The sequence below is a fragment of the Leiobunum rupestre genome, chromosome 8, assembly GCF_980474605.1.
Source record: "Leiobunum rupestre chromosome 8, qqLeiRupe1.1.hap1, whole genome shotgun sequence".
NCBI classification, from domain to species: domain Eukaryota; kingdom Metazoa; phylum Arthropoda; class Arachnida; order Opiliones; family Sclerosomatidae; genus Leiobunum; species Leiobunum rupestre.
Genome location: NC_143391.1, coordinates 13,934,127 through 14,078,305, shown reverse-complemented (window position 1 = coordinate 14,078,305; position 144,179 = coordinate 13,934,127). Strand labels below are relative to the sequence as shown.

Here is a 144,179-nt window from a genome sequence, read left to right as displayed (position 1 = left end):
CAAGAACCCCTTTTCGAACTGGCGGCCGGATGAAAGAAGCGATCCCCTCCTCGTGTTAAATTACGGAAGCCAGCGACGTAGGAAGCTGAGATTAGTTGTTTTATCCTTCATTAACCGTTAGAGAACTTGGAAACTATCTCGTAGACGCTGAATAGCCCTTAATCCGTCCTTGATTTTTCTTCTCTCGGCCCTTACGAGAAAATTTCGAAGAAGATTATACCTTATATAATGGAGGCCGGTCGAAAGGGAAAAGCGGAATGAGGGTAGCTGACTTTAATACGCGAGGCGGTTATATTTGACCGCGTTGAGACGCGATTTAACATGGAAGGAAGAGTAAAGGACGAAGAAGAAAGGAACGTGGGATCTGAATATTGAAATAAAGGAGCGCGGTCGAGATCAAAGGGCGTTTGATTCTGTTCCAGAGAACAAAGAGAAAGGGGGGAAAGGGGGTGGAAGCTTTTGAAAATTTCCTTTGACGTTAAAGCTCGCACCCATACGTAATCAACGGAGCAGAAATTGAAACGTAACGTGAGACGCTGACTTCGCGGTAGGAATTAGCCGCTGAAGAGAAGAAAATGGGGAAAAGGTTAGGCCGCTTTCTTCCGCCAAATCGGGCCATTCTCTTTTCGTTAAGCACTTCAACAATATTTCGAGTTTTCTCTTATTAGTGATAGCTACCTTTCCTTTATTTTGCTTCCACCCATTTCGCAATCGCCGACATTTATTTTCTACACCGACCAGGTTTTTTAGTAATTCTTCTTTACTCCTTTACCGTCTTTCATTCTTCAATACGCCTCCGAGGGGTTTCTAGAAAGCGTACGTTTTAACGAAGTACGACCGCGTCTGGAAAAATCAAGGTATACGTGTAGAGCGAACGGCGGCGCGCGATGAAAAAGATTGATATCAAACGGGGGCCCCGAAGGCAGCCTAAACTCAATCTTCATCGTAATAAGCTAATGAATATTTATCACGGGCGTCATGCGGGATCTGGATAGATTGATGAAACGTTATCCTTAACTGAAAAAACGAAGAGAGGATAGAGAGATTGTCAGAGGAGAGAGATGGGGAAAGAGGACCCCGGGTTTTTAAATTGTCTCTCATCTCCAGCCTTAAATGACCTAGTCAACGAAGAGAAGAGCGGAGCCTCCTGTTAGTAAAAATAGAAAGGAACTATTTAACATCAACCCGCACCGCGGTTCGATGAAAAGATATCCGCTCTCGGTGAGCGCGATCTAGTATCACTTTTATAGATCAGTTTCTCTCGGCGTCTCTCCTTTCTTTTTAACTTTTGGTTTGTTATTCGGGCAAATGCTTTACGGGCTTAAATGAAACTTTGTCGTTAGAACCAATGGGGAAATGTTCGTACCTTCAATCTAAAATATATTAGAAATTTTATATCCCGCCAAACAAGAAATAAAGTAGCAACCTCGTAGTGTACTTGAGGGAAGGCGAGCGTTCGACGAATACGGGTCTAACGCGGCAATTTCTTTCCAAAGTTCTTAGTGTCGCGACAAACTCGGCTCGGCGCCCGAGCGTCTAAGTTGAGATTCGTATTTTTATTGCCAGCCCGGCCGCCAATTCCCTCGGCTATAACTTAAAAGAAAAAATGATAAATTGTAAGCTAGACGTATATACGGGGCGATTTAAAGAAAACCTTGTAAGTCTCGAAGGGAAACTTTCTCTCGCTCGCGCCAATGTTTTTCTCTCCAAATCGATCTCGCTGTTTTGGCGTAGGTGGTATGGGAGGCGTGGGTTGTATAACTATAGATTCTCCGGCATCGAGTGGAGGCGACAACTCCGCGTGACCTGATATAAATTCCCACCAAGCTACGGGATTCCTTACATTGCCCTAATCAGCCGGTCCGTGAAAACTTGTCCGTTAGTTGCCTTCTTCAGCAGCGCCGATCTCTCCCTTATTCTTTGCCAGATCTACTTTCGGCGCGCTTCCCCCTTCGACGAGGGCCACGGTGTATAGTGTCCCCGAACCTCCAAATATTCCAAGCACGCTGTGCGTGCGTTGCCAATAAGATGCCGGCAGATGAGAATGGAATCCACCGGCCAAGAAAACTAGCGGTTCCCCTTCTTCAAGCGACGAAAAAACTGCGGGTGATTATTCCAGGCAAACAAGAGATAAAAAGCAAAGACACCAAGCCCAAGACTGCAGCTGTTTTTCGGCGAACTCCGTCGGTAGTCTTTATAACTCGCGAAAGCCCTCTTTTCACTTTCCTCGTTTTTGTTTTCCAGCCTGCCAGACTTTAATGTATTTTGCGGGCTGGAATTGTTGGTCTCCTAACTCTATACTTTGTTTTTTTCTTTCCTTTTATAGCATTTGTACCTATCAGTCCCCAATACGGGTTAGTTTGCGAGCGATAATTTTGGTTTTGCTGAGGAATATTTATCGTCGTTGCGACTCGTCTTGCCAAAACCCTACAGAAAACTCATCGCACGCGACTTTTCAACACAAACTCCTCACTTTAGAGTTTGATTTTCAAGTTATTGGCCAATTTTGAAGGCTGATGGGCGATACTTTGGCCGTATTGATTTCCATATCTTGGCCGCGTAATGTACGGACGTACTGCGGGTGTCTCGTTTCTCTTATTGGATCATCGCGGCTGTAGTCTTATTTACATTTAAATTTATTCCATTTCATAGTCGCCTCCGAAAGTTTTCCCTTAGTTTTAAATAATTCATGTAGTTAGGGTTTAGGTATAGGCGCGCCTACGTCTAGTCACGTCACCTAAACCCGCCTCCATCGTTCGTTTCTGTCCAAAAACACTCTTCTTCGCTCTCTTTTTCTTTTAAGCGGGCTTCCTACTTGTTTCACGTTTTCCTTCGTTCTTAATACTGTAAATTCTCGAAAGCACGTACGAAGTGCGGCGAAACGTTTAAAAATTTTCTAAAATCGTCAGCTCACAATTTAACAATGATGAAGGTTATTAAATTTTATTAGTGAAAAGTTTCAATTAAATGTATTTTGTTTCGTTGAATTCCTTCGCTTTTCTCAAAAATTTAAATCCGCCACTTCTTTATTTTATAATTGTCGAAAGTACTCTAATAGATTCGAAATAGTTGTACTTTCCAATACCTCTAGATGTGATACAGTTGGTATCTTTAATCCTAGGCTTTGGGATTGGAAATGGTTGGTCATTTTCAGGAGTGATTTGCATATCTTTCAGCGAAGCACGGGAGAAGAGTTTTCCGATTTTCGGTATGAATTTCATTTTACGGTGAATTATAACGGATTAGTTATAAATCATCGACCTTTATTACACAAACTCGTTTTAAATATTTCCACGATTAAAATTGAAGTATTTCGTTGTTGAGTGGCTTTCGTAAACAATGAAATATGAGCTGCTATTATAGCTTTCGGAAGTTCAATTAGGTTATAATATTTATAACCAGTGAAAAGGGTTTGAAGTTTTACATCGAAAGCAACGTTTTCAAAAGCGCTTGAAATAGCACAGCCTATTCAAAATCCCCATGGACAAAGTCCGCCTTTTTTTTAGTTGTCCAAACGCCTTTTGAAACCTTGCTTTGGATTAATTTCTTGGTTTTAAGATATTGCGGTAATTTAAGATTTTCTAACGCATTACTTAAAATATTTGTTTGATATTTCCAAGTTTTAATTTTAAATAGTCTTAGGACTATGGCACCGTAACTTCGACCTAATTTCTCCGCGGAGGTATTATCATATTTTTACGACGAGCAACCCTTGGAGAACTGTCGTTAGAAAGTGCGCCTTCTAAACTTTGCTTTTGTTAAGAGCTATTCCAGTCGCAGACATTTAAGAACTTTTATAGGATATTTGCCTATTTCGTAAGTCATAAAACCCTTTAATACCAAAGGCTTTCGGGGAAACTCCTTGAATGACTATTTGGATATTAAATCCGACTTGGAATCTTTGACGATCGTAGTAACTTCGCCCTATTTTAATACGTGTGCAATTCCGAATGAATATTTTAATCGAAAACTAGCCATGAGGCCGAAAATAAAGGCGTTGTTTCATAGTTGCGGTGTACAGATCTGGTACGCTGATTCAGGAACTTATTCTTTGTGTCCAATTAAAATTACTTAAAGGGGAACGGCCAAGCTTTTCCAAATATGGCCTTATTTCCGTATCAAAAGATTAACAAGACGGTTCAATATACTAACACGTACCTTTTTTTGTCTTGAAAAAATAGCATTTGGCCCAAAAAGTTGAAACGAAAAATAACGCCAAGTGTTTGGGTTTGAATTTTCGCCACCATCTTAGGGGCTGCCGCCAGCGCCCCTAACCCCGTATGAGCGATTTGCGAACTATCCTAACTTTTAAAATCGCGCCATTTAGGCTTAATTCTCTTATAACTAGAACGCGCCGCGCGTGCAAAACAAACTTTTTGCGTCTTCAGCAGCGCGCGCTTTAACGTTGTTTTTCTGTCTCACCGACTTCTCACCAGGTGTCGCGGTGGACGCGCGCTTTTTGATTTCCTGAAATTTATTTATTTTATTAAAAAATAACCACACAATATTTTTTATGCGGTTTTCACCATAAATTTTAGTTTTTAACGGGCTATAGGGCCATCTAACTGGTTAAAGCTTGACCGTTCCCCGTTTATTAAATTGATCCGCGGCAGAAAAGCAAAATAACCTGGAATGAAGTTATTTCGTTTAACTTTACGGATTAGTTTGTATAATACGTCCACAAATTTGTAGTCGATTTAACAGATACACCCTGCGTAGTTTATCCGCGTGGTAGAATCTGCTCTTTACCTTCTACAGATATTACAAATGTTCCGAACTTCTAGAGCGCGTAATAAATCGATTTCCTTTATTCGAAAAATTATTACTCTCCCAGTAAATCAATATACTTTCGTTTTTATTTGAAAAGAAACGCGCGTCCCAACTACATTATCCAAATTACGGTTTGGCAGCGGTAAACATACGCCCTCTTAGTAATATTTGACGAAGGGCGCGTATTCCGATATTACCTTTTATGTTCCTCGAAATCTGGTTAAGAGTTAATCGAATGAATTTCTTTTTACTCAATAGAGAGCTTTTTTTCCTGAGACGCGGCCCAAGTAGATTGGCTGGATACTTCGGGTTTCAACGCGCGGATATACCCCCTTCTTCCGTAAGAAAACGTCATTTCTTAGGGGTACGATAAAATAAGCCTGTAGCTAGACGAAGGGCATTTATTCTCGAAGGCAAAGACTCCTACGAGAGGATTCTTTTCTCAACGAATGGCGCGGGAGATTAACGCGATGTTTCTCTCGCAACGATCGTATACGTAGTCGCGTAGTAAATAGTCTTTCCTTGGGGGACCCATCGCAGTTATGAGGCTGCGATAAGCCGCCGCTCGAGGGAAGCGTGGAGGGTGCGTGGCCAGGCAGAAAAGAGAAGGCCTCCGAGATGTGTGCCTAAAAGAGTGAGAGAGAGAGAGAGAGCAAAGAAAGAAGCTTAATCTGTATCCGTCGTTGGGTTTGAAGGAGCTACTCGAATGTCTGGAAGATGCTGGTCATCTATCTGCGTTGGTCCACTCTAGTGCCAGATGCAATGCCGCTCCGAGATAAGCGTCACTTTTATGGGAATTTCTGGGGGCCAGTTTTCTATCGTCGGACTTTTTATTTGTTCCGCCTTGCTGGCAAATTGTTCGTTCTTAAACAGAGCCATTTCTCTCTTCTCCCATCTTGTAAGACTCTCCGCCGGCCAACGTCCGAGCGCCTCTCTTTTTATTTTATCTGACAGTGTAACCAAAGAAGCGATTTGAAGGGTTACTTACTCCGTACGCGCTCCTTAAGCGTTGGCCCCGGTTATCGAACCTACCTCGGAGGTCTTTGGCCGACATTTAGAGTATTTAAGTACCCGTACCTCGGTAGACGTGTCCTTTCGCTAAAGAGACGCTTATTTACTCGCCAGTAGGACAAAAATGAAAAGCGGAAAGACATATCCGTGATAAATGGCATGAAAGGGTTAATAACTCTAAATTCGGCGTAATTTTCTCAGGAGTCTTCGATGATATCGAATCGGCTTCGGGCGTAATTTCCCAAGATGCGAATAGGCGCGTTCGGGGTTCGACCGGGGAAAGAGGCTCTCGAGGATTACTGGCGCGACCCGACTCGCTTATCCCTCTACTACGATATTGCCGGCCCACTGTTTTACTATCGCCCGGTAAATTGCCAAAGAAAACTTTCTAATGGTAATGGCGCATTCATTAGGGCATAAAGCCGCTTTGTCTCGCTCTTTCTCTCCAGCGACTTCGTCCCAAAGCCACGACCGAGGACCGAACGTCCCAGTTCCTTCCATACCTGAGGCGCTGTCCTTTGCCGTCGACTTTTCGCGCTGCGGCTCTGTCATTTCTATATAAGGGAGCTTTTATTCGACCGGAATTGAAGCAAATCTAATTTCCACCTACGTATAGCGGGGTGTGTTTAGTCTCCGTCGCGGATATAACGACTCTCGGGGTACTTTGAGGCCGCGCTTTGCCGCGAAAGGGTTGCGTCGTTGAGAAGGCCGATTCCTTCCTCCGTTCGACCGTGTGTGCCGCCATGTGGAAAATTAGTTTATCTAAAATGGCCGCGCACGGCCGTACAGCTGTCTTACTCTCTTCCCTCTCTTTAGTTATATTCTTTCCCGCGCTCTTGTTTTTTTCTCTACCTTCAAACCCGATCGCGAGTGAAAATCGGACCGAGTTGTTGTCGAGACGCTTTCTAACTTTCGCTGATGGTTGCCGATATATTTCAAGCCTCGTTTGGAACGAGCGAATTCCTCCGTGTGAGAAGTTTTGGGTGGCTCTAACGTAGTCCCCTCTCCGAACTGCTCCTTTGACCGCGCCGCGTTATTATTCGCGCCATATATATGCAAATATTTTATATATGAAAGAGTCGACTACCGTCGTTACGTAATATATTCCTTTATTTTCGGGGAAGAATAGAATCCTTTCGGTAAATTATTTCCTCATAATTAAGGCATCGGAGCGGAATTGCCTCCTTCCCTCGCGTTGGGCACCCGGGTCGCCGCCCCTTCTTGATGTTCGAGGCAAACACGCGTGGACCATTAGCCGGAATATATCCCATCCTCCTCGCTTTGGCTCCAACTGCGAAGATCGTCCGAAATCTCTCTTCCCCTTAAATAGATAGGCAAATTTGCAGCGGTGTCGACGCTGTCTCTCGGCCGATCTTTCTCCCTTTTCACTCGCCCGGTTTCATTCGCTAAGAAGCCCGCGTAATTGGAGCGCGCGGGATGTGTCTGTTCAGTTTGTCAAAGGCTATTATCTCTTCTCAACGCTTAGCCCCGCTAATTTGAATCGTTGTTCCCTCTCTGTCTTGTCTATGAATTAAGCCGGCCTGATTGATTCTCTTATTATACTACATATTTTTTTGATATCGTAACCTCCCGACCGCCGAGCCCCGACTAAAATTGACCCGAGTCAATAAACTCCCGCTCGATGGAAACTGTCTATCTCAAGTCGCGCTCTACACGGTATATACTTTTCTCACTGCAATAAACACGTATTGTTTCTTCGATGTTCCAATAGGCCAACGACGCGCGTATACGGATATTATCGATGTATCCAGCGCGGCGCGTTAGACTATCAACTCGCAATAAATTTATTTCCCCGCGCAACACCCGCTTCTTTGTGTGTTTTTTCGGAGATCGAAAGTAGAAAAGCGTGTTCTTTTCCCGCCTTCGACTCTCGCGAACTCTTTTCCCTCTTTCTCTCCATTCTGACACCTTCAACGTCATTTATTAAACGCCATTGAACTTAAAACAAAAGTCTTGTTGACGGCTTCGAGGGTCCACGGACGCCTGATGCGCGCGACCGACGCCGCCGAAAAAGACGAGCCGAAAAAATCCTTTTATCGAGACTGAAATATGAAGAATGAATGGTAGTTGCCTTTTCTAATGTTAACTTTACCTATACCCCAATATCGTACGCACTTTTTATGGCCATTCGAGATAATCCATCATTTAGGCGAGAAAGTTTCCAATGACAAGCTACCCCGCGGTATTTATTAATGAATAGTGTTATTATTATTGATTATTTTCTTCGCGTTTTCACTTGAAATAGTATAGTCTACACGTTGAAACCTACAGTGGAAATAATTAATAAATTGACTTGAAATAGTTTTTATCATTATATCAAAAGGTTATACAAAAATTTGAAGAAGTTGAGAAGTATGCCTGTTTTTCCCATTTTCTTACAATGAGTTAAAAGAGCACCAGAGAGCTTCAAAGTGTGGCCTACTATCCCCTGGAAGTAGGCTGCAACAAGCGCAAAACCAAGCAGCATCGTAGGAAAATGGGGAAAAATCAGGCATACAACTCAACACTACAACTCCTTAACATTTTTGCATAACCTTTTGAAACACCCTGTATATCTTGGTTACCACGTTTCGAACCCATAAAGCGATCTTCCACGCTAAGTATTTTGTGAAAGGTAATCGGAGTGTAGCTTTCGATATCGTACACAGTTGTAACATTGGTTTATATCACTTAACTCGCACGGTCAACAAAGCGCCTTTGGCTTGATTCTGCTTTGTTGATTGTATCGAGCATGGATCAATGGTTTTCCTATTTATCGAAAATCTATCGAGCCTTCACGGTTAAAACAAAGTCTGAGGGTCATGATTCAACTTGTTTTATCCAGGACTAATCTATGTTAGTAGATAAATGGGACGCAGCTGTGATTTTTAAAGTTAATGAGCATACGCAATTTGCTCATTTTAAATCAATTTCAAATGGCCCTAATAAAGTTAAATTTAACACGTAGAGTAATAGTTTGGTTGTTTTTCAGATTACTAGATGTCGTGAACAGCGAAATAAAAGACGCGAACTTTTCCGACATAAAAACCGGTAAACCTTTTTCCTCTTATTTCAAAACAGAACTGGCCGTTAATTTATTTTTACACGCGCAAAAAATAACACCTTTTTTTAACAGCAACCAAAAACTCACTTTCACGCGCGCGTGCGCTATATAAACAAAATTACGATGTGTACAACCGAACATTCCGCCCGCCTTGAAATAACGAATTTCAAATGAGATAGTAAAAGTCCGAAAAGTTACATTTGCATACATAAATAACCCTTAGTAAACAGTTTGAATACAATTAAAATCAGTCTAGTGGTAACTGGCATAATTTAACTACGGATCTTTTCAGTGATTTGTCAGAGGTTCTGACAGTTACGACGCGAACTTGATTGTCTTGTCCTGGATGAAGTTCAGTGATTCTTGCCATTCTCCACTTGGTTGGAGGTAAATCTTCATCTTTGAGCAAGACCAAGTCGCCGACTCGTAGATTCGGTTTTGATGTAGTCCACTTTGGACGTTGTAGAAGGCGAGAGAGGAATTCATTTCGCCAACGGTTCCAAAAGTGCTGCAGTACTTGTTGGCCCAATTGCCAACGTGACAGGCGGTTGACGTTTTCAGAAGTGAGATCGGGTTCGGGTATTGCGGTGAGTGCATCTCCGATTAGGAAATGTCCAGGTGTCAACGCATTGAAGTCGTTTGGATCCGAGCTTAACGCCGTTAAAGGACGTGAATTTAAGCAAGCTTCGATTTGGCAAAGAAGCGTTTGCATTTCTTCAAAGTTTAGAACCATGGTGCCAAGAACTCGTTTCAGATGATACTTGACGGACTTCACCCCGGCTTCCCAGAGGCCTCCAAAATGTGGCGCTGCAGGCGGGTTGAAGTGCCAATTAATTCCATCGTCTGCGAGAAATCGTGATACTTGATCGTTGTTGTTTGTAGAGACTATGAATTTGATGAATGTTTTCATCTCTCGATCGGCTCCTGTAAAGTTGGTTCCACAGTCGCTGTAAATGTCGGCGCATTTTCCTCGTCGAGCAACAAAGCGTTTCAATGCTGCCAGAAATGCTTCGGTGGTCATGTCACTGACAAGTTCAAGATGAATTGATCTTGTGGTAAAGCAAGCGAAGACGGCAATGTATCCCTTAAACCTGAAGTGACTTCGTCCCTTCATTAGTTTAAGGGTAAATGGTCCTGCGTAGTCGACTCCACACTTCAAAAATGGCCGAGCAGGATTTACTCTCGCTGGTGGTAAATCGCCCATAAGTTGCTTTACAGTGACTGCCTGCTGTCGTACACATGAAACACATCTTCTGATATGGAAACGTATGGCATCACGAAGACCGACGATCCAATAACGTTTCTGTAAGACAGAAGTTAGTAGTTGAGCACCTCCGTGAAAATGTTTTTCGTGCTCGTGTTGTATTAGAAGTTCTGTTAATTTGCTCTGTCTCGGTAACAGTGCCGGATGCCTTTGTTCGTATGGTAAGTTGGAGTGGCAAAGTCTGCCACCAACTCTAAGAATCCCATCTTGATCGATGTACGGACGCATCGAAAGGATTTTACTTTTCCGTGGTAATTCCTTGTTTTGTTTAAGGCAAGCTATCTCTTCGTTAAAACTGTTGCTTTGGACGACCCGAATCCAATGGGATAGCGCCTTTTCGTTCTCTTCCTTCGATAAAGGTCCAGTAATCCTCAATTCTGTCGCATTTCGCGAATTGAAGACAAAACGTAGAATGTAGGCGGTGATATGAATGAGTTTTTTACGCGCTGAAAATTTGGAAAGGAGCGTGAAATCCATTTGATGATGTGTTACTAACGAAATAATTCGTCTTTCCTCGGATAAACATTCATTTGGCTCTGAGAGTTCATGTAGTTCTTGCGTTGTTGCGGCGAAAATAAGGCACTGCGGTCCATGCCACCAGAGACCATGATTTCCCAGTTCGCTAGCGGATATTCCTCGAGAAGCGCAATCTGCATTGTTGCTGTCTCCTGAAATGTGATGCCATTGCGCTCTCGGTAGTTTCTCGTGGATTTCTGACACTCGATTGGCTACGAACGTTTTCCAACGTTGCGGTGGAGCTTTCAACCAAGCTAGGACGATTGTTGAGTCCGACCAGCAATGAACATCAGCTATATCCAATCTCAATGACTCCCTGATCAGTTGAATCAGAGAAGCCAAAAGTAATGCACCAGATAATTCCAGTCTCGGAAGTGTGATTTGTTTGAGCGAAGCGACTCTTGTTTTCGCAGCGATCAATTGTATTTTGATTTGTCCGTTGTTATTCACCGTCTTCAGGTATACGGCAGCTGCGTACGCTTTCTCCGATGCGTCACAAAATCCATGCAGGCTAATGTCTGTAGCATTAGCTTGCGAAATGTGCCGTTGAACCGTAATGTTTTCAATTTCTGGTAAATCGGTTCGAAACGACCTCCATTTAGCTTCAAGTGGTTGGGGAAGTTGCTCATCCCAATTCAATTTTAGCTGCCACATTTCCTGTAACATCAGTTTCGCTCGAACGGTTACTGGTGCCAACAGTCCCAGAGGATCGAATATCCTTGCTGTATCCGAAAGAATCGTACGTTTAGTGATTGAACTTCTTGACGCTGGAGAAGTAACCATAAACGAGAAATTATCAGCCGAAGGAGTCCAATATAGGCCGAGAGTCTTGACTGATTCGTCGTTCTCGATGCATAGTGGCTTTTGTAAATCCTTCATGTTGGCTGGTAGTGTATCCAATAATGCAGCTTCATTCGACACCCATTTCCTTATTTCAAATCCTGCTTGAGATGTAGCTTGAATGATTTCTGACTGAAGTCTTAAAACGTTCTCAATCGTTTCGTCTCCTGTCATTAGATCGTCCATGTAGAAGTCATTTTGTAAAGCCGAAGATGCCAACGGAAGTGTCTCTTTCACGTCATGGCCGAGTTGCTTCAAGACTTTAGTTGCTAGGTATGGCGCTGATGCGGTTCCATATGTAACCGTTAGCAAACGGTATTCGAGCAAGGGTTCGTGTGAGTTGTTTCGCCAAACAATTCTTTGAAGATCGGAGTCGTCTGGATGTACTCTAATTTGACGAAACATTTTGGCAAGGTCTGCTTTCATTACAATGCGATGTTGACGAAAGCGAATAAGGAGGTTGACCAAATCATCTTGAAGTTTTGGCCCCACTAGCAGATGATCGTTTAGGGAAACTCCAGTTGTAGATTTGGCAGAGGCGTCGAACACCACACGAACTCTCGTGGTGGTACTGTCTTCTTTGAATACCGCATGATGAGGCACGTAGTAAGATGGATTGGTTTCGATTTTTATTTCATTCGAGGGAATGAGTTCCATATGTCCAAGGGCAATGTATTCCCCCATGAACTTGCGGTACTCCTCATAGAGATTCGGGTTAACACGTAGACGTCGTTCTAAGTGAGAGAATCGACGGATTGCCATTTGTTTAGAATCTCCAAGTTTTGGTGCACCGTTTATCTTTGGTAATCGTACAGTGAATCTTCCTGTAGAGTCACGTGTATGTGATTCTTCAAAGTTCTTTTCACATTGAATTTCTGTTGGAGATAGTATTCTTCGAGGCTGGATGTCTTCTAGCTCCCAAAGATGTTTCAAATCTGCTTCCAATGTACAATGGTGGACCTTTATTTTCGAACTTCTTCCGGACATCAGCAATGGACCGGAAACTGCCCATCCGAAAAGAGTATTAAAGGCACCTGGAAGACCTTCTTTCCCCTTGCAAATGCCATCTTGTAAGAGCTCTAGATACACGTCAGCACCTAGTAAAATATCCACTTGTCCAGGGCTATGAAAAGTTGGATCAGCAAGTGTTAAGCCTTTCAAGTGTAGACAATTTCCAGGATCGAACGGACTGTTAGGTAAATAATCCGAGACCTTTTTCAGGACGATTGCCTCGACGATGACCTCCGACGTGTTAATGATATTTGACTGAATATTCACCATGACACTGCCTTGAGAGGTGTTCATTCCGGTTGCTCCAATTCCGTCAACTGAGACGTTGAAACGTGTTCGCTTCAATCTTAGTTTCCTCGTGAATTGTTCCGTGATGAAACTGGCTTGAGAACCCGAGTCCAGAAGCGCTCGGGCTGGATAAAGTTGCTCGTCAAGTCCCTTGACTTGGACCATTGCGGTTGCCAAGATAACTTGGGTTGATCCAATTATTTCACGAGATGGGCATGAAACTACACCGGAGGTTGCCTTCGTCTTCGTTAATTCCTTCTCTTGATGTAGAAGTGTGTTATGTCGTGCGTTGCATTTCCTACAATGACCAGATTTGCAGTCATTGCTTTGATGACCGGTTCGTAAGCAATTGAAACACATGGCACTCCTCTTGACCATGTTCCAACGCTCGTCCGAAGATGCATTCAGAAAATTGGTACATTTGTATACAGAGTGTGTTTCGTTGCAAAAGTGACACGTCTCGCTCAGAGCACCATGATGAGCCTTTGTACTCGGTCTCTGATGTAATGGAGGCTTCGACTTGATTGCAGTAGTTGTAGGCGGAGCTGCTGCTAAGGCTCTGGCCCGTTGTTCAAGAAATGTAACGAGATCCTCGAAAGTTGGTCTTTCGGTCCCCCTCAGGGAAAGTTCCCATTGTCGGCGAGATTCTGAATCCAGTTTTTCCTTTACAAGATGAAGTAGTATGGAGTCCCAATGTTGTACTGGTTCTTTGAGAACCTTGAGCGCCCTTATGCATTCGGCGGTGGTATCGATGAGCGTTCGTAAAGCGGATGAAGATTCTTGGATGACGTTAGTTTGACTGAAGAGACGTTTTACGTGTGCATCGATGATTTCCCGGGTATTGTTGAACCGATTGTTTAAGATATCCCAAGCTTCCAGATAATTAGCGTCAGTTACCGGAATAGATTGAACTAGGAGCGCTGCTTCGTTTCGTAATGATGACTTCAAATACTGAAACTTCTGAGCTCCGGTGAGCGATTCGTTGTTGTGTACGGTGGCCGTGAAGAGATCATGAAATGGAAGCCAATCGACGTAACCACCGCTGAATGATGGAAGTTCCAGCTTAGGTAAACGTACATCACTAGCTGGTCTGACTTGTCTCACTGGAATGTTTGCTGCTCTTTCATTTGATTCAGTGACGAGTAGGATTGTCAGATCTTCGAGTCGAGCGACTAGAGGGTTGTATTCATCTTCGTGATCCGCGAAGTCGTCGTCGTCGGGATCGATATTTGCAACTACGGCATCGTGAACCTCATCCAAGTCTTTCGATAGTTTTTCCACCTTGTCTACATACAGCTTCAAGGCGACGTCAGATAGATTCGTTGCTGTTTGACCCACCGCATTTTCAATCCTGGTGATCTGTCCCTTGATAGCTGCTCTTCTTCTCACCAGAACATCCATGATGACTTATGTTGATTCGTTTACGATCGGGATATGATCGATGGTTTAAACGGTTTCCAACGGAGAATCCACGCTAATTTTCACTGTCTCTCACGGAAAGATAGCCGATTCGATGATTAGTTGAGGAACATAATCAAGTTGACGAATGTATCCGGCTCGACGGACCAAAAAATGTCGTGAACAGCGAAATAAAAGACGCGAACTTTTCCGACATAAAAACCGGTAAACCTTTTTCCTCTTATTTCAAAACAGAACTGGCTGTTAATTTATTTTTACACGCGCAAAAAATAACACCTTTTTTAACAGCAACCAAAAACTCACTTTCACGCGCGCGTGCGCTATATAAACAAAATTACGTTGTGTACAACCGAACACTAGTTTAAATTTGAAATGAAATATAACTATAATACTTTCAAAGTTGGTGGTGTAATCGATTTTCATACCCTGTTTAGGTAATTCGCTATAATTAGCATTTTCTTTTAAACTAAGTGTATTGACGTTTGTGCCCTTTTCTAAGGAAAGGTGCTTTGATATTTAAATTTTTTCACCCATCTTTACCCACTGGGGCATATGTCAAAAGTGTGTCTAATTAGATTCCGTATGGGCTCATTGATCCGAATTGAAAACTAATTTTTCGAGTTCTTCTCTACGTTAGTAGTCGACCTTCTCGTTGCCATACCTATTTCTCCATAAAAAATCTTAAAGTTGGGCAAGCACAAAATAAGTTGTTCGGCCTTACCGCAGGAAAACGGCATATTGAAGATAGCGGTCAGAGTTTAATAATAATAATCAGCTAGGCTAATACCCAAGGCACCACCTTAGGCCTAAGTCATCAAGCGACTTTTGAAGCCATTAATTCAGGTGGCCGGGTTACAATAATCAGCAAGGCTTATAATCTAAGGCACCACCTTAAACCTAAGGCATCTAGCGACTAATAATGCCTCTTAATCAGGTGGCCGGGTAAAATTGCTTAGTAGGGTGATGGCAAGCCCTTCATGCCACGCGAGCCAACAGCTCCCCACACTCACTATTACTATTTTTACGGAAGGGTAAGCCGAAGAACTCGTCGGAAAACCCCACTAACAAGTGAGGAGAAAACTCAACGCGGAAAGAGTACCTTCGAGTTTTGTCCTAATGTGGTGTCGGTATAGCATGCGGAACAGGTAAAAGTATAGGTACGAACTACGTATCTCTAACTGGAACCCAAAGATAATTCGACTTATGGAAATTCGTTTTCTGCCCTGTCGAATCTAACGGCGGAACTGCAGCTTCACCAAAGGAATCGTATAGGGATGGGGGAAAATTGGTTTATGGAAAAAAAATCCGTCTTCCCTAAAATTGGAAATAAGGACCAACCGTCTGTATAATAAAATTTCCACGTGTCGGGATGTTATGAATATAGGTTTCAAAAGAAAACCAAACTATAGAGTAAAGATAAATATAATCCAAACTGTCGGGAAGCTTATGTAAAATTGTCAATAGCTGAATAAGCAAATTGTTTTCCCCACCGACGAACTTGTTTTACTGTTGGGGTCGACGTGATAGAAACGAGTTATGCGTTTTTTTGTTCGAATTCGGCGTCTTATTCTGGTACACTCGGTGATAGTGAAACAGCAGCAGCCTTTGAGAAAATAACAATTTTGGTCCTATTTAGTATTTTAGTGTTTATTCTATATGTTGGCAAATACGTGTTGGGTGGGTTATGGACTCCATAAATGAAAATAAACCTAGGTATGTTTTAATATATTTTATATTTTTTGTCGTGTAGTTTTAAGGTTTCCTTTACGTAGGACAAGGCCTATCGGAAATAATGGCACTATCAAAAGTTTGCATATGGTATATACCTTTAGATATACAAGAAAAGCAATTTATCTTATCTTGAAACTTTCAAAATAAGTTTCAAATGTTTAACTAATAATTTTCTAGTTTATTAAATAACAATTTAACCTAAAAAGATGGTGAAACGATCGAAACGGTCTAAGTAAAAAAAACAAACTTTAGCAGGCGACACTTTAGGCGAAACCGAAAAAGAAACGGCTATTACGGCCAACTAAAAAATGCCTCGGTTGGCAGTACTCCCAACAGTAAGAAGTGAAGTGCCGGATTTACGAAAACACCGTAATAATAAATCCATTAGGTACGGACTAAATGCAAACAAGATCCTCCGGGTTATTTATTTTAGGAACACAACGCTCCACCAAAAATTCAAATTGAGGCACCGAGTGAGAATTTTATGTTGATTTTGCCGTGGAAAATTTCGGTAAATAATTGCTATTAATGATTTCTAATTACTTCGGGGATGGAGGCAGTTGCTATATACGTGAGAAATATTATATAAGGCAGGACGCCGCGTGTTTTGCTAAATCTATCGGAATCCCGGATGTTTCGTATTTGGGCGCTGAGATCTCGCGGGGCTTACGCTTTTAAAATTCAATATAATGTTTATAAATAATTCATCGAAACAGGACGGGCCAGCAACAACATTAGCTCTCCGAGAAACTTTCGATATATATAAGATAAAAGCTTTATTATGTTTAACCAACGATAAATCTATTAGTCGTCGGTATTGTTTATAAAGCTGATAAACTGGTAGAAAAGCGCTTCCCCCGCGCAATTCGCTGGAAAATATCGATATTCCACTTGGTGAATTTACACAAAGGAACCGTCCGTGTATGCCCCCGCGGCCTAAATCTCGGCAGCTGGCCCCCCTCTCTTTATCTTTCGCGTATCCATCTCTTTTATACGTTTATATACCTATTGTTTTCATTTTCTGAGCGTCTGAAGGTTTTATTACCGCTTTCCACATAGCGGTACATTTTAAAATTTCACTCGCGAAAAGGGTACATTTTGAAAAGTTTGTTTCGAATCAAGAAAGGAGTGTACACGCATCGTTTTTTAAATAGGATGTTCAAACCCACGCTCAACACTCTAAAACAGTCTTTGTTGTCGGTTTGCTTTATATGCTAGTTTTCTATTGAAACTGGAGGTACAATTTGGAGAACATCAACACCATACTTCTCAATATTGCTTGTTAAACTCCTTTCCAGCGTAAATCGTCCGTATATTCGAATGCTTTTTTCCCATACTTTCTTTCGTATCATTTCATTATCTCCGCTTTTATTAAGATTCCACGATAGTGGAATCTTAATAAGGGGCCAACATGCTTCTCCATAGACTTTGAAAGCACTATTAAAGCTATCAAAAACGTAAGCTTTTTTGTTCACTTTTAAATGTTAAGCGATTTTCATGCCCAAGATTCAGTATTAGGGAGCCTAGCGATAGCTTAACGAGTTTGTTATTACTGTCCACTTAAAATATAAAACACTTCATAATCCCAATACATTGCATGGTTTACTCGACAGTAGGTAAAATCCTACCGAAGGCTTTGCTTTATTCGCCACCGAAAACTACAGCTGCGCCACCTAGTCACACTGCCTAGAACTATATTTGGGTGATACGGGTAATGGCGTTATGTGAAAATGCGCGTTTTATAACATCAATTAAAACATTTTACTAACGATTTTAGCATATTTTTTAAAGCGTGTTCGAATGTTTTGTATTAACAAAGGTGTATATACGACATTTATTTATTAATTTTGAACTGTCAATAGGTATTGAATTCGTAAATATAAGTATAAATATTCGAGTTTAATAACACTATGAGTAGGCCTTGGAGAATTCATACACGGGATCAGTTTGAAAGTTTTAAAGGTATGTAGGAAATTTATTATTATCTTCACATTAGAACAAGCCCAGATTGTTCTAATTTCATAGACTAGTAGCTTCAGCATTTTGTATAATGTATAATGTATTTTAAATAATTTTATTTGGTATATGAAGCATTTTTTAAGTATATTGGAGAGTAGTCTACTCTTGATCCATAGAATAAGGTGTGCGGATGCTTAAAACAAAAGTTAAAATTTTAAGTTGGTGATGGAAAACACAGCATTGAAAGTGTCCATTGTTCATGCAATAGTGGGTAAATATATTTTTTATTAAATCCCAATTCTTTAATGTAACCTGTTTTACTTATTATTCTAGAAATTCAGGCTTTTGCAAACATGCAGTAAATTGCTGGTCTATTTTATATATAAAGATACTGAGAGCTATCCCAACTTTCTGTCTTTAGAAGTGGGGTAAAATGAAGGAAAAGAACTAACTGTGCCTTCGGTATTGTACGGTAATAAAATGGTTAGAGTTGCGAGGGTTAAATTTGGCTGGCTCAAAAAGGTTTATGTACTCTTATTTGGTCACTTAGTCTCAAAAATGTATTTCTAGCTTTTAGTCGGGATGAAATATTTGTGGAGAGTCCATTTGTAGCGAAGATAATATCAATTGAAGAGGCAGTGCCACAAAATAACTAAGTTGGAAAGGAAGGAATCTACTGGCTAACGACTGTAGAGGCTACTATGGAAAAATTCAGCTAGGCCTTTTCATTTTTTTGTCTATTCTCTCAAGGGCTATTTTTAATTGATATTAAGAGAGACTGACAATATTTGAAGAAAAACGTTGTCCAAATATATAATTTTTATTTTAGATTTTAGTTAAAGAAAAGTTAAAATTAAATTTACACTTCTAGTCAAGGAAAGTTTTATTTTTAATATGTTAAAATAGTTCCTATTTTAAATTTTGGCCAATTAGTATTTGTAGATAACAAATGAACTGAACTATTTATGTTATGAATTTTCTACTCAAAGCCATGTTAACTAAAAAGGCAAAAACAAATGTATTATAGAATTAATTCAAAGTTAAAAGCAATTAAATTCATTGAAGAAACCACTTAATTAGAAATTACAATAGAAGTGAATAAAATGTTAAGATATGCAAATAAGTATTAAAAATAAAAACCATTTGAATTTACAGTATTATTTTTAATCATATTGGGATCTGCGGCAATAGCTCGAAATGTTATTAATCAACTCGAAAACTCATACCGAACCATCAGGGTGGCAAAGATAGGAAAATTGGGGTCCAATACCAAATAGAAAAATATGCCCTTTTAACGCATAATTTTGTGGGCCTCAATGTAATATTTTCCAGCGATAATGACAATCGAACGGCTTGACCTAAAATTAATTTAATTCATTAGCATTTCCTTATTTTGCAGTATATAATAAAACAGATCACCTTTAAAACGATTGACAAAATGTAGGGTCCTCTCTTTTTATTTAGTTACATTGGGTTTGTAATAAGTCTACATGGTAAATTATTGCTCGGAATGGCACCGCATTTCATGCGTCTCTTGAATTATCTTCATCTAAATGACAGTTATTATGATATATATTTAATAATATTAACTTTAAAATCAGTAATAACAAATAAATTTGTGTCTCACCATTTCTTTCTAAAAAGTCTTTATCTTTAAAATGGGCGCTGCAAATCTGTGCCCACTAACTAATCTTCCCTGATTTTATATTAGTTAACCACACATTAAAAAGATTTTTGCATTTCGGAAAATTGTGAAACGATAACTCCAACGTTCTTTTCTCACCATTTACTCGAATTGTAATATTTTTAAAGGCAGTATTACTACAAAAAGGCAATTTATGCCACCTCTGCGCCTACAATCCGCCATATTAATCGTTTGTTTTGATCAACAAAGTACGCAGACAAACCAAGCTGCAGGGGTAGCGACTGTGGCGCCGCCTATACCCGTTTCGCTAGCGAATTGAAACATTTTTGACATGACGGCTTTACTTATCGGCTGGGAAGTTCATGAGCAACCCTGTTCCAAAGTTTGAAAATAAAATTTTTGGTCGGTACCGCCTTAAATCTTCTCAGTGTTAATAAACGTATTATTTGTAAATAAATTTGGTTGTGGTGCATTAAATTATACATAAAGAATTATTTTAAAAAATAAAATAACCATAATCTTGTGTAAATTAATTGTAATCAACATTTAAAAACTTAAGCCTTTGCACCCCTGTACGTATACGGTAATAGCTAAATTATACAACTTTCTTATATAATAATTAACCATTCTGGATCGATTAGTTTTTACATATTTAATGTAAGCTATCACATAGTACTAACTATTATTACTAAACATTTTTATTAAAGTTGATGGTTTATTTGGTTGAGCTGCTTTGAAAAGAACGGATGATTCGCTGTTTTCAAAGTACATTTTGGCCAATAACTTTTTATTATTTAGCTTTTGGGTTGTATTATTGTTCAATCTCATTCAAGGGTTCACTTAAAGCCCTAATTCATAAAGCAGTAGTTTATTTAGTCAAATTGTAACTACAAAAGTAAGTTTTGAGGTGGTCTCCTTGAAAAGTAGCGGAACGATCACTGTTTTCAAAGTACATTTTGGCCAAAAACTTTTTATTATTTTGCTTTTAGGTTGTATTATTGTTCACTCTCATTCAAGGGTTCACTTAAAGCCCTAATTTATAAATCAGTAGTTTATTTAGTGAAATTGTAACTCCAAAAGTAAGTTTTGCGGTGGTCTCCTTGAAAAGTAGCGGAACAATCACAGTTTTCAAAGTAAATTTGGGAAATAACTTTTTATTATTTTGCTTTTAGGTTGTATTATTGTTCACTCTCATTCAAGGGTTCACTTAAAGCCCTAATTTATAAATCAGTAGTTTATTTAGTGAAATTGTAACTCCAAAAGTAAGTTTTGCGGTGGTTTCCTTGAAAAGTAGCGGAACAATCACAGTTTTCAAAGTAAATTTGGGAAATAACTTTTTATTATTTTGCTTTTAGGTTGTATTATTGTTCACTCTCATTCAAGGGTTCACTTAAAGGCCTAATTTATAAATCAGTAGTTTATTTAGTGAAATTGTAACTCCAAAAGTAAGTTTTGGGGTGGTTCACTTTGGCCCATTACATTTTATTATTTTTCACTCTCAGTCAAGGGTTCACTGAAAGCTCAAATTTATAAAGCGATAATTTATTGAAATGCATTAATAAATTAAGGTATAGCTTTCAAAATTAAAATAGCAGAAAATATGTATGGTTTGCAATATTTTGTTTGTAATTCACAATTGTATGCATTTCATATTTTAAATTATTAAATAAAGTTTCACTGAAAATTTTAATTTTACTGTGAATAAATTATTTTCAACATTAAATAGTAATTAACGTCCCTAAGACGTCGTTGCTGGCGCAAAATCAATCCCAAATAAAACCCCAGATGAACTATTAAAAATCCAGCTGACATCCCTAGGATCGTCCTAGAGGCCAGGGATGTCCATAGGCTCTAGACAAACCGTACATTTGGGGATTTTGGGCGTCTGTACGATCTGCTAACGTCCGACCGACAGTGATGTCAAGTCGCCAAAATTGAAATTTCCCTCACAGGGACTTAAAACTTCCCTTTTTGACCAAAATTTTCCCAAGTTTCATTGTTAGCTTCCAGAAAGTGATATTTAATACATAGCGCCTTCTAGGTAACCAATATTAAACTATAATTTATATATTTATAATTTTCTATTTATCTTAATACATTTCATTGCTTTATATGTAATAGAATAATTAGCTGAAAAACAGTACGTTATTACACGAAATAACGATTTTTTTACTTTTCCCCATTAGTTTAATCAACAAAGTTAGATGACTAGAAACTAGAAATTATTAGATTAAATATAATTGTTTATATAATTTATCACACTGCACGCGACCACAGTCACCATTCCGAGGAGCAGACGAGTCCTCGATACTAAAACGAAAAAGGGGAAAGCAAAATTGCAGAGGTGCCACGTTAATAGAAAACATTAAGCTTTCTTGCTAAAATTACTCTCTTAATTTTCATAAAATTAAATCAATTATTTTAAATGTTGTGATTATATAGATTATTAACTTCACTTTAAAATCACCCTACGTGGAATTTCCTTAGATTTCGCAAATTTTTAGCCTGATTTCCCTTTTCGATTTTTGGATTTTTAGGGGTAAAACTTTCCCTCGTCTAACCATCACTGCCGACCACAGAAATCTAATAGGTAACCAGAATGCTGCCGTGTAACTGGCAAATGGACCAAACGCCGTGGCAGACGATAGTCAGATCTCAGCCAATCAGAGCTCAAAGAGTGGTTCTGCCAAGAATTTTATGTCACCAGAGAGAATGACGTCACCTATCTCCCGAACGAACTGGCGACAAGCTCGGCCGCAGGCGGCAGCATTCTAGTTACCTATGAGATTTCTATGCTGCCGACCGACGTCAACCGCGGATTTTGAGGCGTCCTACGGACGAAGGAAAGATCCGAGTGTTACGTCAATCGGATGTCCAAAGGGCGATTTTGTGTTTGCTGGGTAGACAATGTGGGTTTAAGAAACAGCGTCGCCAGATCTTAAATTATCGTATCTAGGCTAAAAAATTATCGATTTTCCTGGAAAATTATCGTACATTTCTTTTTAGAAGTCAATTTGACATAAAACAATTATACATTGTTTAGTATAACATATTTATAACTATTTTAAATACCGTTAATTACATCCAATAATATAGTAAAATATCCTACAGCAAAGTATTGATCTGTTCTATTTAAAATATTTTTATAAATTAAACTTTTTATTTTCCAACTTACGGCTTTCTTTTACAAACATTAATTTTAGGCAAAATTTGCCCAGTGAGGCAGAGCAAAGGGACAGCTATTAAATAAAAAATGTGAGATCTATGAAGGCGCAGATATTGAAAATGTTTTAGGTTTAAAGAGTTTTGTTTTTGGAATTTTCAAAAGCGAAATATATTTCTAAAATAATTTCCATCGATTTTCCTCACCTTTTATATATTTTAAAACCCTTCCCTTAAATTTGAGCCTTGAAACTGTAACAGTAAACTGATAAAATGTTTAATTGTGAAGGATTACGTGTAAAATGACAGCATTTATCTTCTATATACACATATAGAGTACTTTAACTCAAAAAGCATGGGTGACGTCAAGAACGACGTCGTATCACGTGACACTGAAATCACTGTATAAATACATATATAACAGAAACTGAACTAGAAAAAGTCATAAATAAAAGAGATTTGCAATAATTTTAATCAAGAGTGACGGTGTTCAAGTTAACAGAGAAAATTTTGATGTAACTACTAACTATAGCTTGTATTTTCACAATCAACAGATGACAGTCTCTTCCTATAGAGAGCCTGCAAATGCAAAGAGAGCCGTGTGTCTTGCCCTGTGGCTTAGAAAAGATAAGTCATTGTTTTTCTTAAAATAACAATAAATTCTAATAGGCCTTTCTTGAAAGAAACATGGCGTTTTAATGTAACTCTTAAGTCTCTTTTTTTACTACCAGCGCTTACTCGACTTGTGTGGAGCTTCAGATTTTCATTAGGCATGCCAAAACTGTATAAAGCTCCGTGTTGTTATGTGTAATTCTACAATGGATTAATGAGGTTAATTAATAGAGTAGTATCGCTCTGTAGCTTTGGGCTATGGCCGCCATTTTGAGGACAGTTTTTTATCTATAGGAAAAAGCATGGGTGACGTCGACATACGTCACGCCGATATTACTCTATTCATGATTCTACTTTAAACATGCAGACTATGATAGATAGAAATAAGTATATGACATATATAACATCAATTTAATTCATCAAGATAATTAGCTAAGATAGAACGTTGCCAACTCCTTTAACCGTTTAATTTCTTTTATATTCATACAACATTTTTAATTTAACATAAAAAGTAAATTAATTAGGTTATAACTCATTACGAGTACTAATTTGCAAAATAAATCTGCACAAGCTAGTTACAACAACGTAGCAGACGTCTATCGGATGACAATCAACGCCAGAAGCCCAGAAAAAAGCTTTTCATATGAAAAATATGGTGCCGTATCAACTATCAAGCAATGTAGCTTACCTCGTATTTTTGTCTTTTTCTTTCTAGATTTTGGTCATACAGCCCTATTAATTTATCCATGGCTTAATGCGTGTGATTTTAAAATTGGTTTAAATATTTCGATTAGAATATAATTTTTTTTCTCAGTTTACTGTTACAGTTTCAAGGCTCAAATTTAAGGGAAGGGTTTTAAAATAAATAAAAGGTGAGGAAAATCGATGGAAATTATTTTAGAAATATATTTCGCTTTTGAAAATTCCAAAAACAAAACTCTTTAAACCTAAAACATTTTCAATATCTGCGCCTTCATAGATCTCAACTACTCCCCTTTAATTCAACTTTTCAACTGCTTTGATAAAAGCATTTTTTATTTAATATTATAGGGCGCGGGGCGATCTTAATTGTGTTTGTCAGAGGAAAGAATGAAGATATATTTCTAGTTTTGGATTTGAGTCGGAGAAAACGGTTCCGAAAATGCGATACGAGGGGAAAAAACGAAGAAGCTCTCATTGTTTGCGAATACAATTTAAGCGAAAGTACGCAATCTCTTTTCGAGTCGTACCTTCATATGTACTTTATATATAGCTCGGAGACAAAGTCCACTCGGTAAAGAAGAAAATGGCGGGAGTGAGGGAGAGATTGGGGTCGGCCGGCAAATTTCGTATCCTCTGCCGCAATTAGCATTTTCTTTCTCACCTAATCCCCAAGAGTAATTTCCTTCTTAAACCTGGCTGACACTTCATCTCTCTTTCTCGCTTCGTTCCCATCGATCTCTTTTTAAAACGAGCGGGATGGAGGAGGGATTTCTCCATCGCAGCGCCGGTGAGCTGGATGGAGGACTCGCATTCTGAAAGGGTAACCCGCGCACATTATCGTCTCCGAGAGAGGGGGAGGGTGGCAGTCGTAACGCGAACCTAACCACTTTGCTATCGGCCGCTTTTACCCATCCTCGGCCATCACCGCGGCTCCGTACGACGGAGATACTAAACAGATTTGAACTTTTCCCGAAGCCGTCTTCTTCTATCCAACGTCGATTGAGCAGCGCGGATTTTTCTTTCTTCCTTCAATTCGGGCATATCGCCAGTGATTCGTCGCAAACTCCTCCGTTCTTCTTCGGACTATACTTAGTTCGAAAGGTGGTTTGGGAGACGTTACGAAATGGCGTTGGCTTGAGCAAAGTTACTCACCTATATATAAGAAGCGGCATTTTCTTTTCGCGGGACGACACCTTCGCGGCGCGCTGTCATCGCTGTCCGCTCCGGGATTGAGGAGGAGTGGAATATAGTGAAAGGGATATTCGCGAAAAAGGAGGTCGTCTCTTATTGAACGATCTCTCTCTGCAGTCTCATTTTGCCGGACAAACTGAAGATTCTCACTTTGATAAATTTAGGAGTGCCGACAAGCACCCAGATTTTCTTATTACCCTCGCTCGATCTCAATTTCATCCGCCCCCGCCGCTCTCCTTTTCCCTCGGGTCCTTTTTATACGCCTGCCCCCCACACCCACCAACCATAAACGAAAAAGATAAAATATATTTAAAACTTTTTCCTTTTTGCAATCTTGTTAGTATGTGGGACGCGGATTCTGGCTTGATTCATATCTCCCGCAAACACGCGACTTTTTTAAATTTATATGGCGTTTTACGCGATTACGAGATTTGAAAGAAACCAAACAATTAATAGGGATCCAACTTAACCTTAGGCCATCTTACTTCAATACACTTAGTCTTTTATGGCTAATTAAATTAAATTATTATTTTTAATGCGCAGTAAGATAATGAACACTGACAAGGAGAGTACCCGAGGTGTTTATTTGCAGATTTTGTTCAAAGTCGGGCGTAATGTAGACCTATATGAGATATGAAATTTCCCAAAAGGAGACGTTGCACTACCCATTCGATTGGCCATGGTATCCAAAATTGTTTTGATCACTTAAAACAAAAAAATCTCCATTCAAAAAAGCATGGGATTTTCTCGGTTTCACAGGGTCCTAGCTACGAAATTAAAAAAAAAATTGAAAATCAGGAAATGGGTAATTTGGACCACTTTTAGGTAAATTCATCAAGTTTGGGTAAATTGGAACATTTTTGGGGTAAAATAAGGAAAAAATCTTATTTTTGTTTTAAGACGTCAAAAACATTTTCGGTTTCCATGGCAAATCGAATGTGTAGTGCAACGTCTCCTTTTGGGAAATTTCAAACCTCATATAGGTCTACATTACGCCCGTCTTTGAACAAAATCGGCAATAAACACCTCGGGTACTCTCCTTGGGAGTGACGGAAATTATTTTTCTGGTAGTGGGCCTCTCCCTGAACAATCGTGTACTGTAAGTGGAATACTTATACAGGCGTTTGTAGACCAGTCAACCAAAAGTTTATTTTACCCAATTATTAGACATAATATAGGTTGATGTTGATAAATTGAGAAATATTACTTTAAGAAACGAACTGAGTGTTTACATTTGGGTCATTCCGAATGGATTCTACTAGTCATGACATCCTAATAAAAATTGCGCACTTGTTAGAACTAACATTGGCAGATATTTAGGTTAAAATATTAATAAATTAATTTTTGAGAAGATATTGTAGGAAACCGCACGGATTTCGAAGAGCCCGGAAGGAAATATAAATGAGTAACTCTCATGAAAATCTCATACTTTGTGAAGTAAAATATACCAAATCTGGCGATGTGGGGCATCTAGGTTTGGTCTTACGTAATAAAGCATCTAATATTTTTTATAGCGGCCCAACTTTTTAAAATTTTGTTTATTTTTCGATAGCCCGAAGATGTATCTTTGATTCGAAGTAATTCCTGCGTAATAATAAAATAAAATTATCTCTATGTATCTTTTATTTCTGGTAAATGAAGTTAAGACATGTTTTTCAACATCAAACTAATAATTACATGTGTAATTTAAAAAAATTATCTAAAAATATGCCAAATATTAAATTTTGAAAACATAAAAGCAAGCGCGAAACGACAAATATTTGCTCTGACTCAATAGCTAATTGTTTTGGCTTAACTAAGTGATAATTTTAATTTTGGAAGCATTTTAAATTTGGCGAACCCTTGACCTCACGTGATCGGAGATGTTTACATTCCGGAAAATAAAGTTAACCGGGTGGCGCATTTCAGACATTTTTGGCGTAACGGTGAATAATGGATAAAGTGAAACCATTAACATTTATGTGACTTATGATAATATACGTTTAAAAATATCCATTATTAGAAAATTTAAGATTTATTTAAAGATTTTTCGTTATTAACATTATATTGACTCAAGTTACATTTAAAATTGACTAAGAGCACTAACACTGCCGAAACTAGTTGACTGATTTAATTGTATGAATATCTTAATTTTGTAATAAAAAGAGTTTTTTTTTTACTTAAGCAATAATTCTTATCTCTTTTTAATAATCTTATAATCTTTTATCGTAAGGATAGAACAAAAAAAAAACTGTTTTAAATTACTAAGGGCAATTAAGACCATTTCAAGCACTGAAGTGAGATACGCTGGTTATATTTGCTTAAAGGGGAACGGTCAAGCTTTTCCAAATATGGCCATATTTCCGTATCAAAAGATTAACAAGACGTTCAATATACTAACACGTGCCTTTTTTGTCTTGAAAAAATAGCTTTTGGCCCAAAAAGTTGAAACGAAAAATAACGCCAGGTGTTTGGGTTTGAATTTTCGCCGCCATCTTAGGGGCTGCCGCCAGCGCCCCTAACCCCGTATGAGCGATTTGCGAACTATCCTAACTTTTAAAATCGCGCAATTTAGGCTTAGGTCTCTTGTAACTGGAACGCGCCGCGCGTGCAAAACAATTTTTTTGCGTCTTCAGCAGCGCGCGCTTTTACGTTGTTTTACTGTCTCACCGACCTCTCACCAGGTGTCGCGGCGGACGCGCGCTTTTCAATTTCCCGAAATTTCTTTATTTTATTAAAAATTAACAACTCAATTTTTTTTGATGCGGTTTTCGCCATAAATTTTGGTTTTTAATGGGCTATAGGGCTATCTAACTGGTTAAAGCTTGACCGTTCCCCTTTAAGCGTAGAGAATTTCATATCTCCGCTATTCCCAAAACGACTAAGTATTTTATCTTTGCTGGGAGATTTAGGCGCTCCTCCGGCTAACTTTGAGCCAAAGCGAATAACCCGTGTTTTTATAATATTCATGAACTCGAGTAAAATAATATATCCGTCCCTCGTGGTAACCACTTTAATTAGGCCTAATTTTATTACTTTATGTCGCGTATGGAAGAACTTTTCGTCGCGTATTTGCTTAAATAATAGAGAAGCAGTTTTATTTCTGTTAGCTGCTAAGTCACTGCTCGTGATATATGACACGGCTCTATGTCGCGCTTCCCTGGCCAGCCATATTCGTTTACCTTGAATCGAGAAAGCACTTTATTTCTAAGTAGGGAAAAAGTTTACGAAGTTTAAGCCTTTCCTTTCAGACGGATTAGACGCTCTAGATCCCATTATACAGGTCCCACGCATTCAAGCGCTTGATTGCGTGGCTCGCTCTCAAGCTGTATCAAGGTACGAACTCACTTCGCGACTAACCCCTATCGTCCTATTTCAGTTATCCGCTTCGTACTTGTTTTGGTACTAAGTCAATATTTTTTAGCTGGTGCATTTCTCGATCCGAAATCTCCCGTTTCGTTTCAAGTCTTAAGAGACCTTCTTCGGAGATTAAACACTTCTACGAAGAGAGTTTCTATACGCGTAAAGGTGTCTTAATTTCACACCTTGCTGTTCCCGATAAACGAAGTGGTACTTGTACATTCCCGCGGAAATCGGATTTGAAAGCGATATAAGCAATCGCCTTAAATTGATGTTTTTAAAGAACAAGGTTTCCTCGAAAGGCGTTCTTTACCTGAAATGCGGTAAGTACGTAAAACGCTAGATCCTTGTTTATTATTCCCTCTTATTTTAGGTCTCAGTTCTTTGAATGTTTCAATTCCCCTTTTCCCACCTTTTTCACGGGTTTGGATGGAATTCAAAATTATTTTTTGAAGATAAAAGTTCTCGCTTTGAAGATCTGACTGCAGTTGATGGCGCTACTTTCGCATACTGAACGCTAGTTTACTAATACTGGTGATACCGTAGACCTAACTTTAATGTTATTAGACGAGGGAGTAGAATACTGAAGCAAAGGCGGAAAAGTGTCCTAAAAAGAGTTTTTTTTTGTCAGGGAACGGGTCCTAAGTATCTTTCTCGAGAACGCTACAGCGAAACGTGTTTTTTTTTCAGTGGGGTGGGTGTGTGTGTTTTTTTTACCAACGCGTCTTTTGGAAGATTACTTTCTCGACTCATTTATTATGAAGGCTGTCCCAGCATTTCTCGCAAAGGCCCAGACTGCGCGGTACAAGTTATGAATCCGCCTTTACTTCACTCTCTCATCCTTTTTTGTTCCTTCTCTAACCCCTCTCGTTTATAGTTGAACCGAGGCGTAGTTCAAGTCCACCCTGAGCACCGCGGGAATGGTGAAGTTTGCTCTTCTATAAAGTCCATCTTATTGCGCGGGCGATTGAAGTGACGGTTATCCCCTCGATACGGTTGTAGTATATCCTGGTTTAGTAAAGGGTCACTTACGGAAAAGGGACTCTTGGCTGGAACTATCTGGAAATGAAAAGCAACGCTATAGAGTGGAGAGGGACGGAAACGTATATAGTCAGAGTTTGGGGAAGTATGAGGGATAATATAGAAAAAGGACCCCGGTAATGACCAGCCTCTTCTTCAAAGGTTCGCGCTCCGCGACCAAAAACGTGGATTACACGGTGGAGATGTTGAATAATAAACGACTTTTGCCGCTGTCATTTACCGAAAGAATGGAACGACGTTGCATTTTTTTCCTCGCTCTCGTCAACGTCTACTCTCACTAGTCCTACTTCCCGAGCACTATGATTCCTCAGAAATATTTTTTATCGCGGTTTTCCTAGACCCCTAAATATTCTACCGGGTGTATGTATATATATATAGGTAGAAAATTGGAATCAATTATTAACACAGCGTCGCCCCCTCTCTCTTTTTCTCAGCATCGCTGAAAAATGGGCAGTGTGCGAACCAGGGAGCCTCCTACCAGATGACAACGAAGCTCCTGAAATATTAAAAACGTTCCTTTGGGGAGGACACGTCGCCCGTTGGCTGATATGATACCCGCTCCCCACCACGTGAATCAGCAAACCACGAGGATTACCGCCCGCTATTCGTGTTAGATGAGACGCGTCTGCCCAGCAACGAAAATGCAGAGTTTTCCTAATCTCCCAAAATAGTCGTAGCGTAATTTGAATTATTAATATACGGTTTAGCGTAGTCCAAATGAAACTCTACGAAAGCCGCGTTAATATTTATCGTAACATCAGCTCGTATAAAGGTTTAATATGAAAACAATGCCGGTATTATTACCAGTTTAAAGTTTTCGAACTTATAAGCACGGTCATTTCAAAATAATTTATTGAAATAAACAATATAAATACGCGACTTGTTAAAAAGAAAAAATCTTTAATAACCAGATCTATATTTAGAAATTATTGATTTTGTCGTGCCCGAAAAGTGACGGAATTCTAGCTATCTGAAAATCTTAAGAAGGGGCCATTTTTTATTTCTTTTTACGTCGAATCTATCTTTCATACAGCCGAGCCGAGAATATTTTTTCTTCCAGTTTCTCAGATCTATATTACGGAAATCTTCCAACAGAATCTGTTGTAGGAGATTTTGTTATAAAGAAGAATGAGTGTTAGCTGATCCCGGCTTCTCCCGATACGTACTATCGGACGCGAAAAATCGTCCTCCCATCCGAATAAAATATATAATAAAAAGCGTCCTTCGTGTCGAGAATTCCATATGGGCAACGGCCAAAGGGTGCTCCTCCGCGTATGTTAGAGAGCGGAACTGCTTGGAACAGACGCCGAGGTTGTGTGACGCTCAACCAAATGTCTTCCAGCTTCGGGAACATTCAATTCCGAGAGATTGGATTTCTCGGACTCGCGTTACGGGTTTCTGGGGAATCTTCTCCCTCCCCCCCTATCCGAAATTCGAAGACTCTCTTTAAAAGATATAATAGGAAATATCGTTTAAGTTTTTTCATTTTTTGTTCCGTTTATGGCTCGATTGTGTTAAAAGCCGCGAAGCCTTCTCCATCCCGGCCTTAAGACCATTGCGTATTCCTTTCTTTTCCCCTTCTTGGTCGGGGGGTGGCGGCGCTTATTATTCGCCGTCGCTTCGTTTATTATTGTTCGGCAACGAGCGGTATCCCTGAAGCACCGTATTCCGAATTTTTTTCACGGATCAGTCGCCGGTAATAAGGAAAAAGGGACGAAAGGAAAAAGTTAAGGGGATATTTTTTATTTTTATTTTTCTCTGACTTTGTACTAGAATGTTCCTCGTGGTTCGATCCGCCACCCATAAAGGAAAGGTAGGGATACGGTTGAAGGGGTTGAGGGTGGAGGCTGGAATATTGGCGGTGGAAAACGTGTTGAAGAAATTTTTTTCTGGCTCGAAAATTGCGGAATGAATAACGATGCCGGCGACGAATGATAACTTCCAATTCATTTATCGATTTCGCATTTCTCAATTCAAAAGGAGAGAGTGAGAGAGAAAAGAATGGTTAAAAAAACACACTGGGGAGGGGGGACCCGCAACGGTGACTGAGGTATTACCGGGATTGGCGCGAATATTTTTCATTCTAGTTTTCTTTTTAAATGTATTCCCTTCACTCCTGGTCCTAAGATTTGGAGTTTAAAATTTATAAGAATTTTTAAAAACACGTTATCGGTTACGGGTGCTCGAGCTTCGAGGATTGCCTATTTATTCGCAGCCGCGCCGTTTCTTTCTATTTTCCTTAAAATTATAATTTATCGTTTTCTGATCGAAATAGATTATTTCTTAAATCGTTAATGTTCGATTATCTTTCTAAGACGCGCCTTCCGCCGCTTTTATTGCTAAATCCGATAGGCCCCGAAGATTTCGATTGTTCGACCAATTAAAGCGGTATGCCGCGATTTAGAGGATCAAGTTTGTTTTTCCCGTATACATTTATATTTTGGTCAATCTCTGGCTAAATCCCTCCGGCACCGGTGTCCGTTTCGGCCCGTCGAGCCAACTCGGGCTAGGCCCTTTTAAATGAGCCCTAATCCCCGAGAGATTACCATTTGCAGCCTTGTAGATTTCTCAATCGTTTCATATAATTCGAATATAACGTAAAATCAATGCGTTAGCGTGTCGAAGCGCCTTCTGCCTGTACGCGACCTTTAGATATGTATACGTACTGGTACGGCCATCCACCCACCCACGATTATACCTCACCGACCGAAGGCGATCAATGAAATTTATACCACCATCCTTTATTGCATAAACAGACTGGAGAAGTCGGCCGTCCTTTCTCTTCCCAAATCCGCGTTCTTCCTCTCCCGCGTAGACGAATTCTCCGTTCGAGCTTATATAGCTTCTTTACGTATCAAAAGGGCCACCACGAAATCGATATGGCTTTCCAAATTTCAGAGATAGAGAGAGAGGGGTCGATGGGTGAAGTCGTATACTGGGCCAGCAATTTCCTTTTCATTCCCCATCACCCTTCTCTCACTCTGCCTATTGCCATCGTCCCGGTTCGACAGTGAAAGAGGGTTATATTCGCGGTGGTCTTAGGCGCTCGCTTCGATGTTAAGCCCCATTTAGCTTGGTCTCCTCGAGTAATTTCTGGTAATGTCCTAATCCTTATGAGAGTCGATTTTCTTCAAAGTATCCGCGAAACCCCCTTCGGAAAGAATAGAAAGGAGAGTTTGAAAGGGCCGATATATCGAAAGAGGGAATTCCGAGACACGTATCGAAATGGCCATTACTTTATTTCCAGGCGTTGCTCTGACCGGCGCGTTCTGGTCCGTCATAAGACGCTCGTAAGACGCGAGTGAAGATCACGCGCAGCCTCGTATTCCAGAAAACCATATCGGACGTGTATCGGCGTTCGAAACGTTTCCTCTCCGCGTAGGTCCACTAGTAGACAAACGGAAAGTTGATCCACGCGAGTAAAGGATGGGCTGGAAGAGAGAATCGGAGAAGGATTGAAGCCGAGGAACTGGGTCTCGTCTTTTCCATCTTATTTGCTTATCGGATTGTACTCCATTTACTAAAGACGAGCCCGGTTGCTTTCTCCTCCCTTCGTCGTTCTGTTTGCCTTTCAACTTATACGACGTCCATATATCAGCGTTCGTTTATACGAGCCTCTTTAAAGATCCCCTCCTCCTCGGCATTCTCTCGATCACTTGTTCGCCAGATTAAAGTTTCTCGTGTCATTACGAATGAACGTAAATCTCGGGGATGGGACAGTGTCTATCGCCACCGCGGTTTTTACCCGCTCTCCTCCCGAAGAAATTCGTAACGTAGGGAAGGAGGATACGTTTATAGTCCTTTTTTTTTACCCGAAAAGAGAGATATATCAACCGTATATTTCCAGTAGGGCGTTAAGCGGAACTTTTGATATATGTAATTGAAGAAAATATCGATTTAAAGTGGTTTAACTTTGTCTAGAATCGCTAAGCGGTTTGTTATCTTCGCCAGCGTACAATGCATTATTAAATTTGACTATTTTGGTCCCCAATGAGAGGCTCTATCGATACCTTTAATACAAAAGCTTATTAATTATTGAAATAGGTTAATGTAGGCGGTATATTTGTAAGGTAAAAAATAGTTTTTTCGTTTTTTCTTTAGGCCGATCTATAATCGAGTCAATAATTACGAAGCCGCTGTCCGTGCGTTTTCTCCGAAATTACGGTACAAGCTGTTCTCGCAAAACGTGGATTTTTTCGTGGTTTTAATGCGATTTGTGCGTGCGAACGGTTTTGAAGCCATTTCGTTTTCTGTCCAGCCCATTCCTGTATCGTTTATAGTATTTCTCCGCGTTATAGATCGCGTAGACCAATTTACCTTTGTAATGAAGAACAAAGTTGGTGCTATATTTCCTTTTGGAGTACATAGCGTACGCTCCCATATACCTCCAGCCGCGATTTTTCACGGCTTCTGCGCGGATACTAGTGCTCACATTTGACTGTGTTTCTTAATTCGGTTTCACACGTTACCATTTCCGGGGTCACATTCAGAAGTCACGCATACCGCAACATGAAATTGGCCTTACGCTGTTGAATTCTCATACGGGAAATCGAAATGTTCTAATTTGTTGATATTTTATGTGATGCTCTTTTTCAAACTTGAGTGCTATAATTTGGCATACTCTGTAATATTAAATTATAATAATAATTTGAAATATTAGCTACTAGCGTAAAAATATAATTATTTAAAAAAATGGGGATAATGAAAGCTTAACACAAACTCCTGATGACGGAACGATAAAAATTGTTGTTTTTAATAATTAAACTTTTCTTTTTAAATTTTAGTTGTCGTAAATTTTGTAAAATAATTATATTAAATTAATAAGTAGAGCTTTACCCACAAATATAGTATCTGTTTACCTTTTAGCAAACATGACCCATTTTGGAATATTTCTAAAGGGGTTTGCTTAGTTTGATCAACTTCTGACCTATTTTGAAGAACCTACTTTCATATCGTAAAGATTTGATAAAAATAATCGTTGACTGTTTCTACGACACTAGATCAAAATGTACGTTTAAAACTACTACGTTTGTTATTTATTAGAGTGATCGAACTCGAACGATACTTACGATATAGGTATATATATTTTTTAGCTGGACGAACAGTCCCACAATGTTTTTTGTGACTTCATTTTTCAACCGATAAAAAATGGCTCTTTCTTTCGAGAAAGATTTTTATCCCCTCCATTCCGTTCACCTCTGAGAAAAATGACCGGCAAAGAAATTAGGTCTTCGGGTTTTTTAAGGAAGTTCTCTTTTTTCAATGGGTACTTTATAAAAATTTTTACCGGTGAAGCAGTGATATGAAAAATATCAGCGGTGGAATAGGAATAGAGCGAGCGAGTCTTCGGGGTCCAAAGTCTGTTGAGTCTCGAAGGGAAGCTTCTCCGCTAGAAGCTAGAAATGGTGGAAAAGTGTGGCTCGGAGGATAGATGATCGGTCTTTTGTCATGTACAGGCAGCCGCGCCGGGCCCCGCTCTCCATTTATCGTACCTAACGAGGCATTTGTTCAGTTGAGTAAATGGTAAACGAATTTTGTGTAATTGAAAATGGCTAGTGTGTTGTCGGAGGAGAGAGAGAAAGTGAGTGAGGAGGGAAGGATGGCTGAGCCAGATCAGCTAAACAATCAGCCAGCCAGCCAGCCAGCCAGCCCTGGGCCCGGCCAAAGAATAGTTGGCCTTCCAAAATAGGGGGAAAGAGAGACGAATTATTTCGAGCCAGATCGTCTGGACGTGCGCGAGATTCATCACGATGAAATTCAATTTTCTTCCGATCGATTTTTTTCTTAGAGAAAGGAAAAATATAGGAGGGCAAAAAAATAAAGTTGAAAAAAAAACTGAGAGAAGGGAACCGTTTTACGCTTTACCGCTTTCGCTCTTTCGAATTTTTAGGGGCGATTCTTCTTTTTCAGTCAGTGAGAAAAATTCGGGAACTTGTCAGGATGGCAACCCTGTAGACGGTAAGGCCTCTGGTTTTTTAAAAAATAAATTTTCATATTTGGAATACAGTTTTGGTGATCAAAACCATTTAAAAATGCAAATTTAAATTTATTGCCATCTCTTTGATTTGTACCTAAATTCTGCTATGGAGAATCAATAAGATCCTTCGTAAATGGCGATCAAGACCTTCCAAATTCATAAGTATACAAACATCTTATACTGAAAAATAACTGCTATAAACATGGATATTTGTAAATAGAGCAATCTTTTAATTTGAAAATTGTTTGATTATCCTTTACTTACCATAGGTCAACATCACGTAAGTAGACTCACTTTCTTTCTAAGCCGCGGAGAAACCCACCTTTAACTAAGATACCCGGAACGTGACGCTGTTAGGAACTCGAAATTTAGTGGCTAAGGAGAACATCAAATGTATGATTTTTTCGCGTCTACTTTGGCTTCTCCCGCATCGATGAAGAATTGCATCGATTTTTGGTGTTGAAGGAGTCGTTTTATATTGGAACAAGAAAGGAGGGCTGGCCAAGCTCATTTCCCTCCAGTCACTGGCTACGATGCAAACCCTTCGAAACGATGCTGGCGAGTGGGTGGCGGCCAAGGAGAGTTGAATTTCGGTAATGGGCCATATTTCACGACGGTATCTCGCAACAGCGATGAACTTGCCGCCAAAAATATTCCATCCGCACCACCGTAGCTGCCATCTAGCGCGTTCTCTCGGCAGCTTACCACCGCTTCTTGTCTCATCGGGGTGAGCTGCCTTTATACCAGATGGAAGGTGGTTGTTATACATTAATAAACTGACGGAGCGGCGTCAGCTTTTTCAATAGCCTTTCAAAGCTTCCCCGAAAAAAGCTTTCACTTCCTGGAAAACATATATGGCTATTGGCATCCTTACCTTCATCGAAGCTTATATCGTGGGTCTGCCTTTTTACGTTTTGTAGCCAGCATGTTTTGGAACGAAACGTAATGCCCTAACCTATTCTGGTTGGCTTGCAGGATCGCTGATACGTACCACTCTTTTTAAAAAAAAATGTTCGATCAAAATTTTAAATTTGTTTTTAGGAATAGACTAACTAATAGAGTCAGCTTTTGAAACCAGAAACTTTATTATAGCATATACTATAAGTTAATTAATTACTAGAGATAGTATATGCATAAGTTAATTAATTACTAGAGATAGTATATGCATAAGTTAATTAATTACTAGAGATAGTATATGCATAAGTTAATTAATTACTAGAGATAGTATATGCATAAGTTAATTAATTATTAGAGATAGTATATGCATAAGTTAATTAATTACTGGAGATAGTATATGCATTAGTTAATTAATTACTAAGTACTATAATTAACTTTAACTTTACCTTTACGATAACTCTAATATTAGGTATTATATATTTATATACGAGAATACCGCTCAATTTGATCTGAAAAAGCGAAGTTTTGACTTTATCAACTTGTTTCATTTCTAGAAGATAGTTTTGTAGCTCCATACAGGTGATGTCTTTATTGTAGTCGTACAGGTATAGTAGTTTTTAGTCTCCGTGTATATAGTAGTAATAAAGGTACGAGGTGCTTGCTATTTTCTTACAATGATATTGGTTGGCGCGGCCAGCGTTCCCTGTTCGGGATCAGCGAAGTCAAAAGATGGCGAAGTAAAGACGCCTCGCAATAAACTATGTTAAAAATTCTAAAGTTGTTAACGAATGACTAGATTCCTGAAAGCCTTTCGCCCTCTTAGAACTTTTAAAGCTGGGCTGTTTTTTAAAGTCTCCGCGTCGATTATCTTTAATGGGGGAGCGATAAAGCGCGGAAAGGAGAGAGTCGCTCTTCTTTTATATATGGACGTGGATTTAGGAAAGACCCGAAGGAGATGCAAAATTACTCTTTCGAACCACTATACGCGCTATCGTATCTTACATCGGCTACCGAAAAGCGCCGCTCTCCTTTTTAGAGGTCCCACGTTACGTTTAAGCTCGGACGAGCCATTACTTTTCCCAGCGAAAAATGTTTTCCTCTCCACCCCCCTTGTTTGTCGTAAATTAATGGTCGATAAGAACCAGCGAGTGTCGGATTTTCGGAAAACCAGAACGGCAAAAGAATAAACTGGCTTTGGAAAACTTAAAGAGAAAATGATGAATGTCTGGGGCTCTAATTTTTGTTGTTATCCAGGGGAAAAGCAGTTTCGCTTCATTTATTTCGTTAGCGTCGACTTACGTGTTTGGTTTCCTCTTTACGGAGCCTCTCCGGTTGTTGCTAAGGAGGTTTTGGTTTATATTCGTACTAGGAACGTTTTTAGCACCACCTATGGCGATAATTTTTGTCAACGAAATAAAATCAAGTGACACGCGAGATAAACTAGAAAAATAATTCTATTGTATCTATTCCTCGAAGCCTCCTGCATCCGCGAAATCTTCCTTTTTTAAATTAGTTTTCGAACCTCTTTAGTCCCGAAATATTTGCCACGTAAGCTTCATTCTTTTCGACAGTTCTCGTTCTTAATGGCTAAATTGCCTATACATTATACAAAGTCTACAAAGAATCTTATATAGAACAACTTTAGGGTTAAAGGAACTTAAAGCTGGTTACGATTTTTCTCCCTTTAAAGTTTTCTTCCACGTACCGCTTCAACTTTCTCTCCCTTGATTTATGGCTATAAATTCTTGTACTTTACGAAGGGAAAAAACGGTACATTTAGAAGGAAAAAACGGTACATTTAGAAAAGTGGGCGTGGTTGCCTTTCGAATTTCGGGTACACTGTATAGAAGGAAAGAAGCCTTAAGCGGGTGAGAGCGGAATGAGGGGTATTCGGAGAAGATGGCTGCTAGCTCGGGATCCAAAATGAAGCGGCCAGTTTGTAAAATGCGAGCGAAGAGATGGAAAACGATGGATGCTTCGGATAAATGGGGAATCCGGGAAGGAGGGCCGCGAGAAGATAGAAAATGTTTTTATCTTTTCCAAGAGACAAGAAAAAAGGAGTATCGCGGGGGAGGGGGGTTCAGGAAGCGAACGGTACGAAGCTGGTCCCGGCCTCTAAGCTATAATAACTCTCCTTCCCAGCTCTCTCCGGGCGAAGCAGCGGCATCCAAGAATCGAGAGTTTTATTCCTTATATATATATATCATCGTCAAGATCTTCGCGGCGGTGGCAAAGCCTCTCCTCCTTTCACGGTCTTCTAAAGTTCTTCAGTGGCGGCTGTCGCTGGCTAGCCCTTTTAGATCTAACACCGCATCGCAGTGGCGAAAGCAACGAGAGGCGCGAGAGCCGAAGAGAAAGAGAGGATGGAAAAAAGGGTCGTAGACTCGGAGATGGTCGCGAAGAAGGGAGAGTGAAGTGGGAGGGAGAGTTAGGACGGTGACAGATGGTGCCAAGCATCAACGACGAGTTAGGGCTACCGAATCAATAGACTGAGCTCCTGTTTGTCAACTAAAAGTAAGCTAACAAGAAGGGAACCTTTAGTTGGGTCTCTATAATATTATATTTCACTTTGTTCCCCTTACGCCAGCGCCCCCTTTCGGCCATACACGGAGACTCCGAATGTGTTCTTTTCGCCTCTTTGTTTTCGAGAATTTTTCTTTCCCTTTAGAAGGTCGATTAGGGTTTTCTTTTTAAATCGGAGGCAAACTTGTAGAGGGCCGCTCTAGTAACCCAACAGATTAGAGACAATCGAAGGATGCCGTATTCTTTTATTTCGTTACGAAAAGGAGCGTTGGATGCGAGGGGGTTAGCGTCGAAGAGAATTTCATTTTTATCGTACGTTACTATGAGCTTTATTATCGGCTTTTAGAGAAAAATCTATTTTTTTTTTGTTCTTTCTAGGCCACGTCCTCCCTTAGTGTTGCCCCTTATTGCAACTTCTATTTGGTTGTTATTCAAAAGTTCTGGTATAGAAATTGGGTTATTTTATTATTTTTTAGGCATAAAATAAATGTCACGTTAACAAAATATAGAGTTAGATATTTTATACCCAAATCTTATAGTAAATGCCATGATCCGGAAAAAAATATCTTTGCTTTTTTATAGACAAACTTTATTGAATAAGGCGCATAGTGGGTAAATATGTAGCTTAACTAGATTTATTGTCGTCTTAAATCTTTGGATTAAGACTGGAGTCTTTCGCCCATGTCGGTCGATTTCAAAAGTCGGTGGATGAAAATTCCCTTGCGAAGTCTCTGTTTCCCTTACGTCCTGAGGTCGCCTGTTCCATTTTCTTATCTCCCAAATTATTAGGACGTATAGAAGTAGAGGTTAGGGAATTTACACTCAATGTATTTCGGAATCCATCTTTTGTTAAAAATTTTACGAACATTTAGTTATATTTAAAAAAAAATTGTAGGCCCCTTCATGATCGTTTTATCTCGTAAGAATTAAAAAACAAAAAACAAAGGCATAATTATTTTTATTTGTTATCCACTTGTACAAAATCCGTTTAAACTTTCAGATTATTTAAACAAAAATATAAAATTCCTGACACTCATCTCGGTTATTATTTTATTAATTGTTCGTTTTTATTCGAGTTTATTTTCTCTACTTCCCGTTCTCAATTTTTGAAATAGTAGACGACAGATAGCGTTCGTTATTTTTTTCCACTTCATTCAGATCATCTAAAATGAAATAAAGGTTTCACGGCACATTTAGACGTTTTGATGACAGCCACGTACGGGTGGTTTTTTTTTATTAATTACGAACGAATCGACGAACGTGCTTTATCCACCCTTTTTATTAACAAATTTATTCTTTTTTTTTAAACGTGATGTTTTTATTCCACGTTACGAATCGATAGAACTGTGACAGCTAGGTTTTTTCTTGTTCGAGTCGAAATTGAGCAGGTAGAAATGAGGATTATTTTCTTATTTACCGAGAGAAACAGACAGACACACGCATACACGCACCTTTTTGAATTTTTACCGAAAAAATGTCTTTGGGCGCGTTAAAATGTCACAAATGAGCGCTTTTATTAAATGAGCTTTTTATTATTTATTTCCCTCTCATTTCCTCTCTCTCTTTATACAGCTTTCGTACTTTTGACATAAATTTACACTGTGAAATGAACACGTAATTTTTCTACGAGCTCGAGTTTCGGGGTATCCTTTATATACGTCAAAGAAAAAAACTTTTTTTTTATTCTGGTATTTTTTTAATTCAACGCGATTTATTTTATATACAATTAGAGGAAAGGAAAGTAGTGTTTTTTTTGTTAATTTCGAATTCATTATACACGACAGAGAAAAAACTATTCGCGCGCTCTCGTTTTTCTTCTACTTATATGGTTTTCGTTGAAAGGCACTGTATTGATGATGAAGAAGACACCGATAAATTTATCCAAGTTTGTTCGCTTCGCGCCTTCCCTTATTAGAACTAGACGAAAATTACTGGTTTTTGTTAAGACCTTATTTAAACCGACCGGCGGAAGGGAATTCTAACCGACTCCGACCAAAAACGTTTTGAAATAATTACGTCAGCCCGAGGCCTATCTATCGTCCGAAAGAAATCCACCTTAGCTTTTTGATCGGAAACTTCACATTATTCTGTTTAAAGTCGCATTTTTTCTCTAAATGGTAGGGTCTTCTAGATATTTTTAAAGAATATTCTTTCCAGTCGTATGTCGTGTAGGGTTTTTTTATCCAACCTCGTGTCCGCACCTCTGGCTCTTTTCATTCTCTCACTCCCACACTTTTCCATTGAAAGATTTTCATTTCGTAGTCTTTTTTACCCCCTCTCTTTTCTTTTTTTGGTGGGACCGACCGAACGATACCGCTGCGAGCGGGAAAGAATGGAAGGGCTGGGAACCGTTTTGCCAATTTCTGCTTTCTCGGCAGTTTTTTTGGGATCTTTTCTTCTTCCTCTTCCGGAGACGCGACCGCGATTGGAATAGATGACTTTTTCTTCCCTTATTTGGCAGGGAGTGCGAGAAAGAGGTCTCTAATATCACAGGAGTCTAGTTTTGCGAAAATGGCCAGTAGCTTTTTTTAACCCATACGCGAGCCCAAGACTGCGGTTTTTCTTCATCCTTTCCTACTTCGCGAGATTTTTCCCTTTTTTGTTCCCAATGTACTGATCCTTTTTTTTTTGGCTTTAAAAAGATTCCCCCATTTTTTATTTTAGCGAACGGACTATTTTCTCAGCTGTCCCGCAGTGTGAATAGAAAGAAGGGTCGAGTCGCTGGAGGGTGTTGTCGATTAGTTTTTGGTCGGTGCCGAAACGAGTTCTCACATTGACGGTGATCTCGATCTCAGCTCAACATCCGGGTAGCCGTCCTGAAATTGAAAAGTAGATGAAAAAAATGTTTTCCTCGAAAAAGACATTTATTTCTTCCGTGTTAAAAAATTTTAGAGAGGAAATAATTTATAAAAAAAATATATATATATAAAACTATTTATCGTATTAAAATGGGAACTAAAATAACGTTAGTTTAATTGAAAAAATAAGGTTTAAAAGCGGATGTTTGAACCGACAACAATGGCCCGTTTATTTTCATTCGGCGTATTTGCTACGAGTAGCCTGTATAAGAGAACATCCCGCTTCTCTCAATAAGAGTCCAATTTAATCTTTCCCGTATTGGTTTTTTCCTTTAGCAAAGTTGCGATTCTCATCCGAAATTTCTATTGAATTAAGGTCTCTGGCTAGGACGCGGATAAATCCTTTACTCACTTAGAGATTTCGCGTAGGCATAGAGTATATAGACTTTAGAGTTACGTACGAATAAGGAGGAGGTTTGAAGTGGACGACATACACCCGAAAGAAACGTGAAAAAGACGAAAGGCTTAAAACCGCGCAAAAAGTGAAGAAAATAGATTATCCGTTTCTCTTCGCGCAAAGACGGAAAAAGCGTGCCGAGTGTTTTCTAGATCAGCGAACTTTTCTTGCCCATCCCAAAGCTGGCAATCTCAACGACTTATATAAAGAAGAAGAAGCGAGCCAGCCATCCCCAATAGTATAGAGACGGTGGCTTTTATCGCTTCTCATCTGCGCGCAACGTACGCTGTAGTCGAAAGCAACGATTTTGAGAGCGCATAACGCGCGAGCTTTAGTTTCGCTTTTAAGCCGAGGACAGTCGGCGGATTTTCCCTCAAAAGCAAAGGTCGAAGAGGTTATCGAATCTAGGGCTTTCAGAGAATGAAAGGGGTTTGGCCGGCAGAAACTGGCACTATCTTACAGGCGGGATAGCGGTTGAAAATCCCTTCGCGCATCCTTCGAGCCGATTTTCCCGCCACCCTCCCAATCTTCTTCCTCATCCCAAATATCTACGGCTCTCTCTCTATGGTATCCCGTTCGCCTCTTTACGTCGTTCTCTTCCTGTTCATCCCGATATAATAACGCCGAACCAGATCCCCCACGCGTTCTTCCTTTTTTATATAAAGGAAAAGAGAGGGCCCACTATCTCGAAAGGGAGCCGTTAACAACGTTATCGGTTCGGTTCAGACACATTCGGTGCCCCCTTTTCCTTCCTTCGTCTAAAGGGGTTCCTGATCGAGACACCCAGCAGCGCAAAAAAAGGGTCTAAAAAATCCAACGCGGGCTCTAGATCTCTCGGCTTTAGGCTGCGGGGATACGAGGCGCGTTCATCTTGAACATGTTGGAGATTTTCGGGGGGCTTTCGACTTTCCGGAGATGATGAAGTAAAAATGATAGCAATTAGTCGTCCAGTGACCAGAAATGATTGGTTCCGGAACTTTTTTATACCCCGTGGGAAAAGATAAATGATACCGCGTTTAGCCCCGCCGCTAAGAAAGAGTTACGGCAATCCCTACTTTGTTCTTCGTCTTCCGCGAGAGAACCATTTACTATTGTATAAACTTTCATTTCGCGCGAAACTGATCTTTGATTTATAAGGACAGTTTGCTTCTAAGCTCCCCCATAATAACGGATTGTCATTAACTGGTAACGTACAGTTATTTAATTTTCTAGAATTTAAAATTGTTCCGCGTGATATTTGATAAGAGAAAATTCATTATTGAAACGGCGTGCCGCGCGTGGCGCTCGTAAGTGATGAGTGAACGATACGAAGGCTGAAAGAAATGAGCGATTGATATAAAGATTGAATAGAGAGTAGACTTGCCAAATCGGGCGGTGTCGGCGGGGGCGGTGGAAGAGGGTAGCATTTGTTACACATGAGGGGCGTCACGGAAGAATCCCGGGCATCTTGATCGTCGAGGCCGCCGCGGAGCACTCCGGCCATGTTGGTGGCTCCTCCGTGCTGCTGTAGAGGGTGCTGCAAAGGCCCCCTGTTGGGCTGAAAATTGATGTCGGCGTACTCGGTGGGGGGTTCGTCTCGGCGGATCATCCGCAGGTCGCAACTCGACGGAAGGATCAACTCGGCGTACGTCAGCTCCCCTTCACTCTTGGAAAGAAACGAACCCTCAGTATCAACTCACCACTTTCATCAAGACGCGAGTTATTATTAACGATCACTAGGCCAAATCCACTACCTCTCACCATCCCCAAAAAATTAGACTTAACTTTCGTAACATCTCAAATCTTGTTAAATTCGAAATATTTGGGCCTAATTTTCTTCGAAATACTTACGAAGTTACTCGGGAATAATTTGTTATCTGGTTTTCTATCTCATTAACGCGAAATATTTAGCCTCTCGTTTAAATCAAAGAAGATTTATTTATTTATTTAAATGTCAAAAATTAAAGCTTAGTGTCTTTATGGTATCCGGCTTTCTGAATTTTGTGTACAGAAATTGTAATACCCTCTTCAGACGATCATGCAATAATAATAAAAAAATAAAGAGCTTATACAATTACACTCGGGACTCACTCTTTAATCCGATTTAATAGGCTTAGTCTGTGGAGAGTATTATTATCTTCTATAGTTTTTCGTAACTGAAGTCTGAGGCTGTTTGATCGGTATCTATTTGATAGTTTGAAAATAACCGAATTTAACTAGGTTTAAAGCATCGACAGACCATATAGTCAGCTGTTTTCCCCAATTTTATCAATACCTCGAACAGCAGTTTTACCTTCGTACCATATTGAATTGACAGATTTGGTCAGATTTCCAATTTTTACAAATTTCTAAATAAGGAAAATAACTAATCGGTGTACAAGCCTGTAGATTTGACTGTACTAAAGTGATTACGTAATCGATTACAGATTTAGCAGTAAGAAAGGCTGTACTCGTTGTAATCGGTGTACATAATTTAAAGAAGTGGTCAGCCCCTCGATCACATACTGCAACGGTGATAACGTGTACCGTTTGAGATTAAGTTGTTGCAGTTCTTCGAAATGTCATCAACCTTGAATTCATTTCTGGTCGAATATGCACTGATATGTAAAATTTCTGTAAGCTGGTTCTATTAAAGGGAGTATAGTGTTTTGAAATTTGGGGTCACCAATTGAGGGGCAGTAATTTAATCTCAAATCCCAATTTTAAAATAAATTAAATATACACTGCAAGCGCCCATGCTTCCCTCAACGCTAAGAGACCGTGTCCGAATGTTGCATTACGCGTTGGAAGTCGAAGCTCACACGGATTTGTATGAGAAACAACCATTGATCTATCATCGAAAGTTCTACTGCATACTGTGTTGCTAATATTTGGCCGTCCTAAGCAATTGTTTTCTTTTGGCACCACTTTTCTGTTTTTATTTCTTACGAGGAGTCTACCCGAGGTAATAATCACCGATTTTGTTGAAACTAGGTGGGTGAACAAGAAATTTCACAAAGGGAAAAGTTGCAAGGGGCTTTAGTTTTGCCATGGCAACCGTAAATGTTTTTGACAACACAGTATGTATATTTTCCCATTGAAAATGACATGGGAATCTGAGCACTTCTAAAAAATAATAATAATAATTATTCTAATTAAAATTATTAATTTTGATCAAATTCAAACAACTAAATTCTATTTTATTAATTTTGATAAAATTCATTTATTACCGTCGATTTGGCGATTAGTTGATAAATACAACTTTTTATTTTTATATTTCCCTTTTCTCCATTTTTACCGATTCTGATCAAATTTGATCAAATTAACCAAAATTCATCAAATTAATTTCATTTGTCAATTTTGATCTATTTTTTTGGTTTTGAAAATTTTCACAGGGGGGACCCTTAGAAGCGCTCAGATTCCCATGTTATTTTCAATAATAAAATATACGAACTGTGTTTTCAAAAACATTTTCGGTTGCCATGGCAAAACTAATGTCCATTGCAACTTTTCCCTTGGTGAAATTTAATGTTACCATAAGGTCTATATACCCACCTAGTTTTAACAAAATCGGTGATTATCACCTGGGGTAGACTTAGTCTTCTCGTTAGTGCGAACGTGGCTATATTGCAGGAAAGAGGCTCGTTAACTGGCGAAATATTTAGTCGACGCTGTTATGAAACTTGGTCGATGTATCAGATAACGCCAAATAGATTTAAGGCTTAGTACGCCGCTTTATAGCGCCTTATTATATCAGCAACAATATAGAACCCACATTGCCTTGTTGGACGTTATTATATTGACGTGTAAAAGCCAGATTATCTCATACAGACGATTATCGGGATAAAATATTTCGGCGCGATCTCAGCCGGTCAATAGCGTGTCAGCTGACTATCAATGAAGGGCCAACGGGGAACGATTTGAAGAGGCATTTAAGAAATGGTCCGTGAAATCTTCGAAACGGCATTTTTTATTATTCAACCCCCGAAATTGAGATGGATCGTCGGCGTCCAAAACGAGAAGATTACGGCTCCCCAATCTTCATATTTTATTAGCGCGCGTCGTAATTAAATCCAATTCCTCCTGAATTTTCTTTCGCCACCGGGAACGTTCTATCTAGAGCTAATTTAATATCGGCTACTTACCGTAGTATTATCAGGTAAGGATTCGATGTTTGTCAAATTAAGTCTGTCGAAACCCTTTCTTTATCCTATTACGATTTGAGCTCAAAATTTAATTAAGCGCGTTGATTAATTAATTAGCGAAATTAAGGAGCTTCGCTTCGTCTTTTCGCGCGTATTTTAAAGAAGCCCTAATTTATTTTTCCCAATTGCAACGCTTTAGAATTTCAAAGCTTTCACCGAGATAATTAATTAATAGCCCCAAATTAGATTGGTCTCTTTCGTAAAACCTTGAATATCGTTTTGGACTTTGACAATGTTATTTAAATAGCTACTTCCTGGACGCTTTCCTAATTTCTTTGATAAGTTCGGCCAAGACTAATATACCTCAAATAGCAAAAACCGTAAATATTTGGTTTATATAAGGTTTTTGTCGCTATTAAAAATTGTCCTTAATGTTGAAAGATTTTATTTTGTCCTTATATACGTTTAACTTTATTAATTTGGTCTTTTTGAAACCTTTTTGAAACGTTATTTTTTTATAAATTTATAGTTTTTTAGTACAGTATTTATTTTCCATGGTTCATACAACCTGGGGCAAACCGATTTCTATGATATTTTAGTGATTTTTCCAGGTGAAAGATAATAAGATAAAACCTGGAGGTTACGTCGCAAACACTTACCTAGTGTAACACTCCATGTCATTGCTAACTTAAACAATTTTTTCATTAAAAGGTCATTATTGACTTTTAAACTATTAAATTTCCCTGATTTTTACAAAAAAATTGGAATTTCCCTGATATTTCAAGGTTTTCCAGGTCTGTATGAACCGTGTTTGTTAGTACAAGCATATAAGTAACAAAAGCACTTAAGAATGACACTGAAGGATTTTTTTTGACCGACCCTTTTTTCGACACCGACACTATCACCCAGTTCCAACATGGACTTGCAATTGAAATGGTTAGTATGTTATCATTCTTGGTGTATGACTTATGTCTATAATTTTGGCCAATAACAGCTCGTTAAAAGTATCATTCTTCAGTCTCTTTTTTTTCCCGGAAATATGTTTTTTTTAGATTTGTGATTTTACGTGGATCGGCTAGTTTAGCAGTTTATAGAAATATTTTTTAACAAAAACGTAATTATTTTAAAGACTAGGTATGCCAAAAATAATATCACTCAGTAAAATGTGTCTCGGTGAAGTCTGTGAAGAGTCAAACCAATAAATGACAAGGCCTGTCGCCCTTGGAAACGCTTAAGCCTCTCGAAAGTATTTGTGTTTCTTCTTAATTTGTTAATTCTTTCATTTCTACTTAATATGATATACCTATTTATCCTATTACATTTGAATTGAAAACCTTAGGCCTAAATGTCACTCAATAATTCAATTTGAAATTTCCGACGTTCGCTAATCTATCGGAAACTGGAGATTAGGGCTTTGGCGGAAGTCAAACACTAGGTGGCTCTGTGCTGAGAACTAATCCATGACTATACGCATTTACTCTGGAAATCACGGCAAGTTAGCAAAAATTGTCACTGAACTATCTGACTTTCCAATAGGGTTAACAAATTGTTAGCTTGAGACACAGAAAAAGACTGTTAGCTATTTTTCAAGCCCAAAAGCTTGTACGGTGACATTTTGAAATCCACATGGATTCTTAAAAAAATATCGTGCAATAGAAACTTTGGCACTGATTTTAGTGATAAAACACAAGCCGAGATCAAACCCAGGTTCCTCTTGCTGAGAGGATAAAATTTAACTTAATTATTGCGCGTAGCATTAAATGAGCGGTTAATTGAAGCAAAAAATGTAATTTTTACATTATTTTGCTGAACCTGGAAATGTGGTTTTTTCTAGGCCAGTATTTGAATACATTTTTTCATAATTTTTATTTAGTTAGGTGTGTTACTTCCCCAATCCTAACTACTGGCTAAGCCACTGTTGGGGAAAAGGTAATTTGAGGAAGTTTCGCTAAGGTCTAGATAACGGAAAAGCTAAACACATGGACCTAATGAAGTCATTTCTTTTCGCGCAAGGTAGCCACTTTCAAGCCTAAGCAATCAAAGCAACGCAATTTATCTTTTCCTACGATAGCAGGAATAGGTGATGTCATTCGTTTCCGCCCTCATTTTTTCTACCCATTTTTTTAGAAAAAGAGCTAATCTAAGTTTATCTCTAGAAATTCTTCGGAAAGTGACCATTAATTATTTGAGCGCGTCATAAATTGCCCCTTCTACATTTTCTTAATTAGTTTTTCCTCGCTATAGCGATGGTAATTAGTTCTTTCGGGCTTTCTGAAACTGATAAGAAAATAGGTATAATCGCTCCCGTAAGATCCTCCCCATTATTTCTTTGACGACGTGAATGCAATTTCCTAACTCATCTCGCCTTATCTTCCGTACTCCTTATTTTAAAACTGTAGCGAAAGATCAGTACTTTCGTTACGTAGTTGCAGTTTACAGCGCAGTTTCTAAGAAAAGGGGTTATAACTCGAGAATGGTCCCTCGCGTCTTATCTGTGAAGGGGATTTCGGCAACTGGCGTCGCGTGGAAAGCTAAACGCGTAATCTTATCTAATTTTTCGGCACCCCTTTTGCAAAAAACTCCCTTTCCTACTTCCCTGTTGGTGGCGGGCCGCGCAGGGTCCATTTCAACCCTCTCATCGCGCTTGTTTTAAACGAATTAAGAAGAGATAAAACGCGCGAGGGTGGAGTATCCTATATTCGTTTTCATCGGGAAAGAACCCATTTTTGTCCGTCTCTATAAATCCTGTCTCGGCTTAACACCGGTCTGTTAATGCTATTCTTGATTTTTAGATTTTTAGCATCTGGGGGGAAATTATAAAGCCGTTAGTTATCTTTATTGCTCGGGGATTTACTTCGGGAAAAATTGATGTCCCTTTAATTTCATTATCAAGTCAGCGCTTCCGCTCTTATCTGTAACACTGTACCGGGGAGATGGCCTCAATCGAGGAACTAGTTTCCCAGTTGGACCCCGCTGAGGGTCGAGTAATCGTAAGAGTAATGGTGACGGTCACTCGATTACGTCGACCCATTAAAAAGTCTGTTTACACTAATCTGGATCGTATTGAACTTACGACCCCAATGTTGTAGTTTTAAATTACAATGTTGCGTACGAAAATAAATTTAAATATCGGACTTAGTTAAAGTAAAGGCCTTTTCACACGAGCCAACTTTTTCGTCCAAATAGATGAGTCAACTGGAGTTGAGTCAACTAGTTGGTTCGTGTGAATAAAAGTTCGATGAGTTGATCCACCAAAAAAGTACGCGAGATAAAAAAATTTACTGACTCAGCATTTTGATTTTAAAAGTTGGCTCGTGTGAAAAGAATATTAAAAAATGTGATTTCATAAATAAGATGGTGTAATTAATCTCGCGCTCGTTTAAGGGTGTAATGATAGTCACTCTAATATGCCACAGTTAATAGCAAAAGTGTTGTTAATATAGCAATATGTCAAAAAATGCTTACTTGGATGTTTGCCCCAAAAATTTCATTTAAAACGAAATTTGTACACATACTCTAGGTAAATTTCGTTCGAGCTAATTTCCAGTTCGGAAAAATGTCTGCCAAATGTTTCAAATGAAGACAAGCGAAAGCGAAATCGTTCCGGTTCATTGTTTACAAAAGTTAAAAAGGCGTCGCCGCCGCCCCTTAATTTCGCCAATTACAGGCCGGGAGATTCAAAATTAAAAAGTATAGGATAAAGGGGGTACGGCGACGAACGGAGTTGGCGGGGCAATGAGAGTAAGGGATTAGAAGGAGACGCGGGCAGGCTTTGAGCGAACCCTCTCGTCTAATTTCGGAAAAGCGTTTCGGGCGCGCCACTTTCAATTTGCCGCCGCAAAAGCCCGAAATTGAATTAAAAGCGGCCCCCGCTTTCTTCCCTTTGGATTCGAGGCGCTGCTTTACTAATACCCCTTTTCTCCGTCGGCTCATATCGTAGCCCGGCTCCGGCCAGTAGATTAAAACTGCACGCGCCACCGCGCTCTGTAAAGATATTAGGGATGAAAAACGGCGAGAGTCGAGCTCGGGCGGCCACTCTCTCCCGAAGAGAGAGAAAAAAGTAGTTGATGGGATGAAAGCGGATGATTCCGAAGGAGGGAGACGCGGAGGTGGGCTGGACTCACTCGGAGATGGATTGAATTGGCAGAGAAAGCAACATACCTCTTTTGTCTTAAAGTGAACTCTCTTTATTATATTCTCGTACGTTGGTTCCTTCTCGGAGCGTAGATTTTCGTAGATTCTTCCATCCGCTACCGCTGCGCTCGCAGGAAAATATTTTTGGAAAAAAAAGGATAGAGGAAATAAATAAATTTCCAAATTACGCGAGTGGCCTTCTCTCCGCAAATACGTGTACGCGTAGGTAAAGGTCTTCTTTTTTACCCGCTATATTCTATGCTTAAAAAAATGCAATAAAATCTGGGAGCAATCATAAAAAAGGCGCTCTTGGATATTGTGGTGGGTAATAACAAGAAGGCGAGACATCATCCGTGACGCCGATCTCCCTTTTTCGTTATAAAGCGTACACCATTACACCTATAAATACGGAAGAGCTCTACGCTAGTCTTTCGAACTCTTTTTAAGAAGGCCCCAGGGTCGGTTTTCATTGAGCGTGTCCCCCGTCTTCGTCCCAAAGCTGAATTCTTGTTTATAAATTACTTCGCTTTGGTGGGATAAAAGGTAACTGAAACGGGAATGGTGTATTTACCGGTGATGTAATTATTGGGAGGAATTATGTCCGGACATCTATCGTCTCCGCCGTCCATCCGCATTTCTTTCTCCACCGTCAGAGGGCCTTGTAACCTTAACGACCAAAAACACGAGATTTTGTAAGTGGTTTTTAATACAGGGTGTTTCAAAAGGTTATGCAAAAATGTTAAGGAGTTGTAGGGGTTGAGTTGAGAAGTATGCCGGTTTTTTCCCATTTTCCTACGATAAGTTAAAAGAGCGCCAGAGAGCTTCAAAGTGTGGCCTACTAGCCCCTGGAAGTAGGCTGCAACAAGCCCAAAACCAAGCAGCAGGGAAATGCGAACATTAAGGTTTGGGTTCGTGTGATAGGTAAAAGAAGGACTCTGTAAACAAATCGAGGTAACCAGCGTACTGTGCGTACAGAAGTAAACTTAAACAGTATTTAAAGTCCCTGCTGCTTGGTTTGGCGCTTGTGGCAGCCTACTTCCAGGGGCTGGTAGGCCACTCTTTTAACTCGTCGTAGGAAAATGGAAAAAAAACCGGCATACTTCTCAACTCGCCCCCTACAGCTACTTCAAATTGCTGCATAACCTTTTGAAACACCCTGTATAATAGATTGGTAATTGTAATAGTCTATATTATGGAAGTGGCCACGCTTGACCAACTTTTTGTGATATTGCTCAGGATATTAATATTACCATAAGTGTATAATATTGTTACATAAGTTTTACTGAGAGCTTTTCACAAAACAGACTGCATTACGGGCTTCATCGCCGATTTGCGTCCGTTTGCTAACGCGTCACACGTAGACTTGCTAGGGGAGATTTTCTTCTTGTGATGACGTCACTTCGTAACTAGCTCTCAGTAAAATAGTCCTCAAAGTGACAAACTTTGGAACAATATTATAGACTTATGGTATTAGTCTTTGAAGTATAAGAGCGATTGAAAGCGTAGTAAAAGGCAATGGCGCACCCAGGATTTCATTTCAGGAGGCCCCGGATTCTGCTCGATGGCTCGAATAAATGTAATTCAGCACGTTAGGGAGGAGCATTGCCCCGGCCCCCTGGAGCGGGCAACATTTAAACAAAAAGACCTTATAATAGAAAACAGAAATAGTTATTTTCTTACTTCTCTGAGCTGGCTTGTTCTGATGCTTCATCTGAAATTAAGAAACATAATTAGTCGGTTGATTTTTAATCCTAGATATTCTAAACTTAATATGGTCCGAAGTGTTTTTGTACGCTTAATAAATATAAATATACAAGCGTCACACTGCCGTTTTACGAAAGTGAACAGCGCAATTAACCAAATTTAAATATCAACATTTTAACATCTTCCAAGTCGATAACTAAATTTTTTGAGGTCGAGATCCAAATTTTGCTAAAGATCGTCTATTTAAGCAACCCTTGTGGTTATACAAGTTTTCAACAAATATAAACCGCATAACAAACACTACCTTATCGAGATACAATTAATAAAATGAATGATACCCAAAATGGAATTTCATTACTCATTAAATTTACAAAGTACATAGTATCCCAAGGAGCAATACCGCTCCTTAAGTTCAAGTCCGATTTGGGAATCGCCGAAATCTTTCTTGATTTTAGTCGGCTCGTGGGACGTTTGAACAGATGAAAAAAAATTCTTTTAAAACCTATAGTCTTTTTTTCGCTCGTCAGTTCTCGTTTACGGCGCAGTGTACATTCGGGGGCGCGGCTCCGGCCAGACTTGGATTCTTATAGCGGAGACCCCGGCGCACCTCGATTCCTCTCTTTGAAGTAAGAAATCCCAGGTCTTTTTTTAAAGACGAAAACTTATAGGCTTAGGCACCCCGCGGGCTGGGGTCGTGATAGCCTGGCTCCGAGTTACCCTCTCCCGTTGAAAGTAAAAGGACCGTAACCTTTTCCGAATTCTCGCGAAAGGTGATTCGCCGCATCCATCGAGAAAGGGGAAACGAGGAATCGATATTTTCCATTTCGCTTTCCAGAGACCATTGAAGTAAATGTTTTAAGTGATTTGTAAGGTCGACTCGGGACTTTAAGAGGAACGAGATGGATCCGTAGTGCGGGGTATATATAGCCCCAACTCCCTCTTATACCGGTAAAGGGGAAACATTTTTATTTCCGACTCGGGCGCTCCCCGCATTTTTTATACTGTCGAAAAAAAGAAGCTCTTTCGCTTCTAACCAACGATGATGACTGTTTTCACTCCGATCCATCCCATCTCCCTCGAACAACGATCATCGACAATTTCTTACCGTATCCGTTTGATTATTATGGACGCTTTCGGTCTCCGTTCGCGTACGCGTTGCGGAGTTCTAAGTTCTTTTCATTTCGCTTCGTACTTTGACAAACGGGTTAGCGTTAAGGTGGGTATTTTAACTTTCGCGAAGAAGAACATGCAAAACGAATAAAAACGGGTGAACTTTTTAACGTTAGCGCCTTGGAAGAGGAATAAAATAGGTTTAAAGTTCTTGGCCGGCAATCGATATTGAAGTCTTGGCGTCATTTCAGCTTTCCGCTTCGTCAAATACGTAGAATCGTTACTGAAGAGGGTGGGCCGAGGACGGGTGGGGTGACGCGCCCCACGAATGTACTTTTTGTTATCGTCGACCGTGTAATTTCGTTTGACTTTCCATTCCGGCTAAAAAAGAGAGTAAAAAATGTCCGTGTCGACGAGAAGTCAAGCGGTTAACAAGTTGAATACAATAAAATATGCAGAGTCAAATTTCCTTCCTTTCTCTCTCGCGGATCTAGGCTATAGTTTCGGGTTTTTTACGTCAGCCGTACTCATCATGGGAAGCGAAATTTATTGGGACACTTTTATTCTTCTTATTGGTCGTGACTTGGAAATGGAAAAAGTGGAATTTCTAGCGACAAATGTAAAAATGATTTAAATCGACCGCTTTATATTTAGATCTCCTCGCGCTCCCTCTCTCTTTATCGCAGCCACTTTTGACGCTTTTCCATTTGGAGCAATTCCCATATTTTATATTTCCAGCCTCTTACACTGTTTATGGATACGGCAAAAAAATTGGTCTTTCGTGCCGTACATTTTGTTTGGCTCTCCCCAATATGTAATTATAGTTTTTTGAGCGCGAAACTTTACCTTAGCCTTTCCCACGCCCTCTATAGCTGTATTCGATAAAAGTAAGGGTTTGAAATTTATCGATAAGTACGTTTTGCTGTTCCGGTAAGAACGGGGACAAATAATTTTAACCTTTTTTTATTGTTATCATTATTTTGTCGAAAAGGGGCGGGGCGGCTACCGCTAGAGTTTTATCGTTCCCTGGTGGCGAGCGAGGACGTAAAGTGAAAACGACGGATCCGCCCAATCGTTGATGGGAATATTCGCGCCTTTTACGCGAGTAAAATTCAATTAGTCTAAAACCTTTATTTTGCTACGCTCGACAGGCGTTAGTTTATACTAGTCAACGCGGTTTCTCTTTTTATTTTAAGTCGTATGTCGCGATCAGGCGTGTCCAACCGCCCAATTATCCTCTTCATTAACCACGATCGAAACCGTTTTAATCCTAGTCCTTTTCCGGAAATTTTCAACCTATAATACTTCGTCGTCTCTTTCAATTTCTAGAAAGCCGGAATAATATAACAAGCATAGATTTAATTTTTGCGATGTCGCTGTCCGCCTACGCGGACTCGTGGAGCGATCGTGTTGGGAATTAATCACACGTTCAGTGGCTTTAGTTCCAAATCAATCGAAAAACTCGCAGAAATGAAATTTGGGGGATCCCCGGCCAAGGCGATATCTTATAAATAAATATGAAATAATTTTTCCGCCCGATTTGGCTTTGGCGCTTGCCCTTATTTTTTTCTAGCGCTTTCTCTCTATCTATCTATAGTCGATTCGGTGATTACCTAACGTCGTATGGAAGGGTACTGGGGCGCGGGTACAGTCCGCGTCTTCGATCCGGGGCCGATTTAGCGGAAGTAAATCTTAGAGAGAGGAAAAGGGGTATCATAATCCCGCGGCTCGAATCATTAACTACTCGCAGTTGGCAGAGTTACTTGTCAGGGAGGGTGAGGAGGGTCGGATATATTTTATCCGTAAGTGCCCGCGGCAGCGATGGGACGCTGGAGTATTCGCTAATGTCCAGCTTCGTCTAAAGGGGTTCGCCGCTTCCCTATACTTTTTTCTTTCGCTCTTCGGTCGGGCCTTCCAACCAGTAGCGCCAAATTTGTCTTTCCCCCTAGAAGTCCGTAGACGCGGGCGGAAAAAGAGAAAAACGCCCGGGTAAAGAAGGGAGATGTATGTACGGGAAAGCCTTCCTCGCACTCGCTCTTCTTTCGGTGGAGCGTCGAGAGGACTTTGAGCGCGTAAAAACAAGAGCGAGATGAAGAAACTTGGAACGGGGGAGGGACGAAATCTTTAGGAAATACTGGCTAAAAGTAAGGGACGCGGCGGGGAAGGAAAAATCGCGTTCCTGACAAACGCACTCTCGGCTGACTTAATTTCTCCTGAGGCGTACTAGCCGCGGGACATCTCGCGGCAGTTCCACCGCCCGCCGCTTTCTTCTCCGCTCGCCCTTAAAAGAAAAGCGAAAAGACAAGGAAAGAATGGAGTTCCCGCTGAGAATTCAACTCAAAATCTCCGAGTTTGTTATATCCTTCAGTCGATAAGTCTCCCGTTCGTCTCCGCCGCCGTGTTTCTGTTTCCTCGCCGGATATTTTCCTTGACACAACAAACGAGGGGGGGGGGGCGTTTTCGAGACGGCCGCCGCGACCGCCAGATTTGATTAACAAACAAAAATCGCTCGAGACGTTTCTTCAATTTAAAGTAATTTGTACACGCTCGGAATTTCTAAATTTAGAATTTTTCATCCGGCCGTATAGGAGCTGTCTTTCGCTTGTCGGGGTATTTGGCGCTTAAGTCACGCGCTTTTTAACGTATTTCCGTATTCTCGGGATCTCGTGCCCGGAGGTTACTCGGCCGCGAACGTTTCAACGGACTAATGGAAAAAGGACTCCGGAGACGAAATTCGCTTTAAAACGACTTCCTGTATATTCGTTTAGAATAATAAATCCCCCCCCCCTCTAAACTTAACAAAAGCCTAATGATCTCCTTAAATTTTGTTAAAAAAATCTACCGTATAAATGTTTTGGGGCCTTTTTTACTTTAAGTAAAAATCTATTAGATTGCAAAGTGATACGATAACTTAATTTGATCATTTTAAACTTACGGAAATTTCATTTGCAGGTAAAATTGGTTATAGATCTAGCCTACGGCTTCCACGGACAACGTTACCTATAGAAACGGCTATCGTAAAAGCTACCTTTTTTAATCTAACTTAAAATTGTTTGTTATTCAGTTAACGTCGTAAATGCGCTTGGAGAGGGTTTTTTCGCGCCGGTATAAAATATAGGAGTTTTCGGGAAAGTGGAGCGGGAATTAGCAAAATAAAAAAAAGTGGAAAAAAGTGGCTAAGCCCGGATGGTCCAAAATGGAATTTGGCCGTCGGCCTTTTACTCGCTTTGGCATATAAAATAACCCGAACGCTTTTATTACATTAGCCGAGGACGCCAGGGTATCCTGGTCGTCGTGAGCACCTCACGTAGCGACGAGGCGTTTCCAAATTCAGTTCCCTTCGCTGGAAATTTATTTGCTTGCCTCGTTCTTCTTTATAAACGTAATTGCCCGCGCCCAAGTCACTTTCTCTCTCTCGCTCTCTTATCCCTTTGGCGCAATCAAAAGCGTCCGCGGAACGAAAGAAAGAAGAGCCAGAGTCGTAGGGCTGGCAAAAGTGTAATTCCCGAGGAGCGTAGGTTACGCGCGACTCGTGCTATATAAAAACAACTAAACATCTCGGTATTGGATATGAAGAAAGAGAGCGAGCGAAAAGCAGTCGGAGGGAGATTTTGCGGAACGCGCCTCGAATGATCAAAAAACATCCTGCCAAAAGAAAGACAATATGCCAACAATTTATCCACAAACAGACTGTTGCGGTACGTTAGTCTAGTTGTTGTGGATCATAACCTTACGGAATGCCCCCAAAAACATTCTTCTCTTTATTTTGTTACGGTTACTTCCGTGGATTTTCAAATGGCCTATTTGTTTCTTATTAATATTCTACCGACTTCTCTAAATACCTTCGGGGTGCTGTTGGGAATGAAATATTTTAGTATTATCGCGTTCGTGACTAACGTTTTCGCCCCTCCCCCCTTTTTAAATATTTCTCGGTTTTCAAACTTCGTAAAGGAACCCTATACCTTTAAATTATTTATTTTCGTATACGCCGTAAATTCAAGCCCCTTCTTTACGCAATGAATAATATATTGGTAGATTACCTATATAATATCAAAGTAATTTCAAAAATGAACTTTCTTTAACCTAAAGACGAATCCTTTAATGGCGCTGTAAATTCGATTAATAATTCTACTTGTTGTTTGATAAAAACATGTTGCACCGTGTCAACGTATTCTAAGTAGAGATGTGAGCCGGTAAATTTACCGAGGTAAATTTACCGGAAATGGTAAAATTACGGTAAATTTACCGAGTGGTTTTACCGGTAAATTTACCAATTACTTTCATAAAGCAAAAAACACCCAAAAATATTTTGTTTAACTTCAAATAAAAGAAGAAACAATTACATTTTACATACCAAATCATTTTCCTGTTAAAGACTCCGAAATGCCGTCACTGTGATTTTACGTTCGATACATTTAAATGTATTTCTAAGTTTAATGTAACCTAAGGCTATGGTACAACTAAAATATTATTTAAATAATTATTGTGATATCAAACCATTATTTTGATTAAATAAAAAGTTAATGGTAAATTTACCGTTTTTATTTTTACCGGTAAATTCAAATCATTAATTCTAAGTGCAAAATTTACGTTCTTTGCTAAATTGAGAAACCATGAGCTAAATAATTTTATATAAACAAATATATTACCATCATTCAATAGCTGGGGGGAGCATTTTTGGTATTCCCAAAATCATTTATTTGTTAGTAATTTACTGGTGATCAGCTTTCGGCCGAGCACCGAAGCGAAACGGTTGGAACACTTCTACAGGCGCTTAGTCTAATTTTGACCTAATCGGTTTCCAATAACGCTATAGCGCTGGATTTCGAACAAAAATGACTTACCAGCTTCTTCTTGGGCCCTTTTCTTCATAATGAGTATGATGATAATGGCCAAAAACACCAATAATCCCACAATTCCGAGTAATACTGCCAGCACGGGACTCACCAAAATTGCCGGAGTTTCCCCTAAAACGGAGTGGAAAATTAATATACTAATCATATTTCGTCGCGTTTTTAATATCGGCGCTGGCGGCGGGATCTTATATCCGTCCGTGCCGCGTTATACTTTCGGGGACGCGCTCAACTTTGAGCCTTTTTCCATCTGCGGGGAATGAGATTATCGCGGAACCGGAAACTCGGATTTATCGGGGCAGAATGTATTTTAAAACGCTAAACACGTACGAGACGAGGGTCATGACTTTTATTAGCTAAAGGGAGAACGGCGGGGTGGCTCCCTCTTTCGGAAGGAATAGGAAACGCCGTCGTCACAGCTGGGAAAAATGTCTAATTACAGCACGCCGAGTTAGGTTCCCCATTTTTTCTCCTTTTTTTTTTACTCTCACCATTCGCCGTTCATAGATCGCGAGGATACTTTTTAAACATCGCTCGCGTTTGAAAGAAGAGTTAATTAAGAAAGAAGTAATTAACTCGGAATTAGGAACGCGCGTTTCCTTTTGGCCATCCTTTCTAATGAGCTATAAGATAAACATATTTTTCAATCCCCGGAGGGATCGATCCCCGTAATGGGATTTTGGCTTCTCCGTCTAAATGTACTTGGATATTATATCCACCGGGGGGGGGGGGGGTCTTTTAATAATATTTTTACATTACTGGCCCAAATCGTCTCGCCTGGCGTCTTTCGTGTGACGTTAAATTTGTCCTTTTCAAATTATATCAATAAGAGACTCCATTTATATCCGACGCGGCCGTCGTCTTATTTCCAATTATTTTCGGAAACAAAGTTAGAAACTGGAGTATTTACTTGAAATATCGGCCCCGGGGACCCGCGGAGGGTTTAAATTTTGCGGGGAGAAGCCGGCTTGGAGCTGTTTAGGACGCCGAACGAAGATTTATACTCTTTGATAGTGGACTGGCGTGCGAGGCCGAAAGCCACCTATGTTTTAGTCGGTTTCTCCGGGCTCCATTAGTGTAATGAGACGGAACAAGCCTAGTCCAGTCTCACCATCGGGAGCTATAAATACTACACCATCCCACTCTGGACGGGCTATTCCCGCGGCCGTCGCGACCTTTCTGTATATTTAACCCCTCTCTTCGTTCCGTGTCTTTTACCCCGAGTTCTTTTCTTTCGTAATTAGAAGTATTTCGGTTTTCCACGACCCCTCTCCTACAACCGCTACTTAGTATGTATTCTTTGGCCACGTTCGGTCTAATTACTCGGTTGGGTTTTCTCGCTGGCCTTTGCCTCTCCCCCGAGGTCTTATTGAATGGCGCTCCCCGGAATAAAAGCCGAATCCTTGGCTACCTAATTTCTATACCCGGCCATCCGGGCCTCCGCCGAGGTGAAAGTTATTAGACGACACGGCCGCCAAATAAATTAGAACGAGGGCCAGGTGCAATCGCGCCCCGTCGTAAGAAAGTGTCTTCTTATAATGTCAAATGAGATAATAAGGCCGCGGGTGCCATTCTCGACAAGCGATATGTCACTTAAGCAGTCGGCTTAATATTGAATTTCATTTAAAGACAAGCTGTGGCGTCATTTTCGAAGAATCGGAGACTCCGACTGCCCGAGAAAGTAAAGCCGGCTACCTAGTTTCACACACGCTTCGCTTGCTCGAGCACGAACTTGGTTTTTGCATGGACCAATAATCTAAAAGGACTCGCTGTTTAGGCTTTAAAAAGCGCGCTTCAATACTGGCACGGCCAACTTTGACACTCGCGCGATAGTGGCCAGCCTATACGCCGAAATTCCATGAACAAGGATTTTCTCACTATAAACCATGCTATAAACTATCGGCGTTCAGCGCCACGCTCGTTTTTATATTGGCTTCAATGCAAAAACTATTCTAAAAATAATTTTCCGCTAGGGGCGCTCAGAGCAGAGAAATATATTTGTTCGTAGGTTAACATATAAACTTCAACGAATGGGTTGGCCGCTATTGCGCGAGTGTCAAATTGACCGTGATACTGGGAAAAGTAAAATCACGGTTAATTTTAGTTCAATGTGGACAAACTTGGCGTCGCTGAAGTCGATTTCCGGCGTAGTTTCATAGAGAAGCTAGAGCGTTCACGTTCAATTTTGTGATGTTTTTGTCGGTTAAATGATTAGTCTTAGTCAGTTTTAGACCTTTTATTTTTAAAATTGGGCCTTTAAAAGTTTAAGTTATGGTAATTAACCATTGTGTTAAGTAAAAATAATCAGTAAGCTGAGTTTTAATCAAATTTGATGATCTAAGGCCTAACCTAACTTTCTCGCACGTACTGTCTCTTAAGCCCCAACTCGCAGTGATAGTTGAACAGAATTTTTGAGGCGCTTCAAAGTGGCTGATGAACCTCAGTAAGCCTTTATGATTTAAGCCACTCCTACCGTGTCAAAATATCGGGAACAGTGAGTCCCCTTCAATGGTTTTTGAAACGATGCATACGTGCGCGCTCAAAATTCGCTTGCGACTTGCGAGCTTTAAAGCTGCGTTCAGACTATGTGAAAATATTACGTTTGCGTCGATCGTGTCGGTTCTTTCGATTTCTTATACCGTTCAGACTTCTCAACAGAGACTTTAAATTTTCGCGCGTGTCGTTTACATTTTTTCATTTCGTTCCGCTCAAAAAGTTCATAGCAGGCATATAGCCTTATGCCTCATCAGCGCTGACTCTAGGTAGTGGCGACCTTTAGAACCATCGAAATACTATAACCAATCAGAGGTGGATAAAAAATTATTTCAATTTTTCCACCGTTATTACTGAGCTCTGATTGGATGAACAATCACTTTTTATGTTAATCTCCGTGCAAGGTTGGTTCCTTTCTGAACAGTGAAATGAACGACGCGACCAACATAACCGAAACGACACGACCGATGCTAACGTAATATTTTCACATAGTCTGAATGCTGCTTTACGTGTGTATCTGGCTTTAGATTTTAATATCGACTTGTTCATCCTAATGCTCTTATATTGGCTGTTATATTTGGTAAAAGGTTTTCGGCGCGTAGCTTAACGACAGCAGTTTTAAGATATCACTGAAATGTAATTTGAATTTATCGTAGATCGCTTTTATATTGGATGCATTCTGACGATGCATTTCCAGATTATTTTTTGATTTATTTTCTATACGGCGGCTATTCCGTTGGGAGGGGGTTAAAAAAGTTTTTTCCAAATCTAATTCTCCGGTATCAAATCAATCTTTGCGAAGTGATCATTTGTAAAAAAAAGTGGGGATCTCCTGGAGTGGGCTTTTTTGAGGAGAGAGTATATTGCGCCGTTTTCAGTGGCTGCCTCTGTTATGGCAGAGGCGACATACGAAATGATAGTCCCATTTCCGCCGGCCCGGAACCAGAAAAATAGAGAGAAGGGCGCAAAAAATCGAGATTTGAGAATGCCATTTTTATCACTCCGCGTAGTATATATATATATATATATATATATATATATATATATATATATATATATATATAGGTTTCTTGTTACCGAAGGAACCAAAGGGAGAAACCAGAGAAACTCTTCCGCAATTTTGGATTCATGGACCTATCCTTCCCTTTCTCTCCCGCATTAGTTCGCTCCACCCAAGGAAAGAAAGGAAATCAGGGTAAATGGCCTACTTTAGAGACGGAACCATAAGCGCCCCCCCTTTTTTTAAATCTCCCTTTTCAACAAAGGAAAGAGGAGACGGGTGCGGAGGTGGTGGTCGACAGCGCGGGGAAAGTTTAAACTTTCGCTATCTCCTCTTCCTATCTTTTTTTCTGTTGGAGTAGAACCGGGACTTTCTATTCTTCACCTTTTTAATGCTTCAGAGAAATAACGAGTTTCCGAGTTAGGCAACCGTAACGGGACACCCCTTTCGACCGGGATCTGGATAATTTTTTTACCATTATAATCTTTATTAATATTAACCTAATAACGAGGTTGAAATGGCTTCGGCGAGCGTTCGCAAAAACTATTACGCGAATATATACACTTACCCACGCGTCGTTTGGCCGAAAATAGCGTCGTGGCTGCGACGGTCACTCTGGGGCCTCGTCCTTTGGGGTTCGAAGCGTAAATGACCAGCATGAAAGAGCTGCCCGGGGGAAGGTCTCTAGCGTAGAAGACTGGCTCGTCGACGGCTGTCACGTTCGCTTGAAGTTCGTCCCCGTTCAGCGAGTACACCTCCAAATGGAACTCTTGCTGAAGCCCGCCGTCGTAGCCACTGTCGCAAACCAAGTACAGCGTCGTCGCCGTCTGGTTTAAAACCGAACAGTTTTCAACCGCATCCGGTGGTCCTACATAAATAATAGCGCCAACACCAACGATGATTAAATTTATCTTTAATGAGAAGACGATGGGAACTGGTGGGAAAACGCGGTAATGGAAGAACGCTATTTACACTCGATATCTCCTTAATTTTCGTCTTGGTTGTAGACAGTGGTAGGCGACAAGGGAGTCGGCGCATCTAGTCTTATTTTTATATTATTTTGCGGTCTCCCAGCATAGTTTTTCGGTTTTCCTTCCTTACTCTTGCACCCATTTTTTCCTCTCTCTTATATATTTTTTCCTTCCATTTCCCTTCGCTCTCTCTCTCTCTCTCGCGTCCGACCCGGATTCGCGTGGAAAAAGCTCGTATGCTTCTCCGTCGTACTTCCTTAAGCTCCGTGTATAACTATGCAATTTTTTTCGCTCGCCTACTTTCTCGCTGAGATGGTTCCGAGCAAGATGGCGAGGGAAGAGGGGCCCCGATCAATCATCGCTGTCAAGGCTAAAAAGACGAAGCGAGCCCGCTGAATAAAAAAGGGTGGGTCCAATAGGAAACCCCTATTACCTCGCCAAAGGGTTCGGTAGAGCGCCTTCTCCTGGTAATTCTGGGCTCTAGATTTCCTTATACCCCCTCCCGTCACTCCCCACCCGCTTACTTCCTCGCCAGTTCTGTCGTCACCTTTGGGGGCAACGCGGTCGCCTTCATCAAAGATTCCAATGTCACTCTGGGTCTTGAAATACACTCCGAGTAATGCCGGAGCCTCCGTTATTGAATGCCTAAAAAGTGGGGGATAAATCCGGGCGTGGAATACGGCCAAAGCCTTCCGCGATAAGAAAGAGCTTGGCCACGGGTACTTTGGCGTACTTGTATGGTATAGAGACCCCTTTTCTTCGGGTAGATTATTTTTTATACGAGATACTTTGGGGTGTCGCCGCAAACAATAGAAGCGTGATTGGCAGTGAAGAAGCTCGGTTCGTCGGCGAGCGGCGATTATTTCCTTTCATCGGCGAGAGAAATATGACCAGACTAATTACGGACTAGTATCCCTCGGGAGACATTTATGTCCATGTTGAAGTGCCCTTTTCCTCCACTCTCCCCGGCCATCTTGATTGCTCTTCTTTTGTGTCACCCCTCATAACGGGCAAGGACCCTTTTTTCGCTTCGGCAATATTAAGGAATTAATATCTTCTCTTCTAAGATTTTTTCTATATTCCCCGGAGTAAAGAGGTTTCTTGGCAAACATAACGATTACGTCTTTTCTCGCTGAGGGTTGGGAGTTTCGGGCGGGGACACTTTAATATCGTTCTCTTCGGAAGTAAACCTGGCTAGTTTCGTTTCCATCTGTATAATTAAGCAGTCTTTGGCATTTCACGAAGCGTCTTTTAATCTCGTTTAATAAGCAACCTTCGGAGAACGCCGCGCGCTTTAATATCGAGAAGGGCCCGAATTCTATAAATATTTACTATAAACTCGGACCTAAAATCGCGTATTTTCCGTGAGCGAGCCGAGAACTTAACCGAGTTAAAATGGCAAAATTATCGACAACATCTTCTCTATGGAGAAACACTTTGGAGGGAGAAATTTATCCCTTAACGAGCTAACGCGCGCTGGGCTATCGTATCGCCGCTCCTTCTAAATGCTTATTTCGGGTATAAACCGAAGGTATGGTTTCACCACGCGCGGGAACTACGTCGTAAAGCGGTCCGGCTATAACTAGACGTTAAGCGTTTTCTAAGCGAGAGAGTACCGTTAAATATCGGTTCTCGAAGCTAAAGCGCGCGGGAGCCGTCGTTTCGTAAGCCCTCGAGTAGATGAGATCTCGCCCTACAGTCGGCCATGTCACCAGCCCAGCTATTCGTATTGAAGAGAAGAGGAAAGAGAGAGAGAGTTTCCGGGAAGTGGTAACATTTTGGAGACTTATTTTGGGAGTTTTCCGTAATTAAGAATCGCTAATGAGTAATTAATCGGCTCACCAGCTGGTACGACGAAGAATACGCAGGGCTGGTCCTGCCTGCCCACTTCGTTGGTGCCCCAGCAGTAGAGAGGGCCGTAGTCCTCCAGCCTCCGTGGGGTCCATTTGGCGTAGCTGGTCGTTCCCACCGAATGGTAGAGGACGTCGATGCTCTCGTCGTAGCTGCTGTTGAATTTCCAGAAGAATTTCACTTCCGTCGGATCGGCGTCAACTTCGCAGCTGATGGTCTCCAGTTCGTGTCTAGCCACGCCGTAATGCGTCTTCTGACCTTCTTTGCACACGGGCGCGACTGTTTCCCAGTGAAAACCCTCAATCGATTATTATACCAGAGCAGATACGCGGCGAGCCGCGCATTCGCGCTATCCAAACTTACATTTGACGTGAAGCATGACTTCTTCGCTCTTTCCGTCACCTTCGGCGTTTTTGGCTTTACACTGATAATTCCCCCTGTGTTGTCTCTTGATGTCCTTTATAACCAGGGAGTTGTTGTTGATGAAAATCCCGGCCGCTTTATCCGTCTCCAGTTGATCTCCCTCCAGGAACCATTCGACACTGATGACTGGCGGGTTGGCTTGGATGTTACACTCGAAGTACACCTCGCTGCCTTCGGCGATGACCGCGTGCTGAATCGAAGCCCCCAGCGCCAGCGTCATTTGAGGACGATCTATAAGAATATGGCTGAAATTATCTCTCTTCATACAGCCTTCACATCGCTTTGGGGCGACCAAACAGGCTGTTATCGCGACTCTTTCCGGGGGTGAGGGGTGACGGTTTCTATATTCCGTTTCCGTTTTAAACCCGGCGAGGATCGTCTTCTTTCGCGAAATTCAATCTAACCCTCGATCCATAATAACTTTTTAAGCTCGAAGCCCTTCGTTCTATTAAAATTGATTCTTCAATCTTTTTACGCCTTCGCGAATATTCTTCATCGACTACTCTCTCGTACTTTGAACTGGAAGGTTTTTTTCAACAGACCCAAATTCTAGACTCGGCTCCTTCTATTCATTCTGTTTAAAAATGGTGCTAACGAACTTTGTCCACGACGCGTTGGCGGCTTTTGCCAGGTCGCTCAGGGCTTAACGTTTTTATCCTAATTACGAAGTTTGCTTCTAAACTCGGGTAAAAAGTGTTTTTATCTCCGTCGGCTTCTTCGAGATGGCTCTGGGGATGTCTTTATCGCGCCACTATAGGCTCTAGTCACCCGAGATTTCAACTTCTTCCTAGGCCGTTTTTTTATTTTTGAAAGTAAAAGAAAAACGCGCTACAACGGTTTCGATAAGCTTTAAGGTTTATGGTATACAAGAAGGGCGCAGTCGTGGTTAAGCTTACTAGACCTGGTATTTATATATTTTGTTTTTGAAAAACTAGCTATCTTAGATCGCTGGCCGAACCTTCTCGACGTAGAAAACATCCGCCCAGTTTATCCTTTTCTTAATAACGAACTCTCTACAAAATTTCCTTTCAGATTCTCATAAATATAAGAATGCAAAATAAAAAAGTTAGCGAATGTTCTATACCACTCGTATCGATTATTATATTAAAGTAATGTTTACTTGTAATTTTGTATTTAATATTTAATTTTAAAACATTGAATTAAAAGTAATATATCTTAGTCTCCGTACGTTTATAATTTCGTTTCAAATATGTGGCTATGTAAAAGCGCGTAAATTTACATTTTTCAGGGCTGTGTAATTAAAATAATCATGTTTTATTTCAAACGGAAAGAATAAATTCGTTGTTTTAAAAGAGAGCATGCTCTAGGTTTTTGATAAGATCTTTTTGCCCAAAATAAATAGCTAGGTTTTTCATCCTTCTGTTTCGCGTCATTCGCCGATGACGGTCTAGGATTTTCTCAGTGTTATAATCCTTAATGTTAAAGAATTAAAGTTGAACTGATTGGAAAGAGGGGGAAGTATTAACGCCTACCCGCGACAAAATAATGAGATACATTTTCTATTCTTTGTTATACAAGATACAAAAGAGAAGATACCTATAATAAGAGACGAGGAAACAATGTTAATCTTTTCCCTTCGATATTGCCTTAGATATCTTAAAGATAAAAATCTGGGAGCACTCAATGTCGGTCGAAATCGTTTTATATTAATACAAGTAGTGGAGTGTAGCAATAAGTGGTCAGGGGAAGCTGCCTTTTTCAACTGTTTCCAGAGTTGCTTAATTATGGTTACGGTCAATTTCACCAGCATAATTTTCTAGTGTGAAACCAGCTTATTTTTGTTCAAATCTTTATTGACCTTATGGTATTTGTTATTAGTACATATTGAAAGTAGGTCAAACTTGACTTTGGCGTTCGTACTCCAGAATCTAATATCGATTCTATCACCTATGAAAAGCTGCTCTCTCCACAGTCGGGGTTCTCGTTAACTACTGGCGTTCTTACATTTCCTACTACTCGTGTTTCTACTTTCGTGGTCTATTCAAATTGTTTTTTATAGGAATAAAATGCATTTTACATACAATAAAATTATATTTTACTGGGAACGGTAACGAGGAGATTTCTTTATATTCATGAATTCCACCGCGCATGTTTCCATACCCGAGTGATTTCAGAGAGGAATCGAATTGGCTACCTTTGGATTTCCGTTCCAACTACGCTTCCGTTCGACTAACATACGCTACCAATGAATGGACTGCGAATGTCCAATTTCGGAAGGACTCGATCGGACTGTATTATTATCATAATTGGACGCCCGAAGCGTGATCATTCGTGACCTCACTAGTCCAATAGGAGTGCCATTGGAACGGATTCCTGTCCAACGTGAAGCTATTGTTATCAATCACTATATGTAGAGGTCGGTAACGGTTAATCATTATCCATGATTAAATTGATTTTTTTTGGGAAAAAATGAAAAAAAAAACAAATTTAATATTTCGGAAAATTATTAAAAAATATGTATTATTCGTAAAATTTGAGCTTTTTATCGAAAAAAACGTCGTTTTTTCGATTAATTTTACAAATTTACCAAAAAATTAATCGGATAATACAGAAATACAAATTACTTGATCAAAACGTTTTACGAATAATTTTTAGAGCTTTATCTATTGAATAAAAGTTAACCATCCCCGACCTCTAACTATATGCTATGAAGAAAGTGGTATTATTAATTATTAATTAATGCGCTGTATAAATATTCGTTTATAGTCATACCCGAATGTTAATTAAATAAATATTAGCCTGGGCTCGCGTAATTTGATATTAAAATAACTTACAGAAAACGTTGAGCGTCCAGCTTTCTTCCAAAGTACTGTTGTCCATTTTAATATTCTCGGCACGGCAGTAAAGTTTCTTTCCGTTGTCGCCGCTGGATGCCGTAAAAGTGAGGAAGCTGATGGTGATTGTGCCATCGCTGGAAACCGATTCCCTGGTTTTCTTCAGCTCCTCACGCTCCCTCCACCACGTAATTTTCGCCGGAGGTCTCGACCCCGACGATTGACAAGAAATATCTATTTTCCTCCCCGCCGAGAGCGGCTGGAACGTCGTGATAATCCTCGCGTCTTGGGGTTTCACTGCCAACACAAAAGTGGAAAAAGTTAGCCACTATATATCCCAACGGATTAGGACCATCGACGCGCGGTACGTTAGTCGCGTCCAGCTCGATTACAGCAAAAGCTTCAAAGGTTCCCGAGCTTTTCTTTTTTTTTATATCTTAACTTTTGCTTGCCTAACTAAATGGAGTTTTAGCCATTTGCATATTTGAGTTGTTAGTTATAAAGTGTATGAATTTTTAAAGTGCTAGCACCTGCTACACTATCGTATAAAATCGAGATTCACGTGCATATTTTCAAGTTATGGTTGTACGAATGACGTACGAAAAAGGGTCAGTTTGCATTATCATAATATTTTCTGGTATATAATACTAGTTTAAATATAACAAGTTGGCAAGCCAAAATATACCTCTCCTCGGAAGAGTTTTTAATTTTCAGTGAAGCGTAACTGTATCTATCAGTAGAACGCTCACCTGTCGTTCAAGAGGGCTCGGGTTCGAATCCCGGCTGATTAAAAAATTATGCTACACCCAATGACAAAAAGATGGCGCTTTTGGAAAAACCTTTTCCCTGATTCTAAGAAACTGCGTACGCAGTGATTACCCTTTGCGTTCGCAGGCCTGACAGACAGACACGGTGGTTGTATAACACCTCCTAGGGTACAAAGTCCCCTCGGAGAGGTAAAAATATGGAATAATTGGCCAAATTAGGTGGTGCTTTTGGTATTAGCCTAGCCGAGTATTATTATTATTCTCGAGAAATTAAATTCCGAGCTTTGTTTCGGGCAAAATCTGCGAAGGTGGGGTTTCTCGATATCGAGAAGGGGGCTTATCCCACAGTGATGCCATAAAATAAAGGAGACTGGCAAAATTACACTCGATCTGGTGGTCAGTTTTATTGAAGTCCTTTTTTTTTTGAACCTCCGGAACAATGGAGAGCTAGGAGTACTATCCAAGGAGGAAAAAATCTAACGAGAAAAAAAGTGAGGCGCAACGACCTTCGTTTTTATACTGCCACTTAATCTTTTTTATTTTTGTTCTGGCCGTCGACGCCGGCTTTGGGGGGACGAGGGTCTCGTGGATTTATGGACAAGACCGTCCGCCTTCTATTAAACGACTTTATTATAGAATGTAGCAAATAATATAGAACGGCCGAAGACGTAATTTAGGAGTAGGGGGACTTTCTTACACTCGCCACGCGCTCCAGATAGCCGGCCGCTGCACCCCCCGCAGCCGCACCCGAGAGGAAGTGACCCCGAAGGAAAAAAATCGCCTTCTTTATTTCACCCAATCTCTCGTCCATATCTCAAAAATTTTACGACAAGAGAAAAAGCGGGCGCCGCCGCTACTGTATGTGTCTGTTAGTACATCGAGGCTCGTTTGATAGAGGGGCGAGGTGGGCAGCTATACGAGTAAGAAGCTCGATTCACGCTCTCTCTATTATGGCTTATGCAATGTTAAACATAAATTTTCGACGCTTGGACAACGTTTTTTATGGCTGCCAAATTTCGCCATTCCAGATACCGTTGAGAAAACATAAAAGTTTTAACGGGCGAAACTCCTAAAAATTGTATCCATATAGAGACAGTAGGGAACTATCAACCGTCTGGGCCTTTATTATTTTATTTCTATAAAAGATTTTAGAACGCTTTTGTTTTTTATTTGTCCGCCGAAATATTAGGATATAAATTTTAAAATATCGTTAATGTTGACGTTATCTATTGCCGTAGATTTGGGGTTACAACACGCTATAAATATTTTACCATTCGCTATGGATTTAGCCACTGTTTGTTAAATTTTTAGATATTTATTTATATAATAGATAAACTTCAATTTGATTCAAATATAAATGACGTGGGACCTCTTTATCATGGTGAAGCGTTGATATTGACGTTGGATAATGCAATATCTTAAAGCGGCGTTTGAAATTGCTTCCCCGTCTTATACGCTATGACCTCGGAGCCCAGGGGCTTTCGTAAGCACTATGGGCGTACCCTTACCGTCACTTTGGTGGATTTTGGATTGGCCAATAAGATACTTACGGTTCATATCGATGGTAACGCTCGAGGACAATGGGACTGTAAGATTGGTGTTAGCCGCTTGACAGGTTAGCGTCGACATTAGGTCGGTTCGCTGAAGCTTGGGCAAGACCAACTCATTGAGGACGAGTCTATCAGCGGAGATATCGTATTTTTCGTCCAGAAGAGTCGAGTCTCTCCACCATGTCACAGCCGGAGGTGGTTTTCCTATTGATGTCGCGTCGAGGCGAAGAGAACGACGTTGCCGGAGAAAAAGAAAAGTGTAAAACATTTATTACTTAATCTTGATGGCCAAAAGAAGAGAGAACGGAGAAATATAGTGGATGATCGTTTGTCATTTTTTGTCCCTTTTGTCCGCCTGGCGCATTCCCGGGGACACGAAATAGAACAAGATTCGGCCCTGGCTCTTTTTGTCCACCGTAGCTCAGGTCCGCGATCAGTCCCAATCCATTCCTTTGGTATACCTTATTTCTGGATACTTTCCTCCTTAACCCTCACCATCTTACCAGCACCCTCGCGGAGCAAAAATATCTTTTCTGGATTGAGCTTTCCTCTGGGACTTGTTAGGAAGTACTTTGTTATCGCGGAAGGCGAATAAAGCGAGCTGATGAGGCGCTCTGATTGACTCTCTTCTCCGCTTCCTCTCAAATAGAAGAAGAACCCGATCCTTTGTTCATTCGGATGATTTAGTCTTTAGCGTATCTTTCTAATCCAATTAGCGATATAGAGCCCCGCGGGGATTTCTATTCGCCGCTTCCAAATTTGCATGACATTACCTTTGGAGAAAAGCGATACCGCTAAAGACTACACAATTTCTTACAATTAAAATTTTTTAAATATTTAAATTTGACGTTAATTAATTTATTGGAGATAATCCGAAATGAAAAATGGAAGGTTCGGAGATTGATCGCTCGTGGTCCCATTTGGCAGCGGTGTAATATAGAAATACGGATCGAAATTGATAATTGATATATAGGGATTGTATTAGCCAGGAAACTCGTCCATCTCTCTCTCCCCTGTTTAGAGCGTATCTCCCGAGGACAATGTTTGGTTCCCTAGGGATCTATCAGGCATTTCGCTTCATATTTCAATGAGTTTAACCCTTCGGTTTGCATCGAAGCGCCCTGGCATTTAGATTGAGCGTAACCTCGCGAGTTGACTGCTAATTGATCTAGTTGCCTAAATTATACGTGTCCAATCCTCGGTTTCGCCACAGCGCAGCCCTCCCTCTTTACATTAGTGCCAGCAGTCAGAGAGAGTGAGTGCCACCGGAATGCTATTGCCGTTGCGGCTAGTATAGAAGCGCGTTTTGTCTTTAACACATGTTGTTCGAATATTTAATTATTTATAGCAATGAACTATAATAGAGTTTGGTATTTTCGTGGTTGACTTTTGAAATGATGTTTAAGTACGAATTGGCTTTCCGATATTAGACCGGCTATTTTTACACCTCCGAATACAATCCGCATTTCGGATTCGATCGTATCTAGCGTTCCGTGTTTATCGGTACTTCCCAAATGTTTATACCCTAACGCGTGTGTACGTATAGTTCCGCGCGAGTTGCCGATGCTATCATAAGGCAAAACCCATTATTCGAATTATTAATATCGTAGTTGCTTAACGCTAGATCTCGATGTAATTGCGCCTCCCCCTTTTTCTAAATTACCCAACTCATTAGGCAACTTTTTTATCGTTCAGGGGGAGGGTGGCTGCGAGGAATGGGTAGAAAATGAACGAGGAGAAAAAGGGGGGTCCCGGGGAGGCGCGCGGAAAAGAGTGGAATGAAATGAGCAAAACCTTTATTATAGTCCGCGGGCCAATTGCATTTTTCTATTAGGAAGGTAACGTTTGTTCGGCGGTCGTATTGATTTAAAAAGCCGCCGGGCCCGGTAGCGTGTCCGTTTTGGCCGAGCCGCAGCTGGGCTAGATTATTGCCAGCGAAAAATTATTTCTTTCATTTCCTACACAACGAGGGCAGCGTTGCACTTAGATTTTTACTCTTTAAAAAAAGAAAACTAAACAACTAATTCCAAGGATATTTTTCTTTCGGTATATCCTCGTTCCGTCTGCGCTATGATAAAAAATGGCAAACGTTAGGAAAGAAGAAAACCTAAAGGGGCAATTTTTCGCACCACGAAAATGAAGCTCCTATAATTGAAGACCTTCCGGTGAAAAATGCGCGCGGCTCTGAAATTGTTAACTTAAAGGGTATAGCCTAAAACTAAATTACCAGAAACGAGAAAACATCTAAATTTAGCTCAATTTTAATAAAAATGCCACTTAGGATGTTCCGTACTTGTAATAAAAATATTTCGAAGGAAAATCCCAAAAATGAATTTGTTTGATTGCCGCTCCGTGTAGCTTTCAATTACGTTTTACGTAAGTCCCGAAATGTTTTGCCTAAATTTCTCGGGGCTACACTTTTTTTTAATAAAAGCGGTATTTTTACGATGAGAATTAGAAAGTCTAGACCACGAGGGGCTACGCTCGAGGTTAAAACTAGGGTTCAGTCGCTACGAGCTGATGGGAAAATGTCTTGGTTGATTAAGCTCTCTCTTGTTTTTAGGTTTGAGCGCGTTAAGCCTAATCTCCTCTTCCCAAGACGAGGACGCCAACGAAGAGGGTGGAACGGCAATGTAAGGGCTGAGCGGATGTTACGCATCATCTTGTGGCTCTTAACCGCTCTTCAAATTCTTGGCCTCGCGATGTAGAATTATCCAAGGGCTGGGGCGGGAACTCCCTGACTTTTTAATATACAACCGATTTTAAGCGTCAAACGAAGGTCGGCTTTCTTTGGAAAGGAACTTCAAAGAATCGTTCAAGCTATCTATATACGAATGATAAATGTTCGTCATCGATCTATCACGCTTTCCACTTAATTACGTATAGTCTGTTTGTCGCCACTTAATCTTATTCTAGTAACTCACAATTCTTATTGAAAGACATTAGCCCTTAATATTATTCCAGACAGTTGATTTTCTTCACGGGTATATTTTGTAAGGATAGACTAAATGGTGGTGCTCGCAATTAGATAAGTAATACCAGGAAACTATATAGGTATACACTTGGAATGTCTAAGGAAGATTTTTACGGCCGTGATGAAGCTCGTAGAAATGGGCGTGTCTTAAAGCGGGAAAACTCACGAGAAAATCTCTCGCCCCTCACTACCCTAATTCGACGAAAACTCGTCATTAAGCCTAGTCAGGTTATTATACTATTAGCTTACCTGATTATCTTTTTAATAACCATACAAATACCTGAAATTAGGTCTCACTACACTTCTTTCGCGAAGAACATTATAATTACTTCAAAATATTAAGTACGATAACAAATTGAGGTTTTTAAATCCATTGTTTTATAAGCCTTTTTTGAGCGGGAAGACCGCCTATTTGTTACCATGACGACGCATTATTTTCACGTCAAACCTCGAGACAATGAATTTGAAATGTCGTGTTACGTCTTACACTTGACGTAGGTAAGCCCCGACCTTTTTCTTGACGCGCTTTCGTATCACCGTCCCAATGGAACCTTAGACATTCCAAGTGTAAACCTCTATAGTTTCCTGCTAATATTTATTTTCACGTCTTAAAAAGAAAAATGACCGAGGATTTTGGGATAAACTAACAATTGTAAGCGTTAATAGGAAAATAACGAAATACTACCACAAGCTGAAAAAACTTTTTGAAACGCCGGAAAGCGTAAAGTTAGTCCTAAATTCGTCAATTTAAATAAAAAGGAACTTCCTTCGAAAGCAATAACGTTTTTTGAAGCCCGAATCATAAAAAGTAAGAGCGCTTTCGCCGCCGAAGAAAAGAGGCAAATTCTTGGCGAACCCTTTCATTTACATTTTACGACCAATTGGCGGCGTCGTCATCGCTTGTTAATGACAAACCAGATGCGTTTTGCAGCTTTTTTTGTTCTATTTTTTACTCCCTTTTATTCTTCCTCGCGCTCCATCCAGATTCTGAACTGCGTATTCACCGTGTATATTTTACCGCGTTTTCTCGCCGTCTCGCGGTCCTTTTAAAGTCGATCAGATCCGACGGCTGATATAATAGAGGCATCCCAGGAATCTTTATAGTTTTTTTTTGCAACACTAAACCTTTTTTTTCGCGGTGAAGGTGAAGCTGGTTTCGTTCTGGCAAAAAGGCAATATTCTCTCTCTAGTTTCCGGGAAAAAAATCGAAACGAATTTTTTTGTTCCATCTTTTCCCTCACCTTGATAGCGATGTAAAGAGTCAGAAGGGTCCCAGTCCAATAACGGGTCTGCCTTTTATTACCTAAAGACATTCTCGTTTAGTTTCACTCTTAATTTTTTGCCTCCAAAATTTGGTTCGCGAAATAACTTTGCTTCGTAATGCAAAGTATTTCCGAAATGTTTATTTAATAGCCTATACCCTAAAGTATCGACCCAAAAAGAAGAGAAAAAAGACCTATAGTTTGTAAAAGACTTGATCTATAATAACGCGATGTCTTGTTTTAGTTTTTTATGCCTCTATTTTAGCGGCTGGGTTTTTTCAACTGATGTAGGAAACAGGGTTAAAATTGCGCGAAACTTCAATATTTTATGGCCAATTTTGTTGGTGAACACAGTTTTCGTAAATACTTTGCGTTAACTGGTGAATAAAATTACCTCTACTAACACTGTAAATATTAGATTTATGTGATCAAAATGAGGCAAACGAATATTATTGGATTTAACTATCTGAACAGTTCTGAACTGAAGCCGACCAACAAAAATGTAGCCAAATCGATCTGTAAATGTGGATCAACTCGGTTTGTAACTCAAGTTTGCCCAAAATGTTTTTCGAAAATATCGGCTCTTTAATTCTCTCGTCGCGAAGTCTTCGAAGTAGGAAGAAAATGTGCTATTTAGAAATAAAGTTTTGCGATGTCGTCGTAAGACGGGGCTGCGCTATATTAAAGTTCTTTCGCGTTTGAAACATCGATTAGTCGAAAGAGTCTCTCTTTCCCATCCATAGTTTTGGCAAAAGTTTTTAAGAAATTCCCTTCAGAATTAACTTGGGTAAGCTCTAGAAAGTGCACTAGTCTAAGAGGATTAAAAATGTTAAATGGCGCCCGGCAATAGCCTCTCTTTTAGCCAAAAGGGGGGTGATGGATTTAAAGCTTAATTGGATACCCCCGAAAATAAAACATATCTCATTAAATATTGCTCTCGTTTGGCGCCTGATGGCGTCGCTAATATTTCTCCTGGCAAGTATGATCATCGTCGTTGTCCTCTTTTGGCTGCTTTTGACAAAAGAGGCGCCTCGTCGGACAACCTACTTCGTTTTTATTTGTCCCAAAGAGAAGACCATTCTTTCGGTTCATTAAAGAGGGCTCTAAACACTTTTCCCTTCTTTATACCCCGTTAATCCCGGAATGTTTTTAAGCGAAAGAAGAGACCGCTCTTTGTTCCGTTGCGCGTCTACAAATTTCGTTGTCATTTATCGGACTATCTATCCGGCTTGACCACTCGTAACGTCATACGTATATATCTCTGTACGTTGGCTCCGTACAAAATTCTTTTCTAAGTCTGTTTCACTACGATGTAATAAAATAGAGAACTACATTATTTGTAATCTGTACTATTACACAGTCTCGAGTGACTCCATTAGCCCATGGACAGTAAATTAAGAGGACAGGTTTTCGATACCCTTCCACAGTGCATTTTATATTCTCCCCGCTTATCAATCAGCTCGAGGGAGTCTTGCAAGGTCGTTTGTACCACGTGATCTTAAAATTTCAAAATGGCAATCTAATGCGGTTGATATTGTTACGTAATTTTTTGCGCTTTATATTTTAGTAATTTTTTATTTGGGTTTTTTAATTCAATAAAAACTATCAACTGATATTTAGTATATCATATTTAATCTATAAAAACGTGAAAAATACCTTTTGGCGTAAAAATGTACTTCGTGTTTATCTTTTTTCTTTTTTCGAACAGTATCGTCCACTTTTAGCGATAATTGTTTTTTTTTTTCAAATAACCTTGGACGACTCCTTCAGTGTGATTGGTTTACGGGGCTAAGAACCAGGCTTTTTACCGATCCTCTAAAATCTACTATCCATGATTAGCCCCATAAATTTGAATTTAAGTTAATGAAAAATCGTTTAAAAAGGCGTCATTTGGTGTCTCGATTTTAGTCAGATAATGACTATATTCCAAGTATTTTAACTTAACCCAATTTTCCCGGTATGAGTATTTTTGAAAACTAGACTTCAGTTATAATTATTGGGCTAAACGAGAATGTGTACTAAATATTTGTATGTACAAATTGTGAATTTCTCGGTTATAATTGTGGGTGTAAAGCTACATTTAAAATTCTAAAAGTTTCCCTCGCTCGTTTTCTAGCGCTGGCTTAACTAGTCTAATTTCAACTAATTTTTATCGAAAATACTTATTTCTTACAATAGGTGATTCTGAAATATAATATCGACAAATACATGTACAAAAGAGTTAATTTTAAGGGCGCGCGCTCTTGATTTACTAGTAGATTGTAGCTCGCGCGATCGTGCACGCGCGTTGAAAATGAACAATAAAGCGCGCGCTCAAATACTTTAACCATACAACATAAAGTAACCAAATCATGTGACCACCGATCTTTTTCGGAATCGCCTATTTCGAACTTCTTTTCAATGAAAACGAAAAACAATTAAGGTCTGCTATTCTCTAACCCTGCTAAAAATTAGGGCAGTTATGGTATTACGACCAAATATTGTCCTGTAGGCTATAACATAAAAAGTTACTAAGGTGGCACTTGTACAAAATAAGTTAAAGTAAATAAAAACCACTTATTGTACAATAAAATGTTTTTAATAATAATATATTTATTGTACAATAAGTGTTTTTTAAATATTAAAATAATTCAGCGTATCCACTGTAATATTATCTAGTTTCCAAGACTATCTTTTCGTGATCGGTAATCTTCGATATTAGCACAAAGCTACAGCCCATTAATGCGCATTATGTTTTAATATGTCCCGTCCCTCTACATTTTGAGTTTCCCTATGCTACAGCACACTTACAAGGAGACGACCCGAGGTGTTACACACCGATTTTGTTCAAACTCGGGGGATTGGTAGACCTTCATGTAACTTGAAAAATCCTAAAGGGAATTTATTCAATGGGCAACGGTTTTACCATGGCAACGAAAAATGTTTTTGACAACATAAAATGGAAATTTTCCCATTGAAAATAACATGGGATTTGGACCGATTCCAAGGGGATTTTAAAAAATTGAAAAATTTTAAAATACCAAAATAATAATTTTTTTTTAAAAATTGACGAAAAAAATCAAAATTGATTACATTTTGATCAATTTGAACCAAATGGGTGAAAATGAACCGATATGGCTTAAATAGGAAAAATTTCAATTTTATGTTGTCAAAAACATTTTTCGTTGCCATGGCAAAACCGTTACCCTTTGAATAAATTCCCTTTAGGATTTTTCAAGTTACATGAAGGTCTACCAATCCCTCGAGTTTGAACGAAATCGGTGTGTAACACCTCGGGTCGTCTTCTTGTTAGTACATAGGAAAATCCGGCACCGGCGTCGCGTTAAGACGTTCGGCTATTCCTAATGACGGTTATGCAATCGCTAAGAAACCAATTCAGCATTACTTATGTTATCATTATTCAGGCTTATTCGTTTAACATTAACTTGTCCCGAATCGAATTTATATACACGGCCACAGAAATCCATACCTCTACTTGGAATGCATATCGCGGCAGATTTTCTTCTTGGTGTGGCTGACGTTTTTGTGACGTCACTATGTTAAATTAACAAACAACTACGTGAAAGGGGATTTTTTCTCAAGTAGGCGGGGCCAAAGCCGTCAGAGTGATCTTACCATACGCGATATGGCAGGATAAGCATTCCAAATAGAGGTATGGACTCCTAACGGCGACTGTTTTACCGAAACTCTAACATCTCTGTTTCTCATTTCGTGGCGTAGAAGAATGGGTATACTATTCGAAAATGAAACTTTGGACTATTTGTATTTTAATGAACTGGTGACTACTTTCGGAGTCAAAGCCGGCGGGGTCCGTAAGAACTAATTTAAACCTGGTGTTTCACGGATTTCTTTCAAAACAGCCCTCGAGACTAAAACCCGAAAGAGAAAAGTACCGTTCGCGAGACTGTATTAGTCGCCTCAACGACTTTTTGGTGGAAATTCGTTAAGGGACGTTGTCTTACGGAAACCCACGACGTTGTTTATTATGTCAATACGTTCCGCCAGAAACGCCCCTAGTAGCGATACTGGCAGACCCCTTGTCCTCCCGTAGACCTATCGATTTTAACACCCACCACCCGGAAGATTCCATTAGCTAGTTAAAGTGATTGAATGTAGACTGCAATACATGGTTGAACGCTTGAAAAATTGGCGTCGAAAAATGCGGATATTCCGGGAAAGCAATCTTACCTCCAACAGCCTCGCAAATAAGGTGAAGGGCCGATCCTTCGTCATAAGGCCCGATCAGGCCCGTCGCTGTTCGATTGGCAGGAGTTTTTATCGCGATTCCTTTCGGCGGAGCTGGAAATAAATATTTATCCCGAGAGACATCAATAAGAAATATTTCGCCAGAAGCGAAGATTAGAGGGTTTTAGAAGGTGGGAGTTAGGCTTATTCGAGGAACTCACTTATGATAATTAGTTTCATGACTCTATTTTTCGTCCTAGCCCGTTTGAAGTCGACTCGACACCGGTACTCGGCGGCATCTTCCTCTTTAAGAGGAGTGATTTGTAGAGCCGCTGGCTTGATGGTCAGGTTAAAACGGGTCCTGGAACCCAGTACTTCGCTGGCGAAGTGAGTCGCTTGCTCGGCCGACGTAGTTCGGGCGTCCAAACTGTAAATGGGGCTGCCCGAATCGCCCCTGTACCATAAAACCAAAGATATATCATCGTCCGCGGTGGGAGGGGTTACGTTGCACGGAAGATCCACTTTATGGCCCACCACGGCGCTATACGTCGGGTAATCTGAAAATAACCGACAGAAAAACATCATTGACGTATTTTTATCGCAATTACTCGGTTACTCTTCGAGCTAAATTACTACTATCGTAACGACGAAGGTTTCGGGTTGGTTAAAAAGAAAAATCAACGAGAACGACCAGCTACAACTCAAAAACATAAACGCTCGAATTAAAGAGCAAAACGTAACCAGGCGGGTTCGAAATGTTATACGACAGACAGTCAAATTAAAAACTGCGTGCGCATTCTATATGGAATGTATGATTGTTTTACCTTTGAAATCTGTGTGTACGTTAATAGTCCTAAGTTTAATTCCAGGAATCCCTATTTATTTTTGAAAGAATGATTAGAAAATTAATCAAGAAATAATTTAATTGGCTCCAATGATGGCTACGTACGGAGAGTAGAAATGTTTTTGAAATATTTTTTATTAAATTGGAAATATTATTATTCTTCTATAAATTTAGTTGGAAAATCTCGAAAATCCCCGTGAAATATTTACATAGAATGCTTTTTATTAAACGATAAGCTAAATCAACAATTTTATCACTTAGTGAGTTACCTTTTTCAACTTTATTTTTCGAGTTTTACGTACGTTTCAACTTAAAAGAATAACGCTTTTCAATATGAAATACGATAGTCCATTAAAAGAGGATCCGTTTTCGTTTCCCATCCCCGACTGCAGTTTGAAGTCCCCGCTTCTAATCATCCCATCCGGTATTAGCTTAAATCCCCGCCATATGACCAGCTATTCCGCTCTTTGCCGCTATATCCGCTTTTCCGGTGAAATTCCGTTGCCTCCTTTAATTAGGTCATAGATCAGCGGCCTCTTTTCCTTCTCTCCGAACTCTCGGCCGCCATTTTATTTTCAAAGGTCTTTCCTTTCTCGGGCTCAGAGTGGAATACCGCGGGGAATTTCTCTGGACGGCGTATTCGAATTTGTTATTGGCGATTTTTTCCCTCTCTGACACTTTTAGGTTGCGATCCTGTCCAAGTTAAGGTAAACCTCTTCTTCCTCGATGGTCTCCTTTCACTTTTCAAGTCGGCGTCGGCGGCAGCGGACGAATACGAGAACTTCTTTATTCGCGCTAGTTTCCCGATCGTGATCCCTTCTGCTTCCGCGACCAAAAAAACACTCGAAGAATATCTGGGCTAGCTCTCTCGACCTAATACTGTCACTGGGCCGTTCCTTCCGTTTATGGATGACCGTGTGAGCGATGTTTGACGGTATGACCGGACCGTGGACGGAACTTGGACATGGGCGTACTCTGAGAGTCAACTTCGCGGCCATCTTCGCCGCGAATCTGCCTCTACTACCTCGCGATGAGCGTCCCTAACATATTGATACCTACTACCCAGGGGCGTAGGAATGTTTGTCGAAGCTGGGGTGAATGGCAAAGCTGGGGTGAATGGCAAAGCAAACTCTGGGGTTTGGAATGAATCCCCTAGCGCTCTGAAAACCCCAATAAATATTTAACTTTTAGATGGATTTTTAAAAAATTTCAAGTTTTGTTTGATTCAAAGTTATTTAATACTAATCAAGCTGTTTATAGCTTCCATTTAAATTTGACGAGTTAAAGATTTGAACAGACAAAACGTTGAACGGGGTAATAACATTATTTGGACTACACAGGACAATATTTTGGGCCATTATCTTCTGATTTCTACGCCCATGCCACCGTACGAACCGAACTATCTCTATTCGGTCATCAAAGACTGAGCCCGCAATTCATCCACACGTCCGAATAGTATCCCAATCCCTAAAATAAAATGAAGGTTGGGAGAATCTTAAACAGTTTAATGGACTTTTTCTTCATCGGAATTCTCGCCTAGATATAGCTGGCGAAATTGATTCTTCGGAGGCAGGTCCGCGCCGCTTTTCTGGCCGAAAAAGCACTCTCGATTTAATGAAATATTCGGTCTAATTATCACGTATGCCTGGATTCGTAATTAACAAGGAAAGGGCAGGCCTGCCGAATGGAAACGAGCTTTTCTTTGCGGTGTGTTTCGCTGCTTAATATGCGTTTCCACGCTCCGCTTTGTGATTGCCTTTCTGATAAGTACCCGAAGCCACGAGCAACGCGAGCTTTAGACTTTACGGAATTTTGCAGTGAGCTGTTTTATGGACGCGGACTCGTAAAATAGACTTTCTCGGCTCGAATCATTCCCTGGTATCCGCGATGCCGAAAGTTTTTGTTGCTTTGGCGTACGCCTATTTATGTTTCGCCGGACTCGGTGTACTTTAACGAAACTTGGTTATTCCGCTATATTTTACCCCAAATTTCAAATTAGATGAAAGGGTAAAAGTCTTTCTACGTTACGGACTGGAACTTGCGCGGAAAAAGTGGGTTTCCAGGATCGTGATCTCGTAGCGCGGTAAAGGTATAAATAATAATTGTACAGCGTGTTACCCCGTATTACCATTTAACTCTTTCCGTAACTAAAAACGGTTCTTCACCGTGCGCCGAAAATACCTAATCTTCTATTAACCCCTGATGGCTCGAGAGTGGCCGAAAAGGTCACCAGGGTGGGGTAGGGGCGCGTGGTGGCTTTGAAAAGATTTTCGCTTATTTTTTCTGGGCCGTGCTCTCTTAAGTAAGGTTCTTCTTCTCCACCCTAAAAGTCCAGTTTCTAGCAGCCCATTGAAAGAACGAATGCAGCCTCCGTTGTCACGTGGAAAACTCTCTATCTGGAATGGGATTCTTTTGTTTGTCCCCTTGAATTTCCGTTCGCCGAGACCACAAGTAATTTGTAACGGCAACGTTTGTGAAGAAAAGAAAAGCATAAAATCCATTCAAAGTCTCGGGGCCTTCGCGTCCACCCGGAGAGCCGTTTCTTCCTCGCATTCCTCCCCATTTCTGTTTACATCCGAGCGTAGCCGCGAAAGTTTTTTGGAAACCCCTTCGAGCCCCGTTCGTACGAGACCACTTTCGCCGATTTTATCTCCAAATTCTGGGCCATTCGTTTACCAAGTCGCCAGTTTTCGTAACGATAGGGATAATGTATTAGTATTTTAAATCTCGTTCCGTCGCTTATCTCCGTAACAAGCTTTTAAACCGATTAAAAGTTTTCATTCGGATCGACCGGATGAACGGAAATGGAACGTATTTCATTATTAAAACTGGGGAAATCCAACCAACCACGCCCCGCGTATTCGAATTAAAAAGTCCTCTCGTAAATTTGATACGGAATGGCATGTTGGTTCCAAATATTTTTAATAATTAGTCGAGAGACTCGAAGAGCTCGCCAGCATTCGGTCCTCGTTCTAGGCGCATTTGCTAAATTTGATATATCTTTCTGGCCATCGCTCGTATATCGCCAATTTTGTAACAGCGTCGTAGCCGCGTTCGTTTTAACATCTTGTTTAAAAAGATAAAATATATTCCATTTCGCGTCGCTCCTAACTCCCCGAACGGCTATGATTCTTCATTTGACGAATGCCCGTAGTCAGGTTACACGCGTCGCGTTGTTTCGTATCCGGTTCCCGGAATAAATCTATCGCGGAAAATATCCCTCGACGTTTATAAATAGCGGCAATTTTCCAAAGAAACAAATGTAGTGTACGGGGAAGAAGCGCGGCTATCGAGGATGGGAAGAAGGGGTTGTTGGCCAGATAGTTAATCGCCATCTGTCGTTCATCCTTAACTCACGGGGGCTTTCTTCATTATTTAACCGGGAGAGAAAGTGTCTCTCGTTCCGAGCGAAAGGATTCGCTTTTGCTTTAGCTCTTTCTCGAGGGTCACCTAAGACTGTTTCTCCAAAATTAAGCTCCGTTAGAGAAAGGCGCGTTTCAGATAAATTGGCCAAATTGCCGAGAAACTCTTTGCCGGAAGAAATATTCATTTTGTCCGCGATTTTCGAAAGCTTTTCTTCGTTTCTTTTCCCCGAAGTTGTTCGCTCATCGCGGCTTAGTAACTTTGTCTCTAAGGCGCCTCGTGGTTCTTCGTATAATTTTGGGAAACTGTAGGATTCGGGAGTCGTACCGATTGGCCAACTCCATTCTAGGAAGAAAGCCCGGAAGAAAGATTGTCCCGAATCGAAGTTACCCGCTCCCAACTTAATGAGCTTGCCCGAACGTTAACGGAGTTTTTGCTAATTTAGTTTCGAAGCTAAAACTCACTTTCAATTATATTTGTATTATTCCAAAGGGTGGTCTCGCTCTTTCCCATTTACCACCGCGGGGCGTTTCAAATTAGTGGAAATTCTTCTTAAGATCAATACTCCTACACGAGCGAAACCGACGGCGTTTTAAAGCGACCCTTAATCCCCCTCAAAGAGAATTAATAAACAAGAAGACACTCCCCACCCGGAGTTTCCCGAACCTTTCGAATCGAAACGAACGTGTGTACTTTAATATTCGAGAATATCATTGTTTAATTTCTTAAATGCACTTAAGCCTCGCTCTAAATCAGCAAATTCCCCGAGCAAACTTCGCAGTGAGGGGCGATATTCTTGAAATTTACCTTTGGCCGATAGCGGCTCGCTCGAATTACGTATTCTCTTAAGGTGTATTAATATCTCAATCATTACTCTTAATTTCAAATTATCTTCTCTCGGAAAACGGGGGAAAAAATAGAAAAAATCGGGATGGCGGAAAAAGGGGGAGCGGGTGGCCAGAGTTCTTCGAACGGCCGGTTTCATTTTTCCCTCTTCGTATTATTTTCGGTAATAAAAGCGAGTAGGAGAAGAAATTGGGATGCTGGGAGCTTTTAACCAAATTACGCCATCCATTTCTTTCGAGCCACGCAACCATAGTAGTGTATATCTACGTCATCCGAACGAACCGGAGCAATTAAGCTCTTAATTAATGGAACGTATAGTTAGTCGACGATATAGTCCATTTGGAAGGAGGACGTTTAGCGGAATTTTGATGACTTTAGTCTCTAGTATTATTTATAAAGCGGCAGTAACGGGGTCTCGGGATGTTGACTACGAAGGAGTATAGACGCGGAGGCAGTGAGAGAGGCCTCGACTTCTATTTGTTTTATTAAAGTTCTTTTTTTTTCCTCTACGTTCGCTTTGGAAGGGGCACGTTGCGGGCGCGTCAGTCTGGCTTCCAACGCTCTGACGCATGGATTGTTTAGTTCAAATAAGAATAATTGGTTTCAAGTAGACTGCCTGTAGGTCTCCGCGCGCGATCTTAGAGGAAGTGGGTGGGGGATGAACAATAAACGCGGGGGTGAGAGCTTCGTTGGAGCCGGAGAGCGATGGCGCCCGAAGTGGAGGGGAGGCTGGATGCTAAGCGAATAAAATGGAGTAGCGGTTGGTTGAGTAAGAGCCGCGCTGGGTCGAAGCCGGGGATGAGCGTCACGTGACCCCGCGAGGATGCGAAAGACCGTGAATAGATGGAGAATGAGAGGCGAGCATCAGACGCGGGCCACTGGGTGTCTAAATGATAGGTGATTGCTGTAAGCAGGAAGCAAATTAAATTACCGCTACTAGCGGCGAAGGGAGGAGCGGCGTCGCTGTTATTTCGGAACAGGGCCGAGAAGGAGATCGCATGGGCAGCCACGCTTTCAGGGGTGAACGGCGAAACTGCGATTGCACCTAATATAGTAGTCTAGAGTGCCGCTAAGGCGCGATTCCTCAATAATTCCCGCGCTAAAAGACCTCATTTGATAGGAGAAAAAACAAGTTGAATTATATATAGGAGGAAACCCTGAATTACGGGCCCTAACTCTTTGAATAACGTCCAATTACGTTTCGCCAAACATCAACGACTGGGCCTTATCTAATCTTGAAAAGTAACGTTATCACCTCGCTCGCTCTGTCTGCGGTAGAATTTATAGCAATTAACGAGTATAAATATTTCTACAGAAATTATTATGCTTTTTCATTTATTTTGAAATTTGCATTACAATAGGGCTTCCCAGATATTTTCTAGGCTTTAGAAATTTTATATAATATGTAACTGAGCTATATTTCTGGTCCCTTTACTCTGAAGTTTCAAATTAAATTTATATTAGACGAGCTAGAATCCATAAATAAACTTCGTTTAAATAGATTTGAAAATAATAGATATTTTTATAAAAATCCGATTTCCCTCAAAACCCGGACTTCTTTTTATACGAACAAAAAATAAGTTAGATTGTTACACCGTAGACATTATTTAATTTTTATTCAATACAATATGCTTAAATATAAAAAAATACTTTCTAAGCCTTTGTATAAATTTCTTTCGTATAAATATCACGATGAATTTCAATTTTATTATTTAAAAGCGTTAGATTCTGTTTTAAATCTTATTCTAATCCATAAAATATATTCTATTTAGTAAATAATTTCGTAGCTGTCTGTCGTTTCAATTGAGTGAGGGAAATTTAAAAATTTTAAATTTATCCGCGTGTCGAACTAGGTGAAAGCTCGGAGAGCTCCTTGTGCAAGTTCTTTGCCCACTAATAAAGTGTTTTTGGCCGAGTTCATCGATTTCCCCTTTAAATTATGATTATTATTATTATTAAAAATTGTTTAAGGTTAACAGTATAAGTGAAGGGAGCTGTTGGCTCGCTGGGCATCAAAAGCTTGGCACAACCCTCTTACACAGTTTAATCTAAAATAATGACATTAAATGTCACTCGATGACTCGGACCTAAAGCGGTACCTTGGGTATTAGAATAGCTAAATATTATTAATTCTTAATTGAAATAGCTTAGGCTTACATTTTTTTATATCTAGATTTCTTACCGAACGTCCTAAATGCTTTTACTGCGTTCCACGAGAACAATAATACTATTAGGAAAAGTTCTTTGCGAAACTTGGGCCTCTCCTTCGGCGAGGCATTAAAATGTTTAGTTTCTCGATAGTCGCATCCACCGTTACTCCCCGCCGCTCTCATAATGGGCCGGAGTTTCCTCGCTCCAAAGGCACCTTTCCGGTAATACGGCGTCATCGCACTAACGACATCACCTTTGTCGGTATTATCGCGATCCCTGGATCTTCCAGCCTCTTCTTCCGACGGCGGCATCGCGTCATCTTTGGGGGGATCGCCGATATAAAACATCGTTTCATTTGACAACCTCGGCCGACCGAGATAGTGCACCGAGCTCTTTTTCACTCTCCTCTCTCGCGCTATGTACCGAAATGATCCCGTATAGGCAGCTCGTCTTAAAACGCGGCTCTCAGTAACGGTTCCATTACGCGCGGTTGGGGTCTTCGTCGCGGAGAGACCAACCGAGAGAGGGATAAAAATGGTACTCCTATTTCACTGTCTTCTTCGACATTGGCATCGCGGTCTCGACGCTAGACTACTGGGAAGCTACGGCGCCGTCTTCATAAAGGAATCAAATGATATAAAAGAGGGGGCTGGAATCTACTCCGCCTGACTAGAGAGGGAACGTTAGCCCTTATTTTCCTCAATTCCCGTCTCTTTCGCTACTATAGTAGTGGAAGGGGCTCGAGGACGTATCGCCAATACAGGCTATACGAGGGAAGGTTATAAGTTACGTATACACGCAAATACACTGGGGATTGGTCCAGGGTATTCCCCCAAATGAATATATTCCGTTATTGCGGGTGACCAAAAGCAATCCTTGTCATAAAAGACTCGGCTCTAGTCTGTCTACCGAGTACGTATCCCCACTGTTGCGTTTTCATTTGGTTTTTGGGATGAATCAGCACGTGGCCGCGTACCGTTCATCAAAGGTCCCATTTCTTGGGCTGGCTTTGCGATACCGCCGGGGTATAAACGAAAGGAAAGACCCGACTGTCATTATTATTTGTTGTTCTTTTGCAAATGGAAAAAGATCTATTTCGGGATTCGGCTTTCCGTGGCGTGGCTATTTACAGCGATACTACTTTACACCACTTACGATGGGAATGGACATCCTGCTCTCTTTTCTTCGACGCGTAAAGAAGGCTACTCTTTTTAGCCCATACATATACGGAATCCCCCTCGTTAATTATTGAGATAAATGGAATCCTCTCTCGCTTTTTCGCAGCCCCTTTTTGCAGTTTTCCAAAGTCGCGGACTATCTAGTCGTCGCTTTTTCCCCTTTTTTCTATCATTTACTTCTTTATGTCCTTCTTTTTTTCTCAGCGAGAGCGCGTCACTTTGGCCAAATACCGAATTCGAGTAGTCCTCTTTAGAAACTACAGCGTGGAAGAGACCGGGAAAAAGAAAGCGAAAGTGTACGTAGGACATTACAAGTTGCTGATAAGGCTCTTTGGTTTTACTCGAGAATATTAGTGGTCTGCAAACTGTAGTAGCACGACCACGCTAGTCTACTTCGACCGAACTTATCTTTTTTTCTTCGGGTCCTCCTCTTTTTCGGCACAAAGCCGCTGGAAAACATTTATTTCGGACCTCTTATCTTAATGCTCGCGTATTTACGACGGTTTGAGACGGCAAAAAATTTTGCGTTTGCTGTCTATGCAAAACAGCCCTTTTTACGTATTTTTGACCGAGTCCTTTTTACCCTTTCGCCGGTGAATACGGAGCCTAGTCGTAATTCTCATTTGATGACGGTTACAAAAATAACATTGATACGCCTTTAGGATATAAATACGACTATCGGCGAAAAGAGGGTTTTTCTCTAGCGTGAAAAGAGATTGCCAAGGCTTACCGATTCTATTCGACCAAGATAAGGATATTAATTTCAGTTTTTCCTGTTCAGTTGTTATTAATGGAAATTTCTTGTTTTGATAACCGAGCCAGCGTCGTTTACAGTACGCGTACGGGCTTACAGGAAATACTTCGTCATTAATTTCGTCTAGTGTGTATAGTTGTTTCTCGTGGATATATTTTATCTTCTGTTATTTGTCGCTCGCGTAACGACCTTGCCACCTTATCCGATTATTTAAATTACGGCTTACGCTCTTTCACCGTTATCTATTTGGTCTGAACCAGCTGCTTTTTTATTTTCTCAGTTAATCAAACAAGACTATAACTACGCGTTTATCCTTGAATTAATGATTGTTTATTTAAGAGAAATATAATACTTTTACGTTTCGGTAGAAGGGTTAACGTTATAAAATTCTACGGAATGGAAAATTACAACTTATCGAAGTACGAATTATATAAAATTACTGTTGATATTCGCGTTAAAGCGAGGAAGGAAAGCTACAAGCGGCTCTAGCTAGTACAGCGTTTTTACATAAGACGTCCCAATGCCGTTATAGTGAGGTTAAAAATTTCAGTAATTATCCAGCTACTGGATAGAAAAGGCGCTTCCGGCCTTCCAAAAAGAACGCCTCCATACTTCTTTTTTAAAAAAGGTTCCCTAGACCCCATCTTCGTTCGTCTCCTTTCTATCTTTTCCCCGTTGGCGCGAAGTACATTGACGAAAATGGTACGAGAGGACAGTTGAACCCGAGAAGAGTCTTTCTTTCAGTCGGGCGGGAGTTGCGCTGCCGTTCTTAATGTGTTTTGTTGCTCATCCGTAATGAAGGCCTGGAAGTCTTCGGATGAAGGATTCTGTTGGGCATCTCGAGCCTACTTTTCTTTCCGTCTTCTCGGCGAACTTTTCATAATTAAAGAGAAACTGCTTTTCCTTTTCATTCCGGCTCTCACCGCGACGAAGACGTTCGTTGTCCACTCGCAGGCGTCGAGTACTTTTCAGCCATTTTGCCGCCATCACCGCCACCAGTCCTCTTGTTTTCAGTTTTCCCCGGTTTTGGCATCATCGTCGTTTCTCTCCGTCTCCCTCTTCGCGTTACGCGTCCTCTAATTGTTTCATTAAGAAGGTGGGCGCTTGTGGGAGTAACTCGTACGGATGAAATATATATTTATACGGGCATATATAAGACTCAACGGGTCTTACGGAGAGAGTGTCGCTTCGGAAGTAGATGGGCTGAGGATGAAATTCTCTCTCGGGAATCAAGCCGGAGCTAGGCCGGGTAAGAGGTTTTACGAGGTGACAAGCTCGGCTAGCTCTCTCTATGATCGTCCTTCTTAATTGCTTCAAAGTTTCCTCTCCCGGTGCTTATAACTATCATTGATAGTCGGGATCCATTTTAGATTATATTTCCTCTTCTCAAATTTAAAACTTTGAGTAAAGCCTAGTTCCCACTGAAAATTGACGCTCGCGAATAAAATTTGCGATTTTTTTCAAATTCGCCGCTAAAGCCGCGTCTCCGCGGTATCTAGCGAATGTTCTATTTTTTGACGTCCACACCTTGGCGATAAAAAGCTTCAGCCAATCAGAAAACGCGTTCCCTCGATCTATTCCGCTCCCGTCCGTCACTTATTAAGCCTAGGTCTTTAGAAAAGTGGCTCAGCCAACTTGACCAAGATACTGAAGTAAAGGTAATTATCTCACGAATAGAATCGTTTATTTATTGAAATTATCAACAGGAACATCCATTTGGTTCATTTTGAACTGATGTTTTATGTTAGGCCTAAAACATTACTAAAAACCCGCACGAGTTGTTTTCAGCGTTTTTAAATTTTCGCGCTAAAGTGAGAACCGCTTCGCCAGCGACCGAAGAAACGCGTCTTCTTTCGTTGCGCGAAAATTTTATTCGTCTCAAAAATTCGCCTAGTGGGAACTAGCCTTAAGAGAGACCCGAGCCTCGATCTAAGAGTTGCTCTATAGAAAATGATTAAATTTAGGATTTCAACGCGCCTCTGTCGCGACGGTTCTTATACAAGATAGCAACATAAAAGGCCAGAAAACTGGATATATCTGTTAATAAAAGTCACTTTCGAAGTATATTTCGTAACTCTCACGTACCGCGACTCTATAGCGACTAAGACTGTTTTTGATAGTATGGGTAGAAATTGATCGTCCCGCTTTGGCCTTTACTGCCAAGTCGCTTCGTAGGAAACAAACAATAATCAAGGAAGCGTCTTATATTCGCGAAATGCGAGACTGTTGGACACACGGAGATTCACCTTGAAAATGCTTTACTCTGGCTTTTTACGTCCTCTCTGAGAAAACTCGGAATGGCTTTAGGATGATGGCGCAAGAAAAAACTGAAATTGTGTGGAAGACGCGGATGAAGATAGAAAAAAAAAGCGGATAAAGCCAATTCGAGGCCAGAAGCTTTCGTTTGAACGAAAAGCCCATCTTTTATGACGCTTCTGCCTAGCATCGAGCTTCTCGAGTATAAGTGAGAGTACAGAAGGCCCAGACAAAAAAAGAGCGCAATCAAAGAAAGTGCACGACGTCCGTAGAAGGGCCAAATTCGTAAAGCCATCTTCGACGGTGAATTCTTGGGGGTTTCGCGCCTGCAGTCGTAACGGCCCTGGAATCGTATATATAAATTCGGGCCCCAGCACACTCGTTTTTTTCGTCCGGGTGAGACGATGCCCGTTCGTAAGTTAGTAAGGCAAAACTGGTGAATATAAGCTAAACCGCGGATGCTTGTCATGATGTGGCCACCAAATAGCCCCCAATAAACGAAAAGTGCCCTCGAAACCTGCCCAGAAATGATTATGCTCGTAAAGCTTTTCCAGCTCCTCTTTAAAAAAAAAGACACGGCCCGTAAAACCCTTCTGACATTACGAGAAGGGAGTCTGTGTGTGCCCGCGAAAATTCCCCGCATCCAGTCAAGCTATGCCAATCCCTTTTAACCGCTTCAACGATTTTCCCGAGAATTTATATCACACTTGCTAAATCGTCTTAAATATTTAAAACATCGTAGTCTAAGTTTGGATAACGTACATTATTTTTTGGAATAATGCCACATTTAAAATATTTTTTGGGGTTTAGATTATAATCAGCTAGGCTAATAGCCAAGGCACCACCTTAGGCCCAAGTCATCGAGCGACTTTTAATGCCTTTAAACGGGTAGTTAGTTAGATTAATTAATTAATTTACGTCTAACAGGAGAAACGGACTTGAACTGTGCGAGTGTGTTAGAGAATAGACTGTAATGTAGAAGTGTGCAATGTGTGAACGATAATGAAAAAATATAAATTTGTCACTGTGTTGAAATTTCCTTGATATATCATACCATTTTCGCATTCGTAGGTGATGTCACTATACTTGACTTTTTAAAGATAGCAATTACTTAAAAGCGGAAAAATATTTAACTTGGTTATGATCTTCCTCTTTCACTTTTGATAAAACGCAGTCAGCCATCTGTCCAATAAATATCCCTGTAAATTCGTGATTTTTTCCTGTTTTCAGATCTTAGTCTTTATTCTTTATCTAAGCCTATTTTTATGAAAAATTGCAATGCATAATCTTCTTTTAGATTTAAACAAAAAACGAGCAGTTTCAGCACTTATCCTCAAAACTGTAATTTGCCTTGAGGCAATTTGTTCTAAACGAAGATGCAGTTTCTATTACAGGGAGGGATCAAACAATTTTTGCCTGAAGTCATTTTCGAATGACGTCTTTCTTCTTTGGTGATTATTAAATAAATGTTATCGTAAACTGTAAATTCTGAACTCAATATAACTATATTCAAAAATATTCGTTTATTTCTTGACAGCTTATAAGTTATTCGTGGGATTTTAATTATTTTAAAATTTATCGTGGTTTTATTACAATCCTGGGGGATTTGTGTGTTTTAGTTTCACTTATGACGTAGTCCACCGCCACCGTATTGGACATAACTCTTAAAGCGTTAAACTGTTTTCCCAAGGCGCTTGAAATACCAAAAAACTGAGCTTAGAGCTAGCTTCCAATGAGTTTCGGTGGCCTGTTTTAAATCCCCGTGCACCGAGCTAGGCAAACTAACAAAGCCCGTTTTTTTTAAGATTTCAAGTGCTTTTGGATACCTATAGCTTTAGGGTTAAAACGGTAAAGATTCGCCAATCGATAGAAAATTGCACATCCTCTGTATCCCTTTATTTTAATTTCGGGAATTGGAGACTCTTAGAATGTCCATTTTGCGATTTCACAGAATTCTACAGAACCGATAAGGTAAGTAGGGTACTTTATCAATGAATCATCAATCGATAGGAAATATCTAACTCTCGCTGTCCGAATAGTTTCGCAATCGGGTTTCCAAAATCTAGGATTTACTAATTTTTGTGATTCATCGAAATTTTCTTAGAAATTTGAATACGTTTAGTAAAGGAAATGTTGGCTCTACCTAGTGCTTTTCGGTAGCTCCTCCAACTATAATTTGTCAGGATCGATTAGTTGAAAGTCACAAAGCCTACGAACGCTGACTAAATAACTGCCATATATTTGTAAAGGGTCCTTATTCTGCACTGTCTTATGAACGAATCTTAGCGTTAAATTTTAATCATAATCTATAATAAATATCTTTTCAGTTGAACCAAAATTAGATGAAATCCTACACGTCTAAATCATGTTCATCAACAAATATTGTAGTGGAAAGAGCTTCTCGTCAGCTGATAAAATGATACAATAGAGGGCGATACCTTACGGAATATTGTGGTGTAATAAGGAAGAGCATTCAAACGGTTTTCTTTGGAGCCGAAACTTGCTTTTTATAAGCTTTCTATTGAAAATTATAGATTCGATAACCTAAAATATAAAGTTGTGTTGGTCTGATCATAAGTAACATACTGGGCATAAATATAACAATTCCTATTCGCACAATGCTAAGATTTTCAATAATATTCTGTCTTGCCAATGACAAAATAAAATATTATGTGGCTGAGGCCTTCTTGTTTAAATGTTGCTTTTACGTCACAGTCTCTTACTTTTACAAGTCTACGAGCGCGCGCTACAGTCACGAGGAATATAACTTTTTTTAGCGCGCACAAATCGCTCGTGCCCAAAATATACTCATAAAGCTTGGTTTTGTGACGTAAGAGCAACATTTTATCAAGTTGGGCAAGACAACTTTTTATTTCGTAAAATTAACTACTGACTAGTGAATTGACTAATTTGGTAGTAAGTTGAGACCTAAATACGTTTTTGCAGACATGAAACTAGCCTGGCCGTAATTTCGCTAACGATGAGAGTAAGAAGGACCAAGTTTCCGGTTCCAAAACTTCCAATAACGACAGACTATCATTAATCGAAATCAATTAGTGTCATACTTATGATATTATCGAACTTATTGCATCTCTATGGCAACATTCAAGAACCAAGTAGCAAGTAAAAATACCATTACGGGTTAGAGTTTATAAATTCACGAGAAAATGATGTTACATAGTCACATGTTTCCAGTATTTTCATTCCCCCTTTGACATTATAGTTTCGCCTATTCTGACCTATGTTTAAAGCTTCATTTCTTAGTATTTAATTTATCTTAATTTTAAATTACGATTATATTGCGGGAATTCATAAATCTTTAAACACAAAAATATGGCGTCCGACTTCAATGCAATTAAGTAGGAATCATACGCAAAATATTTTGCGATTGAGCGAAAATAGCGATTAATAAAAATGTTCAAACGGAGCTGCTCACAGAAAGTAAAATAAATATTCTTCGTGCAAGTCCGAAATACTGTAGGTTAAAACGCGTGTTTAGAATTTTATTTGCAAAAGGGAAGTTTTAGCTTGTACTGAAACCTCTAATATTGCTAGAGAACATGTATTTATAGCAATAGCTTTTTATCTGCTTTAATTTTTTTCGGACAATTTTACAATCTACCAATAAAAGAAACTACAGCGCGCGCTCTCTATCTTCAATAACTACAGCTAGCGCCGTTGAACACATTTAAAGTTGACCTCCGGTATTTTATAGAAACACCTATTGTTGGCGTTTATTGCGTATATCTATTACAAGGGTATTGTTTACCCGGATTGTCGAAGATTGAAACGAAATAGCACTTTAAAAAGAGCCGTCGGCCGAAGGTTGAAACCGGAAAGCGATATTTTACACCATCACACTACGAGTTTATTAATAGACAGGGTGATGCCGGGAGTAGTGGCTCACTCCTGTAATCCCAGGCGTCCGGGAGGCAGAGTTTGTGGAAGGCCGTGTGAGGACGACTACCAATCCCCCAACGGGTGGTCGGATACTTCCGCCACGGGTGTCCCCACCCCTGTCCCCACGTATCCCCCCGTTGGCGTGGCCGGTACACATATCTCACCTTGATTAATCAGTTATTGTGTGTGTGCTGGTGTCTAAGGCCTCGGGTTGACACCGATATTTGTGTATCTCAATACAAAAAAATAGACAAGGTGATTGAATGAGCTTGCTATAACGCATTCATACCGTTAATGAATAGATTAATCTGAAAAATTGTTCAAAATTTAACTTTATAATGCAAGATATACTTAGCAGACAGGGAGTGAATTCAAATGTCTGTGACATCTTGTTATCAGATATTCCCAGTTTAATGGTTTAGTTTATTTTGATAATCATGTAATGCATACTAGTAGCAATTTTAATTGAATTCAAATCAACAAACCGCTTAAGATATATCTGAACGTTTTGTAAAAAACATAAATTTTGAATAAATTTAATTTTCTACCCGCTCGAATCTGAAGCCGCCTCGTGTTAAGATGCAATTTAAGAGCGCCCCCTGTCCCGCAAAAGAAACTATCAGAACCAGCTGTTTTGCTTGTTTGTTTTTCTTTTTTTGTCTCTTGTTTTTTTTTAGTAAAATTTCTTCCCCGAAACCCCATAATTTCTTTCCGCCGCGTGATTTCAATTTATAGGGACCAGACCAGACCTCTTTTAGTATCCGGCACGCGGGACCATAGATGTTTAACCCCGTTTTTTTAATTCCCCCAATGTAATTGCTTCTAGTAGCTATTAGAAACTAAGCGTAAGACATAACGTAAAAACCATCCACAAAAAATAAGCCTTCAGATCCAGTTTTCAAAAAAATCCGCTTTCGTCAAATCAGCCGCCAGACGCGTGATGGGGGGGGGGGGCAATGATGGGGGAAGGGGAGGGCTGGAAAGTGTGCCACTATTTTTCTCGGCGAACCGGGGAAATACGAATTTCGGTATGGAGGTTACACGGAAAATGGCTTTTTAGACTCCTCGCTCGCTATTACTACCTACGCCGAGTCTTTAGGTATATTCCAGTAATAGCTCCCATAACAAACAAAAAAATTCGCCGAGGTCCCTGCAGTCATAAATTTCTTTTTCCTTCCGTTTTATTTTTATTTAGTACGCCAGGCGAGGCGAGGCGAGGCGATTGGAAAAAAGCGCGCGCGATTGAATGAGTGGTTTTGCCTTCGCTTAGAATCGCGCGAGCGACGGAGAGGCCTATATTGTAGAACTCGAAGCGTTCTCTCTTGATGAGTTTCGCCAAAATTCGGCGTGCCTTAAACTCTCGACTATACTGGATTCGGAAAGACCGAAGTTTCCATTTCAAGGCGCGTAGAATTTTATGGCGAGTATTCTGCTGAGCGGCGCTGCCTTTAGTTTCTCTTTTTCGGACGAGGAAAACGCCATAACGTCCTTCGGGAATACAATTTTTGGACGTGTTCGTTACCCCTTTTCCATCTCAGTTACTTTTACGGCTGCCGTTATGTTTCTATAGATCACTAGCCCAAAATGCATTCTATTTCCACCAGAAACGCGACTCTACTCTGCCCGTTTCGAGCCACGTTAAATTTAGAGCCAACTTTTATTCTCCATTTTTTTTGCTCGAGCGTCTCTTTGCGCCTTCCAGCTATTCGTAACCCAAATTTATAATCCGACGTATAAGATTAAAATTGCTTCCATTTGTTAGGTTTTTTCCGGTCGTTCCACTGGCCTTTATCAGCGCTGGTTCGGCTTAAAGGTTACCAGATATTCGTGTATTTTTGTTCCTTCGCGGTTGCCGGTCCGGGTGTGGGAGGAGTTGACCCTTTAGTTGATCTCTTCACTGACCAACTACAATGGCCTTAATGACGGTAGTGGACTAGAACAATTCGAAGCCTATTCCGAGTATTTCCTCTTTGTCTAGACTAGGCGCTATTCGCCGACGTTAATAGTGAAATTTGTTTTATGGCCCTTACTTAGACCGCGACGGCTCTTTGTTGTTTTTAGACTTCTACGTAGCGCCCTCTATTTTTACTTCTAACAAATCGGTCGCCTTTTCCGTTTCTTTTGGAAATCCGCTTTGTAATGTGGATAGGCTTTTCAGACACTTTTAATGATTGTATCTCCCATCGATTTGTATGTAGGCTATTTGCAAACGCGATAGAAATCTTGTTAGCGGGTTGTACGTTCCGTTATTGAGATAGATCTATCTTAATTTAGGCTATGCCGTAAGGTGGGGGATCGAAGGTATGCCAAAGGTCACCGAGACTTTTGCTTTAAACTGGAAGATTTGGTATTCGGTCTTCAATCTCCGTAGTAAGTCTCCGGTCCATGAGGTTAGATACTGGACGCTGGAAACCGGAAAAGACGTCAAAAATTGTCATATTTTATGACACGTAATATACCGCCTCCACTCGAAGAACTGCTCTCCGATCAGTAGGTCTCTAAATTCCGCCGTTTCAAGGGGTCTTTGACAGCGCTGTCAGTTCTTGAAAATCAAAATACGGTACCAACTTCATCGATTTTCGAAAACAATGATCCTTCGCTACGAAATTGGTCGATAAATTTTAATTTTATCAAAAGACAAAAGTTTAAAATAATTATAAATTATCGTACAATATACTAAGAGCACATTGACTTATTGAAAATAGAATACTGTATTTTACACCGTTGAAATTTTTGCGCGTGTATCGTAGTTTTGGTAAAATGCCAACTGGGGTCTCTGGTTTCCGGGTCTCCATAAGTATTGGCAATTTGAAATCTGCAGCTTCTAGTTACTTTAAAAGCGGTAATTTCCAATCTAAATCAAGCCAATAATTTATGTAGTAAGGCAGGTATTGAATCTGGGTTCCGCGTAGCTTTGTCTTTGCGCTTGGAGAATGCGCTGTGCGTATGTAAATTTTGTACTCGTGATCAATTTCGAGCGTTGCGGCGTAATTTTATTAAATACCGGGCTGGAAAGTGAAGCGAATGAATTTTAAGTGAGCCCGTAATAATGACATAGTAATAATTTAAGAAGTTCGTTAATTCAATAAGGTCCGTGTCCGAGGTTTAACGCTTGTTCAAATAACGATCTGCAGATTTGGCTTTCCGTCACAACTCTAGAACAAGCTTCGTTGAATATATCGCGATTCCTGTTATTATTAGTCGTATATATGGTAGGCAAACTAATAGGCGCCAGCCTTTATTAAATGATTGTTTCATAGCTAAACTCCGACGACGCCTCTAGCGTGTACAAACGTACTCGTAATTCCATTTGGAACCCAATCTCTATATAGAGAAAATTCCAGAAATTTAATTTACAACTACATAATACTTACGGGTAAAATCGTAAAATTTCCCAACCCAAATGTGCTCGAAATTGTAGAATATAGATTTAAATTTAATAGAGGGTAAACCTCGCGGCGCAGCGTTCCTCTTCTAGACATTGCCAAATCTCGTAAAACATGGTTTGCGGAGGCTTAAGTTCATTGAGCGAGGATTACAGTTAATGTGGACTATTTACATCTCTCTGTGAAAACTGTTGGCTCTAAGTTGTATATTTGCGTATCTAGGAATATTAATTTGTGGTTAAATATTTAGAATGGACTTGGTAAATAAACTTCCGTTCTTAATGCAAATTAATCCGGGCTTTTAATCGTAAGGATCCTTTTACGTCAAAGTGGTTTATTTTATTTCCACGGTCTATTTTTTTCCGAAATCCCTCGATACCCCTATAACCAGTCCGCGTGTAATTTCAAATTAACTCTCTTCTATCTTTTCCTTCAACTTTGAACTTTTGATCGCCGGCTCTGCGCAAACGTAAGGGATTATTTTTTTTTCATAATTTAATTTTGTCGAAATAAATTGGAGAAAAAATATAAAAATGGAATTTTCGTCTGTTTATACGCATCCTCCAAAAGTCTCCCGGTTTCTCCTACCGCTTCTTCTTCTCGATTTTGCCCTATCCCGTCCTTTTTTTTAGTCCAAAAAATTGAAATTTATGTTGATGGCGCGGAATAAATCATATCGATCTATTTTTCTTGGCATCGGAGGAGACAAAAAGAAAAGCAATCCAGTTCTCGTCCCCTTCCCGGTCCCCTCCGACCGCCCCCTCCGACCGCCCGACGTATACTCTCTTCATCCGTCCTGAAAAAGAATCATTTATGCGAATGGGGGATGAGAAGGAACCCTTTCAATAAATAGCTGTAATAGAGAAAAGGCGCTGGGATCAGGGAAAGCCTCCTTATATAGAAAGTAGGCTAGCGAGTTTTCTAGCCGTTTATAAGCCAAAACTTGAGCATGGAGCTTCTTATATCGGAAGTGGGTTATATATCTTTTCTGCTCCTTATAAAAATAAATTTTAATTTAAAAACGGCCCAGAGAAATATGGCGATGTATACCGTTCCAGCGTAACTATTCGCTCCGGAAAAATCGCATTGCTCATAGCGTGCATTGGCTTCCTTCCATTTTTACAGTCTTTCCTCGTGGCTTGGATATGATTTTTTTACGATGTCTAGATAAAATATGTTTATTTTTTCCTGGTCATGCTTCCTCAGCCCCTTTCTCAAAAAAACAGCTTTAATATGAAATAATGGTGCCTATATCCCTTCCGTATCAAATTCTTAAAAGCATCTCCGTTACCGTTCTACGTAAAACTCATTCCTGTGTAGTGTAATATTCAAGATAAATAAAATCGAATTTAAATTGAAAAAGTGACATAGTTTAACCGTTATCAGATAATATTAAACCCCAAACAAACCTATCCTTGTAAATAAACCCAGGCTACTAAAATAAAGAAGCCTTATACTAAAGACTATTTGCTAATTGAGGTAAAATACAATTACTAAGACTTTATCGTGTTCCGAGTTTCAAGAATAGCCGCTAAATACGTCTAGGGGTATGATTGAGGTGGCAAGAAGAACAAGATGTCATGGACATTCAAGTCAATTTACTCCTATGTAAATCAGTTTAAAATAACTGATAGGAATATCCGTAAATAAAAGTGTTTTATTATTATTGTTATTATTACTACATACAATCCCCCAGACGTATTAATAAATTTTAAATATTAAATTTAAATTTGAACAATTTTTTTTCATTTTGTACATTAACTTAATAAACCCAAGAGGAATTTTATCGAAAAATGTATTTTTCGAGTTACCTAGTTTTGGAAATAGGGTAGCGAAATGCGAACACTTTAATTTAAATTAATTTTTAGACAAACCAAATATTTTGAGTTACCTGGTTTTGGAAATAAGGTAGCAAAACGCAAATGTTGTTTTGAGTAAGATGGCCCCTGTTTCAATAGGTGCGAAATTCAAATATGACAATAGTAGGCGAAAACTATTCGCTAGTTTTGGAGTAATTTTTTAGGAAATACAGTTTGGCTGTTATTTTATGGAAGAAGTTGGTAGTTTGGGGTAAAAGGTATACTCTTTTCGTCCCAAAGCGAGCGAATAGTTTTGGCCTAGTGCGTACGCGGGTTGTGGGGTTCCGCGAATTGGCCAGAAATCTCACTTAAAAATTCTTAATGCCACCGAAAACGAAGTTCAAAGATAATCAGTACTAACTAAAAATATAATTTTCCACCAAGTCGGTCTTAATGTAAAAACGTATGTTGATTTAAAGTCGAATATAGCACAAAAATGAGCAAATGACTTAATTGTGTTCCCTGATCTCAAACGTTCTTAACGGGCTACCAAGGGCATGATATTTCCTTATAATCAGCTAGGCTAATACTCGGGGAAAACCCCTTAAACCAGTGGGGAGAGAACTTGCAAACTCAACGCAGAAGAAGTTGTTCCGAGTTTTCACCCAGTGCCACAAGCTGGGATCGAACCCGGCTCCTCTTGCTGCGAGGCGTAAGTGCTAACCATTCCGCCACCCCACCTTTGGATTGAGATATCCCTGGCCCTTCTAAGCCTAATTCTTGGAGAGTTATGTGAAATACGGCGGCATCCCTAAGAGATTCTGTGTAAAAAAGGCTAATCATTTAAAGGGAGTATAAACTACCATATTTCTGGTGGATCAACGAATTTCAAAATTCTGCCACCAGGTTTAACGGAAGCTAGGGGTAATTGGCGCCAGTTACGTTAAAAAACAAGTCACGGAGAGTGTTAACAGACGATCTTTCGATTTAGTTCATAGTCCCTTTAAAGAGTTGTCAATACTTCTTGAGAATGCTAAACATCCCAAATAATTTCTATTTAATTTCAAAGCAGTTTGTGGGTCCAATTCGATACGTCAGTGACCGTTGACCTGCGCATTAAGTTGGTGATTCACTCTCTACAACACGTCCCACTTAAAATTAACGGGTAAGAAGCAGCACGACATTAAACTTTTCAATAATAGCGTTCACACTATAGCTTAATGCCAGATTGCATTCCTAGTTTATCTCAATTTCATTGGTCAATATTCAAACTGACTTAAATTGCGATTAAAAGCCAGATTTTTTCAGTTGAGGGTTGCCAGCAAACTCCTAAGGAATACCCTTAAAAATTAATTGGTTTCCAAAGACCTATGAGGCTAAGACTATTATAAAATGAGCTTAACGGTCCACACTGGCATTTGGCATTGGAACACGTGATTTAAATAAATATAAATTAAATGTATATAAAACGTAAATCGAAGTTGAATTTCCAATCACCTTAGTTGGTTTTTATATCTTTGTGTTTTTACCATAAGTTTATCCATACCTGAACTTACAATGACTTGATTAATCTCATGCGAGTCGATAGCGAAACTAAAATGGTGTAATATTCCTATTTCCCTCAAGCGGCGGTTTTTGGAAGCTTTCGATTGGAACATGGAGAAGCAGATGCCATTTTAACAGGGTTGCCATGAATTTATCGTTCTAAATTACTTATTTCACACCGAAAATGTAGAGCTAGAGGTTAAGACATAACAGCAACCCTGTTAATTAGTCGCTGGAAAACCGGGCTGTCATACATTTTCGATGCGAAATAAATAACTTTAGAACGAAAATTGCATGGCAACCCTGTTAAAATAGCGTCTGCTTCGCGCCGTTCCACCCGAAAGCTTCTGAAAATCGCCGCTTGAGGGTAATAGGAATAACGCCAATTGAGAACCTTCTATTATTCTGAGCCATAGATGATAGAACGTCAATACACGGAGGGAATAGAGTTAAATAAGCCGCAGTTAGTATACTTGGGTAAAACCGAATAAACGTCAACACCGTACAATAGCATATAGACTACAGTACTACGGGAAATTAACCTGAGTTAGTATAGTCCAATCAATATTGGTACTTGATTACGTGCCATATTATTGTTCCTGCTACAGCTAAAACTTTCAACTTCAAATGGTGGAAGTGATACTAATATAGTAATTATAGATATTAAAATTATGATCCATGGTTTTAAAATTTAATAATGAGAGTTAAAAAGACTGGGTATAGAATAAAATTTGTTACTTTATTACCAAGTCAATAAAAACGGGAGCTTTCGGACCGTGGTCCTTCCTCAGCCAAATCGTTACATACTAAATAATATACAAATTACACAATCACATCGTTGACAATAAAAAAAAAACAATATCATCCCTTTCTTTATTATAATATTTTTTACTTTTTTTTGTGCATTTTTTATTTATTACTTTTTAAGTTTAAATTCCCCTATCCTATAACTTTTCTTGGGTTCTTTCCGGAAGGAAGTTCATCACATTGTTAATGGCTTCGAATGCTCGACCCGGTTAAAAAAATATGTTTAATGCAAACAGAATCGATACGAACAATTCTGAAACAACAAACAACGTATGAAAGAAATTGTTACCACACAATAAATGCATTCCTGGTAATAACAAACGTTAGTAGCCCAAAAATAGGTCATACCCCTGTAAAAGTGTTCCAGCCGCAGCACATAGATGCTCTTTGTGAAGCTCGCCGCGATTCGTACGAAGTTACGAATACGCAAATTGTTAAGATAGTACCATTTTAGTGTTCTCAAATGAGCACGTGGATAAAGAGTCCACTCTTTATGAAGTACCTGGTAGTTAGATTCTAGAGGCGAATGAAAGAAAGACTTGGCTTCCGTCGGAGATTGTTTGACCGTTCGCGGGAGAAAAGGGGGAATTTCGGGGTTATAAAGTTCGGGGAAGAGCAACGTGTTTCCGGTCTACTTTTTCCAGGCCAATCCCTTTGATTTAATGGCGGCATAGCGTGTGATGTTGGCTGTGTCTTCTCAGTTCTTCTTCCTCTTTGATAAATCTGTCCTCGTACCACCTACCAACGGACGGACTTCACCTCGAAGAAAAGTTCCCTTCGCTTTTATCTCCCAAATCCGTCCGACAGACACATTCCAATCGAGCCCAATCCCTCTCGTATACAATTTAAATTCATATTCTTTCGACCCGTCGAATTTCTGAAAATTGTATTGCTTCTTTCTCTCTTCGGCAATTCCGCTCGAGGCCAGTGGACGCGAAAAGAGAAGATGCGCAACGTTATTCCAGTCAACCGATAGTTAGGTTTAAAGGTGGTTGGGAGGGTAAAATCTGTTCCTTCGGTCTCATCTTGATTTCCCTCTACGTATCTTATTCCGTACGAGTGAGGCTAGGGCCGCATCAAAGGGAGCGTAAGAATCGCCAGAGAGAGAGAGAGAGAGAGAGAGAGAGAGAGAGAGAGAGAGAGAGAGAGAGAGAGAGAGAGAGAGAGAGAGAGAGAGAGAGAGAGAGAGAGAGAGAGAGAGAGATTGGGGGGGGGGGCGAGCGCACCATGTCCACTTTTATTCTTTAATAATGAGCTCTTGTTTAGATTTTGTCTTTCAGGCGGAATTTAAATGGGAAATCGTTACGTACGGTCTGGAGGCTCTTTCGGTCCGCCTCTCTCTTTCGAAGGTTGATTTATCGTTTGGCCCCTTTATTTATATATTTGCAAAGATGCCACGCGAGTGGGAAACCAAATGTGTCAAAACAATATTTTACGGAGCAGTAGCCTTTTGTTTAATTGGACGTAAGCGGCTTTCCGCCATTTTTACCCTCACAATAGTCAATTTTAATTCTTAATGACGAATTCGGTGGCGTTTTGAAAGTCTGTATATCTTCGCTCGAATAGGTGGCTTAAGCCTGTTCGGGGGGTCTTTCCGCCAAGTTAATCAAGCGCGATGGTTTTAAAGGTACGCGTTGGTAAATTATTTTTTGCGCCTCGTCATCCGCACTCTCATCTCGCCACCACCCAATTTTTCTTCTCGCTTTACCAGCGCGTACGTCTCTCAGGTTTACCGTGTACTCGCGTGGCTCGTTTTGGAAAGTTACTTTCAAAAATTGGGAAAACGGTCCCCTGACCCGTCCTAGTTCAAATAGTGCGCGACTGGAGTGAGGGCAAAAAGAGAAAGGCAAACATTAGGGGGAAATACGGAAAAGGGAGGCTCCCGCACCCAGTGGTAGGTTCTCGGCTCTCCCCGCGTTAAATTCCGTTTGGTGTCGAGAACGGAGTTGCTCGCTAAACCTAGTTCTCGGGATTTCTACCCAGGGAGTTTATTTCTAAGTAGCGACGTACGACCGCGAAATAGAACTGGTCCCTCTCCTTTTCTTCCGTTTCTGCAATTCAAATCCGTATTTATAGGCAAGCGCGCGAAAACTTCCCTGGAAATTTTTCCTTTGGAATACGATTGGATGGAGAACGCTTAAGATGGTGGGAAAATCGCCGGCGGTCCTTTAAATTCGTTCGTCCCTCTCGCTTCCAAAAGCGACTTCCATCCGCGTAGTGTTTCTACGCTGAAGGCAAAGCCTTGGGGGAATGGTTCCGGTGTTGTCGGCTAACGTCGGCTGGTTGTAGTTCTCGGGATAGCTGCCAAGGTTTCTGGATCTTCCTCTCTCTTTCCTCTGGCGATTTCATTCTTGGTGCGGTGGCGTTGGCGAGTAGATCGATAAACCGAGTCTCCGCGAGAAGAGCGGTTTTCGGAAGCGACTCTCGCTGCGCGGGTCGTCCCGTCTACTTCATTGGACTCGTAAGGGAAAGTCCCTCGCGTGATCTTTTCCAAAGTTGGCCTTTGAAACGCTTTACGTGACAATTTGGATCCACGGGAGATTTGGCGGGCTCTACTTCGCTTCGACTTTTTTGGCGCAGTTTGCCGCGCCTATTTGGTCAGGTATCCGGGGACCCTTTAAATAGTTTCGCTCATTTGCTTTTGACGGTTAAGTTTTTCGCTTAATTGTCGCCTCTTCCTATACTTTTTCCTTTTTATCTCAAACCACCGAAGCGTCTAATCCTTTTACCGGCCCTCTATCCTCGTATCCCGGCCAGAAACTCTTTTACCGAACCGATTCCGAGGTTAATATAAACTCCTCTCGCTCTCCGTACCTTCGCGTCCCAAGTTCCCGTATATAGCGTCTAGTATCAAACATCGCTTTTGGAAATAATACGGTGGAAATTTCCCTAGCTATCCCCTCAGGGAGCTCACTGACGGCGGCGGATTGCCAGAACGGATTGAAAACGTCAAAACTTTTCCCTTAACTCTTTTCCTCTCCGCGCGGGTTCGCGTCGCCTTCTTAAGCGAATCCTCCGCCCGAATGTGTCGAGCAATGATCTCGTTTGACTATTGTGTCGCGATGTCGTTGCTCCGGCGGCTTTGCCACTAACAAGGCGGTGACGATCGAGGGCTTTTGACCTTTAGTTCCCTCGTAACGAGCCTATCCCCCCCCCCCGGCCTCGATTCCGCACGTCACTCCCGCTCTTCTCCGGCTCAAGTAGAGCGAGCTACGTGTAAGAGAAGGGATTTAAGGTTTTGGAATTGGAAACGGCTTCTTCCACGTTTGGGCCGAGGACTGGGGTGGTTTCTCGGCTTAATAGCCCGAGAACTACTTTCCCTTACTCCGTTCGACCGTCAAATATTCCGAGCCATCTTTCGCGAGCCTTTGTCGACAAGAAAACCCCATTACGCTCTTAATTTGTTTACCCAATTTTCCAAATACTTTTATTTGAGCGTAATCAACAGTAAACAAGAATTCGCCGCGTCTTCAAAAAGGATCGATTAATGCCATTGGCTAAAGTAATTTTTAACAAATATATATATATAACGTAGTCGGCTCTTCTATTTTAAAGATTGATCCGTAGTATTTTTTCCTGTAAGCCGGGGAAGCGAAGCGGTTGGAACACTTCTACAGGCGTTTTCGCCTATTTTTGGTCTACGTTTTACTAAAATCTCTCTTGAGAGAATTGTATATTAGAAATTCATTTCGCAAACACGGCTCTATTTGAGTTGTAAATATTTTGTTTGATTCCGTAGTTTTAATATTCATGAGTTTGTGTTACGCTGTTTTCGCGAAAGTTTTATTACAAATTCATCAAAATGATGATTTCAACAAAACATTGAATAAATTCTCGGTGATTATACAAATTGAATTTTCAAGAAAGCATCCACATTTCACTTCTAAGGCGCATTTTTAATCAAGATTTTTTCTTTTGGGTCAAAACCAACCGCGAGAAGCTTCTCTATCGGTTTTTTTGTCACGAGCAGCAGATATCTAAATGTATTTGATATAGGCTTCTTTTGATTTAAAAGCGCGTAAAAAAAGCCTGAAAAATCTTGTAATTGAAAACACTGTTTTAGACTAAAATTGGAACGTATATCTATTGCTTAAAAACCGTGGACGTTTTGCAGAAGGTGTAAAATTAGTTATTAATAAAAAATCGTTTCTTGGCATTTTAAAAGCGACTAATGCAAGGATAATTTTCGTTGCTCTTTGATATAACTCATGAATACGTTAATGAGGCGATAAACCCCCGTCCAGTAAAAATAATAAAAACTTACATATAATCGCTAAATGATTAAAAATTTATTGGTAACGTGAAACCTTTTTTTAACAGCAATGAACTATATATTCTTTTTCTCCGGAAATCCTTTCCTTTATCGATTTTTTTCGTCTTTGAGGATTTTTGACCTCGACAGATTTTATTTCCAATAATACTCTTCCAATCCATTTTTAAATTACATCTATATTTTGGTTCTCTTTCCCTTTTTTCCGAATTTTTAAGATAGATAACTTAGCTACAGGCGTTACGTATTGATATTTCTTACACGTTTATGTTTCGAAATTATAATTTATTTCCGGTCTCCCAAAACACCATCTCGCCGCATTTCCAAATCGATTGAGAACAAGGTGTCAGAGTCGTGAAATGTAGCAGACTACGTCTTCCCATTTAGCAAAGTGAACCGACTCCCTCCAACCTCGTAACTAGATAGATGAAGAGAGAAAAGTTGATTTTTTTCCCGTTTCTCGGGCCAAGCAGAGACTACGGGTATATGTGACTGAGCATTTTTTCATCATTTTTCAAAGGTTTTTTCGAGGGGCCCGTTTCCTTATGCCGAGAGGATACTCTCTCCCCCTTATTTTTGAAGCGCGCGCCACGTTAAAATTTGATTTAGTCCCTCTTATTTTAGTTGTAGTCGGCCATCGTTTTTATTCTACATGTGGCAAATCTATGGCGGCTCATGGCGAAAATGCCGTCGTGGTCGCTACTACGACTTAAGAACTGAATTATTCATTTTAGATTTTTGCGGTTAACATCGTGTAAGGCGAGTATCTCCGGACTGTTCCTCTAGGCTCTCGCACCCAGCGCGCGTTCGCTTTACTTCCAGCGAACGCGCACTATCGCGTCTATTTGATTTACAGCAGCACCGTTAGTGAGAGGCTTTCCCGCAAAACTCCAACCGTATTCAAAATGTATACGTGGCGCGCTGTCGGCTTCTTTTACTTTCGCCAGGCTGGAGAATCGCGAAATAAATACCAAGTAGGCCCTCTTTTCTTTTGGAGGGGCCTAAATTTCCTCCTAAGACCACGGCCGTATATAACATATTTCAGAGCGCTAGTTGAAAAGGGGATTATATCTCGAAATTGCGTTTTTACCGGCACTTTTTTTTTCGTCAACCGTCGCTGAAACTTAATCTGATAAAGTTCATTGAGATTCCCGTTCCCCTATTGCGATTGGGCTAAGCGGGTTAGCGCGCGAGCCGAAAACCTATTTTTAAATCGGATAATCCCTACTTATTTACCCCCACGTAGAGTAAACGTAATTAGTTTCCGCTGGTCGGGGGAACCTAATTACTGGCGTTTTGACTTCTGACGAACTTAACCAATCATTTCCCTTCGTTATACGATTCCATCCCTGTTCGAGATTGAAAAGCCCCGTATGTAATGCTTGAAAGGAACTGTCCTCTACTATAGGCTGCCTTATGTCGCGTATGTTCGCCAATATTTCGTCTTTTTACTTCGCGAGTGAAGGAGCGGTGGAACACGGTGTCATGGCTCCGCAACGTTAGGCGGACTTCCGCAACGTCGGAAGGGGGGGGGGGTTCGGAATCGAGATCACGCGCCACGCCATGAGCCCGCTCTGTATGTAGAGAGAAAGGCCTGTCACCGAAATCCCCCATTAATTGATCTGGGCATATTAGCTCCGACGTTTGATGTTCCTCTCGAGACTTGATCCTGGGTGATCAGCCACCGCTATTTTCTTCCTTCGTCCGCCCCTACTCCGCCGCTGCTCCGCCATCCTCGCTCGCTCGCTGGAATACTCGGCGTCGACCTCTTTCGTATCTCCGCTTTTCCCCGCAGGCTGGCTTCTCCGCAGCTCGGCAGGGAAGTATTAGTCGCCACAGCCTCGAACCCTATCGATCGGTGGGCGCCGGCTCTTTTAAAATATTCCGACCAAAAATCTAATGAAGTGAACTTTGACCCTCAATTAAAGATAAGCGCGTTGACTCCGACTAAAGCCAACGGATGCTAGATAGTCGCGCTCTGTCACGTGTGCCCCCCCCCCCTCCCTCCTTAGCGGTCCCCCGTTTTCCAATTTAAGCTGAAAAAGCGCCACATCGACTTTGTATATATAAGGGGTATTGACGGGTGAAGTTTAGCTGCAAAATCTAAAGTTTCCCTGTCCCCGGGCGCTGTTCCCCATTTAAATTATTGGGCTAAAGGAAAATATTCCAGCCAGGGTTTCGAGGCCACATTTCGCTACCTTTTCCGCCTAAGCCTTAGTCCCGTCGTTGCTTTTCGCGTCCTAGAGAAGCGCCGCTGTATCCATTCGTTTCCCAGATTTTTCCGCTGGCAGTCTTCTTTTCATCTCCTCCTCGATAAACCCTTTTACCGTATTGTTGTTAGAGTGTATTTTTATGGAACGCCATAATTTTTGAGAGGTTTGCCATTGTTTTCCGGTACCTGCGAGCGATTTTTCCCGGGTTTTTTTTGGCACCATCTTTCGTCTGTTATATGGAAGGAAGGAAAGGAGGGAGGGAGCGAGTCTGCGCCCGTTTCCGGTAATGCTCCTTTCAGACGCGATCGTAAATTTTCCAACTCCGGGCTCTCAGTCCCTCGGCGCCCGTTGTTTCGTTAATTAGGGCGAAATATTAGCAAATATTTCGAAACTCGCCGAAGATTAAATAAACTAATTTTATTACCTCACCATTTCTTTGAAGAAGACGGGAACTTTTAAAAGGGAATTCGTCCAAATTTAATCCCAATTAATAAAATTAACTATGTATAAATCTTCATCTGCTCGTTTTCTTTTTCCCAATTTTTTGAATTTTCGTACGGGAATTCGAGAATTTATTATCCTTTTTGCACCCCTTTTTCTTTTAAATTTAAATATGGATGGAATTTGTTTTACGGCGATGGATTGTTGCTCAAATTTTGTTTGAAGAGGGGCTTTTGTTTCTAATACTTAATTCGCTTTAAATTGCAAGATTTATTTCCTTTTTATTTGTCTGAACAATTCAAAAACTTTAAATAAAAAATAACTTTACTAGGATTTATTCATATCTACAATACAATTTTTTGGCCAAGCATGTATCTATATAGACCAAAATAACAAAATAAACTTGGTAACAAAAATATCTTATAGTCTCTGAACCTTAACCCGCGTGAAGAGGTTATTATAGAACAGACCACGAGATGGCGCTTTGTATTTTTCGTAAAAAAATAAAATATCTAAAAATACTCAATGTTTTGTTAGGTTCCCATAGATTTCCCTGCTATGAACTTTAACCTCGAATATATCATACCACCGATGTAAATTTAAAATTTGTGCGTCTATGCGTACAGTTTCACAGGTATGAATAAAACTAATTAAACACTACTTAAGTTACGTAATAAAAATGATTTAATTATAAAACATTTATTTATTTTAATTCATTTTTATGACGTAACTAAAGTGATGTTTAACTAATTCATTTTTATTACGTTATTAAAGTGGTTTTTAACTTTTTCATTTTTATTCACTATCAAATACGTAAGTAGCCGTCCATTTTTAATAGATCTAGTTACATTCAATATTTCATTTAAATCGGTTAAATTTTACTACAATAACAAGGTTTTGTGACATCTAAGTCGGCGATAACAGCGCATTACTCCAGTAAAATACTTAGCCAAGATTAGAGTTATTCAGGATTTATTTCATAACAATGACCCTAAATTAGGCCCTAATGCTCTTTGAAATTCTTTTATTTCGAAAACTTATTTTTTGGAATAAAGTTAGTTTTCCTAAGGCTCTTAAAATAGCAAAAAAAGAGAGCTAAGTTTGTGGCGACGCGTGTCGGTGGCCTGTTGAAAATCCCCACACACGAATTTCGGAGAACGGCGCCTTTGGAATCGCCGCTTTAATTCAAAACCTATACAGTATAGTCCACTATACCAATTGATCTACGCTTAGGTTCTCGGACGTTCCTAGCGTTAATTATAGTTCCTCTAAAATCTATTACTTACGCCTAAAAGGATTTAGAGTCCAGTAGTAAACCTCGCTTGGGCTTAGCTCGGCTAATCAGACATAAATGGATTAAACTCTCGCAACTGCGATGTTAAAATAAATTTCTATTGTTCTAATACCTGTAAACGTACTATTTTCTATTTTTCTTAAAGCTCTTTTTGCCGAGAGAAATTCTACGACTAATCTAGTTAAAGCTTAGGTTTACATTAAGCAGGCCAACAAAATTTAATTTCAACAGTAAACAGAGCAAATGCAGCCGTCTCGAATCGGATTTTCCCTTTTTTTAATCAACCTCGGGAGACTCCAACGAGATTATACCGTTTATTTGCGTACCGCGGTAGCAGGCTCATCGAGCGCTGTGCTCTAAATCCAGTAAGAATTAAGTTTGGTTTTAATATTAGTAATGGATGTTTAATTTGAGCGAACACGGTGTTCTGTTAATTTGTGGGATAATTTACTAAAAGAGACATTTTTATCAAGCGCCGCTTACTTTTTGAAATAGTCATTACAAGCGAATGAGTATACTTAATAGAAAAAAAATAGTATACGGCGTTTGCTTTTTACAAAATAGAAGGGTAAATTCACTTAATTGGGAATAAATATGTCATATTCACTTAAGAGAAATCAATTACACGCGAGATAATTTTTTCAGGCTTTATATAACGAAAAAGATAAATTGGTTAGTCGTTTACTATCCGTATCAATTGCACGCGTAATTTGTCGGTTATTTTTAGGAATTTTTTCAAGCTTTATATAACGAAAAAGATAAATTGGTTAGTCGTTTACTATCCGTATCAATTGCACGCGTAATTTGTCGGTTATTTTTAGGAATTTTTTGAGATTTTTACTATCGTGGTGGGTGAGTAAAAATGTTGAGGTATTTTTTTCCCGATGGTGGACACTCGGGGAAAAATCCAATATTTCGCGCTCAAATTATATATGCGCGGCAAGCGTGCCGTCATGAATTATGTATCGAATTCTTGCCTACCTAATGAACGCCGGTACATGGCGCTGACTGAACGCGACAGTGTACCTTTAGCGCGCCGATTGTAGAATCTTATGCCTTCCATCGTCGTGAGGGGGAGCCACCACCGTACACCCTATATCTATAAATATAAATATATACAAGTATATATATACCGGTAATGAATATTATGAGCGTGCGGAATCGGTCATCCGTGTAGGGAAACTTACATCTGGTTCGTGTGTACGCAATAAACTAAGTTTCGGGGGTTGGGGGAGCTTCGAACGTTTGCCGCCGCCACGTCAAAAGGTGAAGAGAGAGACGAATCGGATCAATCGACTCTACGCTGGCCTGCGCGCTTCCCCACATTACGGGGCGAGAAAACTGGCGCGTAAACCTTTTATTCTATCGCCAATCTTTGGGGCCCCTATCTATTGCCGAATCTCTTTCGCCGATATTAATACCTACTACAAGCATAGAAACAGTCTCTAATAAAGCACTGAATTACCTAGATATACTCTGTAGATAGATGGATTCATTTTGTTTCAACGAACGGGTCGGTGCTGATAATCTCTTTGGTTTCCCGATTTCTGTTTGTCAGTATGTTTTCCCACATCCCGCCCAAGTAAACATTGCATTCCTATTGAGAAATATTACGATATGTGGTATATGGGTTAATTTAGGATATTGGCTGGTTTAAATGGCTGGAAGGCTGGAGCTTTACTATAATATATATTGAACCTAGTTTTCAACTACAGGAAGTTGAATAAATAAATGAATTATGGTATTTTTCCCCAACGGTTTTGAAAGTAAACGTTTGAAGAAACTGTTCTGTAACTAATAACCTAAAAACTAAGTATTGAAATTAAGTGAAATTTTCATAAATTGTACCACCTGTTATTAATTTTATGTGTTTGTTCCACGATAATTTTTAAAATAGTAAAAAGTTAAATAAAAAGAACTGCTTTTTATTTTACAGTGTAACCAAGAATGTATTTATTTATACTCAGGGATAATTAATATTTCGAGATTATCGACGGACACGTTGAGGCCCTAACCCCGTCACGCTAAGGGAGGGGGGGAGGCGGTCTTATTTTTTGCGTCCTCCCAGCAGCGGTAATCGCGTCGAAAAACGTAATTTTTAAGAACCAATGAGATTGCAGTATTATTTGATTTTATTAAAGCGGAGGAGCATACCGGGGGCCCCAACGGGTGGAATTGGAGAAACGCTAAAAATAATCTCGACATATTCATTCTCCCTGAGTATAAATAAATACATTCTTGAAGTAACTAAAGTAGTTTTTTCATTCTTTTAAATACCTTATACACAGGAGTCTTTTGCTAGTTATTTATAAAAGAACTGCTACTTCATGGATTTTAAAATTTTTATTTATTTCAGATACTTTCGGACCGTGGTTCTTCCGTAGCTATATTACCACCTATATTACATTTTCGTTATTTTTAAGGAATTATGAAATAAATGTAATAGGTGTTTCTATAAAATAAATCATTAAAAAAATTAAATGTATAATATGTTTTTTCCCGCGTCACGAGCCTAAGCTTTTTGGTGCTTTATTGGCACGCGCGTTTCGCACGTGGACTTCAAAAACCAAAATCTTTATCGACTCGAGCGCACGCTCTCTATCTTCAATAACTTAAGCTAGTGACGTAGAAAAAACATTTACACGTGACCTCCCGTATTTTATAGAAACACCTATTGAAATATTTGGTCAATTTATTTACAACTAGCTGGGGTGCTTGGTATTTATTTGTACCGGGAAATTATGTCTACTTGTATAAGCTAGGAAATAGCGCCAGTGACAGAACTCCTACACATTCAAAACGAAAAATAGAACGCTGCAATAACTGTCTCCACGCAAGGCAACGTACCCAATATAACCAACTGGTTAATGACAATATTAACCAAATATACGTTGATTACAAAATAATTTGCCTTTTATTATACGGCCTAGTGTCTATAGAAGAAGGTTTAAAAAAAATGCAATAATTTAAGCTTTTTTTTCTAAAGAACTAAGAAACTAGTTTTTTTTTAAATTCATATCTTGTTCAACTTGTTAAAATGTTCCACGCGCTCTTTAATATTTTAGCGTAAAAGGCTCGTGCATATTTTTATTTCAGGGAGCACGCGCGAAATCGATCAATATCAAAACGCGCGTGCAACTTTTTAACAAGTTGAATAAGACATAAATAGAGTTTATGCTAGCGTATTCAATTAATTCAATTAATTAAAGTTATTTTTCCGACCGTAACCATCGAAAACTACAGTCGGGGTACCATGAGATAGTTCGACCCCATTTGGTATACGTAAGTTTAAAACGGTAGATTCCTATAGCGGACAAACATATCTACAACACTCATCTTTATATTAGTTAAAATAATTTAAAATTAAAATGTTTTTTATTATTTATATAAAATAATTTAAAATTAAAATGTTTTTTATTATTAATATAAAATAATTTAAAATTAAAATGTTTTTTATTATTTATATATAATAATTTAAAATTAAAATGTTTTTTATTATTTATATAAAATAATTTAAAATTTAAAAGATTATTAATAATATTTCTAATCATTCTACCTAATTATTTCGCAGAATAACATTCGTTTTAAAAAAATATTTATCAAATTTTAAGTCCCCACCAGCCTTCTGTACACCCAGACAAAAAAAAAAATTTAAACAAATCTGGGTTTTTTAAAGACTCAGTTCCTACCACTTTCATACTTTAAACTGCGCTATTATTCAGGAACCCCCGCAGATACGAAAGGGAGGGGACAGAGGCGGGTGTACTTTGCGGAATCGTACGCATATATATACGGTGAAAAAAATCTGACGTAAGCGTTATACAATAAGGGCGTGGGAAGCGTAAAATTTAAACGTTTTACCTCGTTGCTTTCACGTGATGTAATCAATTCTTTAAGCGTTATAGCACACAGCCCCCGGGGGCCCGGTAGGTTACTCGTCTCAAAATGCCTTTTCACACAACACCGAGCGAGTACACTTTCGGAAAGCAACAATCCATAAGAGAAGTTATTTTTTTCTATTCAAACCCTCGGAGCGTTTAATAATAACTGTAAACACTCAAAGTACCCCTTTTTAAACTAGCGAAAAAGAAGAAGGACCTTCTATAAAAGGAAAGAAAAGAAAGAAAAGAAATACGACGGTGTTGTGTGGCGTCCAGGATTGTCTATATATTTTTTTTTACTTAGCGACTGTAACGGTAGAGAATGTTCGTTAGAGCTGGGGAAACAAAATGTTATCCGCGTCTAGTTGTAAGGATCGCCTTGTTAGGGGAAAAGTTACTGAAGTTACTTTGGAAGAGACCTTCGGGAACCATCTGGGAGAGGCGTGGTAGTGAGGTAAAGCGAGCTCGCCGGGGGTGGCTGTGGCTACCTACGTCCCCGCTCGGTTCCGTCTGATTCTTCCGTAATGGTTACGCGGTCATTTTATTTAGAACCCGTACACCCGCGTAGGCTTGTCTCAATATTGGCGTGGCTCGATTTTGTTCCCAAAACTCTCGTTTCTCGATATAGCACAGCTCCTTGCGTAATATCCGTAACGACTTTTGGGAGACTGGAAAGCTCCGGGCCCAAGTTTGTACCTCGCTGCTAAGTGGCGAACCGACAAATAGAAACCAGGTGCCCGTCTGAAAAAGAGCGTTGATTTAAGGGTAGACACGGACCTTTTAAACTATATTTTCAATAATAGGCAAGTTGAAATGGCTAAAGTGGGAATTCCGTAGGCGCGTAGCTAGGGCCGCGAAAGAGCCCGGAGCCTCTCGTTCGTGCTTTAGGTGTTTCTAATGGTTTTTCCTTCGGCGCGTTTTCTCCTCGCGGGGGCACCGCGCTAGCGTAGGCGCCGGAAAAGTCGATAAGAGAGAAAACTGCGGGGACGTATTAAGGGGTGGCGAGACATTTTCTTCGGTTTGGGATTTGAGGGACGAAGAACTCCGCTGATTGGCCGAATTTTCGGGGTACCCGGGATATAAAACGTATATATAGGATAAAGGGACTGTTTTTTCCTTTTTTTTCGGTGCCTCTTTTCTGGGTTTCGGGAGAGTGGTTCCCACACGCCTCATTGTCGTTCTCTGCCAGCTCGAGATACCTTAGCGGCAGAATTCCGCCGAGACTCCGGAAAAGAAAGAAGGGCAAAAAGACGAAGCCACGGGCCTCCGAGAAGAGGCACGATGCCGGCGTGTAAGAAAGGAGAGAGTCTATGGCGGGGATCATCCGCCTCGAGAACGAGACAGCGCGCTGCGGCGATCCTATCGATTTCCGCGAGGATGGAGCGAATGTTTATAACGCGACTCTCTCTGGCGCTCTTCGGGGCGGCTGTGTCTCTCTCATATTAAGGAAACGCGAAGCCTTCCATTTTCGATCCTCTTGATTAAAACGCAGCGTCGACTTTGATCTTTCCTTAACATCAAACAAGCGGAGAGGCTAGAGACGCTTTAAATTAATTTCTCACTTTATAGGATTCCGTATATTCCCGAGAAGCGCGATTTGTACCGACGTGCCCGGCCAGCTTTCGCGAGACTGGCCGCGTTTGTTACTTTTCCCCGAATAGTCCTTCCCTTAATATAATATAATGTATTCCAATTCTTCCGCTTCGTACACCGGATCAATTATTAAAGAACGCTTCGCGTAGCGCCGTCTCAAAAATTATACTTATTATAGAGATCATATCTCGGTCGATCTCCCGTCTTTGGCCTTTATTGGTTCAGTGAGCTCGAATCTAATCTCTAGCATCGCGCTTCGGGCTCTGATATTTATTAAAAGCTTGATTAACGATTTCGTTGCGAATTGAGTCTTAGAAATATCAAACACGGAGAGCGTCTATAGATTGTTTACTCGCGCTGAATTATTACGTTGGCGGAAATATTCCAACTATTTTTCAGTTTAATTATTAAAGGCCAATACGAATTAACTCAATTAAGCTATCCAGAAATTTTTTTAACGATAAATTTAAAGTTCCAGATGAAGTGACGTTTTATCGATTTTTACACTAGCTCATTTCGAAATGAGGAACTGGTTTCGGAAAAAATAACAAGAGGGGGAAAAGTTCATCCTAATTGATAAGTCGTTTATTTCCGTTTTGAGTACTTTTACCCCTCCTCGTTTTTATCTCTCTTTTTTTGGAAGAATAACTCTTATTATTCTTTTCTGGAGAATTTATCATTCTGGATCACGATGACGACACGAATCCCTTTTCTTTTCGTTTAATTCCTCCACCTCCATCCTCGCCGAAAATTTTAATATCCCCCCTCTCTAATGAATAAGTAGTTCCGAGAAAATCGGAAGAGAGATTGGGAGTTATACGAGTCCCAAAATATGTATTTCTGAAAATAGTATCTACCTTTTGAATATTTCCCCTAATGCGAGGCATATTTCCAAATAAATACTGATGTACTTTTTATGATTTCGTTTTATTTATTCAAAGTAATATTACCTAATCTGGATACTATATCTTCTCATTTTTAGAAAGTTAAATTTTTCATTTAAAACTAAATATTATGTCCCGCTTCCATTCCAATATTTGAAGTAAATGGAAAAGGCTCCAATATTAAAAGGTAAATATATTGTACAAGGACTTAATTGAAGCAATAATTGCCCTTAGAAAGTATTTTTATACGGTGACTAATACCGATAAGACAATGATTAAATTTTTCCCATTCTAAGAACGAAAGACAGAAAACGGCTCATTTGCTTTCTAGCTTTATTCCAAATTAGTTCTTTTTAAGGCCTCTTCGCTATACGGGTCACGTACCGAAGGAATGGAGAAAACATTTCTTCAACATGCTGGCCACAGAAACCCATTTGTTCTCCAAGTTTTAAAGGCTTTGGTGACCCAGGCTTAGATCTAAATATTTAAATATAATAATTTTTGTATCGTGTGAATAGTCCTTCAATGAAGCTAGCGTGGGCGGACAGACTAGAAGACCCCTTGAAATATTTGGTCGGAAATGGGTTTCCATCTAGACGGCCACACCACCCTCATCCCTAAAAAAGTGTGATAGGAAACGAGGGATCATCTTTCGCCTCCTTCCCCAATTTTTTTAAAGCCGATCCTCCTCAGCCTCCCTCTCTCCATCCTTTTCTCTCTCCGTCTCTGGCTGTTCTCTAATGCTCGGAGAGAGTACGGCAAAGCGTTAATAATTACTAATTCTCTCGACTGTTTGGCTAGTGGTCGTTAAGAATGTCAATTAGTGACTTGGGACGTTAATGCGGGCTCAAAAAATCATTGATAAATAGGGATGAAGGGCCCTATAAGCCGACTTTCTCCGCTCTCGGCTTCTATTTAGCAAAGGGGAACTTTGCATTAAATCAACATTGCCCTAATGAGCTTGCTTCAACACATCAATTTAGTATTTTTTCCATCAACTGTTCTTTCTTCCCCCACCCCAACCTTTTCCGTTAGGAGGGCACCAAAAAATAAAAGGTCTTGAAATTCTATTCTTTTAGTTTCGAAACGACTAAAGCTCGGTTTTGGCACTGTATTTCGCGTGTATTTTTTTCTATCTGTCGAGAGCGGAAAGAAGCGAATAAGAGAAGGGCGAATTCCGGGCTCCGTTTACGGGAATCGAGTGTAGGCGGCTCGCGAGCCATCATCAGGATCGGCTCCCCGCGCCATTTTAATTAGTATAGACCGTTTCTCTCCAACACGACGGCTAATTGCGTCGCTTAAAACGCCACGTTAAATATTATTATAATAAATTATGATGACCGGGATTTCTCTAATATGTCAACAATAATCAGGCCCTCGCGATCCGCTTTAAGCTATACAGCGCCGTTAAATTATTGCCAACCCTAATTTCACGTAATTTTTAAATTGCCTTTACTACGAGTATTTTTCACTTAAATTTATTAATGAACTCTATTAATTTGGAGGCTTTTAATTGATAATATTCCTAATAATAAGTATAAATTGAAATGTGAAAAGTAATTTATCAGTAAAATCTACTTAAGTTATTTAGTGATCAATATTTTTTATTCCTAGCTCTTCATTAAATACATATTGTACATAAATTGCATGTTAATAACTCAAATTAAATGGCACGTTTACTTTTAACTCCACAATTGAGGGTATTTACGCGAGACCCTAATATTTACATTCCCCTGAGCACCGGTGTGAGACGTGTAGAACACTTCTACAGGCGTTTTGATCTATTTTTAAATGAATCTGGAAGGAATAGTATTAATTTTGAAAACTTTATTTATATTAATTGATCATTTCTTTAGTGGAAGCGCATCATAATTTAAATCACCCGAATTGTTCGAAATTGTCATACAGTCCAAAAAATTGATATGTAGGCTCTATCCTATAATGGATAACTATCTTCCCAAAATTCCGAGCGACACCATTTTATAATCGAATAAACCAATTTGTAATGAGTTCGTGTAAGTACTAGAATCCATGGGATTTCGTAAATAAAAAATAAAGTACGCCGAATCCCAACTTTTCTGTCGTAAAAATATGGAAATCGGTTAAAACTCAGGTGGAAGTTTGGAAATTATACATATTCGATTACAATTTTGGATTCTAGTATTTTTAGATGAAAACAAGCTAGTCAATAGCAAAATATTTTGTCATCAGAAACATCATAGGTGGGGTGGCGGAGTGGTTAGCACTTTCGCCTCGCAGCAAGAGGAGCCGGGTTCGATCCCAACTTGTGGCACTGGATGAAAACTCAGAACTACTCCTTCCGCGTTGAGTTTGCAAGTTCTCTCCCCACTGGTTAAAGGGGTTTTCCCCCGAGTTCTTCGGTTTCCCCTTCCCATAAAAACTTGTAGAGGTTAACGGTAATAGTTAGTGTAGGGAGCTGTTGGCATGAAGGGCTTGCCACCACCCTCCTACGCATTGTAACCCAGCCACCTGTTTAAAGGCATTATAAGTCGCTAGATGACTTGGGCCTAAGGTGGTGCCAAGGGTATTTGCCTAGCTGATTATTTTTTTTATTATCTTTCAAGTCGAGTTAAACGAAATAAATAGTGTTCATATACATTTATTTTTTTAGTACACATTAATCATTGTGGGAGATATCACCTTGGAAATTACAATTTGGCTGATCTGGTCCTCTCGGATTACAAAAACAGTATCCAATTTTAAATAAATTCTATTTTTTTTTATATAAGCTGAAGATTACGGTGACTAGATTATTCAGAAAAAATATTATGAGAACTGTATATTATCGCTTTCCATAACAGACAACATTGTGTATTTTAAGTAAAAAATGTTGTTAAAAAACAACTTTTAAATCGAATTAAAATATAATGTAATCATAAAGATTTTCTCATCTTAATTTTTATTTAAAATTATTTCTATGTGAAATATGAATTTCCAAGTAAAATAAGCTTACAACCTATAAGTTACTTAAAAAAATATAAAATTTAATAGGTTTCATTTTTTAAACACAATATTTTTTTATATAAGCTGATTTATTTGGAGGTGGGGTGGTTAGCGTTTTCGATCCCAACTTGTGGAACTGGGTGAAAATTGTAACCATTCGGCGTAGAGTTTGCAAATTCTCTCCTCACTGGTTAAGGGGGTTTCCCCAAGTTCTTCGGTTTACCCTTTCCATATAAACTATTAAAGGTTAACGGTAATAATAAGTGTAGGAAGCTGTTGGCTCGCTTGGCATGAAGGGCTTGCCACCACTGTCCTAAGTATTGTAACCCGGTCACCTGAATTAATGGCATTATAAGTCGTTAGATGACTTGGGCCTAAGGTGGTGCTTTGGGTATTAGCCTAGCTTATTATTATCTGTTTAATTTCAGTAAATTATTGCGAATTACAATAATTTTTATTTTTACATATTCGTTAGCAGACAAGTTACAGGGTGTCCTGATATTCAAGATTAAATATTTAATCATTTCTAATCTTTACACTGTTAAATATTTCATTTTAATCATACTTCAACATGTGAATAAGATCATTCTAAAAAATGTCCAGTTTGTATTACCTTTTTCACCTTAGCTAGAACCTTTTGCATGTTTTTACGGAGGGTGCAAGAAGGTTTTGGTTATCGATTTTTCGGTGAGGACGTTTGGTGTGTGTAATATTAGTTGCGCAAATTTTTGGTGCGTCAAAATTTCAGTGCCGGTGAAAACGAAATTGCGTGATTTTTATAATAATTATTTTATGCTAACGTAATTTATAACCCTTAATAGAAATTAGTAAAAAAATTATTCTTTATCGTTTCAATTAGCTAATGACATAAACTTCAGCTTTAAATATTTAAAGTGTTGCACGAAATTTTAGCTATGAAAGAGAAAACATTTTATAGCAAGTACAGAAAATTTCATCAAAATCGGTTAAGTGGTCTTTGAATTATTATAAAAAGAAGTCGAAATGGTGGAAATCGAGTTTTTCGGAGAATTTCCAGTTTTCTCGGCACCCATGACGTCAGAAAATGCGAAGCGTATCATTGGCTAATTGTCTGTAATACATTTCTTAACATCTGGGATTAAAAGCAGGTTGATTTAACACCCGGGAAAAAGTCCTACGCAGTAGTAATTGAAATAGGCATACACATTCAAGCCTACGTAGTAGAAAAACGATATGAAACCGAAGGCTCCTTGTTAATTCTTCTTAAAACGTCGGGTCGCGCGCGCCGCGTAGCGAGCGCGTAAAATAAACATTTTTTATTTCGAAAATAAGCCTAATATTATGATTAAAAACCTCTGGTTTGAAAACTTCTACAAGTAAACCGAATCCCTCCACTTCAGTTCCTTCTATTTTAGGAATAAAACTACAGCTTTGATTTGCCCCAAATTGCTCGTGCTACGGAGGAGAGAAATTCGCCGAAAATTTCGGGATTTTGGGGAGCGAAAAAGGTCAGTTTCGGACTCAAGTTAGGCTTGGAAATTTGTTTCGACAATGACAATTTTGGAAAGAGAAGGTTTTTAATACTATTGATTTTTCTTGCAACCAACACTTGAAGTAATAGGATAGAAACTAGTTATTTTACGATCGTGATATATGAAGGTGGTAAGATTACGTGGAAATGCATTAACCTCCCAACAGCCAAACAGAAATATCTTCGCTACAAAAATTTGCAGCAATTTTTACGGCAGAGTTAGCCAGGAGACTCTTTGTTTTTAGAATCCGGTAAATTATCTATTTACCAATTGGTTTAATCGATTATAAAAATGGTGGCACCCTGGAGCAACAAACACAATGAGAACGCAGCTAGCCTTTAAACACGCTAACGAAGGGTTGTGTACGAATTTCATTGGACGAGCGTCACGAGCCTTTAAGGCTAGTTCCTACTTGGCGAATTTTCGAGACGAATAAAATTTTCGCGCAATGAAAAAAGAACGCGTTTTTTCGGTCGCTGGGGAAGCGGTTCTCACTTTAGCGCGAAAATTTAAAAACTCTGAAAACAACTCGCGCGGGTTTTTAGTAATGTTTTAGGCCTAACATAAATCATCAGTTCAAAATGAACCAAATGGATGTTCTTGCTGATAATTCCAATAAATAAACGATTCTATTCGTGAGATAATTACCTTTACTTCAGTATCTTGGTCAAGCTGGCTGAGCTGCTTTTCTAAAGACCTAGGCGTAAGTCACGGACGGGAGCGGAGTGGATCGAGGGAACGCGTTTTCTGATTGGCTGAAGCTTTTTAAAGCCAAGGTGTGGACGTCAAAAAATAGAACATTCGCTAGATACCGCGGAGACGCGATTTTAGCGGTGAATTTGAAAAAAATCGCCAATTTTATTCGCGAGCGTCAATTTTCAGCGCGAAAATTGTTTTTTCGCTAAGTGGGAACTAGGCTTTACGCTGAACGTTTTACGGGCGGGGGGGAAGACAATTTCCGAATTTTCCCCTTCCGACGGCAGCAGGCGCTAAAGCGTCTAGCCAATGAAAAATGTACGCAAGAAAATCCACGACTTTTGACGGGTTGCATTATCCTTGTGTGGGGTGTTGTGTTTGTTGCTCCTAGGTGGCACTAAGAAATTTAGAAAGATCCAGTATTAAAAGCTATAGTTCCAGGATTGCGCTTATAAATTTTCGTCGGAACAATTTATTAACAAGCGCTCTCACTGTATTAAAGATCCTAGTTTTAAGCGCGACACATAAATATTTGAGATTCATAATCGCCAAACCCGCGTATAGAAATTTAATATTCAAACGGATTGTCGATTAAGAATTCACGACGCTATAGGCTACTATCTGGTAAATAACGCAAACACATCTATTTTATCGACCAATACGTCAACTAGGGCAATATTCTGGCGTTCGTTTTGGAGCCAGATGCTAGTTGAAACTGGTGACGCATCCGCGAAACCGAAGAGTGATACGTTCCGGAGTTGTAGCGGAATGTACGTATTATAGCGGGACGAGCTCGTAGAGCTAAAAAAAATCATTAAAATTTCATAAGCTAGTTGTACGATGAAGAGAAAAGCTATCACGCGGTCCTCATTCTGTTATCGATAGACGCGTAGTAAAGAGGCCTATTAGAGACCTTCGGCTTAGCGGCATTTTAGACGGGCCTCGTTCGCCGGTATAGGCGGTTACAAATGGGAGCGCCTCCTCGGGGCCATTTCCCTTTCATGCCCTCGTAGAGCGAGCGGCGAAAAAATCTGTTCGCGGGGGAGCGGGCTATACGGATTTTGTTGGGGAGAAAAAGATAGGGAAGAAGGCGAGATGTTGGCTGGCTAAGAGCTCTGCGGGCGAGAATAGCGCGCAGGTGTCGGTATAGCCGCAAAGAATAGACGCCAGCTTCCGGGAGAATATAATCGATCAGGCAACCGACCGTTCGGGAGATGGCGTTGGATTTTGTATTGGGTCGTCGATGCTGCAACTGCAACCGCGCGTCTATACGCTCTCTACAGCGCGGTAGACGCGAGAGACGCGTATTTGGAGCAACAACTGGAGATTCACCCTAATAGACATTCCCTTCCTTTTCTATGACCGTATTTATAACCGCAACAAGCTCTGTATGGGTTTTCTCGGGTCGCCTGGTGTGGACAAAAGAATATCATTGACAGTAGCGGTGTGCCCCTCCCTCCATACTCCCCCCCCCTACCATCCTTTTATCCATCAGCAGTTTTTCTCTCCAGAGGTTATAGAATGCATAAATTCTAATAAAAAGTCAACCAGACCCGTATTAGTAGCACTTTTCTGACGCTGCTATTAATGTCGATCGCTACTTTTTTTTCAAAATCTCTCTGAGTAATCAGTGTCAAGGTGAAGCCATAGCAAATGTATGGTAACGTCAAATTAAAGGTCAAATTGAATTGGCCTTCGTTAAGGGGGAAGACTACAGTGGCCATTGTCTAGTTTCACGCTATTTCAAGCTGAACTGTTTTATTTTTGTGTTTAAACTTATAGAATTAATATTTATGTGTAGAACAGCCTCTTGTTTAGTGCTTAAAATAATTTTGACAATTTTAAATTTCAAAGTAATTTAATTATTACGTTTTAATTCGGACCCCCAGAGCTAAACAAGTTGGGCAAGCGCCCAAACTACCCTTTAGTTATAGCCTTATATCTTATTAACTATTAATATTAGAATTATCAAAATTATTTTAAGCACTAGAGGAAGGTTCAGGCTGTTAAAAAATTTAATTCGATTGTGTAACTGTTAAAACTAAAACGTTCAGCTTGAACGAAAAAGAGGTTTTTACTATAGTCTTCCCCCTTAATGACTACTATACTATTGGTTTATGGCTGAAACGCTATATGGTCTTTTACTTATTTATGGGACAGTATGTAACGATAAAAACCTTTGATGATCAAAATGCCTTAAGTGGAACGAAGAAAAACATCTTAGGATGTTTAAAACACAGCTCTCTAGCTGTTCCAAGTGTCATCGGTTTCAATTGAAAAAAAAATAGAGTTTCAAGAGTAAACAAAGAATAATGATAGTTTATGGTGATTCGAAGCTCGTGTTTAATCCAATTAAATGGATCTCCAATGCTAAGCCCTAAGGCGTATTTCTCAATTTACTACTTATACGGCTTGTAGTTTTCAAGCGCGTGGGTTCCGTTGAGCAGGTAAGAAAACATTTGGAAGGCGATTAGATCCGCGGCACTTAGTAAACATTTTTTCCTCGACCAAAGTTTGTTGTTCTCTTCTCGCGAAAAGCCTTTAATGTTCGATTCTGTTTTTGCCGGCGTCTGTGGCCGTTGTACTTTCACAGCAGTTAATTTCTTTATTTAAAGAGTAAGTTTGCAACTAGATTTTCGGAATAGAAACTAAACTACTTTATATTTGTCTTGTTCATTTGATGATGGGCTTTCCGAAAATCTAACTCACTTGATGAAATACCGTCGTTATGTTTATTTAATATTTAAAATTAAATTTACATGTAGCGCCCCTCTGCGGCTTTTATTTTGAACGATAATTTTATCACGCCTAGTTTGTGACGTCATTGATTACGGTTTTTCAGAATATTTCCCACTGCATCTGGTAGATTACTAGGTTTTCACTTTCCTACCAAGATCATTCTTGTAATATCCTTGGTAGATATGGCGATGCCTATTTAGCGCGCTCTAAAGTATAGGAGTGAGCGCGTGTTTTTGAAACCATGTAAGCACCCACGTACAAAATTCAGTAGTAGAAACTCTTGGTTCTATAGGAGATTTTTCGGATTCGGCCACGGAATCAGTAGCATCTACATTTTGTATCCAAGTCCAAACTCTATTTTGGGGAGAGTGGCGTAGTCAATGACGTCAATCACCACGCTAAAATTCAAATTGGTTGGCCGTTCTACTAATTACTTCTAATTAACTACGAAACAGAAAGCAACGAAACTTTATATTTGGGTATTTTAAACGGACGCGCTTCGTTTAATAACTAAATTGAAGCGGTAACGAATAATTTGCAACTTACTCCTTGACGTTAACCAGTTAGATAGCCCTATAGCCCATTAAAAACTAAAATTTATGGCGAAAACCGCGTCAAAAAATATTGAGTGGTTAATTTTTAATAAAATAAAGAAATTTCGGGAAATCGAAAAGCGCGCGTCCGCCGCGACACCTGGTGAGAAGTCGGTGAGACGGAAAAGCGCGCGCTGCAGCTGAAGACGCGAAAATATGTTTTGCACGCGCGGCGCGTTCCAGTTATAAGAGACCTAAGCCTAAATTGCGCGATTTTAAAAGTTAGGATAGTTCGCAAATCGTTCATACGGGGTTAGGGGCGCTGGCGGCAGCCCCTAAGATGGCGGCGAAAATTCAAACCCAAACACCTGGCGTTATTTTTCGTTTCAACCTTTTGGGCCAAAACCTATTTATTCAAGACAAAAAAAAGGTACGTGTTAGTATATTGAACGTCTTGTTAATCTTTTGATACGGAAATAAGGCCATATTTGGAAAAGCTTGGACGTTCCCCTTTAAGAATAACTATTCCGTAATGGATAAGTTGATACGATTATAATAGTTCGCTAATTTAGCGGTTTTTCCCAAAGCACCGTGTTTTCTTTTTTTGAATTCGGTAACTTGACAAAGGGAGTTTTTGTCAAGTTTCTTTTTAAGTTCGATTCGTAACGCAACGCGTTCGATACTCGCAAGAAGACTGTACGCGGAGTTTGGTTTTCCAAGTTTTTTCTTATTCGCGAATCTATGTCTCTTCGCTTCTTCTACAGGCTCGCCTGTCGAGCCAGAGGCATTCCAAGCAACTACTCGCGTTTTTTTCTCGGGGGATCTTTATTATTTTTTTCTCTCTTTCCATTGTACTCCGACGATGTGATAAAAAATGAGTAAAGCTGACGCTGAATAAACTCTTAATAACAATGAAGACAAACTTATCATCTTCGGAAACTCTACTCCTCACATTTTTTATACATATTAACCCGGCGAAAGATCCGTAAATATATACATTCTTTTCGAATAGGATATATAAATGAAAGTAAAAAAAGTGTTGGAATAAAAGCTCTATAAATGGAGATAAAATCCCAATACAAAAGTTATACAATGAATGTAGCTTTTGAATAGTTATATTCCCTTTGAATTGATTGTAGCAACTTCCTCGCATTACGTACGCGCCGTAGCTTTGACTAGGCTTCGCGATGTAGTCGCGCAGTTTAGACGGTGCCTATTGTACGGTGGTATTTCTCAACGGTTACGAGAATTAATATATTCCAGGCTATCATACTCCGATTATGAGCCCGGTAATGGCCGTCCACGTTGCGCTAATATTATCTCTGGCCTGTTTTCTCTCCCGGTTCGTCTCTATTTTCGTTTAGTATATGATTTTGCCCGTTACGCTGAGAGGTAGATAGGCTTAAGGCACCGCTAGAGGTCGTTGGAAGATTTTCTAATTAAAATTTCAAGTTTACCAAATCGTAAAAGCTTTTCATTATCAATTCCGAGGACCTTTCACCTTCAAACCCGCCCCCCCCCCCTTTTTAAGTTCGCGGGGAAAAGGGAGAGTATAACCCATTATTTTCTGCCGGGAATACAAAGTAAACGACAAATTATCTTCTCGGGAGATGAAAGCGTCATTACCCAATTAAAAAAGAGTGGGTGTACTCGTAAGTACGGCACTTTCGCGAGGGGGGCGCTACTGGCTAATTATTAGCCCTAAATATAGCCGAAACTATTACCCCGCAATCTTTGTCTTAATGCTCAGTCAGGGCGTCGTTTCTCAGCATTCTCTTTCCTCGCCTTACACTCGGGGTAATGAAACTGTCTCTGCAGACCTAAAAATGATTGTCATTGTTCCTCGGCCAAGTCGTTAAGTTTTATATATTAGCCCGGATCTTTCATCTGGCTTTTCCACGTTTAATGACGTCGCGTATATAGGTGGCCGATTTTTATTCCGTACGGTTTGGAATAGCCCCTCCTATAATACGGAAAAGATTCGCTTTGCTTTAAGGACCACGTGGTCCTTAATTCTTCCCCGTCTCTTTAGGATATCTTTTCGATTATTTACCATTTCCTTTCTCCGTCTCGACCCTCATAAAGCGAGGGTGGTTCCGCGGGTGTCACGTTAATGATTTGTCGTTTTAGAATCCGAGGAATCGAAGCGAACTATCTCCGTCCCGTATCCCCGCCTTCGCCTAACTGTTTATAAGTCAAAAGCGATTTGTTAAAAAGGGGGAAAAGATTTATTAAGCTTGTTTAAGGGTACGATGTTTCGACTGTTCTTCGCCGATATCTCCCTCGATGTTGCGGCCTTCTATAATTTCCGCGGCTGCGCGCCCTCGGTTATAAACGATTCCTCGCGAATGACAAGCGGCTAAAATAAGAAGAATAAATATAATATACCGTTCCTTCGGCGTTCATTTATGAAACTCCACGAACAACGTTTGAATGTCAAATTTAGGAAACGAACGTCAGTTGTATTTCGGTCGACTTCCGCGTTAGTTATAATGCTCGCTCGGATCAACATTTCGAATACTTTTATTATTTTTTCGTTTCTTATATATTATTTTCCGGAAATATTCATCAGTTACATTGTATGAGCTAAAGGTCGATGGTAATTTTAATACTTTTTTCACTATTCGTGGCATTTTCGGTTTCCGTTTTAATAATTTTACTACACAATTTTTTACTAAAAATGAAATAATTGCTTTAACGAGTTTTTAATGTTTCAAAAATAAAGGAAATCGCGCTTCTTCTATGGGATTTGGCTTTAGACAGATGGGCTTTCGTTTTGCCATGGCAACCAAAAATGTTTTTCACAACTTAAAAACTGATTACTCGTATTTACCCAATATATGTATATTTACTCATATTTACCAAAATTGACGTATATTGGTCCAAATGTACCAGATTTATTGTATGTATCTAATTGATGAACCTTTTTTAATTTTTTTTTAAATATTGTTAGGGGGGACCCTTAAAATCTTCGATTTTCCCATGTTACTTTTCATAGTTGTTAAGCTTACTCAAAGCTTTGAGTAAGCTTAACAACATGTTACAGGTTGAAAAAGTTCGGTTGAAAGCCAAATCCCATAGAAGAAGTGCGATATCCTTTATTGGTTATTTTTCACTGATATTATTTTAAATGATCCTAAGTTTAGTAATAGACAAAAATACTGGAGCCACGGTTGCTCTAGAGATATAGACATAGTTCGGGAAGTGAAAAAAAGCAATTAATTTATACTAACGATCAATAATAAATATGTTGGTCGAAGTATTTCGTTATTTTCCACGAAATTTATAATCTTTTTAATTTTCAAAGGTTTTTATAGCAAAAGTATTTTAAATATATGTCCGCTGCTCTTAAATTCCACAATGCACTACTGATTTTGTGTAATGCAGTATCAAGATGATATCTTGATAAGAATGGAAAAATTTGGTAAACTTTAATAAAAAAAATAAAAATATTGCAGAAATGAAGTTTTCTATCTCAAGGAAAATTGTCGTGAGCTAAATATCAAAGTAAATTACATTAGAAAAATATGCATACTCGAGTTTCGATGTTTTTAAAATAATGTAGAATTATTCATTGCTCTTATTGCGCGCCTTAAGTATATAGTAATCGCTTTTTACACACAATACCTGAGGGATTTGAGTATTAGTTTCCCGCACTGTGTCCGCCGCCGCCGGTGTTGGCACGATTTCCAGCAGTTCGTTTAGAGGTACAAAGACACATGATGCGTCAATCGATTGGAAATATCATTCCCTCACCGGCATTGTTAACATTTGTTAGATCGGGGACCCGGAAGTGGGACATTTACCCATTTTAGTGATTTTGGGCGATTTAAATTCGAAAATGTACAAAATCTTTTTATTACATTTTTAGTGAGTACTGATCATTTCTGAACTACGTTTTCGGAGAGGTGTAAGACACTCTGCGAACTCGGTGTACACTGCCGTACCTTTGACAGCGCTAAATGGAACTCGCGAACTCTTCAAAATATGTATCTTTAACGAACTCGTTGTACATAATTGAATTATATTTTTCTTATTAAGCTGAACCTTCCTCTAGTGCTTAAAATAATTTTGATAATTCTTATATTAATAGTTAACTAAAGGGTACTTTGGGCGCTTGCCCAACTTGTTTAGCTCCAGGGGGTCCGAATTTAAACGTAATAACTTAATTATTTTTAAATTTAAAATTGACAAAATTATTTTAAGCAGTAAACAAGTGGCTGTTCTACACCTAAATATTAGTTTTATAAGTAAAAATACAAAATTAAAAGAGTTCAGCTTGAAATAGCGCGAAAGTAGACAATGGGCACTGTAGTCTTCCCCCTTAGGAAATTTTATTCCGGGCCAATTCGCAGGACCCTTGAAAAATTCGGTTTGTCTAAAAGTTAATGTAAATTAACGTGTTCGTGTTTCGCTACCTTGTTTCCAAAACCAGGTAACTCAAAAAATTATTTTTCGATAAAATTCCTCTTGAGTTGGTTCAAATTTAAATTTTATATTTAAAATATAGTTTATACATCGGGGGAATTGCGTGTACTAGAAGGTCCGGGACATCTTGATTTTAAATTTTAATACATTGTTAAAAGCTCTGGAGACCAAAAAAAGTTAAAAGCCCAAGAAAAATTGCATTTTCCTTGTTTACAATGATATGTTATAACTTTTATTTTTACGTGAAAGCGTAAAATTAAATTAGAAGTCAGTCCTTTAAAATTTCTCGGTTGGACGAGTGCGTGCGTTACTCGAGCGAATCAGAAATATGAGCACTCCGAGTTATGAAAATCCTCCTATTTTCCAGATCTATAGTATATGCGGGCTTACGCTTTTTCTTTGTTCGAATACGCGACTTCAGAAATACTATATAGGACGACCCTGTTCCTCGTTTTTTTTGGGTAGCGCAGAGGTTGGGGGCGGACGATAGTGAAAGGGATATGTTGGAATTTAGAACCTCTGACTCCACGAGGCGTAAAACTAGCCGATTTAAAGGACCTTTTTATTCCGTCATAGACCCTGGGCGCCACTGCGTTGTTTTTTTGTTTTTTGTTTTTTTGGAAGGCAAGGATTGCTCCGATTCCGAAGAGAACCGGCTAAAATATAGTGAGTGGGTGGCGTCTGTAGAGATATATTTTTCCTCGTTTTAGTCTTATTTTTCTTCCGTTTTTTGGGGGAGGTGGGAGGTAAAGGGTGGCTCGCTGGGCAGCGTGTTTCCGGGGCTACCGGAATCGACCCGTTTTTCCAAGTACGGTCTGAATGGTTTGACTCGAGAGATGGTCAGAGCGCGGAGAGAGAAATAAAAGAGAATATGGTAAAGTAAATCGTTGAAGAAAAGGAAAAGTATTAACAGCGACTTCTTGAAAAACGTGTCCATTCTTAACCACACGTTTCCAAGATTTCGCTTGTCTATCTCTGGGTTAGCTACGCGCAAACATGTTCTCGCGTTTGACGTTTATTTCCGTATAATAACGAGCAACGACGGGGAAGGATACGACTATGGTGGAGTATCGTTTGCCACGCCGCCTAGCGATGCAATTTTTTTGAAAAGAACGGAAAACCGGAATCACGTTCCTAAAAATAGGTCCTCTACTTGATGCAACTTCTAAACGTATCCGTATCCTGTCGCGATGAAAACGAAAATACAAGGGGAATGCTCAAAGTGTTACGTTAAGAAATCGCGTAGTACGGACAAGCGGCTTTAGCTAAGGGTAAAATAAGACGAGCGATTCCGAGAAATATTTGGGAAAAGTATATAGAGGGCGCGCTGTTTTGAAGGATATTGTATATATACGAAGGAAAGGAGTATATTCGTGGTCCGACCAGGCTGAAAGAATGGTTCAATAAAGGGAAATGTCGCTCCTCTCTTCCAAAGCCTTCGGGTCGAGGGGAAAAAAATTCCCATTAGGCGTTTTGGGAGAAAGCCCGGCGAGAGATAACTATATTTTTGGTGTCCGTCTCCCGGCTGCGCCTAGTTTGTTCTCGTTTTATTTCGACGCGTATTTTCCATTTTCTAAGCGACCAAAATAATGCACTCTCTAAAGACGATCTGTATTTTTACCGCGTGAGCTAAGTCCCCTCCCCAGCCTAGCCCTCCACTGGCCCCCGTGGACCGGAGAAGAGAACGCTAGGTTGACCTATTTCTTCCAGCATGATACGATACCATTGTTTCGCGATGTGTATAGAAGCGAAAGCTGGTACCGATCGCACGAAAAAGGAATTTTCCTAGTAACGCTACAGACCTCTTACTGTCATTCTAATGGAAAATTCAACGGATGATATCGAATTTGTATATAATCGTGCGTAGCCACGAACGTAAAAATGGCAATGTTCAATTTTTATAATTTGTTAATGTTATTGAAATTCAATATGTAGCTTTTGTATTTTCATACTAACTTCGCTCGTATAAAATAATTTTGAGTGAAAAAACCTTTTTAGTAGTATCCTTATTGGAGCTAGTTAAACTAGGAAATTTGTACGGTGATAAATTTCACTTAAATAGTTATTATAGTACATTAATAAGTTCTCGGAAATTTTAAATTTGAATTACAGAAATTGGGTTCGTTAATTTTAACGGGAAACCCGTCTTTTCCATTAGCTTCTGGATTTTAACGAGTCTAACAGGATAAATGTACTTGAACTTACGTTTATTTTAACGCGTCGTAAAACCTTCCATCTTGCAATTTTAGCTAATATAAACGCATCCATGCTGGGCAATTTCCGCCTTTTGCTATTTTAATATTCATTCAAGATTTTAAGCCGCGGAGTTTACGAGGGAGAATTTTCGGGGTAGGTCCATTAATAAGTGCTCAGCGTTCCACGAATTCCAGGAATAGACCTTCGATTGTTGCCTTTTGACATCGGCATTCAATTTGTCATTTGTGAAATATCGAAAACGTCCCGACTATTATTTCGGAATGTAATTTTTCGTCGCTACGATAAAAAACGGGAGATAGAGAAAATGTTTATACCTCGATTATTTTGTCGTTAAATCGAAATACATGTTAACATATATGAACGGAACAGTCCGAGGTAATAATCTACTTTGGTAAAGCAGCTTCGAAGAGAGGAGAGAGAAGAGACAGTTTGCTGATAATGCGGAGAGATAGGAAGAGACGTAGAAGGCTTGAGAATCCTTCCATATGGAGCGCGTCCAAATGAGCTCTAAATGTTAGCAATCATACTTTGGGAACTATTCAAACAGGGAACTGGTTCGGATGGGCGGGTGCCCCCTTACGTATAGAGGAAGTCATTTGACGGTCATTCAGCACCCCTTTTTGACTATTTAGGACCATTGACAGCGCCGATCCCCCGCCCCCTCAAGTTCGAATTTTTTCCGCTCCTTTTCTCTTTCTAATCTTTGTTGGCCGCTTCGTTTGTCCAACGAAAGAACTTTTATCCTTCACGCGCCGCTCCTTCTCGTCATCGGCGTCGTCGTGTTAGATAGCGCAAATTCCACCAGGAGTCGCGAGAGGAAAAGAAGTCGGAGAAGAATAGATAAAACCTTATAATGTAGCCGGCGCCACTCATTTGCTAGCTTGCCAGAGATTACAAAATCAATGGGCGCGAGTACGAGACTCCGGCCTCCGATATTTAGCGAATTCAATAGGACCCAACGTGTACGGGGCCATTCAAACTTTAACAAAGGGCCAGTTAAACGTCAAGACTTAAACTATAGTCGCTCGCCGAAACTCCCTGACCTCGCGCTTATCGCGGCTTTAGTCTAGAGACGTTACGGCTTTTGCAACGAACGGCGGACGTTGCCTTTAGAGAGTCCCTGAAATCATTGATTGACTTTGACGCCCATTTCGAAGCAATTTTCACCCAAACTTTTTTTCTCCTCGAGGACCCCGCATCTTTTTGTTTCTGCGCGTTTCTTTTATTTCTATAACGAGAGAGTGTCGCATTTTTAACTTGTTATTTCCCTATCGTTTTTCATTCGAACTTTTAAAGAAGTTTTTCATTTTTTTGCTCGTTTTAAGGAGGATAAATAGCATTCGTTTTTGGAATAATAGGATTTCTTTCGAGTATGGTTCCATTTTGAGAGAATCTATCTCATTTCACGCTCCGTTTGTAAGCCATCATTAGACGCGCTTAATGCTTCTAAAGCGAGAAATAAATAAAAAAGGAAGTGGGCTAAGCCCGTTAACCTTTTCTATACATGGCGCCCGTATATACATCCACGTTTCAGAGACGCGTTGTATGTACGAGGAAACATAAAGAGAGTCGGAGATTCCGTTTTAAACTAACGACTCTCCCCGAGTTTCTTCTTTTCTTAAGAAATGGGCCAACGAAAATCGATCGGTAGGCGTATAAGCCTCCCGAAAAGAAATATATATATAAAGAAGGTGAAAGAAATAATGAAATGAAAGAAAAACGTTAAAAATGAACGCACCAGTCTTACCTCCTATGCACCGACTGGCAACCATGGAGACGATAACCCATAAAACTTTCAACCACGGCATGAGCGCAGTCTTTTCGAGAGGCTCACCTGACGAGCCTGCCGAGGCTATATTTCAGTGTCGCCAAGAGATTTTAATTCGAACCAGCCCGATGGTAGTTCGACGGAGACTTCGCGCTGGAAGACGAGGAACCGAAACTGTCGAGTAGCAAACGGTGGCAACGTCGATTCATGACCGCCTTTTCTAGCAGCGGACAGCGAATGGCAAAGCTGTGGCCAGCGCCGATGGAGCGCGAGGGATTGGTTCTTCTCCGAGAAGGACCGTTTCGTTTCCACAGTTTGGCGCGCGGGAATTTGGGGGGTAGCGGAACAACACCCGGCGAAACCTCGAGACCGAACGAGATGACTTATTATATCGCGAAAGTTGGCCCAATGAACATCCAAGAACTTTCCATAATTCGGTCAAACAACGATGAAATATGATCTCTCTCCGCGGTGGCGGTGTCGGTGGTCGCGCTAGATGAGGAGAATGACGCGTCTCATCTTCTTGACTATTCTCCGTCGATCTTGAGCCCAGCTCGGAGCTCTCACTCCCTTTAAGACCTCACGTGGGGTTACGCGGCGCCTAGCGGAGAGTTTCACTGCCGAGCGTACCGATACTTTATGATGGCTCCTCCGGAGCTCGATGTGCCAGGGCAATGAAAAGGAGGGGGCGGATAGCTGGACGCCAGCGGCATCTGCTGGCTATTCCGCGAAACGAAACCGAGATTTCTCTTTTTGGCGCGGGTTTGCGCCAGCCGGAATTATTTAAAACTGTTCAGCCTCCGTTCTTCGTTTAATTTTCCGAAATGTCCACAGATCGATAAAGCTCCGAACAAGGACCTCGGTGGTCTTCAATCGAATGAGATCTTGATCGATAATAATTATTGGTTCGGAATGCTTCCATCGTTTCGTTCGCTTATCCAACGCCTTTTTAAACGATTTATTTTTGAAAACACCAACGTTTTGTTTATAGTTCTACAACCGTCATTGAAATGTATACAATCGGTTTTTCCTTGTTTATATACCCTACGGTATTTGGAATGTTTATGGAGATGAAAATTGTAAAATATAAAAAAAATTAGTAACTTTTTTTGGGCTTAGTACGCTACGTGTAGAACACCTCTACGGGCTTAGTTTAACTTTGTTCGAAAATTTTCTTCTATACGGAGAAACTTTCTAAGCTTTGTTAAATCCTTTTTCTTTTAATACATTTATGCATATTACATATTAAAATACATTTTGATACTTGGGGATAATAATATGAATAATATATAATAGTATATGTAATATGTAATAATATGTAAGCTCCTTCCAATAAAAAATAAATCTTTTTTGGTTCCCTCTATCATACGATCCTTCTACTCTACCCGAGAATCGTCTCATTATACCTAATTATAAATAAATACATTATTGATATGCTATTTAACATATATATATATATATATATATATATATATATATATAACATTTATGGGAATAATTTTTAAACATTTAATTCTTAATTTTGAAATTAATAGTTTGAGTTAATAAATAACGTTTTCCAAAGGCGATTATGATTAGAATGAGTTTATCTTGTTAAACTTTAAAATTATACTTTTCTCGGGATCAAATTGAATTATTAAGGAAGTTCAATAGGCTCTTAGCTTATTTCGTCGGTACTTAGCGGGGGAGCCTTTTTAACAACGTAAAGGATCGTTTTAAACGGTGGCCCATCGTGCAGCCGCGGTTATCTGAAAGAAGGAATATTATGGTCTTGATTAAAATCTTATTATTGACCTCAATTGTGTAAGGTCAGTTGTAGTAATAGTGTTCTCTCGGACTAATATCGGGTCCCGCGTTTATGGGTAAGACTCCCTAAACGACGTCGTAAATCCTCCGGTAATGACACCGATGGAACCATTTTATGTGTAATGTTTAGGAATGGGTGGTTATGGTGGCTGGCAGGCGCCGCGAGTTGCTGGAAAAGCGGTACGAGGGAGGCTTTAGCGCTTAATATCGAGGCGGCTACCTAGTTATAAAGCTAGATCCGAGTGGCGGAAGGCCAAGCTACGCCGAAACGGGCTGTTTGGTCAATACGTCGTTACCCATTACGCTAATCCATTGTAAACCTCGCAACGTGTTATTGAATTTCTCATACATTTCGGATGGGAGGTGGACGCCGAGGGGGGGAGGGACCCCTCACTCAAGAACCCGCGCCGTTGACCCAATAAGGATCATCGGAGCGGTTTAATCTTTTAAGAGTTCGTTTCGTATAACTGCATGGAGCGGGGCTTTCTCTGGCTCCTATGACGGCCGATGCGAGTGTCTATGGCGTTGCGTGGTCATTAAAATAGATCTTTCGCTGCAGCGGCGATACCACGCGGAAGAGCGCGGACCACCGTATACGGAAGAGTCCGCGGGGATTAGCCTTCGGCCCGTAATTGATATACCTCCGCCAGAAACGTGGCGTCACGCGGATAATTAGGAGTAAAGACAAATTGGCGTCTGCCCTTCATTAGAATCGGAATCGGTTCATTTGTACTGATGAACTCGCGTCGGCGTCCGTTCTCTAGAGCCACGCGCTGGACGCCGCTGCGAGATCTTAATAACTTTTAAAGCTGAATGCGCGGCCCTCGCTGATCCCGCTCCTTTCTCTCCAACTTCGACCGTATGTCGTAAAAGGCAGGCGGCCAAGGAGCGCGGCTCGTTCGACCCGACTGTAATAACTGTTTCGTCTCGACCCGAATAGAGCGTTTGTTTAACATTTTACAGAATGGGGTAACGCGTACGGAGAACGTTCGTCAAATGAGTCCGGGAATACTTTCGGAGTCGATTTTAATCTCCCGGTTCGGGACATTTCTGACTATATTCGTGTAACGCACTTAACGTAATTGTTTTCCACCCGACGCGACTGATTGTATATATACCTCTCGTTACGTCGTGTCCTCCATTTCGATATTTATCGTCGGTGGAGAAATACACTGTCTATGTTAATCATTTCTGATCTCTCAATCTTTCCAGACGACGCGGGTATAAACGACGCGTCTCGTCTGGTTTCATTTCTCAAGAACGGACGCCACTTGTAAAATTTAAACACGTGTTCTCTTACGAAATATGTAACGCAATCGTAAGTATGCTATTAAACATTTCCATAGAATAAATATCAATGAGACCCAGTTTCTCTTGAAACTTACAATTTGTGGACTGTAAAGGGAAAATTATTATATTCCTTGTGTACTATTGAAAAGGTTACCATGGAAACAACATATCGCTATCGCGAGGCACGAACTAAATTATAGAATGATTGTCAGAGGAAGAAACGCGCGGAGAATTTCCCATCTATAAAGTTATATGTAACATAATCACTCATCAGTATGCCAAAAATTTATTAATTAAACCTTGTTCACGGGATATGACGTAAATTACGTCACTTCCGGCTCCGTGACGAAAAACGAGTTATCAACTTTACTGATGGGAAACGGAACTTTAACCATCTATAGTTTTATGGTAACCTTTTCAATAGAGCAAGGATTATATGATCTTTGGGTCTCCTTATTGTATGTTCCGTGTGAAACAAGGTCTCATTGAAACTTTTATACGGAAATGTTATACTTATGTTACATTATTATACACTTATGGTATTACTCATAAGTGTAACACTTCCTATTCTTCACATGCAAACGTTTTACTGAGAGCTATTCACAAGACAGACTGCATTACGGGCTTCGTCACCGTTTTGCGTCCGCTTGCTAACGCGTCACCCGTATAGCCTTTGACAGCGCCTCACTAAGGGCGAGATTTTCTTCTTGATGAAGTAAAATGCAAAATATTCCCCAAAGTTACAAACTTTTGGAAAAATATTATAAACTTATAGTAATACAGATCCTCTGAAACTAGCCAACATTTTCGTAAAACATTGTTGACCTTTTCCAAAATAAGATGCTTTGTGTGAATTGATAAATACTTTCCCCAGTGTATTGGTCACGCAACGTTTTTGTTGTCCAAGTTTTAAACAATTATCGATTTTTGTGACCAAGGCCTACCTCTAAATATTTCAATTAATTTTTCTACACATACATTTGATTATTAATACCATATTTAGATAATTATTTCCATAAAATAGGCCACGTCTCGGTATTTAAATGTCACAGTGATTAGTTGGCCTTTACTTTTTAATTAGTGAAAAATGACCACATTTGCGTTAAGATTGATTTTTCCGGAAACACCTACACGACTTGTAGGGATTAAAATATTAAAGTTTATAATCCGCCGTGGCCAGTTCGAATAATCCACTTTGCACTTTCTACTTTAAATTTCATCCATAAAAATTCCTCGTCCACGCTAGTTTCTCGGTAGCTTAGCAACGGCCTTTTCCCTTAGGCCATTCTCCTATTAATAGAATCTAGCCCGAGAAATTTTCATTTTCAAAAGAGGTTAAAAGGTCGTTGTAGAGCCCGACCCTCGTCATTCATACTTTTCAATTAAAAAATATTCACTTATAAACCCTTTTTTAAAGGCGCGATATTCCTTAGTACGGTACCTCTTTCGGTCTGATTCAGTTATTTACATAGTAAATTGCAATTACTCCCGGCTAGTGAAGAGGTAAGCCGAGTGATACGTAGACTTCACCCATTTCCTACCTCGCGCGGAATCGTCAAGTACGGGTGATTTATGTAATTTCGCACCGGCCAGTTGTTAATTCGTTATCCGAACGCGGAAGGTCGACTCTACATTCGCGTATATATCCCGGACTCGCCTTACGCGCGCAGTTTTAGATTTGGAACTTAAATATGTCGGGCACGTTCTTTCTCGCTTATATTACACCTTCCGCTGTACGTGGGCCCTTCCCCCGTGAATAGCCCCACCGCCCTGAAGAATGCCCGCCTTTTATTTATTTCGATGGTTCTTTAAGGGTATGGAACTTTAAATTTTTTTTTACCGGCTTTACTACTTCGAGGAAACTATAGAAAGTTCTACCCAAATAAGTTCGCTGAGCATTCCTATTTATTATACCTATTTACGTCTATTTTACCCTTACAAAATGACTCGCTCAAATTTTCAAATTATCCAACTGGTTATCAAGATACATTCAGTTTGAATACAATAATTTTGAGAATATCGGACTAAAGTTGAATTTCATGTTTTGTAAATTGGATCGAATAGAACTCATTTTATATTATAATTTTGGATTAAAGTCTAATTTAGATATTCCCAGTTGTGGATATTATTTAAATTGTCATTATGGTGTAAAATATCTTCCGTATTTTTATACTTAATTTAGAAAATGTCGGTACTGAAACCGCAATGTTATGTTAAAATTTTCAATTTAAACGATAATAATTTTGAAGGTCTAAAAAGCCCTTTTCAAAGTAGTTATTTTTATTACAAGATTTTAGTTAATTTTCAAGGCTGAAAAGGCCGTTTATCCGTTACTAAAGATCTCCCAATTGGGCAACCACGTTATAGACCATTTAATAAATTTAACGCTCCAATCAATTTCTAAAAGACCAAAAAGGGCAATAGCGGTCGGATCATTCCAGCGATAGGCCTCGTATTCGGGTCAATATCGTAATTGATTTTTAGCCTTTTCCCGTCCAATATTTCTACCTACTGCGGGGTTTGAAAAAAATGAAAAAAATGTAGCTCTTCATTTTCAAATCCGCACACCGCGATATACACGCATTTTCTCTTCATTCCCATCGCGCCGCTGACTGAAAGGGAAAAAGAACACATTTTTGACTTTTTATTTTTTTTACGCTGACTGTATATAGCGGGGCTAAAAAGTGAGTGGGGTTTCGGAGCAAGGTAGGGGAGCGTTGGGAGAAGAGAGAAAAAAATCACTTAATAATTCAGGTCGGCATCCCGCCGTTAGTCCTTACGCGAAGGGGTCCCTGTTTGAAGTATGTCGGATAAGTTGGTTAGGGGTAACTTTACAGCGCCGTTTCGAGGGTATATGGCTGGTAAAAACCATCTTATATACCTCCCCCCTGCTTAATATCCGTGGTGGAGGGTACGCGCTCTATCTGGAGTAGCGAAGAGGAGGAAACCGAGCCGGAGAGCGATGACGCGGGGGACGCGATGCGGGATCAATCTTTGGAATGAACAATGATGCAGCGGAGCAGCCAGCTTTCGTTTGAAATTTGGGCCTGGTCTTGATTAATCGTTATTCTTACAAAGGGGCAATTTACCCCTCGGAGCATCTCGCCTCCAGCCTTTCGACGTGTTGCTTCGCCGTCCATTCACGCGTCGCCCGTCCACCCCACTCTATACGTATATTACGAGTCTCGTTCCGTTGACATTTCCTTTTCTGATTTTTCGATTATAAACGCGCCGAACTGCCATATATTTTATTATTGTTGATTTAAGCCGAGGCCTCCTTTTACGACGAGCTTAAAATAAGACGAGATTTTTGTCGCCTCGGACCAATTTTATAGACCATTTATAGGTCAACTTTATGAAAGGAATTAATTTACGATTTTGTTCCCAATAATAGTCGGATTTCCGTAGCCAACGAGTGGTTCAACGACAATTTTCGAGTTCTGATTCACTTTCCCTTTATACGGGATTTGGGGTATTTGAAATTCCATTTTTTATTCAGCGTAGTGGAATAGTCTAGTTTTTGGAGAATCGCTGAGACAGCGTGTAGTCGCGCGTCTTCCGGAATCAGTCAACCTCATTCGGAGAGAGACACCGTAGTTGGCCAGCTTGGAGTCAGTGGTGAGCGCGCTCGTTTCGGCCTGGATTTTCGTTGGCGGTGCGCCGGCAGCTTCGGTCGTTACAAGACGACGTTTTTCCCGAATCGTTTATCTCGAGGCCGCCATTTGCCCCTGCCCACTTTCAACATGATAACTTTCTTCCACCATTCTCACCCTTCACCCTTTTATAGATCCCTTTCCATTCGGGCCATTTTTCTTCTATTTCCCGACAGTCTGCAGGCTCCTTTTCACCCGGGCCCCAAAGCGCGTCCGGGTCCCGTTCGAATACAACCCTTTTTCGTGGTTTTTTTATTATAATTTCATACTTACTATAGATCTTTATTTATTAAACTTTTATAACGTTTAGTGGGCGGATTTCTGATATTTTCTTTTCCCCGGTTTATTGTTTTTCCGAAGCCATTAGAGCACCGTGAATCTATTGAATTCCTTTTCGTGCCGAATATCTTTTTAAGCGAGTACGCTTTTTGCATGGCGAACCGAACGAACGTCGCGTTCTTATTGTTTTCGCGTGTCTACTCCCTCGTAGATCTATTTTATGGCATTTGTAAAGAGCGCATCATCGTGTCTTTGCGGTTTGACCAATATCCCTTCCGCATCGCGCGCCTGTAACGTATAACGATAGGATAATCCGTGGGAATTTCTTATCGCCGTAACAGAAGCGTTCGAACAAAACCCGCCACGTGGTAGGTATAAATCCTGATAGTATTTCTTTTCCCGAGCGCGCTCTCTCTCTCTGTCACACACTGTGTATAGTTCTAGCAGTATCGCTTTGCCCTTATATCGTTTTAGCTTCTGGAATCCCTTTGGGGCGCTGCAGTCTTCGAGGAGAATTCGAGAAAGAGCTATCCCGGAATAATAGTACTACGAGCGCGTAAAAAGGAAAGGCGAGAGAGAGAAAGCTGCGTAAGATGAAAGTTTTCTGTCCTTTTCTTTCTTCGCCGCCGCCCGCCGACGAAATATATCGACGGATAATTTCGAGCGCACGTTTCGATGATTTGAAAGTGAGAAACCGTTTTTGTCTTCCAAGCGATTCACCTCCCGTTATGGTCCTTTTCGCTCTTACGATTCCCCGGGGACTACTCTACCCTCGAACCCCTCCGTCGTTGCCCTTTCTTCCACCACTTTCTATTCCCGCTTCATCTTTTTTTGCTCTCCCTTTCGCCTCTATCTCTTTAGCAAGTCGAATCCGGTTCAACTCCTTTACGTTAACGTCTGGACTTTACGCTATCTTCTACACTTCGAACGTGGGCCGATCCTACTCGGAGGCTGGACGCTGACGTCCCGGCGTTTGACGGACGCTGTACCGCCAAGGAAGAAGGGGGCGCCGAGAGTTCTTATTTCGATGGAATCAATTCCTTTAGACACTATTCGACTGGTCTCCTTTCCCCCTTCCGCAGTAAAGACACTCGCCAACCTAGCCATCCGCGCATTATTTTCTCGTTGCCAAGAGCAGACGCCAAACTTTCGACCTTCCCTTGTCTTCAGTTTCTCGGGTCTTTTACGGTTCACATATAAGATATACCACGTGACCCCTTTTCGTTTTTATTCCTTCCGCGGTCTCTTCGCTATACAGGTTATCGAGTGTACGAAATCTGAAGGCCCTCTCTTTTTGGCCCCGCAATAGTTGGTATTTCACTCAACTTAGTTCTTTGGAAATTCGTTGGTCCGCACAGTTAACCCCGATGAAAGTGTTTTGAAAACGGGTCATTAGCGCATTCCGTTCGCTCCGATCCTAGTGCCGACTGGGGTCCCTACCCGTTTTAATTGGTGGCAATTTGTTTGCGAGGCGCGTGTTTGGAGTAAGATTAATCGGACACATTTTTGTTTACACGTCGAAGGATAATTGGTATTTGGGATCTAGTTTTTTCGATTAAGCCTAGTGGAAAAGACCTCGTTGCAAATGGCGGCCCGGCGAATATATCGAATTTCCGGCTATTATGACTAGATCGGTCGAAGTTTCTTGATTTACTCGGACATTAGATACAATGGCGCGGAAGGCGCTTGGGTGTCGACGTCCTGCCAAAATATTCCCTCCACTCTTAGACGACGCTGACCTATTATTCAATAAACCCTTTGATTAATTCGAGAAGATTTGTCACCGAGTTCCCGAATTGGTGACGTCTCATTTCTCTCTCGCTGCGGGATCTACTATAGAATTGAATCTAGTTCCGGATGACGTCAATCTGGTAACGCTGGGAGGGGTGCGGGACAGTAGTAGGATTATGAACTCGGCGTCGTTCCAAAGATCGGGCCAGTTATCCAGTACAGATACTATCTGGGACGACTGAATTTAATCGCCCGGGAAGTTGGCCCCGAAGCGTCTTCGATTTGGATGCCAAATCCTAAATAGGCTTAAAACGCGCGCTTCATTAACAATCTTGGGAAGTTAGGATTATTTATCGTCTATCGAGAGATGTTACCGATTTAGAACGGTTCTTGGTGAGCGACCTATAAACGTAATCTCTATCTGTGTCTCCCCCCTCCTTTCAATATACGGGAAAACCTTACGTATAGCTTATATCGAGAAAGACACTAGGATCCGAGATTCTGACATCGGGAAATCCGACGGATTTGAAAAAGTTTTTGACACGAGGCGAAAATGGTATTGCCGCTCGGGAAAATCCGAAAAGACAGTCTCATTGGGAAATCCCGCAGCTAGGCGCGACACTCCTTTAAACTCTTAGCAAACGAACTGGCGTCCGCTTCGATAACTTTATCGTTTGTCCCAGCTCCGTACATTTTCTTAGTCCTCGAGTTTCTTCGAGGCTGAATGAGAACCCCGACCGCTCTAGTCTCGACTCCCTGGCCACGGGCCTTCGCCGTGGTTCAGTTCCTCTTCTTCTCGCTGGTTGCCTCCGGAAGAAGCATCCATCCTTTCGGCCCGTCATTTTCAGAGCATTTTGCTCCGCTTCATCTTTAGCGTTACGCGGAAAAGCGGAGCTCCGGGTTCGCGTCCGACTGAACGTGAAAACGCTTTTTGGCCGCCACCATCACCACCACCACCGGCGGTATCAACTCGGGTCAGTGTATTTTCTTTAAGGCTTAAGCCAATATATCTTTAACGGGTATCGAGAAGGACGCGAAAGCCCTTCGCGTATTAGAGGCGTACTCGATCGACTTCCAACGTAACGCGTCAAATCTTATCTATGTATTTCTTTTCTATATTGCCAGGGTACCTCTCTCCGGCGCGTTCCACTTTTTCGTTCAGTTTTTCCGCGGCGCGTTCGGCCCCGCCAGCGTTTCGCCTCCTTATTTTTGACTCGAACCTTTTTTATTTTTCTCCGGCCGCTTAGTCTTTTCCGGGGTCCCTGATAGCCGCCTTTGGCCACTGCTGTTGAGCTATTACTTCAATCCAGTTTGACAAATGCGTTCCAAACTCCCAGAACCAGGGTTCCCAGCTAGGCTTAACATCGCTATGTTTGATCCATACATCACTTCCGCCAACGGCTCGGCACGTAGAGCCCGGAGCCCAATGAGGCGTGGTTCCTCCGAGCCTCGAGAGAGAACGCCAGGCTCAAAGGCCAAAATGCCGCGCGACTTATATAGCTTTTATACCCAGCTGGCCGTTCCGATTCTTTTTTCCCAACGTTCGGGTGGCGTTACGACGCCCGTATCTCCGACTCTTATTCCTAAAACTGCGATCAAATCACTATAGAAAGCTCATTCGCCGCCTCCGTCATCCGCGTATGGGCTCATTCGAATTTTCACTCCGGAAATGTTAATTAAATTACGGAACGAGGCGGATTTGTATTTCTAGAATAGAATTTTCGCGGGTTATGATTCGGAATAGAAAGGCTGGGTGAGTCTTCATCTTCTCGTTGTTCTTTCGCGGAAAACGGAAAGCTTTGTCTCGTATGGAAGCTTTTGAATGAAACGACGTCTATAAACCAGAGACGTAATAACCCGTGAAATTGAGTTTGACCTACAAACGCATTCTCCAGCAGAAAACGCCCCGTATATCAGGGCGTAAATTAATTATTGGGATGAGGGAGATCCAGCCTTATAGAAGCTTAATTATCGCGACAATGAGCTGTCACTTCAGCCCAAGTTACGTATGACGTCGTCGCGGCTTACGTAATAAATATAGGCTAGTTCTAGGGCGTACCGTGGCGGCGCCACTAACTATCAGTCCTGCCATTAAAGAGATCTACTCCCGGAGATAGTCGTCATCCGTCAAAGGCCCTCTTTCTCGTTGAAAGAAACTTCTTCATACTCACGTTGCGTGTCTACACAGCAATTTCTCCTTGTCAATCTGTCCTTCGAAAGAGGTAGAGAGAAGGCCCAAGGAGTAGAGAGATTCCCACGCGTTTTCCGTTTGACTGAATTCCTTCTTCTCTGGCTCTCGCCGTAAATGAGCGAGTGGGGTCCGCCGCGCCGGTCGGAAGTCGATTCCGAAACCCCGAAACGAAGTTACACCCTGGCGAAGCGCGCTCCTACGAGCGTCCCCTCCTCTTCCTCTCTTTTCTCTGGTTACGGTATAGATTGCCGCGAATTCTAGCTCGGGGTGTCCCCTTCGCACCCCGCCGGTGTCGTTCTCCATTCCCCCCACACGCCTATTCCGGACTTGGACACCGTAACTCTCACCTACACCATCACCACTACCGGCACGCCAGCCCACGCACCCTTCCTCATCAAGAGATCTTATTCCTCCTTTTTTCCACGACTTTTTCTCTTTCTTTCGTCCCTCTTGGATTTTTTTGGGGGCCGCTTCTTCCTTACGTATATAAGAAGCTTCCTATATATCTTCTCTCTCTGGTGCGGTTCCTCTCGATCTAGCAATATCCCTGTATAAGCGAAAGACGAAGAAGCGAGC

At 40.3% G+C, this 144,179-nt stretch overlaps 1 protein-coding gene across 4 annotated transcripts; it reads right to left on the bottom strand.

The window, feature by feature from the left end:
• Positions 1-39,940: 39,940 nt before the first annotated feature.
• LOC149932466 (neural cell adhesion molecule 2-like) lies at positions 39,941-133,177 on the bottom strand. Of its 4 annotated transcripts, none has more exons than XM_090155390.1 (15): positions 132,624-133,177; positions 79,217-79,267; positions 78,614-78,949; positions 78,396-78,506; positions 69,972-70,175; positions 67,655-67,951; positions 64,800-65,090; positions 64,428-64,715; positions 62,183-62,482; positions 58,113-58,235; positions 52,135-52,165; positions 51,026-51,120; positions 50,482-50,576; positions 43,581-43,862; positions 39,941-41,778 (listed from the first exon to the last, which is right to left on the bottom strand). In XM_090155390.1, exons 1-15 carry the CDS (start codon positions 132,691-132,693, stop codon positions 41,731-41,733), a joined length of 2,622 nt encoding a protein of 873 aa, XP_090011516.1. In that variant the 5' UTR covers positions 132,694-133,177; the 3' UTR covers positions 39,941-41,730. The 4 variants fall into 4 exon arrangements, with proteins under 4 accessions (XP_090011516.1, XP_090011517.1, XP_090011515.1 ...); XM_090155391.1 differs by having other exon boundaries at positions 132,633-133,177; XM_090155389.1 differs by lacking the exons at positions 79,217-79,267; positions 132,624-133,177 and adding an exon at positions 85,628-86,180.
• Positions 133,178-144,179: the final 11,002 nt, after the last annotated feature.

Bases quoted from the DNA above. Each gene is read 5' to 3' on its own strand.
- LOC149932466 (XM_090155389.1), bottom strand. From the start codon at position 85,943: ATGTTTTATATCGGCGATCCCCCCAAAGATGACGCGATGCCGCCGTCG. The intron at 52,166-58,112 runs GTAAGTCATTTT...TCTTAATTTCAG, and splicing joins AAGGGCCCAAGAAGAAGCTG to ATGAAGCATCAGAACAAGCC. The intron at 50,577-51,025 runs GTAAATACACCA...CTGCGAGCGCAG, and splicing joins TCCCAATAATTACATCACCG to CGGTAGCGGATGGAAGAATC.